Genomic DNA, 144,179 nt, shown 5'->3' on the forward strand with positions numbered 1-144,179 from the left:
TTCTGCCCCTGCCATTTCTCAGGGCATAATATTATTGTATTGCTTCCCATATCCCTTAGGCATTCCAGAGCCAGTATGAGTACCTGAATTGGGTTTTCTCAGGAAACTTGCATCATATTATAATATTTTATCTATTTACATATATAGAAAATTGGGCATTGAGGTTGTAGAATGATCTTCTCCCTTAAGTGTGCCTTTCACCATCACTGTATGCTTTTCAATGGAAATTTTGATGGCCTTTGGTTGAGTGGATCTCTTCCTGCCGCCTCCTCCTCCTCCAGGATGACGTGTTGCTGGGTGCTGCAGCAATGTGCTGCTGTTTTGTGGCTCTGATATTGGTTGTTTTTGTAGGGGTTTTTTATTTTATTTCATGATTTACTTTTTCATTCTCCTTTTTGTGTAACTTGCCCTGGGACCATTTGGTGAAGGGCAGGCTATATTTACAGTAAATAAATATGGGGCAAAAAAAACAAAAACCAAGCCACATCTAAAAGCAGCAAATCAAGGATCTCATATCCACACCCCAATATGCCTTTGAGTCTTCAGCTCACAATCTGCCAAATACTGCAGCTCCTTTTTCAGTATCACAAAACCTGCTCCTTTTCTCTGTCCCAAAACTAATTCTGTTGTGTTCTCTCTCTCTCTCTCTCTCTCTCTCTCTCTCTCTCTCTCTCTCTCTCTCTTTTCCCTTACCTACTCCCCCTAGTTTTGGTGTTTTCACATTCCGAGCCATCGTCTCCTAATGAATTCCCATGAAGACACATCCCTTGAACTTCCTCAGTCATTACCAGGCAATTCTCCTGAGGAAACCTATTTATTTATTTATTTGAAGCATTTTTTTTTAAACCTGCTCTTCAGCTAAGAAAAGGCTCCCAGCACAGCTCCCAAAGATCCACAAGAAAGATCTGTAACAAAATCAGTAATAAGACAGTCTCTACCCTCAGGCTTATAACCTAAGAGGCAAAACACAAAAAGAAGGAGGGGAAGGGGGGGGAGCAGATGAAACAAGCAAACTCGGAGATGACTTCTTAGTTACAAAGTTCTTACAAAGGCCAGCTGGAATAGGAACCTTTCAAGGAGAACTGAATGGAACCCGCCTCTCAACAGAGACAAAGGAGTGTCCTTGCTTACCATATTTCCTTCTGTTGTAGCCCAGTAAAATATATATGCCTCCAGGGGATAGTTGAGGGAGGGATGGCATAATGGCACAGGTCTTTCAGCAGAGCTGGTCCTGCCATCCCTCTGTCACAGCCTGATGGAATGCCTGCCAGTGTTGGCATTGCACATTATGTTTTCCTGCATAAAAGTCTGGCGAAAGATACCTCCCCGTCAGCATTCACCACAACACGATCATTTCCAGTGGGGTGGACATGTTAATCTGCTGCAGGGGGATAGGGGTGCATCGTTTTATGGTACCTTAATTATGGTATAAGATTTTTGTGGGGTATGTTAGATGATGTCTGGGAATGTGAAATAACCAAAATGTGGAAGAGGTGAATTATGCCCCCTTCAGGTGAAGACAGGGGCAGCTGGGGACTGTGAGAGAGAAGGTGGGCGGGTGGGGGATGAAATGTGAATTAATAGGGCTGCATTGTCTGGGAGTTGGGGTTGTTCGGAAGTTTGGATAAGCGATGCACATATGATAGCAGGTATTCAACACCCTGAAAAACATGGCTTATCTGGACCATAATGAATTACCTTTTTTTTTTTAATTGAATTTATATACTGTCCTATACCTAGATACCTTCCTATTCCAAACACATTTTCTTCCCTTCACTAACCTTACTTGTTTGAGTGATTTAAAATATTCTGATCCCACCTTTTGACCATAGGCCTCAAGGCAACTTATACAATACTCATAAACAACCACATCATCAGAAAAGCGATCAATATTAAAAACTCAGCAGGCACAGCTGAAACTTTCACGCATCTCCAACCTAGTAAGAGCAACAGAAGCAGAAGGGAAAAAACTGCAGAAACATTGAATGGTGCCTTATACAAAGTCAAACTATTGGCTCCTCTAGCTCAGAATTATCTACACTGGTTGGCAGTTACTGGCACCATCTCCAGGGGGGCCTAGGCACGCATAAAATTTTCACTGTGGATGTCCGGCCTCCGCCCACCACCACCACCACTGCCCACTGCCTTCCCTCCAGCCCTCCAGTGCCATGGTGGTGACTGGACTGGGGCCTCCACCTCTGGGTCTTTGTTGGGGCCCGCTGTGGCCACAGACATGCACCCACATTCCACCACTACAGAAGCAAGGAAGTGGTGTTGGAGAGTGGAAGCAGTGTGTGCACATAACGTCATGACAGCACAGTCTGGGGCCCAAGTCGGTGCCTCTACTGGCAGTGGCTCACCAGGGTTTTCGACAGGAACCATTCTCTCTCTTGTCTCACTCCCTGATTCCGCAGCTGCCTGCCTGGCAGTCTGGGAAAAGATTGCTCATTCCAAAGGTCTCAGCTGTAGCAGAGGCTTCCCCCCTCTTTCCATCACTTCTTCCATTTTCCATTTCCCCCCTGGGTTTTCTCCTTCATCCCCCTCATCTTCTTCCAAGCTCCCCCTATCCACATGAAATAAAGCTGGAGGCCACACGTAGCCCTTGGTCCACTTCTCTTGAAGCAGCAACAGGTAGGTTTTCTTTTTTGTGATAAGTGTTCAATGGGAGAAAGCCTCCTGACCCTTCTGTTCCTCCTCTCCAGAGATTAAACCACAGTCCCCAGTCAGAAACATCTCTTTATTGTCTTCCTATATTTAAAATTAGCATTCACTGCAAGTAGTGATTGTGGTAAATGGTAGTCATGTAAGAACACAGAGGCATTATAAGTGCACAGCAGTTGTATTGAAAGGCTCAGAAGATTAAATTATATACTCTTTTGTTCTAAAAGTGGTCTGCAGGTCAATTAACTTTTGTGCTGGAACACTGCGCAGCTCCCACTGCTATTGCTATGGACATTAGCACTCAGAAACTTGGCTGCATTGACCAGCTTCCAGCAGAACTGAATATTTGCAGCAAATGTTGCACCCATTAAAATTTGCTAATTTCGGCGGCATGACTTGTCATTGAAAGATTATTTCTAGTTCGGAAGCAAATTTATTCTAGTGACACAAAATGAACTTAAAATGACCCATCTTGTTTTAACCCTAATTTTGACAAACATGTTATCAGCACTCATTTCTAGCCATAGAAGTACCTAAACAAAATGGCTTGTACCTCTGTAACTGGCTTTTGAAACTGATTGTTTCCCTGCAGCTTGGCTTGCAAGGATCAAATAGTGCAAGAATGCATATAATGCTTGGTGCAATTATAATAAAGAAAACTTATCTATCAAGCAATAATATCAAAACACAATGAAGCTTGATATGGTCATCAGCACTCAGTGGTGTAGCATGGGGGAGTCACAGGGGTGTTTGCACCAACTGCAAAATGGTTAGGGGCACAAAATTTCAACATCCACTGCTGCCTCAATACAGCTGCATGCTTCCGTCGCTGGGCTCCATTGAAAATGGCTTCTCCATGCGAACCAGGAAGTGACCTCTCCAAATAACGGAAGGACTCTTCTTTTCTTATCTCTGCGGTTGCAGTCTCCCGGGTGACACAGTTAGACAGTTGAATGTGCATGTGTACTCCATCCATTCCCTCCCTCCCATACAACCCTCCACGCAGACCAAACTATGTCACTGGCAGCACTTCCAGACTAGAAGTTGGGTTTACTGCAGTTTTCAACCCAAACACTCCTGTTTGATAGAGGAAATCAGATTGGAGTCAGTGGTTCTCTGTAGACTGCCAGTTGGGCAGATATCCGTTCATCAAAATGCCAACAGTTTAAAATATATCCAAATCCCAGCATCAGCTTGTTAAATCTTTGCCACCAAAAACCAGGCCAAATTAAAAGGCCTTAGACTTCTTCCAAAGGTCCACTTCAAAAAACTATGCATTCTGTGTGGAGAACTATAAGGACAGCCTCAAATGCATGAAGAATTTCCACAAGGGAGAGTTCTCCCATATATTGCCAGATGGTGGGAAGAGATATGTCCATTTTTTGTTCTTGTACAATATTTATTTGATGGGTCCTACTGGCTTTCAGATTTCCCCATTATATGCTCATTTCAGCTGAACTTCACAAAGAAGCAACAGGAACAGAGAAGATGAGGGAGTGAGAGGCTGAGAGGGGGAAGGAAAGAACTTTCCGAGTTTCTGATGGAACAAAACACTTGGTGATTTTCATCCCTGCCAACAGCAAATTGCTTGTCAAGCAACTCACAAGGGAGCAGCTTTTGTCAGTTAAGTGTGAATAATAATTGGAACACAAGACTCCTATCATTTGTTGCAATGCTCTCCAAAGTCTCCATGCTTTTTCATGTTCTCATGCCAACAGGCTCTGCCATTTGATATCTTGGCAATGTTAAGAGAATGCTTCTCTTTTTAGAAGTTATCGGTAAGTGTTTAATAGGAGGTGTTTAAAGTAATTTTCATGGCTAGAATGGAAATAAAGACTGCAATCCAAACCCCTGATCTGCTGTGCTACAGAGTGTTGCAGGCAGAAGGGGAAGAGCTCTCCCTTGACCCAGCCTAAAACAGTGCCTTCTCATGCTAAAAGTTCAGGGAGGCAGAGCTACTACCGGCGGTATATATATATATATTTAAAAACTCATGAAAATTCATCAGCATTTTAGAGTGAATTCCTCCCAATATGTGCATCATTGTAGGCAATTTTAATAATTTATAATATAAACATTTTTGCAAAGCAATTTCCCTAATGTAATGTGTTTCTGTATGTTATATTCTGTATGCCCCTACATATATTTATATTTTTTTGCATATATTATATGGCTGGAGAACTGCACTGCAAAATTTAGAAAAATGCAAACTTCAAAGGGCGGCTGCATTTCAGGTCACATCTTGTTTTGGAAAGTACAAATTAGGCAAGTTCACCTTTAAATGAAAACTGAATCAAATTTCCTCACCACCTCTAGTGCATTTATCACGCCTACCCCTACTTCCAAGGGCAAGGTGCTCTTTGGTGGGTTGGTGGTACAGAGAGGCGCAACACACACACACATATTTTTGGCCAATGTTTTGTGTAAGTCTGTGTATAGGAAAACTTGTATCTCAAAAGTAAATAAACTGAGCTCTGCTTTGACCTTGAATAATATCAACTAAGGGATTGGCTGCTCTGGATAGAATCGCTTCGCTGCTACAAATGCAGTGCTTCACCCCTGGAGACGCACTCCATTGTCTCTTGAGACAGACAGATGCCAACAAAAATTGCCCAATACAAGTTTGTCATGGCCTTTGGTAGAACAATAAACTCATGAACTTGAAATTTTAAAAAATGGCTACATGCAGAGGTAAACAAATTCCCAGTAGTGGAGAAAGGGGAGCGGTGGGGGTGGTCCACCCCAGGGGTCATTCTGAGGGGAGGTGACATTCGGCACGCCGCACATGCGCCCACAACTCCCAACCCTCCCCCAACTCCCGAGCTGTCAAAACAAAGGGGAAAGGCTGCTGGGAAAGAGGAGCTGTCGTTTTGACAGCTCAGGTGTCAGGGGGAGAGTCGCAGGCAGGCAGCTAGCCCCCTGGGACGAGCACGGCTAGCCCCAACCCCAGGTGCACAGCATGTGAGCCACTTCAGGTGCCAGAGCACCTAGCTCCGCCTCTGCAAATTCCTGCATGCATTTCCACAATGGAGCTCAGGTTTCCAGAAATCAGGGTAGGTGGGAAAGGACTAATTGAGCGGAAAGAACAACAGCATACAGTATGGCTGCACCTCATCAGGCCCCAGGCACTGGTGTGGGCAGGAAACACTGAGATAGAGTTTAATTGAAAACACTTAACATGCACAAAAATAGGCATGGGCTCATGTACGCATTAACACTCTGGTGTATACACAGCCCAGGACTTCAAACCAAAGCAAACCAGATTTGTAACAGAAGGAGGGGGCCTTTTAAAACAGCCCATTATTTATTACCCTAGCCCAATCGACCAGCTGACATATGGTTTCTCCATAAAGCTGCCACTTGGATTTACCCCTAAAGGCTGCGAGCCCATGCACTGCGCAGCTAATGAAAGAGTCACACTCTGTCGCAGCAATTTCGGTCTTATTTGTCTCTGCATGCTTAGCTAGCCAAAACACATCAGCTATTGTAAGACTGGCACTGAAGTAAGAATGGCAGCAGTGGCGCAAGGGGTGTGAAAGCAGAACCCATGGGTCATTTTTCAAACTCTGAACTGTGCAGTAATGGATTTAGCACCCATCTTCCTACTTAGAGTTTAGTCTTGTATGAAGCTTTCAACGGTTTAGGTTTCTCGACAACTGTGTGTTCAATGCTGTCAATGTGCTATTACGAATTACAAGGGGAAATGGACAGACCTTTAAAGTTTGCATTTTAAAAGGTGGGATGCCCTACCTTATCTGAAGTTTTGTGGGCTGTTTGGACGGTCACGTCACACAGTGTAGAGGTTTCCTGTTGCAAATTCGCCGAAGAATTCAAGAGGATTGATCTAGGGAGGTGCTATGTATGAAAAATGATTTCAGGCTTTGTTCATTCATTTGTTTTCTCCTCAGTTGGCACTAAAGTCACAGAAAATGCTTTATCCTTCCTTTTGCAGATGGATGACACTTTACTGAGAATATATATGGAAATGTATACTGTGCACACTATATAATACCAGATATGGGCTGCTTTTAAAAGGAATTTCCTCCTGCCCCATTGTTTTGTGAGCAATTTGCTGCGCATTTTGTTGTATGAGTGTGCAGGAAAGTGTTTTACATACACACAGCGTTAGACTACTGCTTGCTACCACCTGCAAACCATGGTCACACACGCTCCAATCTCCCAGATGTGCCAACATGTACTAAGGGTTTGGTTTTCTTGGAATGAAGGTCACTGGGCACTGTGATATCTTCAGGATATATGGTTTTATTTACGCTTATACACAACTGGAGCACAAGATAGAGGAGGTCGCAGCATTAATACTCCGCTAGGTTTCCAGGAACAATCTCTCTTTCTCTTTCTCTTTCTCTTTCTCTTTCTCTTTCTCTTTCTCTTTCTCTTTCTCTTTCTCTTTCTCTTTCTCTTTCTTTCTCTTTCTCTCTCAAAATGCTTGTTCTTCTACCTCCAGGATGACATAGCATTTAGCCATGTAAAATGGGGGTGAAGGCCCACCGATTTCTCTCTGGCAACATGGCAACTCTTTAATCCTGAACATGCAGGATGCTTACAGGACCCACTACAGTGGTACCTCAGGTTACAGACTCCGCTAACCCAGAAATAGTACCTCAGGTTAAGAACTTTGCTTCAGGATGAGAACAGAAATCGTGCGGTGGCGCGGCGGCAGCGGGAGGCCCCATTAGCTAAAGTGGTACCTCAGGTTAAGAACAGTTTCAGGTTAAGAACAGACCTCCAGAACGAATTAAGTTCTTAACCCGAGGTACCACTGTACAGCCATTATGTTAACAAACAGACTGAGTTGAGCAGTTCAGTGGTTCTCTTCTCCTACAACTCCTTTCCCCATCATCTAGTTTCCTATGTGAAGGGATGTTTTATGTGCATTGGAGAGCTTTCAGACCTATGAGCACCAATCTACAGAGGTACAAGTCATGATGTTCTGGGAGAAAATATTCTTGATGGGTGGGGTTTTACAATGAAATAAAATGAACTCCAAGGGGGTGTGGTTTATGTGTCTGACAGTGCAAACCTATACTTGTCTCTGCAGAAGTGAGCCACAATGAGTTCTGTGGGACTTCATCTCAGTGAGCTTAGAACTGCAGCATACATTTCTCCCCGCAGCTGCCCTCAAACTTCTTCACTGAATTAAAAAAAAGACATTTGTTGATTCGACATGAATGCTCCATAAAGAGAAACTTGTGAAAACACTATGAACACAGCTGCTGTTAGTTTGATGGGTGAAATTGTTGCCTTCCTTCTCCTGTTGGCTAAGCCACAGATTCTATACACCGATTTCTTCATTTCCCAATCAGCCCTTGCAAACTTCTTCCAGAATGAGAGGCTGCACAGCCAATTCTTTCGTTTCAAAAATTGACACCTCTTCAATTTGTCATCACGTTCTATGCTTAGCAGCTTGATTTCCCATGCTCTGTGACACACTGCAATCCCCATTATGTTCCTGTCGATTTTGTCTTTGACAAGACAAGCAGCTGTCTTCATTCTGCCAGTCAAGCTAGCCAACAGCCATGTCAGGAGCAGATGGATAGCAAAAGGGGGGGCATCTTCTAATTATCATTGCCTTTTTGTTTGCTGTCTTCTAATCTTTCCTAATAAAGAGCTTCACAACAGCCAAAGGCCTTGACCACCCCCATCTGCATCCAAGAAGAAGGGTGCCAGCCTATACACACACAGACAAACACACCCCTTGGAACTTGCTTCCACAGGCTGTATCTTGGCTTCTCAGAGTTTTGATCCATCAGATTTGCACAAAACCAGAAAACCACCAAAGTGTGTGTTTAGAATGTACAATTGCCTGACAGTGTGCTTTTGTATACTTCCTGGCAGGAAATTAAAAAAAACAAAAACAAGTAGGGTGTGCATGCAGCTTTCTGCACACCAACCCTTTTGGTACTTAAGCAGTATAATAGAATCAACAAATTAGAAGGCAGGGACAAACACAAAAGGGAACCACCTGCTGGTATAAATGGGAAAGACCAAAGTTGCTCTTCTTGTACAAATTAAAATATGTGTGGGTGTGGACTCCTCCAGTCTAATTCAAATAAGGAAACATAGACCAACAGCTGAATAATGCTCAAATGTGGGCAAGCTCACCAATGTGTATCAGTTCAGAGTTATTTACATTGAATCAGTTTTTGTGGCCATTTACCCAATTTGGAGAGATATTTCAACACCTGTTTGCTTTCACCACCCTGAAGAATTTGATACCATCAATTCTATGGAGCTTGCTCCCACAAGAATTGTCTAATCTCATTTTCAAGCCAACTAAACCAGTGGCCATGAGCACAATTCATAGCAGCAAATTTTGCAAGTTGATTACATATTCTGAGAAAAAGTAAAGGTAAAAGGTAGGTAAAGGACCCCTGGACGGTTACGTCCAGTCAAAGGCGACTATGGGATGTGGTGATAATCTCGCTTTTCAGGCTGAGGGGGGCAGCGTTTGTCCACAGACAGCTTTCTGGGTCATGTGGCCAGCATGACTAAATCTCTACTGGCACACAGATGACCGTGACAAGTACCAGAGCGCATGGAAACGCCGTTTACCTTCCCACTGCAGCAGTACCTATTTATCTACTTGCATTGGTATGCTTTCAAACTGCTAGGCTGGCAGAAGCTGGGACACAGCAATGGGAGCTCATCCCCGTTGTGTGGATTTGAACCACTTACTTCCAATCGGCAAGTCCAAGAGGCTCAGTACCTTGGTTTGTCTAGAGGGCCAAACCCGAAGGCAGGACTAGAAGTGATGGGTGAGGAACTGATTTTGGCACGGCATTAGGGAAAATGTGGGAGAGCTCTGCAAGAGTGGAACAGACTGTCTTGGGAGATGGCGGTCTCTCCTTTGCCAGAGACATTTAAGCAGAAACTGTAAGGCCATCTGTCAGAGATGCTAGAACTGCGTCCTGCACTGCAGATCCTGCTTTGAGCACAAGGTTGAACTAGAATCCCCTAACAGCTCAGTACTTGAAACATTGTCAAATTGCTGCCATTACGACTATCCTTGTTCATCACCCTCTGCAAAAAAAGCCCCTTTGACTCCATAATTCTATGATTATATGTTGAATCCACTGCCAATCTATTTCACTGTGTGACCCCCCGGGTTCTAGTCTTAGGAGAGATGGGAGAGGAAATCACAACTCTTCCCCTCATAATTTCAAAAACCTTTGACACCCTCCACTTAGCCACCCTCTTTTTAAAGTTTTTTCCACAAAAATCTTCAAGCGGTTTAAGTTTTTCTTCATAGGAAAGGTGTTCCAGCTTCTTGATCTAGGAAGCTGAATGTAAATTTTAATGCCATGCATTTCCATTTAATAGAAAGGGGATGTCACGTTTAAGCTTAGCTGCAGATCTGTCTTTAACAGGAGGGGGAAGCGGTGAGCATTTCCGAATGTTTCTAGACTATCACCCCCACCTCTAAAACGTACTTTTTGGAAAGCATTTTAATTATCTTAAATAGATCAGATCCTTATTCCTCCCTCACACACTTCTTCCTGAAGAGCCAAGATGTCTCAAGTGTCTGTTACATGTTTAACCAAGCTTCTTGCATCTGCCTTCCCTTCCACGTTTCCATCTCCGTTTTCTTTAATATGGTATTCATTAAAACTGACCTTCAGCCTGCAAGGTTACAGTATCTTTCTTTCTTTATTAAAGAAGAACATATATAATGGCACAGCAGGGAACACCGGAAATCAGAAAGTCTTTTGTTTTAAGCAAAACAAGTGTTTGTTTTTCTTCTTTTCATAGAGAGTGATGGACAGGCATCATCATCATCAGAGCAATGCAATAATGTCTTAAGCATTGAGCTGTTAAAGAACTGCTTTAGATTAATCTGGCTATATTTTAACGTGGAAATGCACCTCCTAACTCCCTTATCTATTCCAGAGCACCTGGCACTGTGTCCTATTTAAATGTACAAATCCAAAGCTCATACTAGGTAAATATTCAGATTTCCATCAAACACATATATTCGGTGGGGGAGAGAGAGATCCTCTATATTTGGTCTTTGGATTTCCTCCACCTCTGCAGGCGTGGGAGGAGAGGAGCTGCCAAGGGCCTATAGATTTTGTACATGAATTGAAAAGCATGACCTTGCTCCGTAATCTTCGTAGCAATGCATTCCAAAGAAAGGAAAGCTATTCTGCTGCTTGAAGTGAGTTCACGGCAGTTTTCTTAAATGCCCTTTTTATTTTATTTTATTCTAAGCAGAGGCAGCAGTAACAGTTTGGGCTGCAAATCAGTTTTCCACGATGCCTGCTGAGACTGGAATGGGATGAAAGGACTCGCAACCCAAGCTGGTCAGATGCTCGTCGCCTGTGAAAAGGGGTCATCACTGGGCAACATTTTGACATCTCGACTCCAGCTTCCCTCTTCCTCTCCTGTCCTCAGATTCTCTGCTGTTGTGCCACTGCCTGCCAGATCTTTTGTTCCAGGGCAGGTAAAGCACTGAACCTGTATACGTCTAGCTTCTTTTCCAGATAGGCAGAGCAGCTACCAATGAGACTTACAGAGTCACTGATCACGCACAGTGGCTGTCAGTGGATGTGGTACCCTCTGCACAGTGCCTCACTTGTTGGCACTCTGCAAAGTGCTAATCACTGGGCTTTGCAACACTTGGTGATCAGCCGGTCATCGGGGATTGCAAAGCTCTGTTCACAATGCTTTGGTGGGGCCTGCAAAGCCCATTTCAGCTTGACTGCATTTTATAAGAAGACATGAGATCAGTGCCGGATTTACGTATAAGCTAAACAAGCTATAGCTTAGGGCCCCACTCTCTTGGGGGCTCCAGGAAAATTTAAAGGGGGAAAAACTGGATGTACATTTCCAAAATATAAGATAAAAAACAAATAAAATAAAACCTACATACAGTTAGAGCTTAATAATTATTTCACTATTAATATACTACTTCTTATTTGTATTTCAGTTCAACAATTACTTTGATAAAATACATATTTTGTTATGTGCAAATGGCTTTAGATACCTTTTAGGTCCATAAATTACCATATAGCATATATTCAACACAAGAAACAGCGACAATTTGTTGTTGACAAAGGACAGCTGGACATATAAAGGGCCTCATTACCTTCAGTAGCTTAGGGCCTCATCAAACCTAAATCCAGCCCTGCATGAGATGTCAAGCAAATGGGTGTGGCTTGGCTGAAATACCCTCACCGGCCAAACGGGGAAACTTGGCAGGCCTAATTATATTTTTCTGAAACGAAAAGCTTCAACCAGAAGGTTGTATGGCAGAAGGAGACGTGGAGACTGCACCGGAAAACTCTGTTGCTCTGTTATACAAGACTAAATTAATTACCACCTCCACGCCACTCTGACAGAAGCGAGCTCTGTTTTCCTTCAATGTGCAAACTTTTATTGCTCTTTCCAGGTTGGGCCTGTCACTTATATTACAATGCGGTCAGACTGAAAGTCAGAATTGTTGGATAACAGGGTCCTCGCGACAGAAGGCGTCAGTGTCGCAAATTTGAAAAATGGGTTCCTCAAGGGTAGCTTTTGCCTGCCAAGGTTCTTTTTAAAAAGGAGCTCAGGCAGCTTTTAATGCACTGCCAGTTTCCTCTCAGCTTTCTCAAAAGGAAATTCAGTGCAGAATAATCAATCAGCCCAGATATTGAATACTGCAGTTTCAGGGGAATGCCTAGGGCAGCTCTAATTTTCTACCACCAACTTCAAGCAGACAAAGTCTTGGACCCTGAAAAGTCTCACCTGGCTTCAGATGCAGAGAAATGTGTCTCTAATTGCATCTGTTTGCCCTGAAGTAAACCCAAGCCCAAACATTATGCACTTAAAATTATACCATTAGCAGTGGTTGATGCCAGAGACCTAAAACTGCATATGCAAAATGCATCAATCTAATGTTCCACCCACACCAGAGTTGCTGTGGATTGAGCCATTCAAAGCTCCATGCACATTCCCTATAACCCTAGTGGAAGTTGCAATTTATGCGCCCCACCCCTAATTTCTAAAAATCAATTATTTCTAAAACACATCTCCAACTATATATTTTAAGAGAGGCAGAGAGAAACAACTATCACTGTTATAAATATATATATATATATAGCATGGAAGTATTGTGAGCTTAGGACAAATTCCTGGGTTCAGATTTCTTTAATTCTGATTATATATCTTCTGCACAAGGCTCTGGTTTCTCACTTTTCAGTTTTCCTCCTTTACACATCAGCTCAGATGTGTTCCCCTGAAACTGCAGTATATATATAAGAAAAACCCATAAAAGTTCATTAGCATTGTAGTGCAGATTTCCCTTAATATTCACATTTTTGTATGCAGTTCAGCCTACAATATACATTTGTAAAGCAATGTTTCCTAATACAATCCAATGTTATTATTGCATATATATGTTTTTATAAATACACATTTCATGCTAGTAAATGCGATTTTGTCCCCAACTGGAGAACTGCTTTGCAAAATTCAGAGAAGTGTGAATTTCGAAGGCTGGCTGTGTTTCAGTTCACGTTTTGTTTTAGAGAAAGTGAGAATTAGATAGGTTCACCTTTGAACGTGAACTGAATTCAACTTCTCCATCCTTGCCATCCATAAACGCCACTGTTAGCAGAGCAGTGTGAGTTGGCACTTGTAATCGCTTTGATTTATGTGTGCCTCTCATCCATCTACATTTCTTTTGCATACTATGTTGACGTAAAGTTGAAGCAGTACATTTACCTGTAGTATTGCACACCTTACTGGGGTGTATTTCACACAAGGCACCCACAACGAAGTATGGATGCCACAAAGTGCAGGCAAGTGAAGGTGTGTGGAAATACAGACACTTTTGTTTTCTCAGTGTTGTGATACAGCTTAAGACACACATTCGCACCTACATGCATTCTGCTGACATTTCATTTAAGGAATGAGGGAGACAGCAGGGAACTAAATACACACCTTATTATGTTTTGCTGGGTCAGCTGATAGCTGGCTGTGTTTTCCTTAAGTCTGCATTTTGTTAGGTTAAGGCCTGCCTGTTTTTCATTCTCTCCTTCTTAACAGCTAGCAACCCCTTTCCTGCTTAAGCATAACTATTTCTTCACTAATTCTACAACCAATATATTCTCCTTGAAACCTATATATCCAGCAAGCAGCACAAATTCTCTGCTCAGTGGGAGCTCTCTATTCTCCAGTGTGGGCAGGTTATCTTCCTTCAACCCAGTGAATACACACATTTTTTAAAAAAAATGCTTACTGTTTTGCTAGAAGAATATTTTTGTGTGCACCCCAGTCTCCAAGCAATGAGAAACTTCAAGGGTGCCTACAGCTATCCAGAGTTCAGTTGCCTTGGAGTGAAGGTGAATAGAGACTGTGGTGTCTTTAGGGTATATACATGTTTATTTACACTTATATACAACCTAGCCCTAGAATGGAAGGGTTTACAGCATTAACACTTCAACAAATCTTGCTATAGCTCAGGGCCCAGCACAGAGTGAGACAAGTCTCTGTCTCTCCAGCTTCCAGCAGCAGCAGCCCAAACCCTCCAGCCTATTGCTCTCCTTTCTATGAAGATGTGGCATCTAGCCAAATAAGGACATACCCCACAAGTGTCCGGGGAAAATTAGGACACCCTGGGTTTTTCCTGTGAGAGCATAGCGGCCATTTTAGGGATAATGATCTCACACAATTTGCCTCAAAAAAACTTTTAGAGAGCTGTGATCTCACGCGGCACCCCAAATTGCACATTTGGGGGCATTTTATATAAATATATTAGTAACTTTGTATTAATGTAACTGTGTTTTTTTAAAAAATGATAGGTTGTCTGTTGTTGCTTTAGTACACTGCTTAGAAATATTTTAAATATATTAAGCAGTATAGAAATCAAATAATCAATCAATCCACATTTTGGCCACTAGTGTTTAATGAATGCCAGAAACTGCTGTATATTAACAGTATATATTTTATTTTCTAAAAGTGATGGTATGACAGCCCTAACAAACTCACTAATGCTGACCTTGCTTGGGCTGAAGCACTTCAGTCCTAGTCCTAGTTCCAGGGTACATGCCATACCATAATAAGGCATCGTCTGTCTATTCAGCATCACATTTCACCACAGCTAGGACTGCTGCTACTTTCAAACTCTTTCAGCATGTATCCTTTGGCTGAGTTTCACAGTGAATGGATGCTGTTTCTTGTCCCCTGCAATGCTGATTTATAGTGACAAACAAAGGAACAAAAACATCATTGATCAAAATGCTTTTCTGACAGCTGATTCTCATTCATTCCTGCAGGACTGTGCTCCCAGCACTCTCTCTCATTCCCTCTCTCTTTCTCTCTCTGAAAGAGAGAACAGCAATCTAGGAAACATAATCTCATCATCCAAATGAACTCACTTAATCGAGACCCTCAGACGCCACTATCAACACAAAGATTTAAACAAATTTGATTAATTTATTTCAATTTGCACAAAATTTCTTCTCAAATGATAATGAATGAAGAGAAAACAGTTAAGGTAAACGAAGAAGCACTGTCATTGCTTTACAGTGGTACCTCAGGTTACAGACGCTTCAGGTCACGCGATTTCGGGTTGTGCACTGCGCCGAAAACAGAAGTACCAGAACGGGTTACTTCTGGGTTTCAGTGCTCACGCATGTGCAAAAGTGCTAAGTCGCGCTTTGCGCATGCACAGAAGTGCTGAATCGCAACCCGAGCGTGCGCAGACGCGGCACTGCGGGTTGCGAACGGTGCAGGTTGCGAATGTGCCTTCCGCACAGATCACGTTCGCAACCTGAGCGTCCACTATATTTGTTTATTAATTTATTGGGGGGTGTCACATAATAGTGTTCTGTTTATATCAATTATACTTTTTTATTTAAAAAAGGGGAAACCTTTTTATGTCATTTTTCTCAGTCTTGTAAACACTCCTTTCACTGGACAGCTAGGACTTATTTCTGAGTGAGCCAGCACAGGGTGAATTCAGCATGCTTTTAAAAAGTCAAGGAACTGTCCAAGAAAAGGAGCAAAAGCCCAGTTCCCTCTCTATTGAGCATTCATGCCGATTTGTCTGCAGGAAGGTTATACTGCAATGAGAATTCCTCTTAAATTCACCATGATTTGTTTGATTTATAAGTCTTCTCATTAATCTTTCATTCAATCAGTCAATTAAAAAGGGGGGGCAGGGTTTTTTCTGTTATTTTTACTGAGTAGTGAATGATTTTTAAAAGTTTTTTAAACAGTGTAGAATAGCTGGTGAGAAATTATTTTGGAAACAGCCTTGAAAACTGTGGTTCTTGTTACATTCGCTTACTCTCCAGGGTTAACCATGTGGCCCTCAGTAGCCTACAAAACATTAGCCATTCCTGCAATGCAGCAAGCTTGAGTGGCCATCTGTCTGGGATGCTTTAGGTGGAATTCCTGCATTGTAGGGGGTTGTAGTTCTATGATTCCATGGGTATATAAGGGTGGCACACCTCTTGCCCCAAGAATAGCATGATCACATACTTTGGAGGTGGTCAGCCTGAAGAATGGTGGCTGGAGAGCCCTTTAGGCCTCTGTTGAGTCAAAGAAGACACAGTCATAGAATTTCCAGTGCACCTAGTGTGCATTTAGACTTGCACACAGAGCCATATTTCACTTCCCACAGTCAACCCCAGCACCAGCTCTTTTGAGCTCCTAGCAACCCAGTTGCTTAGCAAAACCATTCATAAAATTAGGCTTTTAATGCTGTTCCATTTCTTTCTTTTGTTGCCTCTCCTTTGTCTATGTAAAAGGGCGAGCCTCTGTGAGACAGAACTATCTTCCTAATATTTGTATTTCAAATTCCTGTAATGGAGCAGAATCAAAAATATAGACAAATAAGGCATGCCCAGAATAATAATAACAAATCTTCTTCTTGCCATCCTCCTCTCTAGGGCTTTGGTTGTGTGTGTTACTAGGTTAACAATTCAAAACGAAGCAACAACCTGGGGATCTATGAAATATGGGTGTTGGGTCTCCATGACATTCTGTGGAACGCTGACAAGAAGGCTGTTCAGCCCAATCTCCTCCAGGACTTCACTTGCATTGGGGCTTAGGGCTGATCTGGCTGCTTTCAATGCCACCGATAAGCCCTGCAATACGTAAAGTAGTATACTTCTCATCGAGGGAGCGGGCATCGCTCAAAGGGAAGAACCATTGACCTTGACAATTGCTCAGTGCTAGTGAATAGGCTTTGTGTGCAAATGATTCCCAGCAGCCCTTCCAGTTAAAAGGATCAAGGAGCAGGAGATGGAAAAGATGCATCTGCCTGAGACTGGGGAGTCCCAGCCAGTCAGAGTAAACAGGTCTAGGCTAGATGGACAAATAAGCTTGGCATGGTACCAGATGGCTTTCTTTAGAAACAAATTCTTCACCACTGTGTGTCATCACTGCCGGCCCTCTCCCATCTTACATGACAAATGAAGCAGCGCAGCTCCCAGACAGTTTGTTTCCTGGCACAGTTTTGAAGCATGACTGATGTTAACTTCTAACTAATTTCTAACTAAATTTTAGAAATTTAGCTGCCACTGTGGCATGGGGTGTGGGGTAGTGAGGGCTTCAGAAATCCTTGCAGACAATCCTGCATTATTCTCATTTCCTGCAGCTTGAAGCCATTCGTTTGAGTCCTACCCTCGAGAGCAGGAGAAAACAAGCATGCTCCCTCTTCCATGTGACAGATATTTAAAGATGGCTATCATGTCTCCTCTCAGCCTCCTCTTCTTCAGGCTAAACATACACAGCTCCTTCAAATACTCCTCATAAGGCTTGGTTTCCAGACCCTTGATCACCTTGGTCCTCCTCCTCTGCACACGTTCCAACTTGTCAACATCCTTCTTAAATTGTGGTGCCCAGAATTGGACACAGTATTCCAGGTGTGATGGGAGTTCTGGTCCAGCCACACTCAGAAGGCCACAGGTTCCCCCCTCCTGCTTTAACATCACCAAGTCCATAAAAGGCAAGAAAAACCCTCGCCTGTCTCTGCAGCTTAGCCCACAGAAAATCTGGTTGTTTTGTTCTACCTGAAATGAAGGGGAGGGGAGCATAAGTAATTTATTTGGAGTGTGAGAAGAGGGAAGGAGAAGAGGCCTCACAGTAATTATAGATAAGCAACCAAGCGTGCCATGCTATTAATGTCTGCTTGGTTCTAATATGGAGAAAGAATAGGAATCTGCATTTCCCCTCCCCCCATTTTAATTCTTTTAACAGGCACTTTTCAAGCCTGTGGCATTTTTTTAAAAAAAAGCCACCATTGCTCTAGTTTCTGTTGACCTCAGTAGAATGGAGCTGAGAGTCAAGTTAAAATGGAAGAAGAAAGCAACAGCCCCTGGGCAGCCTGTGGATTCTACCTTTTCATGTTCCTTTCGCCCATGGCTTTGAAGCAGTGGCTATTGGCCCTTTCATATATGAAAGGAGCGTGTGATGGCTTCAAGGTCTTTGGAGAGGCACAGCCACCCAAATCCTAAAAAGAAAGTGTCAGAAACACAGTGGAGTGATGCTAGTCACTGCGGAAGCAGGTGGAGATTTGCATTCAACCGCTGTGGGACGCGGGTGGTGCTGTGGCTTAAACCACAGAGCCTAGGACTTGCCGATCAGAAGGTTGGCGGTTCAAATCCCCGTGATGGGGTGAGCTCCCATTGCTCGGTCGCAGTTCCTGCCAACATAGCAGTTCAAAAGCACCTCAAAGTGCAAGTAGATAAATAGGTACTGCTCCGGCGGGAAGGTAAATGGTGTTTCTGTGCACTGCTCTGGTTCGCCAGAAGTGGCTTTGTCATGCTGGCCGCATGACCCGGAAGCTGTATGCCGGCTCCCTCAGCCAATAAAGCGAGATGAGCGCCGCAACCCCAGAGTTGGCCACAAGGGCTATGATCTCCTCCGTTGCCATTCCATCTGTACAGGGGGAAAGGCCATAACTCAGTGGCAGAGAATCCACTGGCATCTCCAGATAGAGCTTCTTTATGAAGTCCTGGAGAGTGGCTGCCAGTCAGTGTAGGCGATACTGGATTAACTAAACCAATATAACATAGTTTCCTATGTTATTTTGCTCACTTTAACTGCAACGTCTTTGTGAAAGGCTGTCACAAATATGATAGAGCACCTCTCCCCCCCCCTCGCTGCCCCAGAAAGGTTCAAATTACAAGAAAAGGGGATTTCACTAGTCACTAAGAATAATGTCCTGACAGTATAAGCGGCTGGGGAATAGAACAGGTTGCCATGAAAAAGAATAGGTTTTCCTTTGTTAGAGGTTTTTAAGGCTGGGCAGCCATTTACCAGGGGTCTTGCTGGAGGGGTTGGACAATTTGAGGTGACTTCTAATTCTATATATCCCCTAATGGAGAGATCCACATGTAAGAAGCATTTCATGTGTTTTCTGATGCACAAACAAATCAATGTAGAACATTGAGGGGAGGCCCTATTAGCTAAAGTGGTACCTCAGATTAAGAACAATTTCAGGTTAAGAACGGACCTCCAGAACGAATTAAGTTCGTAACCCGAGGTACCACTGTATGTCCCTGTTAATTCTCCTTGACCTCTCAGCAGCTTTCAGTACTATCTACCATAGTATCCTTCTGAAGCAACAGTCCAAACTAGGGGTGGGTGGCACCACTTTGTGGCGGTTCCAGTCCTAGTTGGATGGCCGTTCCCAGAGGGTGTTATTTGGGGAATGCTTTTCAGCCTCGTGGAACCTCCAATGTGGGGTTCTGCAGGGCTCAATCCTATTCCCTACATTGTTTAATATCTACATGAACCCATTGAGTGGGGTTATTTAGAGGTTTAGAGTACGTTGTCAGCAGTATGCTGATGACACTCGGCTCCATTTTTCCTTTACATCTTCAGGAGAGGCAGTGGAAGTGCTGGACTAGTGTCTTGCTTCAGTAATGGACTGGATGAAAGCCAACAAACTGACACTCAATCCAGATAAAGCTGAGGCACTGTGGTGGTTCTCTAGACCGGATGGGTGGGAGATCTCCTGTTCTTGTTGGGGTTACACTTCCTCTGAAGGAGCAGGTTCATAGCTTGGATCCTGGATCCTTTGCTGTTGCTCAAGGCTCAGGTGGCCTCAGTGGCCCGGAGTGCCTTCCATCAGCTTTGGCTTGTGGCCCAGCTACACCCCTTTCTGGACAGAGATAGCCCAGCTGCTGTTGTCTATGCCCTGGTAACCTCAAAGTTAGATTACTGCAATGTGTTATATATAGGGCTGACTCTGAAGACGGTTTGGAAACTTCAGCTGGTGCAGAATTTGGAGACCAGGTTGCTCACCAGAGCAAGACGGTTTGAGCATATGGCACTGATCCTGGTAGCACTGGCTACCAGTTAGTTTCCAGACCCAGAGCTGATGTTGACCTATAAAGCCTTAAATGGCTCAGGACCGCAATACCTCAGGAACTGCCTCTTCCCATATGAACCTACCTGAACCCTGAGATCATCTTCTGAGGCCCTTCTTCATGTGCCTCCTCCTCGAGGTGTCAGGAGGGTTGCAACCTGAGAATGGGCCTTCTCTGCAGTGGCTCCCCATCTGTGGAATGTTCTCCCCAGGGAGGTTCGGTTGGCACCTTCATTATACACCTTTAGGTGTCAGGCAAAAACATTCCTTTTTAACCAGGCCTTTGGTTGATTTGATTGACATCCAATGCCTTTTTAAAATGTGTTTTTTTGGGGGGGTATTGGGTTGTTGTTTTTATTTTGATTATGTATTTTGTGGTTTTATATTTTGGTTTTATTCTGTGAACCGCCCTGAGACCTCCTGGTATAGGGTGGTATATAAATTCAATTAACAACAATAATCTTCGAACTATGGTCTGACTTTTTATCCTAGAATCAGTGGAGACTGGGTACTTTTTTTCTACATAGTCCACACACATGTAGATCTATTGCATATTTGCTTTGCTCCTGAAAAGCAATGGTGGAGAAACTGCTTTCATTTAGAAAGCTAAAGCTCACTGCCGATTAATTCTGCATTAACCTGCAGTGTGTCTGTTCGAACACAGATGTGGGCAGTCTTGGCAATTGCAGGCTTCCTTCTTCATTCAGCTGGGGAAAGGTGCAAATAACCTAGGTAATCTGGGGAGGTTTCAAATGTGTATCCGGTAAGGACACCCAGCCTTGCAGGTGGCAGGATCTGGAATCAATCTACATTGAAAGCAGCATATTGAGGATGAGCATGAACAATTCCAGATCAAGAAAAACTACATTTTTGTGCTACCAATGAGTGTCTATGCAGCCTGAGCTAGTTGGTTATATGTCCCAGACCAGCTACTGAAGCTTTGCTGCCCGGAACTGGAACCAGGCTACAGAAACTTGCAACTGAACCTGAACAGAAACAGCAAAATTAACGGCTCGCTCTGTGCTTTATGTACCACCCCCCACAAATACTTGCGCAAAAACAGAGTGCTTTGGTGCATTCGGAAACGGGACACTTGATTTGGGAGTTGAAAAGCTTGGATGCTTGAGGAAATAGTCTCTTTCTGTTGATAACCACCAGCGTGCTTACCGTAATTTTTCTTCCTTTGTCTGTGAAGTCCTCTGATCTATAATGACACCTAGTGGAAAGAGGCTTCATTGCAAAAGTACATCCCAATGCACTCAATACACTGTGCCGTCAAGAGACACATGTAACCCAAGAAGTAATACACAACCCATATGGCAAGGGGGTGAACTGCTGGCCTCTTGTGCCATATGGTATATAGTAACCCCTTCCCCCCCCCCCATCAGACTTGGGGGAGAACCCCTTTATTGTACCCAACAGAATGCTTTTAGCAAGCCCAATTGCAATAGAAAGGTACATTTTCAGAGAAGTCACAACTGGGGAAAGGAACCCTCCTCTCCCTTGTGCGGCAACCCTTTGCTGAAAGCACATACTAAGCTACAATTAGTCTTGGGAAAGGCCTTCTATCACCTGCATGGTGATTTTAAGCCGTTTCCTCTGCTTTTTCTGTCGCGTTGCCATACATCCAGGTTGTCCCTGACATTTTGCCGATTCAGCAAAATTCCCCCGAAGCCATTTTTACACCAAAAAAACAGGACATGTCAGAAATTTTCCTGGCGTGTGGTAAGCCTACCGACCACTGACATGCAACCCCCTAGAGAGCAAGGGTAGACATCATAATGCCTTCCAGATTTTGATGGACTGCAACACTCATTAGCCCCTATTAGTGTAGCCAAAAATCAGAGCTATAGGAGCTGTGCATCACATGTGCATCCCATTAACTACCCTTGCCCTAGAGACTTGGCCAAGAGGGAATATGCAGGGGGGAGGGGGGAGAGTGTCAATATCCCCCAAGCCAGTTTCAGAGGCAACAGGGGAGAGAAGAGTGGGGAGCCCCATTGCACTAGTTGAAGTCCTTGCTCAGAGCTGGATAGATGAATCCTGCCCACGGCTTTCCTGTATAACACATTACTCTGTTAGCTTCCACCATGCTTCAGTTGAAAATACTTCAGGCCAGTTACAACTTTTTCATGTACAGTGGTACCTCGGGTTACATATGCTTCAGGTTACAGACTCTGCTAACCCAGAAATAGTGCTTCAGGTTAAGAACTTTGCTTCAGGATGAGAACAGAAATTGTGCTCCGGCAGCGCGGCAGCAGCAGGAGGCCCCATTAGCTAAACTGGTGCGTCAGGTTAAGAACAGTTTCAGGTTAAGTACGGACCTCCGGAACGAATTAAGTACTTAACCCAAGGTACCACTGTATCTGTGTACTGCTTCCCCAATTATGAGAGCATAAATACCCAAGTGATTGGAACTGCAAGGAGGAGGGTTCTTTTTGGATCTCTTCGGATAGATCCAAGTAGACACAAATGCTGTGCTCAAAAACACAAAAGTTTATTAGTTTGATAAGAAAATAACAATAATAATAATTAGACCAGCAGGAAATAAAAAGATACAAATTCAAATGAATTCGGAGTGGAATAATTCCCTAACACATTTTCTACCAGGTAAAATAAACAGCTCACTTACAGTGGAATCTGAAACACACTTTCCCAGCAGTGAGTCTCACTGACTTAAATGAGACTTACTCCTGGGTAACTGTATATAGGACCACAGCCTCAGTTTCTCTAAGTAATAATTTTGCAATGAAGAGAGAGCACATAAACACATTTTAAATACGATCCACACCCACATTTACAGACTTGGGGGAAAAGAGGGAAGCAAGGAAGTCCATGTGGGGTTAAAACACACACACAAGCAGAATGAGTATATCTGCTGGTTGACTATGCAGTTTGAGAAATCCTAACTGCCAGAGGGTCAGTAAAACAACCGCTGCCACCCTCTCTTCCTTCAACCTGGCCTGGCTCTGAAGTAGCTCCACCCTGAAAAAAGGCACTTTCCAGTTAAGAAAAAACTTGTGCGTTTGTCAGTGGCTTTAAACACTCCCTTCATATTTCCATTTCCTATAGCATGTGAAGCAAGCAGCAGCAGCAAATCCCTTCCATAACAGGGATATATTTACAAAAGAGGCATTCACCCTATTCCCACTCCATTGCTGGGATAGCCTCACTTCTCCTTACCCATAATTCCAAGGCCACGTGAACAGGCCTAGCACCCATAAGACTCCAATGCTAACTGGCTCCCTTTTTTCCCCTCCTTGTGGAGACACAAGGTTGGACTGCAAAGGCCAAGCAGCCAACTTTGAACAAGAGACTGCTCCACATGGGGCAGGACGGACAGCAGTTCCCCACACAGACTGGCTTGCCGTGTACAAAAAGACTGAAGGTTGACGCTACCGAGCTGTTACACTGACACCTCCATGTATGAAAATGCCTCTGGGAAGTGTCTATCATACAAACTTCCTAGATACTCGAAATGAACCAGAGGATTTTATTTTATTTTTACATGTTGAAAAGAAACTAGTACTGATTTCAAGGATCCAACTTTGCCCCATCCCTTTTAAGCATCATTTAACATCTTTGGTTGCAGAAGCTTATTATTCCCCTTAATGAGGCACATTGTACAGAAGAATGGGTTCGACTCAAATGCTTTAGAACAAGACATTTGAAAGAAATAAACAGCTGATGCCAGCATGACAAAACAGTCAGCGAGGCTGCGGAATCTCAATTATACTCTATAAATAAATATCACTTATCCTGACTTAGGACTTTTAGCTAATGGGACAGATACTGTGATTGGCTGGAGAACCATGTCAAAATGCTGCACGGCTTATAATGTAAATAATATCTCTCCAGATGCTTCCAAATAAATACAGAATGAAATTCAAGATGAAAAAAAGAACCAGCCTAGCCACCCACCACAGAAAAATTCAGGACACTAGACGATGTTGATGTTCTCTGTTCCTTTGCAATCCATTAAAGAAAACAACATTTGCAGTGAAGTTTAAGCAGTCAATGAAAAATAAATAATTACAATGGTAACTTAAAGTACTGGTTTTCTTCTCCTTGTGTTTTTAAGAACAGAGGACTCATTCACACTTATGTTTACCCTGCCCCTTTCCCCTGCGAAAACCTACGGATTAGCAATGGATTGGAACAAATGGCAATTGGGTTTTCTGTGGATTGCCATTTGCTCCAATTTAGAATAGAATAGAATAGAATAGAATAGAATAGAATAGATTCTTTATTGTCATTACACAAGTGCAACATTGCACAAGTGCAACGAAATTGGATGCCATCCCTTAAAAACAACAAAAGCAAAACAACAACAACAACCAAACAAACCACATTCCAGCCACACCCACACCAACACCCATCAAACTCCCAGGTCACACTATCGAGTTACAGCATTCAAAAAGGCCACAGCTCTTGGATAGAAACTGTTTTTCAGTCTATTTGTCCTTGACTTGATGTTTCTATATCTCCTGCCAGAAGGCAGTAGTGCAAACAGACTGTGTCCCGGGTGAGATGAATCCTGCAGGATGTTGTTTGCTTTCCTAAGACAACGGGAACCGTACAGTTCTTCCAAAGATGGGAGAGGATGACCAATAATCCTTTGGGCTGTGGTTATGACCTTCTGGAGCACCTTCCTCTCCCTAGCTGTATTTAGTACTAAAGAGCAGGTTTTCCAGGGGAAAGCAGCCAGGCAAAGGCAAAACCACTTTGACTCATTCATACAAAGTTCAGGATAAGCAGAGAACTGCTTAGACCTGTGTTTTCTAGGAGCTAACATGATGACCTTTCAAGTCTGTATGATGACCTTCCAAACACAGTGCAGATTCCAGATTCAGAAGCTTTCAGACTGTAAGACACTTGCATCCTGTGAGAAAGCAGAGGTTACAAATATGGAGAAAAGCTAGACAAGGCCCAAAACTCGCACCCATAGGCATTTTGGTAGCTTGGCACTCCCTAAGTTATCTGATAAGCAGAGTAATCCTAAGCATAGGAAGCTAGTGGAACTATAGCCCTGTCCCAAATTCCATTTAGGAGCAGGGCTACTGCCCGTTGAGCCAGGATGAGCCTGGCAGAGAGGAAACAAGCTAATAAAATAAAATTTGACTTACACCACCCTTTTTACTCGCATAACAGTGTCCTCAACTTGACTCAAGATGGCAACCATTTCCAGACATATTGTCATCATACTGATTTGCTTGGGTGATTTGCAGCAAGTTCCCTCCTTTCTCTTTGAACCATTCCTATCCTATTACCAGGTGGTTAGGCAGATGAACCTAGTAGGAAGGATTGTGGTTGCCCAGGCGATGGTGAACATGTGCTTTGCTAACTGTAATGTGGCAATTATTGGACAATCTGTCAGAATAATTTGTTGGGGTTTTCTGAACAGAAGGTTCACCTGCCTACAATAAAGTCTTAATTCTTCTTTCTAAATAAGAGGACCTGTACCCTGTACCTAACACCATTATTTGATGTCATTGGGAAAGAATTTAAGGTCAACCAAAAGGCAACAGAGCTAGAAATCTGGAGACATTAATAACAGGACAGTTGTAATCAAGCACACCATGCTTTGTTGCTCATTCCTCACATCTATGTCCTTCAATCAGGTGGCAGTTGAGGTCATTCTGCCAAGTGCTTTTTTTCTGAGGGTGCTGAAGGGTATGCACCATCAGCACTTTTTTTTCTAGAAGAAAAGCACTGATTTGGCCTAATAATTGTTAATCATAGAATGGTAGCATTTGAAGGGACCATGAGAATCATCTAGTCCAACTCCCTGCAATGAAGGAATATGCAGCTGTCCCATACAAATATCCAGCCTGCAACCTTGATATTATCAGCACCACAACATTCCCACCTTCTATGTAGGTAAGAGGCCTGTAGCACCTTAAAAGACCAACAAAATGCATGACCACTCATAGCTTGCAAAGCAGATTCCAATACTGGATACATTTATGTGACCATCTCCTACCACATCAGATGAAGTGGTGCCTTGGTTACAAAAACTCATAATCAGCTCGTATTTCAATGTGTTTTTGTATTTCACATAATTGCCTAGCCAGGCACACAATAACTAGGCAGCGCAACAGAGCTGAAGCCTTAATCTTGTTGGTTGATGCTCTGAAATGTAGGGTGATTCTTGGCCAATACATGTTAGACCACAGAGAATGTTTTAGCTCTTTGCTCCATTCCGCAGCAGTGATTTCCAGAATTTAAATTTTCTTCTTCAAATCTCTCTGCAGTCATCTTTTGGAAGTTACATTGTTTCATTCGTGAACAGCCTTTCCCTAATTATACCGCTTTGGAGTGTTACTTCCACATTATGTAGAAGTAGTTGGGGTTTTTTTATCACATGACTAAAGCAGGGGTGGGGAATCTTTGGCTATTGTTGCTAATATTCCCTGACCATTGGCCACACTAGCTACAGTTAATGGGAGTTCCAGTCCAACAACATTGGGACGTCCACAATTTCTCTATCCCTGGCTATACCCTTGTTCTCCACAGTTTTCTTCTCTTCACAATGTCTTAAGGGCCAAGCCACACATAACTCCTGTAGTGTATTCTCCCACAGAATTTTTCTTTAGTTAAAATGCAGCTAGCGGGGTAAGGGGTGCAATTTGAATTGAGGCTGAGGTGCAGGGTAGAGGATTTAACCCTTTGCTCCTGCATTGTGGCCTTGAGGAAAGTTGCTCCCCTCTGAGGTAACAACCGAAGAAAAGAAAACAAAATACAGATACCTGTATTGATCCTGTCTTTCTCTATCCTACTCTGTAATTTCAAGCAGATTGCTTAAGTTGAAGAAATGGCACAATATACACAATATACATTTTGTAGAGCTTTGAATAATTCCACACAAGCATCATTAAATGACATAAGAGGACAAAGCCCAGGAAGTCCTAGCATTCGTGGTGGGGTTTTGGTTTTTGTTTTCAAGGGATGTGGTTGCTCAGAAGTTTCTTCACTTAGCACAATGGTAGTCCGGTTTCTTGGGCAGATTTCACATCTAGATCACTGCATTCTTTTAGACCCAACAAGGCCAACTAAAAGTCTTTCAAGAGATATTTCCTGTGGACGGTACATCTTTGCTATTGACTCTTGCTACTATTGCACAACAGTTTCAGTTATCTGGTTCATGGCCTATTGCTGGTCAGTTCTACAATGAAAAGAAGTAACTGAAACACACAGAAGAAATAAAGAAATAGAAGAACAGGTTAAGGCTTTACCCCAACCCCAGAAAGAAAACTGGTAGGTGAATACAGCAAAAACCCACTTTGTTTCTGCATATATATATATATATATATATGCTTTCGTAGATTTTCACGGGTACAGGAATGCAGGTTTTGGTGTCCTCGGGTATCTTCCCGTGTAAAAGTTGGGGTGTCTAGGCGACGTTTCGACGAGGTCTCACTCGTCATCTTCAGGCTGGTGCTTTCGGCTTCTTGTTCCTGGAACAGAGCAGGATCTCAGTGTTTGAGTTCCTATAGATACTGTTGAGGAGGTGTGGCCTCCAATGTTTTGGGCAGAGAGGAAGTTCCCAGGCTAGTGTGCCTTTTCTTCTTTTGTTCCTTAATTGCTTGAGGGATATCTTGAGTGATTTCTTGAGTGATATCCTGAGTACCACTTAGGTGGGTCATTAGGTGTGGATTAGTTGCTAAAGCCTTTGTGTCTTGACCTCTTGAACTTTGTGAAGAGTTTTTCTGAGAAGATGGGTGTACTACATTTAGTTGTGCTCTGGCTTGGCTTCGTGTATAGGGGCGAGCTGTGGTTTTGTGGCCTGTGCCAGCCAGATCTGTGTAGGGATTGCAGGGGGGTATATATATATATATACATATATATATATATGCATACACACACAACTTCTCTTGGGAATGAGGCTTGAGAATTAGCTGTTGTAGTCACGACTTTCCAGAATGACATTCAGAATATGCTTCAGTTGAGTGAGGCGAGCCTTCAGGGAGGTCTCAGAAAAGATCGTCAATTTGCGGGTCAAGTCAAGGGGCAAGATGGAGATAAGCCACCAGCACCAAACTGGTCCATCTGGAGATGCCTTGTGAGAAAACAAGGGAAAATACATTAACTCATTGTGCTAGGGGTTCCATATCACTTCATGGAGGAATCAGTTATGGCCTGTTCTGTTGCAATAACTGAGAGATTGTCCCTTCTTCGGCTAATTAGTCTGCATTCCCCACCTGCAACAGTGATGGCTGGTGTATGCATCTTGTCTTGTTTATTATGTTACTAAGTCGTAAACCCACCCTGTGAGCTTCTGACATAAATTTCTTAAATAAATAGAATCCTTCAGAAACATACGACTGTTGTTTCTGTGCTTTTTATCTTTGTTTCGTTCGTATGCCTTTTTAATGTAAGCATCTCGCAGGTTGTATGCTGCTCTGGAAGTACTATATCGAAAGGTTGCCTAGAAATTATCTAAGTAAGAACAGTAAGGGGGAAAATAACGACCAGAACCAAACTCCACTGGGAAATGTGCCCCTTCCTCACTTAAGATCAGGATAAGGGTTGAGAACTCCTGAGGATAGGAAAGTGTTCCTTCTTTCAGTGCTGTAATTCCTACTTCCATATTGCTTCAGAATAAAGATACGCAGGTTTTGTGCTGTTCAACAAGATAATAATTCCTGTACTTTAATTAATTAACCAACCATCTGGGTAGAAAAGGACAAAAGAATCTACCCAAATTAACAGGCTTCTTCACATGCTATACTGAATGCAGGAACAAACTGTCTCTACATATGTACAAGTGTTTGTATGAAAAAATATGCAAGTTGATTGGTACAGCTCAACTATTTGTGTACACAGGTACATAGATTGTACACTAATTTAATAAGAAGAACTAGCAGGGCAAAGAAGCCCACCCATTACCACCACGAATTAGAAAATAGCTGCAGGACTGATTTGGAAAGTCCTTCACTTCCAGGATTTTAAAAAATACATCAGGTAGAAAATCCTTCCACAGACTTCTCTTGTTGCCTCTGCTGCACAGTCCAAGAAGCATCTTGTGGAAAATGCATGAATAGGGATGACAATGTATTGGTTCCATGGATATGGAAACAGAAGCCCTCCAACGAAAGTCCATTGACCAAATATTAAGTAGCCTTTCTCTAGGAAATCACACAACCAATACTGCAATCTGCATTTCCCATCAAAAGAATTAAAGCTTACTTTCATGGGAAATATGCATTAAAAGTTCATATTTAATGGATGTATTGCATTTAAAAAGTTTACTTTTTAAAACTTCGCATGAATTTAAACAGTGAACAATCTTAAACTGCTTAGCACCCAATTTACTTGACATACTAAAAAAACCAAACTAGTAACAAAACAATGAACCACACACTCAAAAAAGAAAATACCATAATAGTTCCTTTTTCTTTTTCCTTTTCCTTTTTTGTAATTTAAAAAACCTGCTTAGTTCCCAGGCAATAAATTTAGGGCAATGTCTCTTGAGAAGCCATAAGAAAAGCTTGTAAATAGACCCATTTATCTATTTAGCAGTGTGCACATATTTTAAACATATGCTCTAGAAATAAATTTGGGAAAGAAAACAAATATTTTGATTCATCCCATGTCCCTTGAGAGACCAACACAAGAGCTTAGTTTTCTGTAAAATTGTTCTTGGCTGATCAAATATGCCTGAAGATTACACATTGTGGTCTAAAGTTCAAGGTTGGGGTCAAAAGTTACTTTAGTGGCCTTGGGTAGCAAGTTAACAAACGGACCAAATTTTCCATTCCCACAGTTAAGGTACATACAGCAAAGCATCGATTTATCCATAATGGCAGGCTGCTCTGGAAATCTTATGATGTAAAGCTGGGACTGATGGAAGTTGTGGTTCAACAACACCTGGAGGACCACAGTGGGAAAGGCTGATGTAAAGGAACTGGAGGAGCTGTTTGGTGCTTTAATCTATAGCCAAGTCTCATTTGGTATACAAACAGAAATTCAACACTTGATCATGCTGCATCAAGTCTTATCTTCGCCTCATTCCTTCAGTATTATTGTGTTCTTTCCCCCACACAATTTAGCCAAGATTGGCAGGCACCTGTAGAGATTGACTACTGGTCTTTGAGACAGTCCACTGATCTCAGTAAGGCTATTCTTAACTTCTTGCATCTCAGCAAGCCAGCAAGAAGATGGAACAGATTAATCACAGGATGCAAATGATCGCACTGTTCCTGAGCTCTTTCAAAACAAGGCTGTTGCTAAACTTGGCAGCAGGCCATTTGCATCGCCATAGGCACAGCCAGTTCAACAGTGTGAAAAGCATAACATTAACAATGGCCTGGGCTATTAGTATCCCCGTTAGGCTGAGTCAACGAGCTGTCACTTCACTAAAGGGGAGTTTGAGATGAGGGGCCAAAACCAACACAACTCCATGAACTGCGGTAATTTTTTTCAATGCTGCTTTTATCCACAAGGGCCGTGCATCTACTGGTTCCTCACCTTATTATGTTATCTAATAAACAGTCCACACATCTTGTATGTAGAATCCTGTGAGCATTTTGCCCGTTGGGAAGGCAGCTAGGCCAGTGCAAACCTACAGTGTATATGCTCTATTAGGCAGGAAAATAGGATGCATGCCAGTGCAAGTCACTCTGCACATTGTTGAAGCATCCAGATCTAACAAGACTGGATCTCCCATGATTTTTCAGCAAAAAGAGAAACAGAATGGGATGCGAGAGTGTCATTAGGTACTTTTCTCCTATTCTGACCCTTCCCTAGTACATTGTGTTTCACTAGTACATTGTGCTTTTGAATCTGGACAGCTCCCATTTCTAGGAGCCTGGAGAGAGAAAGCGCCAATACCTGTATATCTTCCTCTTTCTCAGGAAGAGGTCCATGGTGCATCAAAAGCTGTCTGAAGGTGGTGTCTCCATGTTCATAAAATCTCTGAGTTAGCTGGTATGTGCAGTCATGAAGAATTTGAAGCTCAGCCAGTTCTTCTCCTTCCACCTTTGCAGAGAGAGCAGCAGATGGAAGAACAAAAGAAGTGGAGGTGATGGAGAAGGGGAAGGGGAAGGATAAGAAGGGCGGAAAGAGGGAGAAAAGCTCTGTACGAACAACAAGGCCTTGATTTAAAGGGATGTCAACTAAAGCTTTAGGTAACTAATTGGCAGTGGGCAAATTTTAGCTGGTGAAGCTGAGAGTTAATGTCATGCTTTCTTCTCTCCTTTTTGAGGTTATTTTGGTTTTCAAATATGTGTCCTATTAAAGGTAAAGGTACCCCTGCCCGTATGGCCCAGTCTTGACAGACTCTAGGGTTGTGCGCTCATCTCACTCTAGAGGCCGGGAGCCAGTGCTGTCCGCAGACACTTCCGGGTCACGTGGCCAGCGTGACAAGGCTGCTCTGGCGAACCAGCACCAGAGCAGCACACGGAAATGCCGTTTACCTTCCCGCTATAAAGCGGTACCTATTTATCTACTTGCACTTAAGGGTGTCTTCGAACTGCTAGGTGGGCAGGAGCTGGGACCGAACGACGGGAGCTCACCCCGCCGCAGGGATTTGAACCACCGACCATGCGATCGGCAAGTCCTAGTCGCTGAGGTTTTACCCACAGCGCCACCCGAGGTTATTTTGGTTTTCAACTATGTCTCCAATTAACCGCAGTGAATGGTGGCCTTTCCTTCTAACAATAAATTGGCTCTCCCACATCCATCAGTATCCTGAAAGGGCACGTTTGTGTGTCTGAAATTTTAATTTGATTAATCAGTTGAAAGGCAGATTAACACATCAGCTCAAATTCCTTAATTGGTTGACAGCCCTACTAGTTTTGCATTTCTCCTGCACAGAACTTTCAATCAACAAAGTGCACCTGTCATTGCAATGATTTAGTAACTCAGTAAAATGAATGCCTGCCACATACACACCATCACCAAAGCTGGCGCATAAGTTATACGGCCAATGGAGGAGACACCACTTTATTGCCTCTGTCCTATTCGGTGTTACGATTGCTGTAGCCATAAGCTACATGGGGCATGTTACTCACCTTCTCATCATCCAGATACTCAATGTCTGCAGTGTGGTAGCCATCTCTATGTCCACGTCTCAAAACCTGGAACCTCCGTTTGCCTATGGTATCCACTAAAGAGCGTCCATCAGGTAGAAATGCTATCTTCTGAATCTCCAGCATGCAGCCATAATCAGCAAAACTGAAGAGAAGGAAACCAACATTGAGAGGGTTTCATAGAATAAAAGAATGGTAGAATTGTAGAGTCGGAAGGGACCTTAGGGTCATCTAGTCCAACCCCTTGCAATACAGGAATCTCAACTAAAGTTCAATAGAGGAAGAAAGGGATTAGAGAGGTCAGAGCCACTCTGCCAGGATCTCTCTGCCACTTACCTCTTCCCATTCTCATACATACACATGCCAAACATCTTTGTGCCAGTTTCCTGACACCTTCGCATCATGAGGCGGTAGCGAGGCTCAAAGACATGAAGGGGACACACAATGCCTGGAAAGGACATTGTGCACACAAAGATTGGGATATTCTTAGTCAAGCTGCAGAAGGAAGGAGAAAGAAGCATAATTACATGCTCTCAGTGTGGCTAAAATAAATTCTACTTGTGCGTGTGCACATGTGAATAATTCGCTAAACTGGAGCTCTCCAGATGTTAAAGGCAACAATTCCCATCAGCCCTGGCTGGCGATGCCAGGGGTCAGGAATGATGGGAGTTGTAGTCCAAAACATCTGGAGAGTGCCAAATTGGTGTATGCTCCACATGTACAGTTATACAACTTAGAGATGCAGCACAAGCTCTCTCACACAAAATGAATCTAGGCAGCTGTGAAGGGGAGTCATTGCCAAAGGAATAGGGAAGACTGATCCTCTCCCTTACTCTTCACTTCCATGTCCTTTTCACACCTTTCACATTTTCTGGGGTCTAGCTGCCCTGGCATGGCCCACTGGAACTGCTACCTATCTTATCTGATTCCTGAGACACTAGGCCCTCACGAAGCATTGCTGCCAGAGCCCAACACTGCTTGAGGCCCCAAGCACTGCTACAGCCATGGAGCCACTGCTCTCCCATATCCTCCTCCCGCTAAATGGGCCTATCCAGCAGCATTGGCACTTCGGGAGTGGAAGCAATTGTTTAAGACCAACCAGAGAAGTGGATGAATGCAGGCAGCTGCAGGGCCACCATGGGGAACCCCTCATGGGAAGACAGCTCAGAGCCAGGGGAATGGTCGTGGGATGATGATGAGTGGTCAGAAGGAGAAGAGGAAAAGCAGCCTAGGAGGTGGAAGGGCCATATGCTGGGGAGATAACAGAGCTTACTGAGCAGGAAGAGTTGGGGGCAGAGGACAGTTCAGACTCTGATACAGAAGAGGGGGCTGGAGAGGTGTGGGGCCAGGAGGCAGGACACTGAAGAAGCCCAGGAGACTCCAGCTCCACACAGCTCCCCTTGATCTCCTAGGACACGCAGGGAAATGAAGCAGGCTGAGCAGAAATCAGTCATGTGCAGGTGCAGTTTGAAACTGCTTAGGAAAGACCCTGGGAGAGAGGAGCATTAGTGGACACTGGGAAAGTGGGGTCCTTCAGTTCTCACACCTGCCTCAATCGGGAAAGACCTGCAGAGAAGGGTTGCTGGGAGTACTAGGCCGGAGTGCTTCCGTTTCACTTTGAATAAAGAGTTAACTTTACTGACTTCTGGAGATCTGTTGTTTTATTGCTCACCTACGCTTGACCTGAGCCCTGACACTACAAAACAGAAAGCAAAAGTCTCTGTTTACTTTGAAAGTTCTGCCATTTCAGCCTGGTGGACGCGTTTCCTGTCTGCAAGTTGTAAAGGGAAGACAGCCATCATGAGCTCCTCCAGCAGAAGAGTGGTGTTGTATTTTCCAGCTCTCAGGTACTGGAAGAAACCATAACATCGTAAGAAGAGTCCTGCTGGACCACGGCAAAGGCCCATTTAGTCCAGCATCCAGCTCTCACAGGGGCTAACCAGATTCCTGTGGCAAGCCCAGGAAGAGGACCTGGGTATAATCCCATTCTCCCCACATCTGATTCCCAAAGGCATCACTTTCATTTTATGAGGAAGAAAAATCATTATGGCATGTATTAAGGATTCACCATTGCAAGTAGGCTCTCCCAACCCTGGGTCCCTAGGTGTACATGGACAGGAACTACCATCATCCCTGACCATTGGCCATACTGGCTGGGGATGATGGGTGAAACAAGGTTGGAGAAGGCCTCTTTTTTGAGAGGTATAGGTCCTTGTGCATTTTTCTAGACAACAGAATGATTTTTCTTTCTTTTTTTAACAGAATGTAATTATCTAGTTTTGACAGCCAAGACCACAAATCAGATACAGTGGTACCTCGGGTTACATACACTTCAGGTTACATACGTTTCAGGTTACTCCACTAACCCAGAAATAGTGCTTCAGGTTAAGAACTTTGCTTCAGGATGAGAACAGAAATTGTGCTCCGGCGGCGCGGCAGCAGCAGGAGGCCCCATTAGCTAAAGTGGTGCTTCAGGTTAAGAACAGTTTCAGGTTAAGAACGGACCTCCAGAACGAATTAAGTACTTAACCCAAGGTACCACTGTACATCCCAACACCAGAAACCAAATTCCAGGTTAGCATGCTTTCAAACAAAGATCTACAGGGCTTCCAAACACAATTTGAAGGAGAAAGGCATGCGCCTTTTTCATGTTTGATATTGCCACTATTTGAGATCAGTTCCCTTATCATCAGAGTCTATGTTGTGCTACCTAGAATTATTTTTTTAAAGAAAAACTTAGAGTCAACACACATCACAGCCTTCTTTCTTCTGGCTTTCATGATGAACTAACCAGTATCTACTATCAGGAGGGCCTCGCCCAAGTGGGGCAGAGCTGCAGCAATAACCTCCTGGCACTGCCACTTACTGGGAGGGGCAAAGTGGTGGAAAAGTCAGGGCTGCATGACTACAGCAGCAGAGCAAATCCGACATGGATATCAACTCACCCCTCCTAGTAAACAGCAGTGGCACTGCTGCCAAGAGGCTAGTGCTGTGGTTCCAGCCCACAAGGCGAGCAGCTCCTGTCTATGTGTAAGTCTAGAAAGCACAAAACTCAGGTAGAGAAAGGAGAGAATATGGAAACTGAGGTGCGGGAGCATTTACTCTGCAGTGCAGGAAGAAAATCAGGGCAATGCTGTAGCTCAGGGCCAAAGCATCTGCAATCCCCAGAATCTCCAGGTAGGAGAGACTACCACCTGACAACCTAGAGAACCACTGCCAGTCACTGTAGAAAATACTGGTCCTGGATAGCTCAGTTGGTTAGAGCGTTGTGCTAATAATGCCAAGGTTGCAGGTTCAATCCCTGTATGGGATAGCGGCATAGTTCTGCATTGCAGGGGGTTGGACTAGATGATAATCGGGGACCCTTCCAACTCTATTCTATGATCAAGGTAGGCAAATGGTCTCACCAGTATAAGGCAGCCTACTTCTGAAGTAAAGTGACAATGTCTTCCTTAATCGGTTCCTTTAAGCAGGAAATTACAGCGATTGTTCACTCATCATGTCAACTGCTTCTTTTCTTCATGTGAATCCTGTTGCATGCAAAATCACATGGGGGAGGGACCTCTACCTATGGAGGATATGGCCCACAGAAACCATATCTATAGCATCCATATAATAATTCAACTTAAGCTGATGTTTCCAAGGTGGGGGACGACGACTGTATTTGCCTCGTGTCTGTAGATTAGCTTTCCTATTCCATTACTTTGCTACCTGTTCACAGGAGGCCAGTTTGCTTGTGTCTGCTATTGACCCTTCTCCATTATGGGATGTGTTATGTGATTTCCCATTTCAATAATGTCATCTGCTCAGCAATAAACCTGTGGCTCAGAGGACCCTCTTAATTGGAGACTGAAAGCATTATTTAATCATTTCCACATCTAATGCAAATATAATGTTTCCATTTAATCAACAATTATCCATGCAAGTCATACCTGGCAATATTCAACAAACCCGCATTGATTTAGCACTTGGAGAAGAGCCAAGTACCTTTTGGTCTGATGATCCTAGCAAGAAAGCAGGTGCAGCGATTTCTACCATAGCCCTGCACCTGCTATAATTTCACTTACGTAACATGCTGCTTTTTCGAACAATTATCCAGGTCAACAATGGAATTAAATAAATGCCAACAGCTACTCACAGTGATAGAATCCACAATGATCTTTTCCCCTCAAGCACAAAGAAAAGCTCTAATTCAGGTCAAATTAAACACAAATCCAGACCTTCCTTTTCCTCCATTATGCACACATCCTGCAAGATTCCTCTTACCTCTCTGAGGCTCTGTTTGCAAAGTGGACAGTTGGGTCTATGATCTAGGCAACGCTCCAAGCATTCTTTGCAGAAAGTATGGCCACAAGGTGTGGTCACAGGCTCAAAGAACATTCTGCAGAAAAACCAGAGGAAGAAAGGGAACGTGAAAAATTCAGGTGGCAAGAGAATTCCCAAGCAGCATCACAGACAAGGCTAAGTTTTTTTTTAATGTACCAAAAAATATATCCATTTGCAGAAAGTTTGGTAGCTGAAGCCACATTGCTAATTTTTGATGGCTGATGGTAAAGTATATAGGGACTTATTTCTTAACAATGAAAAATCTCTAGTACAGATCATTACATTGTTATGGGGAAAGGAGTACTGTGTGTTATGCTTCACTGTCTTCCAAGAGTCATGTTTGCATGTTGTGTGTGTGTGTGTGCACAAATCCGCTGTTTGCTGAAAATCCTAAGCACTTATATAAAACTTGCTTTTTCTTTTTGCCTGATAACATCAAGCAATTCATTTGGGAATAAAGCGCAGCTTATATTCAGGCCGATATGGTATTTGATGTTTTCCTATTGTATTTTTATGTTGTGAACTGCCTTGAGATCTGCAGATGAAGGGCGGTCTACTAATTTAATAAATACAGTGGTGCCTCGGGTTACAGGCGCTTCAGGTTACAGACACTTCAGGTTACAGGCTCCGCTAACCCAGAAATAGTACCTTGGGTTAAGAACTTTGCTTCAGGATGAGAACAGAAATCGAGCAGCAGCAGAGGGATGCCCCATTAGCTAAAGTGGTAAAGGTAAAGGTAAAAGGACCCCTGACCATTAGGTCCAGTCGTGGCTGACTCTGGGGTTGCGGCGCTCATCTCACTTTACTGGCCAAGGGAGCCGGCGTACAGCTTCTGGGTCATGTGGCCAGCATGACTAAGCTGCTTCTGGCGAACCAGAGCAGCGCAAGGAAACGCCGTTTACCTTCCCACCAGAGCGGTACCTATTTATCTATTTGCACTTTGATGTGCTTTCGAACTGCTAGGTTGGCAGGAGCAGGGACCGAGCAACGGGAGCACACCCCGTCGCGGGGATTCGTACTGCCGACCTTCTGATTGGCAATTCCTAGGCTCTGTGGTTTAACCCACAGCGCCACCTGCTAAAGTGGTAAAGGTAAAGGTACCCCTGCCTGTACGGGCCAGTCTTGACAGACTCTAGGGTTGTGCGCCCATCTCACTCAAGAGGTCGGGGGCCAGCGCTGTCCGGAGACACTTCCGGGTCACGTGGCCAGCGTGACATCGCTGCTCTGGCGAGCCAGAGCCGCACACAGAAACGCCGTTTACCTTCCCGTTAGTAAGCGGTCCCTATTTATCTACTTGCACCCGGGAGTGCTTTCGAACTGCTAGGTTGGCAGGCGCTGGAACCGAACAACGGGAGCACACCCCGCCGCGGGGATTCGAACCGCCGACCTTTCGATCGGCAAGCCCTAGGCGCTGAGGCTTTTACCCACAGCGCCACCCGCGTCCCGCTAAAGTGGTACCTCAGGTTAAAAACAGTTTCAGGTTAAGAAAAGACCTCCAGAATGAATTGAGTTCTTAACCCGAGGTACCACTGTAAGTAAAAATAAAATAAATATCACACACTTTAACTGTTCTAGTCAGTGGCGCACCCAACAGATCATGCACCTCCTCATTTATGTGGTAAGATGGCAATCCAAGAATGTTCCAAGGTGGCATGGGGTAGCTAACTGAGAAAGGCTTGCTGTCTGTCTGTCCATGGCCTGGTATCGATCCAACCATGTTTTCAATGTCAATTTTTCAGAAGTTCATAAGGCACAACATCACCCTCATTCATGAGAAGAAATTGCTTTGCTACGAAACAAGGAGAAATAGGCACTGTAGGCCATCACAAGGAGCCACTGATTTTTCATCAACAGCATGTGGCATTTTCCATTGGTCCTTCTTTCATTTTGAAGGAAGCATCACCAAGCCTCACTTGCATTGGCATGCGGTCATCTCATTTCCCTTAACTAAAGTTTAGGTGGATAAGCCTGGGTGACAAAGTTGCTAATAAGGATATTGCCTAATTACAGGCATAAATCCCCCAGGCCATGAGCCTTTTGGCAAGGCTTGGGAGAATTAAGCTTTTAAATCCTGAGAGAGAAAGAGATCAGCACAAGGGCATCATTCACATTGGTTTCTCCCTGTCGTTTCCTTGATCAATGAGGAAAGGATAGGCTGGAAAAAGTTCATAAAAAAAGGCAGACAAGGTGTGTGTTTAACTGGACATCCAAATGAACCCAAATCTCACAATCTCACAAAGCTCCAGCACAGAGCCCAACCTCATGCTTCCGTACAACTCAGCAGAAGTAGGCAGAGATGAGGGATCAGCTTTGCTCAGTTACTCTGTATTTTTATTATTAAATTTCTATATTGTCCTTCATCTAATGATCACAGGGCAGTTTACAGTCTAAAACACTATCTGCTGAGAGAAAACAAGATATAAATCTAGAAATAAATAAATAAGGGTGGCTAATTTTATATTATTTGTGTGTGTGTGTGTGTGTGTGTGTGTGTGTGTGTTGTTTTATATGACGTATGTATCCCGACTCAAAATCATGGGTGATAATTCAACTACGTTTTACTCATAGCAGACCCCCTGAAATTAATGAACAAGCTAAAGTTAGGTCCATTTAATGGGTCTACTCTGAATAAAACCTAGTTGAGCATTGTCCTGTGTATACGGAGGCCATGGTAAGTATTTTAATAAATTGTTAAATAAATGGCTATCAACACTTTCATCTGCGATGATGAAAAGCGCTGAATTCTCAAATGCTATTATAAAGTCATTTTCACACCTCCCATTATATATATTGCATTCCACTCTCCGCCTTTCAAGCTTTGGCTAGAATGTGAAGCAGATGACTGATCACAAAGTTCTCACGTCAAAGTGCACAGGTGATCCTTTATCCAGCAACTCTAGAAACTGACCGTATGCAAAGAGAACATTCCAAGTCTGATGTACTCAAGAGATCTGCAAAGTCTGGTTTATGCTCCTGGGTTGACTTGGCTTCTGCTGCCGATGCCCCTTCTTCAAAATCTTGGTAAGTGAAAGAAAAAGCAAGAGAGAAATGTTGAATGCCACACATTACCCCACCTCAAGTCCACAGGGCAGCTTCGTCAACTTTGCTTTGCACTTGATAATCACAGTCATACTGGAACAACCCATGCCTTTGTACCTCAACAGACTAGTGGTCTCATGCTACACCTGAGCGACAAGGGAAAGTGCATCAATAAATAGTGCCTTCACACCTTACATTTTTAGGTAGAAACCTGAGGGTTAAAGTGAATCCCTGCTGAATGTGAAGTTAGTGGCAAACCTAGTAACTTAGTGGCAAACCTAGTACCATCATGAGGAGTGGTTTTTCCAGCCACTCCACCATTCACCTTTGAAGGCTTATAAGAAGCTTCTGCAGGAGAGGGACCATGAGTAAAAACATGGAAGGGGTGTTTCTAGGACTAAACTGAAACTGTGAAGCTCCCTTGTTATGTTGCTGTTGGATACTGCATGTTGTTATATTTATAGTACTGGAATGTAGTTTTTGGTGTGTTATATTTGATATTGTTTTATTATGTCTTTACGAAATTGGTTTTGGATTGTTTGTTTCAAAAGCATTCCTATTTATTTGTTACAACCTGCTTTGAGCGTGATTTTTTTGTGTGGAAAAGCAGCGTACAAATAAAAGGAATGAATGAATGTCTCGGTATAATGTGTGAAATGGCCTTATGGGATTTGCAGAGGCAACCTGCCACCTGACAGCATTTTGCAAACTTGCCCTGCATAGTGTCTGACATCTCATAATTGCAACACTTAACTCAGGCTTCCTCAACCTCGGCCCTCCGGATGTTTTTGGCCTACAACTCCCAGGAAGAAGAGTTTGGATTTGATATCCCGCTTTATCACTACCCTAAGGAGTCTCAAAGCGGCTAACATTCTCCTTCCTCCCCCACAACAAACACTCTGTGAGGTGAGTGGGGCTGAGAGACTTCAGAGAAGTGTGACTAGCCCAAGGTCACCCAGCAGCTGCATGTGGAGGAGTGGGGAAGCGAACACAGTTCACCAGATTACGAGGCTACTGCTCTTAACCACTACACCACACTGGCTCTAGCTAGCAGGACCAGTGATCAGGGATGATGGGAATTGTAGTCTCAAAACATCTGGAGGGCCAAGGTTGAGGAAGCCTGACTTAACCTGATGCCCCCTTCCCTGCAACAACACCAAATAGGATTCTGTGTCATCAGACCCAGTCAAGAGCAGGCACTGTAGACTACGGAGAAAGCCTCCTGGAAGCAGCATCACTGACGCCTGCCGTGGTAGGGCAGAGCACAGTGGCAAAAAGGGCAGGGTGGCAAGGGCAGAGCCAATCTGGTCTTCCCACCAATGCGCACAATTACCCTCAGCTCACTGCCATCCTGCCCTGCTCCAAGTAGCACCATCGCTGCCTGGCCAGCTCCATAGCATCACCACACCAGCCACCCCTGAACCCAGTAGTTGCCAGTAGGTCTTCTGGCTTTTTTTTTCAAGCAAACCAGTGGGAGTGTGTGAGCCCCAGGCAAGGCTAGGGTTATTCCTTATCATGAGATCCAAACACTGCCATATGTTGTGTAGACAGGACCTCTGCTCCTCCATTAAGACCTTGCACCCTAATATAAGCTATAAAAATTGACTGGTGCAGTTTAGAGAATAGTGGTTAAGATACCATACTCCCATGAAGATTCAAGTGGCCACCTTTTGTTTTCCCCAGGTAATACTGACTTCTAAACATTGTTTTTTTATATATCCTTACCCCTTTCCTTCTCTGCTGAAAAACCTGAATTGGACTTCTTCCTCAACCATTCTGGTATGGAAAGTGCTGCTTGGCTGTGATCAGAAGCATCTTCTCCTAGCCAAACTTCCTTTCTTCCCTTCAAATCCTATTTCATAAAGAAAAGCATCCTCTTAAACACCTCCTTTCCAGAGCAGCCCAAGCAAAAAGACTACAGGTGAAGAAAGACATGAAAAGACAGTAGTAGTCTGCAAAGCACATACATGCAATCCCCACATTTCTTGACTAACGTTTTGCTTTATTGAAATCTAAAGTTGTTGTCTGCAACAACAGTTGCCTACTTCTTTCCACTATTATTAAGACCCTCAATTCTCCAAAAAGGTAGAATCTCATTCAAGAGGCAGATTTAGAAAGCAGGAATAAAATTTCCAAGAGCAAATTACTAAAATACAGTATGTATGCTGGTTAGGTGGTCTATATGATGTGCACACCCATCCAAAGTGATATTCAAATGCATACCTCCCTTTCATGCTGCTGCTAGCCTTGTAATTGGTACTGCCACTCCATGTTGCTTACCTGCAGGGGTTCTCCTTCAAAAGACACAAGGGCAGTTAGCTCTTTCCCTGAATTAGACCCTTTCAAGTTCTGACTGGCATCACTCTTCAGCTCCATAACAGTGCCTGGAAGAGGGGAGGCGTCATTCGTGAGAATCTGGCAAGAAGAAGAAAACAGGTTACTGTATTTCTGAAAGGAAAAGAAACTTCAAGGTAGAACTTGCTTTAAATACCAGTCTCTCTCTTACTAAGAGTTTTGTAAGTCAAAAATTGCTAAGCTAGCTAAATGCAAATTAAAATAGTCTTTGATGCCACAACTCTGATGGTGTTTCCTGCTTGGCAGGGGGTTGGACTCGATGGCCCTTGTGGTCTATTCCAACTCTATGATTCTATGATTCTAACTAAAACAAGACTTCAAGCCAGTTTGTTTACCGTTTTTCTTTTAGTCTTTCCCTTTCACTGGACAGAAAAACTCTTTCCTGCAGCTCCAAAAAATCAATAACAACATGCCTTAAAAATACGCATGCAATGAGACTAGATGTAAAGGCAGAAGCTTATTCTTATATCACAATGCATTAACTAATATATTTGACTGTAGTACTATAGTTAAAGAACCCACTTGAAATAAAATTATTGGAGGATTTCCACTCCAGGAACTAAAGTCCCCTGTCAGCATAAATGGTGTACTGTTCTGAAATGCAAACAGTCACACTACCTCACTAGAGTGTTTTACTCCTAACCCATAATAATGGCAGGAGCTAAACTGTTTTAAACAGTATGACAGATGCTCACAGCACCTGTTGCCTAGATTACTGTACACTCTTAATACCTAGTAATACTAATGTCTGGCTCATTTGAGCCTGCCATTATTGAAATATTTCCGTTCAAAGCTGTGATTATATTAAAAGGTCCTGTAGCATTATTTCATGCTCAAGCCATCAAAGGGAGGGAAGTTTGCAGTGTAAACATGGAAGTGCCAGTTTAGCTTTGGTTTTGCGGCCAATCAAAATGAATACTCCATCTTTTGTTTTTGAGCAGTCTGAGTAGGCACAACCATGAGCCTGCAATGCTGCACGATCAAACAGATGAAGAATCTCATGTTATTTTGCTGGGAGGCAATAAAGTGTCAGACATGGCAACACTAACAATTTTTTATTCCTAAAATTTAAGCTGAAGCTAATTCAAATGGCCATTGTGCATTTTAATGCTGTTGTTTAGGTAAACCGTAATGTGTGTGTGTGTGTGTGTGTGTGTGTGTGTGTGTGTGTGTGTGTGTATTACACACAGACATTTTATGTTTTACTGTAGCCTTATTTGAGTTCACCGATTGGGTCTGCGTTGCACCCGGGTGGGAGGAAGGAAGTCAAATGACACCGAGGGTTGGTTCAGAGAAAGAGTTCTTTATTTCTGCTCTCCAGAGCAGCAGAAAGGCACTTGCGTGGTCAGTCCACAGCAAGTCCAAAGAAATGATAAATTTCATGCAGTATATATATCCTCCAGGCACCCTCTCCCCCCTCCCCCAGGAATCAGCCATGTCAGGTACTCTTAACCATAAAAGGGCTTTCCTTCCTGTATTCCTGACCATAAAAGGGTATTCCTGTTCCTATATTCTTATCTTGGAACAAGAGGTCACCAACTCCAAGAGCATACTCTAGCGCTGTTCCCGGACTAGGTCTGTGCGTCAGAGTGTGGTCAGGACGTAAGATAAGACCTAGACATGTTCATCCCTACTCCACTGGAACAGCCAAGGTCATCCATTGCCGTGACTGATAAAGGAGAGAGCTTTGTTTATACAGCTGTGTTCTTGTTATGCATTTGCTCAACAGCTCAAGTTAATGCATTTTAGAAATGCTTTCTTGGAGAAAGAAGAAAAGGGGGGTTGGGTCCTGTTTCAAACTGACTGCACAGAAACCCATTCCTTCATTACAAACCACATTGAGAAAGTTTTACCTTAAAGGAACATAACATTATTTAAAATAAACAAATACCTTTTCTGTTTCATATTGAGCAGCATGAAAATTGGGATTCAGCGTGAGGCAATGTTGGAACTGCAGCAGGGCCTCAGATTGCTTCCCCATTTCCAGGAGGACCTTTCCCTTCCTAAAGAATACCTGCAAAGAATCAGACAACATAGAGTTTTAACTTGAAGCCTTCAGACTTGGTGAACTTCCATATTCTTCTCTTAGTGTGCTGCTTCTGGCATAATTCAGAAGGCACTAGTCCAATTCCCAGCATCTCCAAGTCAGGCCTGGGAACTGGATACCTTCTGTCAGACAGTCCAGACAGCACTGCATGTGATGGAACAATGGTCTAATATAAGACAGTATGCTATGTTCATAACAGTGACTGGGAATTATTTATGATTCACATGCTAACCAAGATGCATCAATACAAAAATCATACTTGTGCTGCTGTCGAAGCCTGTTGAATACAGCAAGGGAAACCTAGAATTTATTTGTTTCTTCATTTATTATATTTCTATGCCGCCCTTCCTCCCAAAGCAGCAATAGTTGAACAAGCTGTCAATCACAAAACCACTTTTAGCCCTTTGGAGTATAACATCCGGCATGAAGATTGCTGGACTTATTTGGCTGTCATTTGGTAGGATTTATCCACTACAGAGTGGCTATTATGCTTGCAAACTTCATCCACTTCTGTCAAAATGGAACCAAATTTGTAGCTTTGTTATTATTATTTCCCAATAGTGAATGGGGAAAACAAAGTAGGCTCAAGGTCCCAAGTTGAATCAGGCGGTCTTCAGATTGGTGCAGCCTGAATCAAGCATAAAATTTTAGTCTGAACCTAATATTGTGGCTGCTGTACACCCCCACCTCCTCAAAGCAAAAGCCAAATAATCTTATCGAAGCAAAGCATTTCCTTTTCCGGTTTGGACTTAGATTTTTGCTTAGTCCAAACGTATACATATTCTGCATATTATAAATTTGTTTTAAGTGTTTGTGAGTCACTATTCCTAGAAATGTCTCCAAATCAATGGACAGTCAAATGAAAATAGACAAATAGACAAATAAAACAGAGATGAACAGCAAACAAAATAAACAGAATAGCAGTCAGGAAACCCAATAGAACAGCAGGAGTGTAAATCTATTTAAAGTCTTAGTGATTTTAAAAAGCGCAGTTTGTAAACGTAACGCTGGATCTCTCAGGCTCATGCCTAAATGATGGTAGTATTGGTGCCACATAAATCTATCTAGGAAGGATAGTTCAAAGACAGGATGCCACCACTGAAAAGGCTGTGTGGTCAGCCATAGTACCCATGGTAGGGTTTCTGAAGCCAGCAGGGTAGACTCATTATTAAGGGATGGCATCCAATTTCGTTGCACTTGTGCAATGTTGCACTTGTGTAATGACAATAAAGAATCTATTCTATTCTATTCATATGGGAAAAGGGAATTCTACTTCGAGACCATTTTAATTCTTATCAACTTTTACAAGCCTTGTCACCCATTCCGAGACCATGGAAAATCTCACCTACCCCCAACCAACGGATGAATTATTTTATTCTAATGCCATTTCACACTAATCGTTGCTTCTCTCTCTGAAAGTTGTCCTGATGCTTCTGATCTGTGTATTGTTTCAATTAAAGAAACCGAACACCTTTACCTTGCCAGCTTCATCAGTTCAGCTCACCACCGCAACTTGTGCTCGCTGCAGGAATTCCAGCTTCTTCATAGCTTCTGCCTTATTAATTTGCTGGCAGACAAGCTATGAGACTGACTGAATGAATGAAGATTGTGTATGACAGGAAGCCAGACAAGTCCTTGGGGTGGGGTGCTGTTTTTCTTTCAACCCAATAGAGTTGTCTAGGCACACCGAGTTTAACGAGGATTGACAGATGAACCAATTAACATAATGCAGTGTTTACATTCTATCCTTGAAACCTAATGCTTCATTGACAGATTTGGTTAGTGTGTTTCCGAAGAAGATCTACCCAACAAAGCCGCCAGGAATGTTCTACGTTTAGGATTACCAATGAACAGCTGTACCATGGCTACAGGCGATGTGCTGGCAATTCAGAAGTTAGATTCACAGTGCAGCAAGTGAACACATTTGTTTCTGCTCTCCGATGCTAGACCTGTGCTATCTGTTTTCTCCTGGCAATTTGAAGACAGTAGGAATTTCCTGGATGATCTATCTAACCCTTCTTGATACTGTGGGTTTAGCAGAAAGATGGGGAAGCAGGATCTGGCTAATGGGCCAGATCCGAAACTTCCTCATCCCCTGTGGGCTACTTTGACAAACGAACAGCTCCACCCATCTGTCAGATCGCATGAAGTCACATGATATCAGGTGATTCAAAGGAAGAATTAGCATTGCACACTGCGTGCTCCAAATTATTCGCTGTAGCTTCAGTTCAAGTTGGGCTGCAAAGGGAAAAATCTGTAGCATATACAGAGTACAGAGGTTGTTGTTGTTGTTTTATATGCCTGTTGTCTTTGTCCATGGAGTTTTCTTGGCAGGGATACTGGACTGGCTTGCCGGTTCCTGCTCCAGGCGGATCACGGTTGGCCAAAGCTCTCCACTATGACCTGTCCATCTTGGGTGGCCCTGCACGGCATAGCTCATAGCTTCTCTGAGTTATTCTGCTTCGCCACAGCAAGGCAGTGATCCATGAAGGTACAGAGGTACCTTACAGCAATTACACAGATGCTACGTCACAATCATGGATCCAAAAGTTTCCTTACAAAAGACACAAGAAAAGCTCTCCCTTCATCATGGGATGCATGTCTGCTACCTACTCTGGCAAGAGCCTACTTCTGCAGCAGAGGGGGTGGTTATTGGTTTGCCTTGGTTTTCGAAAAGCCTAGTTCTTGAAAGTTTTGGCTCCCAAACGCCATAAACCTGAAGTGACCGTTCTGGTTTTCGAAATATTTTTGGAAACAGAATGTCCGATGGGGCTTCTGCAGCTTCTGATTGGTTTCTGAACATTTTGGAAGTCGAACGGATTTCCAGAACAGATTCCATTCAACTTCCAAGGTACGACTGTATATGTTCTTGTTTCTATCATGTATTTTATGTTGTGAACCACCCTGAGAGCTATAGATGGGATGTATACTAATAATAATAATACTTTATAGAACAATAGTCAAATACCATTCTCAAAAATCAGTGCTCCAGTTGATGAGGTTTTCAGTCATCTAACATATGAACATGTGCACTTCCGGGGAAAGAGAAATTACCAGAGACGTTGTCAAAGCAAACTTACATATACAAACATCAAACAGTACAACAGATCTTTTAAGGATGCCATTTCATGGAGCTTAGATGCTCAAGAGGGGTTTTGGGTTTTGGGTGGTGGTTGTTGTTCTTTTTTGTTATAGACTGAAATGCCACTCCTCTTCTCTGGCACCCAATAATTCAAGCACCATAAAGTATTCTGGTAACACTTTCTTAAGTTTACTGTCTGGCTACCAAATTTTGACAGTAACAGTGACCTGGGAGGCAATCTTGGCGGCTGTTCCTCAAGTACAGAATGTCTTCCTTCCAAAACCTCGCCAGAGTCTGTGAATATTCCAGAAGTAGTGAGGAATTCATCTTTTTTGGCTTTCGGTAGCCAGGGAGGAAGGGAGAGAGGAGGAGGAGGATCATTTGAATCATTCTAATAAGCTTAGTAGATTCAACATCATTAAGCCTGGCAACTTGGCAAAGGGTTGCCCATTAATTAACTGCTCCCTTTTCACCTGATTCCAGGGCTACAGTATCTCACTTGCACACTCAGCCTATTACAGAACACAGTTCCATCACATTCATGGCTTGCCTGTGGGCAAATACAGATGCTTGTCCGGGGCAACAACATCAAACTGCACATTCAACTCACCTCACTCTCTTCTGGCTTTTGCCTGCACAGCACCTCCAAATCCTCCAGGGCATCTTGGTATTGCTGCAAAGCCACATACACCTCTGATCGGCATAGTCTCAGCATAAGATCATCGGGAGCTACAGGCAGAAGCAGGACACTTCAGAACCGTTGCTAGCAAAGCAGTAGTCAAGGTAAATCTCTGTGCCAGAAGTGGGGGACCTGGGATCTATTTGGACTCCCAACTGCCATCAGCCCTTGCCAATGGGAGCTATAGTCAAGAAATATCTGGGGAGCCACAGGTTATTCACCTGCTCCACAAATTCTTGCACTCCCAAGCAGGGTGGATTTGATTTAAATCAAATTGATTTAAATCATAATTTAAATCACTAGTCAGTAGCTAGTAGCTTTTACAGAAAGACTCATTCTTGCTAGCATAATCTTAATATTAACAACCAGATGAAGGTTTCATTTTTAGAATAATAAATTTTCAGAGTAGTTTTTACAGTTATATCAAAAATTACTGATTTGGTTATACTATTAGAAATACATTGACACATAATTATGAAATTATTGTGAGGTTTAATAAATTAACTGTTTATATTTGAACAACTTTTCTGCTGTACTTTATTGGAAGGAGAAAAAATAATCATTTCCTTAATAACAATTTAAACAATTTATTTAACTAAAAGAATAACATTATAGTATCTGTATCCATGTTTGTTAACTGATGTGGTTAAACAATTTTTTTAAAAGAAAACTTAGACTGAGTTTTAGCACACATGAGAAACTTAAAACAAATCCTTATTTCCTGATGAATAGCCTTTGGACTATAATGTAACTTAAATAGAAAACTATCTTTAGAAAGATTTTTCCTCCAAAAGCACTTTATTTTAAAAATCCAATTTAAATAAAAAAAAATACGATTTAAATTTTTAAAATTCTGAATTTTTTATTTATTTTTTTTAAATCATTGATTTTTATCCACCCTGCTCCCAAGTTAATCAAAGGTGACATACTTTTTTTAAAACTGTGTGTGTTGCTTTTGTTTGTTACTATGGTATGTATTTTTTGTGTATTTATATTGTAAACCACCCTGTTGTTCTTGGATGAAGGGTGGTACAGAAATTTAATTAATAAGTAGTAGTAGTAGTAGTAGTAGTAGTAGTAGTAGTAGTAAATACTAGCTAGACTGTTAACTTCCAGTGCGTTGTGGTTCATCTGGGTAAGTTTTGGGGATTAGAAACCACTGCACAAGCAGACATCGAAAGGCTTGAGATGATGGGCTTGTTGGGTGACTTCAGTTTGCTCCTAACCTAGTCTCAAATCCCATCATCTCCAAAACCCATTCACTACATATACAATCCAGCTATCTATAAAATCTTTAAAGTGATGTTTCCTTCCAACACACACACACACACACATTTTCCAGATCTGAAGTTGCAGTAGGAGGGGAAGTTGGAATGAGGAACTGGAGATGAAGGTTCTGTGTGGCACAGCCCAAAATAATTCCCATCACAGATTAAGGCTGCAATCTGGTACACACTTACATGGGGAAAGCCTCATTGAACTCAACGGGACTTATTTATGAGTACATATGTATAGGACTACAAATGCAAGACAGGAATAGACATCCCCAATTTCTGAGAATCATCTAGTCCATCCTCCTGCAACGCAGAATTCTATCTGTGGTTATACTCACAGACGCAACACTCTGTATTGTTTGAGGTCTCTATTTAATATGGTTGCTATTGGACCTAATGGTCAGGGGTCCCTTTACCTTTTTACTCATATTATTTTATTTTTTGCTCCCAGATTTTAATATTTTGCTACCAGTAGCAAATGGCGTGGTGGGGCAAGAGTGGCTTCCTTAACCTCCTGGCAGATGAGTCATGGTTGCTTACAGGAAGAGGTGAGGCACAGGCACTATAAGGTCAGTGTGGGGCAAATGCGCCAGCAGAGCCTATACAGCACTCCAGTCTCCTGCTGCTGCGTTTGCACTGCCTTCCCCAAAACCCTGGTAAGCAGCACTGACTCACCTGCCAGGAGGTCACATAAGCACCTTTGCCCCACCATGCCCATCTGCTACTGATGCTGCATTGATCTCCTTGGAGGGAAAAGCTGGCTACAAATGCCTTAAGGTAAATAAATAAAAAACAAATCTACACCAGAGGTGTGGGATGGAAATCAGCATTTATTTAGAGAGAAATGAAAGTCCACAAGTTTTAAAGAGGTGCTATGTGTATTGATAATGCGAAAGAAATTCCCTACCAGAGAGGAATGGCAAACTAAGCTGTTAGACTATGCTGAAATGGCAAAGCTGACAGGGAAACTCAGAGAACAAGCAGACAAGAAATTCAAGAAAGAATTGGAAAAGTTTGTAATTTATTTAGGAGACTACTGTAAGCAGATGAAAACATTAGCAGGATTTTAATCCCACTTGTAATGTAACAAATACTATGGACATTATGGATAGATACAAGACATAGACTATGAAATAATATGCAGTTGGACCCATGGAGGGGGGGGGAGTCTCAAGATTCAGAGAAATCTCATTTTATGGATATGTATTTGGTATTGTAATCAATTTACATTTGTAAAAGCAAATAAAAATGATTTTAAAAAAAGATAATGATATAGAAATAACATTGATTATTATAATTAATGAACATAGGATTCTACCAGGGTTGGGAGAAAGCTCATATAGTCTACATCCCTCAGTTTATAGCAGCATCTTATTTGCCCCCCCATCAGTACGGGTGCTTTAGCTAAGATTCCTGCATTGCAGAGGGTTGGACTAGATTACCTTTGGGTCTCTTCCAACTCTAAGATTCCACGTTTAAGCCTTATTTAGAATAAAACATCTGAACTGTATCTCAGATAATCTTCTCTTTGTACAGATTCATGCCCAAAAACCCTCATTTGAAAAGCATGCTCTTGTGCAGTTCAGCAGAATCTGACACGGTCACTCAATTCAGTTTGTTTAATGACAGGACCTACTGGCTTTTGAGTTAGAGTGATGCAGCTGTGCTTATTTTACCTCAGAGGGGAGGAATTAAAACTGGTAGCCTACATGGTTCTTGGACTGTCAACAGCCCACCCACCCCTCCGTCCCCAGCCAGTACATTTCCACAATTAAAAAAAGAAAAAACACCACAGGGCTGCCTTTGCTGTAGTGATTCACCTATCAGTACTGCAGCAGTGATTCATCTATCAGTGCTGCAGAAAAGTGATTACACAACAACAGTTTCCATTGCAGAGATGTTGAAAGAATGAGAACCACGGAGCACAGGGAGCCTGCTTGCCGTGAGCTGCGGGTCACATTCTCCCCTTACATAAATTAGCTAAACTCTGACCCTCGTGTCTAACTTTAAATCTGGAAACCTGCAATGAAATCATCCCAGAGTCAGTTGCTAAACAAAGTGCGCTGGAATGCTTTCAGAGCTGGAAGGTTGAAATTCATCACGATCAACCCTTTTCTGGCGGAACCCAACAATCGCAAGATGACAAAGATCCTTAGAGTAAGCCATGAGCTGCCAGCGCTTCTAAGAACTTATCACACTACCCCACTGTAGAACCCACAGATCTTATCAAGTGTTGCTCCTAATGTATATTTTGGAGTTGGGGGGACAAGCTTTGATTATGCAGCAAATGCAGAAATAATAGTTACATAAGGAAGCCGTGTACATAGTAAGCATGTGATGGACAGATGATCTGGGAGAGGACCTACTCTCATACAAATGTATGATGCATGGAGATGGGGACTGAGAGCCCACACCTCATTCTCATGCCAAACTCCATCGATCCTAGGCCAGCCAGAAATGCAAACAGTAGGGAACAGGGTACAAACTGCCACTATTCATGGTCATGCGTTGAAGAGAAGTTCCCTTCCCGTGTTTAGTGAACATATGGAGAAAGGGGGAATCAGGATCACACCTACTGTCCCAGCTCCTGGCCTCTCCCTTACGCATCTGAAGGCTGCCTGCATAGTTAAATCCCACCTGCACTAAACATTTAAAGCAGTATCATGGCACTTTAAAACAGCCATTGCTTCCCCCAAAGAGTTCTGGGAAGTGAAGTTTGTTAAGGGTGCTGGGGGTGGTTAGGAGACCCCTATTCTCCTCACAGAGCTACGATTCTCAAGAATGGTTCGACAATCTTAATTGAGGGAATTGCAGCTCTATGAGAAAAAGAGGGATTGCCTAACAACTTTCGGCCCCCTTAAACAAGCATTCATATGGGGAAGTGACAATGGTTTAAAGCAGAATGATTCCACTTTGAATGTATAGTGCATGGTTCCTCAAACAAAATCAGGAATTCTACAAGAGGCAGGATCTCTGCAAATACACATTATGTGTAGACATGGTGATGGCTGCCATCTTGGATGCCTTTAAAGGGGGATTAGATGAATTCATGAAGGATAAGACTAACAGCAGGTACTAGTTATGACAGCTAGTTCCCCCCCCCCACACACACACAAATGTGTTCAGACCTTCAGACCTTGTTCACTGAACAAGTGAAAATGACCAGAGGAGGAGGCAGGCACAGTCTTCAAGGCTGAGAAAAATAGGAGGGAGGAGGAAGTCATTTGGAAAATGCAGTAAGCTTTGCCTCGATACTGTTTTGCTTGGTGTTTCAAGACGTCTATCATTCGTGAATATTTTAACAATCTACAGCTTCTGACCGATCAAAATACCTTTTAGTGGCATATGCCCTAGTTATTTTGTTAATGCTCACCACTTATGTCTGCATTATCCAATGACTGTACATTCTGTTCTTATAAAGAATTGATAAAAAAAACAAGCATAACAAACAAATGCAGCACTTTCCCAGCTTCCATGGCTCACAGGTTTCCCCTTCAGATGCCAAATACAGGTTCCCTGAGGGCATGTTGTTGCATAAAATACTTTTTAGTGGGAGCAAGAGAAAGTTTGCCCTGGACTCCGCAGACAATAATATCCTTATCCTTGCCTTAAATCCCTTTTGGATAATAGCAGGGAAGGCTAACCTGTGGCTTTCCTGTATCTTTAAGGCCTTCGCCAAGCCTTTGCCTTGCACAAAATATTTAAGTGCCTTTGCCATTTCCTAGCCAAGCAACATTGTAAGGGGTTGTATGGACTGGGCTAAGGTGGTGGGTACATTGCTGCATCTTCACAGCACCCAAGTATGTCTTCTTTCAGTTGGGTCTTTGAACCTAGGTGATAAGATGGAAGAGGAAGTAGTGGAGAGACTGTTCATTTTGTCCCACTTGGTTGACTGAAAAAGCAGTCTAAAGGCAACCCGGTAGCAAGGTACAGATTCTGCAAGTGGCCTTGAGTCTCATCAGGGGAAAAGGCACATTATATAATAAGAGTATATACATGAAAAAGCAGTCTAAAGGCAACCCGGTAGCAAGGTACAGATTCTGCAAGCGGCCTTGAGTCTCGTCAGGGGAAAAGGCACATTATATAATAAGACTATATAATAAGCAATTAAATCTGAGCACCACTCTTGCTTTGTGTCAAGTATAATCTGGATCACCGCTCAAACAACTCTGCGCCTTACTTCTGCAAGCAGCACCATGCTTTGCAGAATCCAACTCTTTTACTTAAGATTGCCACATTGTCTCCTGTCTGGGGCCTTGGTGATGACTAGCCACATGCCAAGAGCGGATGCACAGAATTTAGGACTGTGTCAGTTTGCCAGATTACTGCCAGGCTTCTTCAGGCCCATTAACAGTTTATGGGCTATTCTTACATAGCCCTACAGACCTGATCCACAGCATGCTCTACTAAAAAGTTATGCCATAGCCAGGCTCAGCAAGATCTAGTGTTTGTTGTGCTCGAGTATTCCACCATAGATTCACCCGCTGTGCTGGGGAAATCATCTCTATCTCTGCACTATCCATCTGTAAAATGGGTTGGTGTCTTCTAAATGCTCGACAGAATGCTGACAACATGAGCGCAAGAGAGAGGTGATTTGAAGTGAGTTTATAGTCAAGCTCAACTTGTTATCTGCACTGCGTGTGCTTTCAGTTCTTGCTTTCTGCCTGTGACACAGTGAAGTCTGGATTGTGTTAGAACAATCTGAGGTGGCTTGGTATCTTGTGTGGATGGTATTGCTTAGTGGCAAGAGACTCGGAGGCACAAGCAGCAGTTGTATAACTTTGGTGACAGGTTCAAGACATTTTGCTGCTTGAGGTGAAGTATAAGATTCCTTCCCATTTCTAGTGGCTACATTCTGCCATTTCTCATATGTCCCTTTGCTAGAGCATCCTGTTTCTAAAGTACAGCTTCAAGCCAAGGCCTTCCTACAGGGGCATTATATGGGGGGGGCAGCTCGTGACAGCCACCTAAAGAAGGGATGGGGTACCTTGCTCTCCAGATGTTGTTGGACTTCAACTCCCATGGTCCCTGGCCATCAGCTACGCTGGCTGAGGCTGATGAGCCCAGCATCACCTGCAGCTGGAAGATCACAGGTACCTCATCCCTATCCTAAAGCTACTGTAGGCGAGAAGATTATAAATATAGATCTAACTTGTAAGTGGAGCTGCACTCTTTCACCTGCTTGCTCACCTGTTTTGTCACACGTGGGACATCACAACCTTCTGCTTGTATGAAGATTGCAATATGAAGAAAAAAACAGCCTGAGTTTAGGGTCTTGCCACATGTCATATTAATCAATTGCTGTTTCTTCACCTGTCTCCCACCCAACATCTACACCTGATGTTCAACTGTTCTGTTTTGTATCCAGGTCTTCTTGTGTGTGTAAATAAAGGGTTGAGGGTCTTAAATTATTTGATATGATTGAAGACGGGTTGCTGGATAGGTGGCTGATGCACTGTTCAAAATGTGGACCAAGATTAAATTGCTTAAACAGTCTCTGTCTAAGAGAATTATGAAGAACACAAGGGGGCTGCATTGAGCACATCCCAGACCAATACCATTTCTCTCCAGTTACCCTGTGTTCCCACATAATTATAGCTTATGCATCTCCATCACTCCTAAACATTTGGTGAGGAAACAAACAACGTTCCATTTTTTAAAAAAAAGTTGGATATAATCACTTATTTATTTTAAAGTAACTGTTCTGTTGGAGGGGTTCCCTACTGTAGTTCCATGGTGTTTCTGCTGTGGAGGGTCCACCAGCCTCTGTCTTGACTTGCTAAGGCCCCTCTTCTCCCTCTTGTGTGGCAGCCATGTCAAGGTAGTTTTAAGGAAACAGGGACCAAAAATGCTTCTTCCTGTTTTCTGAGCCCCAGAACCTTCTTCCAATGGCACCAACTCCAGAAGAAGAGATTCCTTTGCCCTTTAACTATTGTATGTAAAACTCTACTTGATGTTTGCATATGCTCTCGTCCTTAATGTTTTAAACAGGCTTTATTTCATTTTTTAATTCTATTGTTTTACTACATTGCTATTTGCCACCCTGGGCTCTTTTTCAAGGAAGGGCAAGATGGAAATTTAATGAATCAAAATAATATTGTTCACAATCCATTTCAGACTTCGGAAATCATGTTTAGGATTATACTAAAACATGGGATTGGTAGGAACCTATTTCTAACCCACTTAAATTTGGTGCAGCTTACTCGCAGGTAATTGTGTAAAGGATTGCTGCTAAAGGCAGAGAAGATCCCAAAGGTTTGTTTTAAGTTGAGTCTACTGGAAAATATTTGACTGAGGTGGGAGTCCTAGCAATCATAATTTTGAAGAGGAGAAACATTAAACTAGCCTAAAAAGAAAAGGTTTCAATTTCCCTGGATTTTATTGCATGCTGTTTCTTTCACAAACCAAAGCAATAATAGAAAGAAATTATGACGTGAAGATGAATAGAGCAATAAATGTGGCTCTGAAAACAACAGAATGCCAGTTTGGTGAGTTTCCATAAGGAAGCTCTTGTCTGTTGTGAAATGCATTAAATTGTTGCTCTGAGCTGAAGAAAGGGCACTTTCTATCATACAGGCAATATTAACTAAATACATAGGGCTGCCTTATTTTCCTGACCAAGTCTCTAAACCGTTACTAGCAAAGCAACAAGCAGAAAGTGAACTTGCAAAAACCCTCCTAGCACAAAGACAGTGGTTGGGAGAGCTGCACCTCTTGAATATCTGCCTCCTGCGTGGCTGTCAAAGGCACAGTGTCTCCAGAAGAAAAATGTGATAACCCAAACTGACTCCAACAAACTACGCAGTCAGCTTTTCATGCTAGAAGTTTGACAGAAAGGGTGAGGATTTTACAACTGAATAAAAAAATCACTGATCTGGACCAGCCTTTTCAGGAAAGTCTCTCTCTCACACACACTGTCTATCTATATGCAAATACCATAGAAGAATAAAGGTATTTTGTGACAAACAAGTCGTTAAGCTGTTTGGGAGAGTGGTTTAAATGGTTACAGACACAAAAGTGAATCCAGTACTATAGCTCATGGTGGAATTAAAGGTTAATTTCAGATCAGTTTCTTGTTGTAAAACCAGGAATATAGTTGGAATTCTACACAAGAAATATAAATCTCTCCATAATAAACTGAATAAATGTTCAGCTAATTCCTAAATGAATCCTTGTGACTACTGCTGGTCATGCATATTTTGCTGAATTTACAAAACATAAATAACGTAACATGCTGTTTACAGGCAAGTCCTGACAAGAAATTCATGACCCAAAGTGAGGGCTAGCTTTTATGCTAACCGCTGATTACTGTCACAGAAATGGAAATCTTTGTGCTGTGTTATATAAACACACACACACACACCCCAAAACCAAGTGCTAAATTAAAGGATTTAACAGTGAGATCCTAAGCAGGTTTACTCAGAAGCAAGTCACATTGTGTTCAATGGGGCTTACTCCCAGGTAAGCATGCATAGACTTATAGCTTTAATCTATATTATCCAGAGAGTTGTTTGCACCCTGCAACATGTTCCCTCCTGAATAAGCCTAAAGAGGAATCTAGGAGGACTGCCTTTGAGGTTGGCAAAGTTGAGGTGACCTAGAGCTTGTGGGATTCAAGAGCAGCTGGATCATACAGGCTTCACTGATTCAGACCTTCATCTCTTTACAGAATTGCTGAGGCCCTCACATCATTCTTCATTTGTTAAGAGCCTGTTATAAAACACCAGCTCAGAGTCTGCAATGACTCAAACGCAGAGCACAGGTGTTTCATAAAACAGGTGAGCCTAGCACAGTGGAATAAGCTCATCCAGCCTCCACTTGACAGCTTCCCCCTCTTCAGTTTGATGGTTACTCCCCCCCAACACAATGTCATGCTAATTCATTAGGTGCAGCTTTCTCTTTCACTGCCTCTCTATACCAGGAGTCTGTTGAATTTCTGCCTATCAGCCAACTATTTAAAGAAAGCCTGGGGTGGAAATCACAACACTCCCTGAGTTTGGGGAGTGGGCATGTAAATGATGAGGTGAAAGAGGGAGTGTATGTCTTCTCTAGGGAAGGATAGCACAGTCCATAGACCATAAGACTCTTAATCTCAGGACTGTGGATTCAAGCCCCACATCAGGCAAAAGATTCCTGCGTGGCAGGGGGTTGGACTAGATGACCCTTGTGGTCCCTTCCAGCTGTATGATCAGTGAAGAAATAGCATTGCCCGCAACACTTTTATTTTGTGCAGCAAAGCGTGTACTGGGTTCAAATCCCCACACTGTCTTGGGCAAGTCATACTGCCTAGTAAGTTCAGAAAGGACTAAGTCCTACCCCATGGGCTTAGCCAAGGGGGGGCAGCTGCCCCCATCAAAAAAACTCCATAAAAGTACATAGGAAACTGAGGTTCTCTCCCCCCCCCCAACAAAAGGCCTGCCCCCCTAACAAAAATCCTGGCTACTCCCATGTCCTACCCTATCTTATTTTTGTGTTCTGTGCCCACAAAGAGGAGCCAAAGGCGACCACATGTTCCCCACACCCCTGAAGAGATCCAGCAAATCCGGCAGCACAATTCGCATAGGTCAGCTTTTCAAAGGTCCCACGAGGTGCCCTATAAAAGGGCTGTGCCTGCCATATAAGGCAAAGCCATGCTTTTTTCTATAAAAAGACAAACCAACAAACCCTCGTTGTATAAGTAATTTTCTGATGTCACCATCGCCACTGGACGTGTTCTTCTCCTTGACACACGCGCAGCATAAAAAGTTGCAAGAGAAGCAAACTTCCCAAAAGTTTGCATTAATATTTTTTTTAATTATTATTAAAAGTAAAGAGCTGTTTTGGCAGAATGCGACATGCATATGTGGCATACGCGGAAGGCGGCTCCGTGTCCGCAAAGTCTCTTGCCTGCAACGAGCAGGAAACGAGGAACTCGGCGACAAACTGTTATCGAGGATTGTCCCTCGCTGCTTACACAATGCGATACGGTGACAAGTTGCATAACCGGCGACGGCGGGGTGTGTGTCTTCAAATTCAAGACTCCCGAAAGAAATCCGTCAAAGCCCCCCTATTAACCTGCCTTGCCCCTCCACCCCCACCAGACCCGTCAGTGTCCCCAGTCCCCAATAAGGCATCTCTGGGGGCATGCAACGCTTACCCAGCGCGACCCCTTTCTGCACGCTCCTCAGCGCTGCCCGGTAGTCTCTGCTTCTCAGCAGCTCCTGCAAGTCGGTCTTCAGCCTGGCCACTTGAGTGCCTTTGTCCAAGCATTTCTCCAACAAGTCACACAGCAGGACGTTGCAGGCCACCGTCCGCGATCCCAGCAGGACGGACTTCCCCCCACAGAGCCGGCACTTGGAGGGCAAGTCTCCTCCGAGGCATCTTCTGCAGAAGGTATGGCCGCACGACACGGTCACTGGGTCCCACAGCGCCCGCTGGCAAAAGGCGCACAGGAAAATCTCCATGGCTCCTGCCACGGAGAGAGGGCAGGCAGGCAGCGGGGCTGGCTAAAGGGTGCCTCCCAGGGCAACGGGCGAAGGGCGCTCGCCTCTGAAGAAGAGCGGCATCGAAAAGGTGCGGGGATGGAATCGGGGGCGGGGGGTGGGAAGAGGATTTCCCTGGAAAGCCGAGTCTCCCGTGGGAGCAACTTGGCGTGGCGAAGTAGCCTCCTGCAGCGACCGGGGACACTTTCCCAAAAAGGCCGGGAGGTTCACCTTCCTGCTTTTGGGGGGGGGGGGGGCAAGACCACGAGCCGAGTGGCTCGCTCGCTCTTAAAGGCGCAGCGCTCTTCCCCGGAGGTTCCCCACGCAGAGCGCACTCTGGAGAACTTTGCAACGGATCGAGAAGCAGCAGCTGGTGCAATGAGAGCAGCTTTCCGCTTTCACTTTCCTTTGTTTATTGCGGGTCGTCGTCCCACCCTTTTTTATTGCCCCTATTTCATCCCTTTTCACCCAAGAGGTGCCTGCTCAGCCTCGTCGCCCGAGACATAGAAGCTTTCCAATGCATCCAGACAGACACCAAAACAAAAACAACAGAGGGAGGCGGCGGCGCAGGGGAGGATGACCCTTTGTCCCCACCACGACCGGGGAAAAGTCAAGCTCGCTCGCAGCGCGCCACCCGCCGCTCCTCTGCCGCGTCTGCGCGGAAACTAAGCGAGCAGGTTACTTTTTGGAGAGGTGCCGGCCGGGGAGGAGTGGAGGTTGCTTGTGTAAGTGCGAGCTCCACCCGCCCCCTTCTCCTCAAACTCTTCTGACGGGTCCTGCTGCGATCGTGCCACTTCGCCGACGCGCTGCCCATCCGCTCCCCTTTCCAAGAGGCTGAGAGAGAAGCGAAAAGCATCCGATTTCCTCCCTCGCCTCTGGATTCATGCAGGGCGCACCGGCCGCCTCTCCGCGTGCGTCAACTTGGGGCGAGTTAGCAGGAGGGGAGAAGCGTGGCGGCAGGATTTGCAAACAGAAAAAGCACAATCGGTCACTTTTCTTTTCCTGCTCACTCGCCAGATTGCTTCCCCCCCCCCCCGCACCGACCCCTTTGGTTACCTTCCGAACACAGGCGCGCGCACAAACATGAAACAACAACAAAAAAGGCCCGAATATTACATAAAATGTGGAGTAGCCCCATGTGATGGAGCCGGAGAGCTGCTCCATTGGCTGCCGGCTTCGGCCCGCCCCTGTTGTGAAACAGCCATTGCGGAGCGCGTTTCATAACCTCTGAAATGGGCAGTTCGGAGTTTGGAGGTGGGGGCGGGAAGGGAAGACGGAAGAGAGAGAGAAGACCCTACTTTTTTGGTGGGGGGGGAGGGAACTGGGATCTGTTTTTAAGTCCCCAACCAGGAGGGGGGAGTGGCGATTGCTTGCGAAGCGCAGTTGATGCATTGCAAGAGGCCAAGACTCCTGGGTCAGCTCTGCGTGTTCTCGCAGGCAGCCCTTAGTCAACCTATAGCCCTTCAGCTCGGCGTTGCCTCTTCGTCGTTATGCTTCCCCCGGTGAAATGACGCTCCCGGAAAGTATTTGCATGCAGAGTACAGTACAAAATGTTCCGGATCTGAAATGATTGCTCATGAAATGAGCAGCGCGAGCAATCCCAGGCAAGTTTGCTCGGAAGAACCAAAGTGCCAGGGAAAGGCGTAGCTGGTAGGTGAGCTGTTCCCTTCTTATAGGGAGCAGGAGCCATGGAAGAACCTGGTGGAAGTGGCCTTTTGGGTGTGGTGTGGACAACGCAGCAGTAGGGGACAAAGGTGGCATAATTTACTGGGTGGCTGTCAGGCTTACTTGGGTGGCCATGGGGCAGGCTTCCTCTTGCGACCCAAACAATTTCATAGGGTTGTTCTGAGGAGGCTAAAAGGGACATGGAGGAAAGAACACCGCCTCAAATGTTTGCGCAAATCGCCAGAATAGAAATGCACTAAATAACGTATCTGGTAACTTGTGAGCCATCAGGATCATTCAGTTCCCCTTCTGTTTGTCCCCCATCATAGGAGTGGTGTGGCCAATCCATAGGCCTGTTTAGCTCCCCCAGGCCTCCCCATTTGGCCCACCAGACCATTTGGGCCAAGGCACAACCCTGACATCAGGTGTGGGACACGTAAACACAGGGCTGGGCCAAAGGGGGGTCGGAATTGGAAGATGCTTTGAAGCCTCAAACAGTCAGCAGATTGAGCTTTAAAGTGCAAATTGATCAGCTGACCAATGATCAGCTGATTGTCAGTGCTTGAAGATGAGTGGCATTAGAGAGTTCTGCTTTGGAAAGAAAGAAAAAAATGCTCCAGTTAAAGGAGCATTAAGAGGAAGTTGCTGTAGGCCCTGATGGGCAGTTACAGGGACCTCCTTTGTCAGCTGTTAAAGTTCAATCATCCAATGTGATTAGAACATAAGGTGATTGGCAGGTAGGTGGTCCCACTCTCCTGCCAAAGTTGAGAGGGTGAGGAGAATCTACCATCTTGAATTCAGAATGCAATAAAACTGTAATAGTCTCTTAGAGTTGTTGTTTTTTAATAAGAATCTTCATTTACATCTATCAATCTTAAATGTTATGTTTCCGTCTCTAAAATGGGCACACGTTTTTTGGGAAAGTCTTCTACTTTCTTAATTACTTGATGATATAATGTCAGATTTCAGAAACTTCATTGAATTATTTGCTCTGCACATAGTGCACTTTCCTGCTTTCCATTTGGGGTGCAAGTTGTGTTGGTCTGCGGTTGCTGGATGCCATGCGTGGATAGAATCGACTCGTGTCAGGGGGCTTGTAAGTACAAGCAATGGATGGATGAGGTGGAAAAGGGGGAATCTGTGTGAACAAGAGTGGTGGTACTGCTTACCTGGGTTTGGTTTCCTTTGGAGCAGAGAACACTGGAGACATGATATTTTTGAATAGTTGAGTTCCTTTACAAATATGCATGTAGAACGTGGATGGAGACAAACTAAACATGCCCAAAACAGCATTTTCACTGCCCCACATCAGATCTCCAGGTGCTTTCTGCTTACAACTCCAAGCTTGAATCTCAAGGCGCAATTTCTCTTTTGTTCCTTTTCACAGACACACCTGCCTTCATTCAATTAAGCCAAGGGGCCTCAGGAAATACTCAGAATATTCCAGAGATTTAGGTACCAAGAACCCATCTTTTAACACTCACAGACATTCATTAAGGATCACCAAGCAGCCATTACACAAGAATATAAGAAGAAGTGTCAAAGGGCCCTCTAGCCCAGCAACCTGTTCTCTCAGCCTATGGGAATCTCACAGATGATTATGGGAAGCTCTCAAGGAGCCTCACCATTCTTTTTCCTGACAAAGCACATGAGCTGAGTGACGGGCAGGGCTTGGCCACCTTTCATAACACCATTGTAGTCAGCACTGCGAAAGAGGGCAGAGGCAGATGGCTACTGGGATGGGCACAATATCAGGGAGTCTCAGAAAAACAGTTCACACACATTCATCGCTGAGCTTAGAGCCAGTTTGCATGTTACCACAGCCACACAGAAGCCATCACAGGAAATGTTTTCTCAGACCATGGACTCCATTCCAAAGCAAGACTTCCAAAATGGTCTTCATTGTAGGAAATCAAGAGCTGTCTTCATTCTCTTGGGCATAACACGAATTCCCCACAGTTCACCAATGGCTTTTGATACAAAGTTTGCTAATCGTACACCATCTTATGTATCCTTCCCCTTAGCATTCAAAGTTACACATGACTTCCCACCCCCCTCACAAAGAAGTTATTGGGGGTAATTTCAGAGAAGAAAATTGGAATAGCTGATTGCCATGGAAACAAACTCTCTACGCATTACATCGTCATGCAGATCGTGGAATAAATGCATTTTAAGATGTGAAATGCTACCGAGGGGGCTGGTGTGCTTATGCAGTAAAATAAGCAGATATTTCAGAGAGGGGAAATTGGTGCCCTTGGGATGTTGCAGAACTGCAGCTCCCAACAACCCTCTCCATTTGCCATGCTAACCGGGACTGATGGGATATGGAGTCCAGCCAAAGGTTTCCGCATCCATGCCTGTTATTGTGAGTTTAACAGCCTGTCTTTTTTTGGTTGGTTGGTTGATTGTGCTTGTTATGTAGAGGGCCGTGCATATTGATGATTGTGTTATATAACTAAGTAATAACAACGTTATTAACCCACAAAGTATCCGTAAGCATTCCTAACTTATCTAATTATTTTAACAATACTCAACATCTTCTTTAAAAATGTATTTTTTTAAGGGAGTGGCGTGCCCCACTTCCCTTGCTAGTAAGAAATTTGAGAGGTTTGCCACTTATTGCTCTGTTTCCTTGCAATAAAAAAAAGTGAAGATTTATGGTGTATTTGTAATTTCTAGTTATTTTCAAATATGCCAGTATAGCATATTGAGACCAATTAGATTTACATCAGACAGAATAAATGCTAATCCTGTTTTGGATTCCCCATTAGCAATAGTTGCATCCCTCCTTCAGGCAGCTCCAGCTCTCAGTCTGTCATTGTCCATTTTCAAACTGCCTTTGCTTTGTTTTTCTGCCGCACACAAAGTTTGTTTTCAGTTGTGATTGGAAGGCATGGTTTCCCACTACATGAGGCAGCCTGACATGCTCCATCTCCCCTTATTTCCTGTTTCACACCCCAAGATGGATATTATAAGCTTCACAGACTGGTTTCAAACAAGCCATGGCATTATGATCTTTGAACTTTGGGAACTCTGGTTTGTTTAAACCCTGGTTTGAGAGTAAGCCACAGATCAAAACACTGGTATAAAGGGACAGCAGCAGCTGATTCAAAAGTTGGCAATCCTATTTGAAATCAAGCAACACTGCCAAAGCTTGCAACAGTATGAGTTAATATGAACTGGGGCTGATTGGGGAATATATTCTAGTATTGCAGAGTGTGATTTGGCCATAACTGGTGCTTGACTGAACAACAGAATACAGAATATGATACCTTTTAATGAAATGCGAAAGCATCTCTATACTGTAGATGCTTCCTTCATGCAACGTTGGAATTTTAAACAGGTTTTTTAGGCACGCCCATTAAGAAACAAATCTATTACTGTTTTGTCTCCATTGCACCAGTATGCAAGGGAACATTCATCCAAGACTCAATGTGGTTGCCCAGCCTCCCCAATAGATTTCAAATCACTTCTATTTTTCACCAATTTTAATGTTGGGCCATTTTTTTTTTCATCCACTTCTTTCCTGATTCGGATGCCGTCTGTTGGTGAGGGTTTTTAAAGAATAAATAAATAAGTGAGCATTTATGTACCGATAGGGGATTTGTTGCCCCACCATCTCAATCCCTATGGTACTGTTCGACCAAAAGCTTTCATGTTCAGATACAGTCGCAACCCTGATTGTGTGACTGAAATCAAATGGATTTATTATGGGGTTCTTTTTAAAAGAACTGACAGAAGTTTGCTCAGAGCAAAATTTCGCGTGGATAATTCTCAACGGTACCATCTTCCATCATTCTAATTGCCACTGCAGCAGGAGCAGTCGGATTCTTCAAGCTCACTTTAAACTCATGGTTAAGTTTGTGGCCACATCCTTCGCTGCCCCATACCTGATGATGTCAGGTGAGGGGTAGGGGGGCATGTTTTGGTGGAAATGGTTTTGTGGGGCAAGTTGGGATCCCAGGTGGGTTCAATTTGGCCCATGGGCCAGAGGATCCTCCCCCCAACTAAATTATCATAATTATTTCTAAAGCTGGCATCTTTCTATATACATTACAATGTGCAGATTTTACGCAAGTCTGTATCATCTTCTGTCCTTGGGTGGGAGGGGGGTGATGTGTAAGTGACCTCCAAGAGTGTAATGGCCTGGGACTCAGGCTCAGACTTGGAACCAGAGGAGACTCAGTCTGCACCGGATCCTTTGCCTCAGGCATCATCTGAACCAAGTCTGGGGCCTGATCCTGAAGAGTCCCAGTCTGCACAGGTTCACCTGCAACAAACACCAGCTGGGCTGAGTCAGGGGCCTGAGCCTGCCCTGGCTCCAGATGCGGGGATTACCTCGTTGCCTTCAGCTGGGCCATCACTTACAGCTGCTCCAGTACCGGTTTGGTCAGGGGAGGCTGAGGCGGCCCCTGGGTCTAGTAACCCACCGACGTCTCCTGAGCTGCAGAGACTAAGGTCTGAGAGAAGGAGAGACCTCAGTACTCGCAGGAGGAGTGCTTGCCTTCAGGCGAGACAGGGAGGTGAGTCGCCGGGGGATCAGTACCGGCCGCTACCCCGACAAAGATAAAAGGCTGTCAGACCCCGCCCCAGGGGATTTGATTTGGATTTGATTTAAATCAAATTGATTTAAATCATGATTTAAATCACTAGTCAGTAAGACTTGATTTAAATCATTTTTTTACAGAAAGACTCTTTCTTGCTGGTATGATCTTAATATTTACAACCAGATGAAGGTTTTTGGAATAATAAGTAGTATTTACAATTTATATCAAAAATTACTGATTTGGTTATACTATTAGAAATACATATACAATTATGAAATTATTGTGAGGTTTAATAAGTTAACTGTTTATATTTGGACAATTTTTCTGCTGTACTTGGAAGGAGAAAAATAATCATTTCCTTAATAACAATTAAACAATTTATTTAACTAAAAGAATGACATTATAGCATCTGTATCCATGTTTGTTAACTGATGTGGTTAAACATTTTTTTAAAAAGAAAACTTAGACTGAGTTTTAGCACACATGAAAAACTTGAAACAAATCCTTATTTCCTGATGAGTAGCCTTTGGACTATAACGTAACTTAAATAGAAAACTATCTTTAGAAAGATTTTTCCTCCTAAAGCATTTTGTTTTAAAAATCCAATTTAAATTTAAAAAAGAATCCGATTTAAATTTTTAAAAATCTGATTTTTGATTTTTAAAAAATCATTGATTTTTATCCACCCTGCCTGGAAGGAAGTCCCGTTGAATTCAGTAGAAGGTACTTCTAAGTAAGCACATGCAGTGCTTACGTGACACATCCAGCCTTGCCCTGGATGTTTCGCCACTTGTGGGAGTGGAAGCAGGCTTCCATCAAGCCAAAACATGAGGGAATTGTGGGGAATTGTTGATGAGACTCCATCATCTGTGCAAAATTCTCATCTTTCCAAAGCCTGCAGGTGGGAGGGCTGCTATTTAGAAGAACTCACTGTAGACAGAAATGCTAACCAGCTCTTAAATTGGGACAAATATGTAATCTGTGGAGTTCTCCTCACCACTATCACCGTCATGTACTTAAGGCACCGAGTGAATCATACTTGTTTTAATGATTCAGCAATCACAGGGAGTCTGAACACCAGCTTTTGCACACGTCGGGAGGTTGCTACATAACAGGAGCTTTCAAGTTATGTCACAGCAAAGCCTACCATCTCAGCAAGGGAAGAACAAAACATTTGTGGAGTTCTACGTCCTTCCAAAGCACTTTGGTCAAGCCTAGAGACCTGCAACCCACCCTGTGGGCTTTTCCCAAGGTGTACCTTCAAGTGCATTTAAAAAGCAGGTTCCAATTGTAGAAAAATGAAACCTTTCTGGGAAAGAATGCAATTGATGCACCAACATGGGGAAAACCATGCAGCCTTTTCACAAAAACAGAAATGTTTCTACAGATCTGATAAATTTTGGGAAAGGAACTCTTGCAGGTAATGTTGCCCATTAAAAGGTGGGGGAAATCAAGATCTCAAAAGCATGTTGCTAGCAGAAGTGGATTTTGATTGTTTTGTATTTTTGGCATTAGTGCTGTGAGAACTCGCTTCTGGCATGAAAACCATCAACATAGTTTCTAATCATTATGTGCATCGCGCAAGTGCAGGCAACGACTGATTCAGCAAAGATATGAGAGTCCGGTCAGGTTGACCTGGCTTGCAGTTCAGCTCTTTATGGCTCATCCAGCTTTCCCAAGTCGCTTTGGTCACATTCACACACCATCTATTTGAAGCACATGACTTCTCCCAAAGAATCCTGGGAATTGTAGTTCACCCCTCACAGAGATTGCGATTCTCAGCACTTGTAACAAACTGTACTCCCCAAGATACTTTGAAGGAAGCCATGCACTTTCTTTGAGGTCCTCTTTTTCTCTCTCTCTGTCCTTTGGTTCAAACTCTTGCCTCTGACCATGTGCCTTTTCAATCCCTTGAAATAGCAAAGCATAGTTGCATTTAATTTTGAAATATATATATATCATCTGTCTGGCTCTTTCCATGTCATACAGAAAATTACTTTGAGGACTGGAGGAAAGCTGACAAGGTGGTGTCCCAGTTACAGGAAAAGGGGTTTCTGGGGATCAGTTCTGGACCCTCTTGCTAGGGCCATGGGTTTAAGGATTCCCAAGGATGCCAGCCACTAGAATCTCCTTGATTCTTCTTCCTCATAAGAACTTTGCTTTCTGGCCAGCTCACAAATTTTATAGACACTGATTATGACCGCTACAAACTAAATAGGCTCATGTGCTTCTGTTGCTTCTACTATTAATCCCATTTCACAACAAGCTGCAGCTACTGGTAGTCATTCACATGATAGCTATCCAAATGCCAAAACCACAGATACCTTCCCTTCCATAAGGGTGCCCTACCGTAACATTCCTCCAAGTGTTCAGAACAGAAATCCATTAGAATACAATCACAACATTGCTACCCAGATGTTATTTGACATGGTTTTTAGAGTTTTAGATCTTCATGACATGCACACATAGATGCAGACCAACAATACAGACTTTGTTTTTCAGACGGTGCCTGACGCACAGAGATCCTGTAATTATTCCTCTATGCGTGAGCTCGCCTGAGTATTTCTTATAATTAAGTAAGATGCTGCTATGGTTGTTGTTCAGATGTTCTGTTCAGGGACTCCTAAAGGAAACCTGTGTGTGATGACATGGTTATATAAATATGAGTGGATGCATGTAAACAAGATATCTCTTAAGTAATCATTACTGGCTCTCTTGCTTTCTCTGCTCCACCCTTCGATGCCTTATATAACAGGCATTTGGTTTATATACTGATTATTTTATGCAAGGTTGTGTGTCAAAGCGGGTAATGAAATACATGTGGGTGTTTTTCAATCCTAGTAAAGGGATTGGCTGGTTGGCTAGAACCCTGGAAAGGGTGTTATGTTATACAGCCAGGTTATACAGCAACCAATCACCTATACTTGGCCAATTTAAATAACAAAAAACCAGGCTCCTTTGGTAGGTTAAGCTGGGGTTAGCCAGTATGATGACCTCCTGAGGTTCCTGGACTCCAAACTCCCATCATCCATGACTTTGCTGGCTGGAGGTGATGAGAATCCAACATCATTGGCTACCCCTGACTTGAATAGTTCTGCTGTCCAGACCCCAGAGCCTTAGAGCCATTAAGCTGCAAGGGACTTGAAGGTCATTTAGCTCATTCCAATCCCATAGCAGGGGGGTGGGGAAGGCAGGATATAAATATGATAAGTGAATCTATGCCTAAAAGCACAAAGAGCTTCTCTCCAAATTGCCTTTCTACTGTCAATCCACATGACTTAAAAAAACAAAAACATTTTTTCTAATTGGGTTTCAAGATAAGAATGCAAATATAAAGAAAAAAGAAAACCTATAACCAAACTTATCCCCTGCAACATTAGAATCATAGGGAAATGACTGCCTGAGACCAGTGTGACTTGCCACAAAGCAAGTTCAGAGCTCAGTAGCAACTGGAACTTAGGTGATCCAAGTCTATGAGTCTCCACATGTGGAATCAGAGAAACCCACAACAAAACACATTCCCCTCTTCTACTTTATAGACATGCTTCATTTATGTAAAATGGATTCAAGTTGCAAGAGCTTCCAACTAAACATCAGGAATAACTTTGACACTAGAACGGTCTCCCTTAGAAGATAGTGGACTCTTCTTCCTGGAAGGTTTTTAAGCAGAGGTTGGATGGCCACCTGTCGTGCATGATCTAGTTGATATTCCTGCATTGCAGGGGGTTGGACTAGATTACTTTCGGGCTCCCTTTCCAACTCTACAGTTCTATGATTTCAGATATCTCCTATGTTATTTCCCCTCTCGCTCCCACATTACTTTTTGATGAGCTCTGAGACCCCTAACATCTTCCCTGCTTTGCTAGGGATCAAACAACTTCATCTGAACACTTGTTCGACATTTAGGATTAAAGATAAAAGGTAAAGGTACCCCTGCCCGTACGGGCCAGTCTTGACAGACTCTAGGGTTGTGCGCCCATCTCACTCAAGAGGCCGAGGGCCAGCGCTGTCCGAAGACACTTCCGGGTCACGTGGCCAGTGTGACAAGCCGCATCTGGCGAGCCAGCGCAGCACACGGAAACGGCGTTTACCTTCCCACCAGTAAGTGGTCCCTATTTATCTACTTGCACCCGGGGGTGCTTTCGAACTGCTAGGTTGGCAGGCGCTGGGACCGAGCGATGGGAGCGCGCCCTGCCGTGGGGATTCGAACCACTGACCTTTTGATCGGCAAGCCCTAGGCGCTGAGGCTTTTACCCACAGCGCCACCCGCGTCCCAGAATTAAAGATAGTAGCTTCTAATTTGCAGCTCCTGCACAGGTCTCTTCCAGTATCCTCCCCTCCCCACTTTGTGAAGCAATTTTTTTATTTTTAAAAAAGTACATACCCATAGTAGTCATTAGTTAAGAACAAACTCAGCAGGAATGTTCAAACGTGTTTGGCTAAATGTTTGATGAGCATGAGATGAGACCTTATGAGAATGCATATTATATTTCCTTCATGTGCCGGGTGCGGGGTCAGGAATCCTGACTTGCCTGGGACCCGGTAACTGTTTCTACATGTGCAGATAACCGTTAGCATATGCAAAATCTGCGTCCTCTCTTGTCTTCTGTTCTGGGGTTGCCCCCAACCTTCCAGAGCAAGTTTAGGGACTGTGGGGTGGGAGACACCGGGGGGGGGAGGTGGGAAAGTCCCATTACATGATTGGACCATGTTCCATAATTACCTAACCAGTGCCAGAAGCCTAGCATGCATGCTTAATGCATTTTTGTTTTCTGTTGGGCACTGTGGAGTCATGCTGAAAAAGGCTTGACAAAGCATCCGTTAGATAAGATTTAGAGTATAGATGCAGCAGTTTTGTAGCACCAGCTGGTGGCACTGCTACCTTACTTTTATAGAGCTGATTACGCCATCCTTCCTGCAACAGGGTTATGAATTGTGAATCCTACCACAATGGTATTTAGTTGTTATCACCTTTCACTAAGGCTAGAAGCAGATTGCTTATGAAGGGAGCATTAAACAGAGTATTAAGTTTTAATGGAAAACAAAACAAATACACTTCGTTTTACATGCATTGAACCCAGACACGTCTTCCTTCCTTTCCAAATGCCCTGAAGACATTCTTAGGCAACTCGGCTCATGTCCTCTGCTAGTTGTTGGCTGCCCCAAATTTAATCCTTTTCCTTCTTTTTCTTCTTGTCACCACTGCGAGCCTGCGGCATACAAGAAGAGAGAATGTAATTTGGAGCTGAGGAACATTTCACAATCCCTCAACCCTCTTTCCCCTTTCATTATGGTAACCACATTCCAAAAAGCAGTGGCTTCTGTCAGTTCAAGCAGGGATATCTTTTATCAGGGTAAGTTTTCATCCTCACTGCCATTGCTTCTCTTTTCTTCAGAGACACAAGTGCTTTTGTACCTAAGACCACACAGTTTCTCACTGTATCTGCCCAGAGCATGCAAATACAGGGTGATGATAGCAAGAAGGAGGGCCGTCTGGCCCATCCACCAGCCAAAGAAGGAGCAATTATAGGAAACTGCATACCCCCCCCTTCCCTGCTAGAAAAAACACATTCAGCTTCAGCCGCCAGTTGCACTGGGACTGACCATCCATTGGCAACAGGACTTAAAAGTGTGGTGTGGTGGTGTGGGTTTCAGGCTTGTAAATGTCCATACATTATTGCAGTCTACTGTAAGCTGCCTTAACGATCATCCAATCTTAAGATGGGATATAAATATTCCAATACTTCTCACAGGGGTACTAAAACCTTCACTTGGTTTGTACCACTTCAGACTGCCGCTGGGTGTGGATGGGGGTGTTATGTGATGGTGTGATTCTACATACAGTGGTACCTTGGTTTACGAATAGCTCTGTTTACAAACTATTCAGTTTACAAACTCCGCAAAACTGGAAGTAGTGTTTCGGTTTGCGAACGGAAGCCGAACAGTGGAAGGGCACCAGCAGTGGGAGGCCTCATTAGGGAAAGCACACCTTGGTTTAAAGAACAGGTTTTGTTTAAGAATGGACTTCAGGAACGGATTAAGTTCGTAAACCAAGGTACCCCTGTACAATGAAACCCCCACAGCATACCACTGGCATGTCAAGGAGATGGATGGTTGTTGATACCACGGAGTGCCTTGCAACATGAAAGTCCCCAACTGAAGTCTGAAGTGGTACAGCCCAGACAAAGGTTTACGACCTCTGTGAAGGACTAGACCGTGTCTGCTGCTAGTACATTGGCAGTGAATACAGGCAGGGCTGCCAATTAGCTTTCCAGCAGGTCTACTGAAAGGCAAACATTTAGAAAGTGGCTCTATCTTTAACTTGGATAAAAGGTGGAGGGGAAAGTGTTGTCCGCTAAAATATGGGACCAAATAATAATCAGCCTCAGCCTCAGCCTCAGCCTCAGCCTCAGCATCCCTACCTACCTGCCAGCAGCTGAACCCCTTCCCATTCAGTCTACCAAGCATCCAATTACCTTTTCAGAATCACTGTCTGAGCTGCTGCTGCTGTCATCATCTTTCCCATCATGCTAGGGAGCAAAAACCAAGCGATTAGACCAGTGGTGGTACAGAACACAGAACTTGGCAGTCACCTGGAACATACCATTGGTCCACCTGGCTTGCATCATCTACCCTGACTTACAGCAGCTCTTCAGAGTTTGAGACAGGGGTCTCTCCCAGCCCTACCCTGGACATGCCAGGGATCGGATCTGCAGCCTTTGGCATACAAAGCGTCTGCTCTGCCTCGGAGCCACAACCATCCCCCTTGCTTATGGCAAAAAACAGCTTTGTATATAGAAGGTATCAGATTCAATCCTGGTATCTCTAGAAAGGCCTGGGAAAGACTCATGGGGAGCTGCTGCTAGTCAGTATATTTGTTTCTTCAATTTCTTACCCACCCTTCCCCATAAGGACACAACAACAACATAAATTTAAACAAAAGCAACCATTTAAAAACCATCAACCCTAAACAGCCATACTTTTCAGGCAGGTCATAAAAACAACATTCCTCGGCTGTGAGGGTAAGGAGATGCGTTGTCAGCCTATGCTGAAAGCTATACAGGACTGGGTGGATGCAGTCAGAATGGGGAGAAACCAGAGAACCTAAAGTGACAGATCCATCCATCCCTACCATCACAAGACATATGGCAAATTTGGGGAATGTTTTTTTTTTAAAAAAATGTGGCCGATAAATGGGTGGGAATCTTTTGAGATTTTGAATCCTCGACATTTGCCAAAGCTTACATAAATGAACAAAGCCTACTGCATCTTGCAGGATGAGAAGGTAACTGAAAGAAGGCACCTGGGGCCGAATTAGCATCTTGACTTCAATACATGTCGATGCACTTTGTGCCAGTCATGGACTTCTGTGCTGTGATGTGGGAACATGAAAGTGGATTCTAAAGGGTAAAAAAAATCACTGCACTCTCATTCTGGTTTAAAAGCTCACTCATCATGTGCCCTTTGAAAGATGCTACACACCCATCCAGCTGTTTTTTTCCCTACATTTCGCAACAGCGTCTTTCTATCTCCCTATTAAATGCTGAGTTCTGTAGGCATTTTCCCCCATTAAAAATTTCCCTTTAGTTATCCAAGCTGGGCCCAGGTTGACTCACATACAGAGCAGGGAGGAAACAGTCAGCTGAACTGCATTGCTTTCAAAGGTCTTAAGAAAACAAGTGATGAATCATAGCCAAATAGTGATTGTGGCATGTCATGTCTTGCAGACCCACTGTGTGGGAGCCTCACAGTTAGATAAACACTTCTTCTCAACAGTGGTTTACCAAGATGCACAATCTGAGCCTGTGTCTGTAAAAGATTCTGAGTTTTAAGCCTTCTTGCATAGCCTCCAGTCATAGGCCTTTATTCCAAACTTTCACTGCCCTTCACATTCCTATATCTTTCTTCTTGCCACCTAGACTCACATTGGCACAGAGAATATAAAAGTGAAGCAACTACTGTATATATCTTTTTGAAGTGTTACACAAATAAATGAATTTTCTGATCTGCGTAAATGTATTCCTCGTGGAGGACGTTGGTAGAATGCGGTCAGTCCTTTGCAGCCACTGACATCACCTATAATTTGAACTCCCATTGTAGGACAAATTCTCACAAACTGCAACATCATGTAATTAATTGGATCAATGCAGCTTTATAGGAGCAGCTGCTGCCTCAGAGTGATAAATAGTTCTGCCATCTGAGCAGAAGAAACGAGCTTGCAGTAGCTCCGATGTGATGATTTCATATGGCACAGACAGTGAATGAGTTATTAAAGATTTCCATGCTACTTCATAAAATTGGATTGTGTTTACTGTATTGATTTTTGGAAGTTGATGCATCAGGATATACAAAGCTAGCCAATGACCATCATTCTGTGGGGCATTTGGAATGGTTTTAAAAAGTAGTAGTAAACTAAATTTTATTCACAGTAGACCCACTGAAATTAATGAACATGACTAAGGTCCATTACTTTCAGTGGGTCTACTGTCACTGGCGGAGGAAGATGGGGGTAGGGGGAGTGCACTGTCCCCGGCAGCGCAATCCTGGTGGGGTGCCATCGCGGCTGCCCCCCCTGCCCATGCTGGGCACCACGCCCCCACAGGCAGTGCGCCACGCCCCCAGAACATGTGCCACACCCCCGGGATGAATGCCAGCCACGCCCACACCTACGCCTGCTCTCCGCCCCCCAGTCCTGGAGCATGAAGCTCTGCCACTGTCTACTCTAAGTAAAACTTACTTGAAAACTACTCAAAGGTTTTCAGGACATTGTACTGAGGAATCATCTGTCTCACCAAATGAAAGAGACTGAAGGTGTGTATGCATAACCATTTACTCCGACTCCAGTGCTCTCTCACTACTGATGTTTGAAGCCATGTGCACCCTGACAATCACCAGTCTGTATCTATTTTGTAGTTTGATGTGTTTTCCCTGAAACCAGCTTACATCAGACTTCAGAGTTAAGCTGAAATTTGTGCATATGAGACATTTGCAGGTGACAACTCATGAAGAGGTGACAGCTTCACTTGAGGGACTTCACTTGAAGGGAACCAAGCAAGTAAATGTGCATTGGGTGGAGACATGCCTCCCAGCTGTAAGAAAAGCCACCTCTAATTCAGCATCCTTTTTCTTACCTTTTTCTCCTTTTTCTTTTTCTTGTCTTTCTTGTCACCCTCTTTCTTGCTTTTTTCCTTTTCCTTTTCTTTTTCCTTTTCCTTCTCGTCTCTCCCAAACACTAATGGTTATGAGATGGAAGAAAACAGAGAAACAGGAAGCAGGGATGCTGTGACGTTTACAAAGTGCAGTCAAAGATGCATCACCTTCATCTGCATTCCCCAGCCAAGAAAACTCCCAAACACTATTGCAGTGGTGGCCATCCTTGCTTTTGCCAAGTGTGCCACATGCCAAGGCTTTGCAGGTCTGCTTCTCTGCTATAGGCACTTTACCAAAGGCCCTTCAGCCTTCAGTCTAGGGATGCCACAAACCACTGTTGCATATGCCACAACTTGGTCATCCATGCTTTTTTGCAAAGATGGGGAACCTATAGCTCACCAGATGCTATTGGATGCTTCAGCCAGTATGGGAGATGATGGGAGCTGTAGTCCAACAATATCTGGAGAGCAACTAGTTTCTATCCTTGCTTTAGTGGATAGTTAAGGTATCCTCCAGATGTTCTGAACTACACCTTCCATCACCACCAGCCATGGGCCATTCTGACTGGGGCTGATGGGAACTGGAGTTCACAGCGTCTGGTGCGCATCATATTAGCTAACCCTTGGTAGTGTACTAGTAGGAAAAAAGCAAGAAATTAGCTGTACATTTTACAAAAGACTAATTCTACTGTCTGGATTTTTCACAGAGGATCTATAATCAAGTAGATGGCTATCTCTGATGGCCTCAGAACAGAAGTGAGAAGGAATATGGAAAAAGGAAAGTCAGCCTTGAGCCTTCAGGAAGCCAAGAGGACAGACCAGCTGGGCATATTAGTCTTGCCAGAAAATAGCCTGTTTTAGTTTATGAATGGCATTACACACTCATCTCCGAAGATTAGAAACTACAGGGGCAACTCAGATACGACACTGAGTATTTGAAGGCTTCAGTATCGTAACTGCTGTTCATGACACTTTCTGCTCTGTTGAGATGCAGGGATCAGGTGTATTTCAGAATGCCAAACATCAGCATTTTGTCCATAAGAACATAAGAAAGCCCTGCTGGATCAGGCTAAAGGCCTATCCAGTGCAGTGACTCATCACAGTGGCCAATCAGTTGCCCATGGGAAGCCTGAAAGCACGTCCCACTTGTGGATCACAGCAGCAGGTATTCAGAGATTCTGACAGTTGATGTAGAACATAGCAATTGGGCTTGCAGAATGCTGCACAATTGGAAACAGGTGCTGGTGATATGAGAGAGTTTTTATTATGTTAACTTCTCAGGGCGGCCCAAGGGCTTCCAACGCTTGAGGTGAAATGCCCTGCTGCTGCCCACATGATGGGGGAACAAGTTTCATAAGAAGTCTCCCTTCCAGATCCCCTCCCTCCCACCATTCCAGATCCCCTCCCTCCCACCAGCCAAGGGGTTTTGCATACCCTTTCAGGGGAAGCCAGTGCAAAGCCCCATCACACTACCAGGTGATAGAACCCTTCTCGCTGACTCAGTAGGAGGGGAGGCATTCCACAGAGCTTTGCCACCAGTCCCTCTCTGCCCCTAGAGGCCGGGAAGACCAACGGCAAAGCTGGGCAACAGAATAGGGTAATGCTCCCTGAGAGGTGCCGCCTGAGGCAACCACCTCACCCAGCCTCATGTAACTTCTTCTTTGTTAACAGATGTATTCTCAGTATAGATGCAAAGCAAAAGTGACCCACCTTTTAAAATGGAAGACATTCTTCAGTCGTGATGCAGCTCTTGCCGGGAGGAAATGAAGATGTATTAGTATTTAAACCTGTTTCCTAAGGCCACACAATGCACATTCCCAGTATATCAAGGGGACTGGTAAGGATTTGGAAGGGGCAGGAGAAAAAGACTGTGAAAAGGTTATTGGAGGCAAGGGGATTTTTACATGGGAGACTAAATATTTCTACCATGGGGTTGCTCCAAATACCCTGATTTAAATTGTCTTCAGGAGACTTGCCTTGAGAATCTGGTTTTGCTTGTTGTTATTTGGCCTCACCCACCACCACCACTATATAACATACACGGACAGATTAGCCAGCACTGGATAAGCAAATTGACTAATTTTGTGTAGCAAAAGAGGAAACGTTTAGTTCCTCCCGATTCCCCAGCTAAGGTCGAATAAACCAGCAAAACCACTACAGAGGAACTCAGGCACATAAAGTCAATGCAAATTTCACCATCCTGCATACGCTTATTTTCCTATTCAAATCTGGCAAGCCCTAACTTTTACTTCTCCTGTAGATTTGTCTCTGGGTGAAGTCTTAATCCACAACTGAGACAGCCTCTTTCTCCCCCTAAAAGGTGAAGAACCTATGCCGCAAGGCAAAATGTCCCAAACCTTAGTTCAGTAAGTGATATGTAATGCAAACAGCTTAAAATCAATATACTCCTCCAAAATGCACATGCAAAATATAGTGTCTTCTATAAGCACAGAATGAGAATCAAGTTACATTTTCTTAATGGGAGAAAAGGAAAGCAGGTAAAGGAAAGCAACCTTACCTGGTAGGGAAGAAAGAAAAGCAGCCTTGCCTCTCCAATGTTCTTTTGACCTATGGAACTTCCGTCCCTGCCGCCTTGTCATTTGTGCTCTCTCCTCTCATATTGCAACATGGACAAGAAGAAAAACTTGTTCCACCCACCCCAGGCGCCGCACACAATCAGGGAGTGTCCTTTTCGTAGATGCTGTCCTTGCTCAGGCAAACCTCATTCAGTAATCCTGGCATACCTTCTACCAGAAAGGTCTGGCTCAAAGCAGTTAGGACAATCCTGCGTCACATTTGAGATATCTTTCCCTTATTGCTCCACAGTTAGAATTAAGCCACTGAATCAAATGGTGGTCAGCTGCAGGGCAGCCCAATACTATTGGCCGCCTGAGTCAAAGGACAGTCTTGCATCTCCCCACTCCCCATTCCACATACAAGAGCTGATTGCAGTGATAGTTGAATCTTGCTAACCTTAGGGATAGCACTCTCCTACAGTCAGCAGGCTGGTTGAAGGAGTGTAGTGTAAGCTGCAAGTCTCAGCATTGGCTTCCTCACTCTCCCTAATCATAGAGCTGCAATGGGTGAAATCTCTTGATTCAAAAACTTGTTTTTTATTTATCAACTTTGGGGGGGGGGTGTCCCAGAGTTCTCTCCTGGCTCATAGTTTATTCACTCATTTCATTCTTATCCCACCCTTCCTCTAAGAACTCAGGGTAGCATATAAGAAATACTCCCCCCCCCCCGCTTTGATCCTCAAAACAATCCTGCAAGGAAGGTCAGGATGAGAGTGGCTGGTCCAAGATCTGAACTAAGGATAGACACATCTCTGGGGCATGTAATACAGTCGTACCTTGGAAGTCGAACGGAATCCATTCCGGAAGTCCGTTTGACTTCCAAAACGTTCGGAAACCAAAGCACAGCTTCTGATTGGCTGCAGGAAGCTCCTGCAGCCAATTGGAAGCCGCAGAAGCCCCATTGGATGTTCAGCTTCAAAAAGAACATTTGAAAACCGGAACACTCACTTCCAGGTTTCGATCGTTCAGGAGTCGATTTGTTCAGGAGCCAATGCGTTCAAGATCCAGGGTATGACTCTATCAGCATCTTTAAAGGATTGTTCCCTGCAGGCCATAAGCAAACAAATATTCTGAGCTAGGCAACTTCACTGTGGACTTTGTTGTGTGCTCTAGGTGGCTGCTGCTCCAGCGACAGATATCCCATCTGCACAAGTGACTTACTGGCATGTTCCTCTTGTGTTTCACTTGCAGCTTCTTTGCTTTGCAAGGGCAACCTGCCTATTTGGGTCCAAAGCAGTAATAAAGCAGAAGCCAGAGGAAGAAGCCGTTGTGTTTCTTTCTGCCCAGAAATATCACTTCATTATGAAATGTTAGGATGGAGAACTAGGAATAATGTAGTATACTATTTTATTATTAACAAAAGGCATCTTTGGGGTGTGGATTTGTATGCAGTACTATTCCTAGAATGACCTCATTCAAAACCACAAACTGTATTCAACACACCCATTCCTTTTCAGTATGACACCTACCACCTTCCCTCCAGGGTCACTATTTATCTGATGATCTGCCTTTCCATGCAGATAAATAGGTGATGTGTTGCCCACTGCTAGCATGGAGGAATTTTTTTATTATACACCGACTTCTGTTGTCACATTAGGGAAAACACAAGCACCTGTATATTTCCCTTTGTGGGGCAGACAGTTGCTTAGATGACATTTGCATCGGAAAACTACCCTCTCCTCCTTCCTGGGTACCAGGCTGCCAGTCTCAGTTCCCTCCTCCTCCAACTGAAGGTGCTTTTTTCGGGGGAGGGAAATACATTTAGGGAGAATGGAGACCCACTTGCAAATCTCCATCATCTCTTCTAATTTGACCATCATAGAATGAATCAGCCTAACCACAAGCACATGTAACACATGTGCTTCACAGGGGCAGACTTTAGTCTTTCAAATTTCAATGGCACCCTGTGCAAGGCCAAAACTCGGCACCCTCCCACCTCTCGCCTCCCATCCTGCTCAATTCACTATGTCATATATTTGATATCCTGCAGCACCCGCTAGGCTCAGCACCCAGTTCAGAACTCCTCGTACTGCCCTAAATCCGCCTTTGTGTTTCACTTTCACTACATTTTACTTTTAGAAAGTGCTTCTAGTCTTACCATTTGTTCTCAGCACTCTGAGTATTGCCAGTTGCTTGCCTGGCTGATGAAGCCCACGCTGTCAGCAGATGTTCATAACTGACGACATTCATGTCATTCATTATAGAAAATGTGGCCAGTAGCCATATTGTTTGAGGGGCCAATCATTCACAACCCTTCATTTCTGTTTCAGGTTAGAAAAATCACTTAACGTTTTTGACAGCTCCATAATATGACATGAATTCAATTTTTTTCTCAGCTGTTGACAGTGGATAGATTTCCATGGAATCTACTTAACAGGCTTATTAAATCTGATGCATCTGGTCCTGCTTAGAACTCCTGTCCTTTTTTCTTTAAGTATTACATGCTGTACTTAGTAAGTCGCATACTAAACATACCAAGCTGCCCCTTTAATTTTGGAGCAGTTATTAAAACAGAAGGGAACGGGCTTGCTTCCCTTTCCCCACTCTGATGTGATTAAGTGTGTACAGGTAGGAAAAGAGCCTACATAACAGCAAGGCTTGGGGAAAGATTGTGGACAGCTGGCCACGCCAGAAGCCATTTTTGTTTCAGGCAGTACCAGACCTCCAGCAGGGATAGGATGGGTGTAGGAATGCACAGAAGCTACAAGCAAATAGTGCTACGGAATTGCTTTTATTAGCTGCATAATAGAAAAGAAATGTTATGTGGCCTGCAAATGGTAGAATTATATTTGCATTGGGGAGATATTTCCTGCCTTTAAAACAGGAGCGGTGAACTTTTGACCCTCCAGATGATGTTGGACTCCAACTCCCATCAACCCAAGCAAATACGGCTAATGGTCAGGGATGATAGGAGTTCTAGTCCAACCACAGGTTCCCTATCCCTGCTTTAGAATAGCACGTTCTGTCTTCTTAAATTCAAATTTACATGGCTGGTATCGCAGACATACACAAGCCTATGTTTGCTGAATCCCTACTCAACATACATCAGGTTTCCTGTTTTATGGAACCACCTTACTTCTTCTATAACATATTTGCATGTGCATTTTCTTTCAGATCAGGCCCTGCTTTTGAAAACGGTGCATACCTAAAACCCAGAGTCAACATATTGCTATGCTTTCTCACAGTATCAGATAAGCAAGTCTCTGTGTCTCGAGGGATGACATAATCCACTTTTTAATAGGCAGGTACAAGCAGGTTCGGGGACGTGGGTGGGTTAAACCACAGAGCCTTGGACTTGCTGATCAGAAGGTCGATGGTTCGAATCCCCGCAACAGGGTGAGCTCCCGTTGCTCAGTCCCTGCTCCTGCCAACCTAGCAGTTCGAAAGCATGTCAAAGTGCAAGTAGATAAATAGGTACCACTCTAGTGGGAAGGTAACCGGCGTTTCCGTGCGCTGCTCTGGTTCGCCAGAAGTGGCTTAGTCATGCTAGCCACATGACCCAGAAGCTGTACGCCGACTCCCTTGGCCAATAAAGCGAGATGAGCGCCGCAACCCCAGAGTTGGTCACGACTGGACCTAATGGTCAAGGGTCCCCTTACCTTTACCTTTACAAGCAGGTTCAACTACTTAAATGTAGAGGCTTAGGGCCACTTCCTAGACCCAGGCCCTGCTTAAGATGATGGATTACAGTAGGTTTAAGCATGCTTAACTCTCTATTAGATTGTAGCTATGGAGGGAATAGCTAGAAACAGACACAATTTGTCAATACTGGAAACTGAGAATATATATATATATTATTTGCAAAGCGTTTACCCTTAATGAACACTAGACTGTGCTGCATCAGGCCAATGGCCCATCCAGTCCAGCATCCTGTTCTCACAGGGGGCAGACCAGATGCTTGTGGGAAGCAGGACATGAGGCACAATGGAACTCGGCTCACCTGCGATTCCCAGCCACCAGTATTCAGCTGCACACTGCTTCTGGCAGTGGAGGTAGAACACAGCCCTTGCGGCTAGTAGCCATGCATAGCCTTGTCCTCCATGAACTGGGTTAATCCTCTTCTAAAGGCATCCAAGTTGGTGGTCCTCACTGCTTCTTGCGGAGAGTGAGTTCCATAGTTCGACTATGCAATGTATAAATAAGTCCTTTCTTTTATTGGTGCTGAATCTTCTGACATTCAGCTTCAATGCTTTTAATGCAATGCTTTTAATGCAAAGCAATAGCCCAAACTCTCAAAAAGAATAATATAGAATTCAAATGGGAGTTCCCGGAGGGAATCTCCTTCTTTTATAAGAGTAAAAGGCACAGATTCACCAGCCCGCAAGAGATAAGCAAATTTCAAAGAAAATACAAAGAGTTGATGACAGAAGAAGACGAGGAAGTTAAGGGAGCATCAGGAGGAGAAGAGATAAAAAGGAAGAACGGCCAGAGAGGCGAGGAACAGGAGGAAGAGGAGGTGAGAGAGGAAGAGGAAGAAGAAGAGGAGGAAGGAATCTAAGCACACCTAACTAAGATAACATGGCTTTAAAAATCTGGAATTGGAACGTGAATGGCTTGAACGAAAGGAAAAAACGCAACAAGGTGGAACAACTTTTAAAGAAGAAAAACCTAGATATAATTTGTCTGCAAGAGACCCATGTCGCAAGGAGTCATAGAAGGATTTTGATCAATAAAAGACTGGGTAATGAATTTATATCCTCAGACAAAAAGAAAAAGAGAGGAGTGGTAATGTACGTCAAAAGTAAAATTGAAGCCCAACAAATATTTAAAGATGAGGATGGTAGAATGATGGCAATACAGATTAATTGGCAAGGTCAAAAAATAATGTTGGTCGGTATTTATGCACCAAACGAAAATAAATCTGAATTCTACAAAAAATTGGAAGACAAGCTATTAGAATTTGCTGACCAAAAGATAGTGCTGATGGGAGATATGAACGGGGTGGTCTCCCTGGAAATGGACAGACTAAGAAACAGCAACTCAAAAGAAGGGAAGTTACCCAACTCTTTTTTCGAAATGGTAAAGAGCTGTAATCTAACAGACATTTGGAGGCTAAGACACCCACTGAGAAAAGAATTTACTTTTTATTCCGACCCAAATGAATCACTGTCCAGAATTGACCAAATTTGGATCTCAAATGAGTTGACGCCAAGAATATCTCAGGTAGAAATTCAACCAAGAGTTATCTCAGACCATAGTCCTCTGGAATTAGAAATCAAAGGCTTGGAAGAAAGATCGTTCAGGTGGAAAATGAACGATTATTTATTAGACGACCAAAAAGTAATACACGAGGCTAGAAAGAAATTGAAAGAGTTTTTCGAAGACAATTGGGATAAAGGAACGAAGAGGAGTGTGGTCTGGGACGCAGGCAAGGCGGTGATGAGGGGGTATTTCATCCAACAGAATTCGATTAAAAGAAAAAACAGAGAAAGAGAAAAGAAGGAAATACTAAGACAAATTATGGAAAATGAACAGAAACTGATAAAGAAGCCGAACAATGCCAGAATTAAACAGACTATTAAGGTGCTGCAAAAGGAGTTTGAAATGTTGATAAATAAAGAAATTGAGTGGAACATCAAGAGACTAAGGCAAAGGAAATTTGAATTTGCGAACAAAGCAGGAAAGTGGCTGGCATGGCAGACTAAGGAAAGGAAAGAACGAACTACAATAAATAAAATAGAAGTGGGTGGAGAGGAGATAACCAATCCAAAAGGGATCAGGAAAGGATTTTTGGATTTCTACAAACAATTGTATAGAAGGAAAGAAAAAAATAACATAAGGAAAATAGAAAGGTATTTAAGGGAGAAAGAGATACAGAAGATTTCGTCAGAGGCACGAGAAAGGCTGAACACCCCAATAGGATTAGAGGAGATAAAAGAAGTAATAAAAAAATTGAAAAATGGGAAAGCCCCGGGACCAGACGGATTTACAACAAGGTATTATAAAGAACTGGAGACAACTTTGATACAACCAATGAAGGAAGTGATGAATATGATTTTGAAGGAGAAAGAAATCCCAGAGACGTGGAGAGAAGCATTCATAACATTCATCCCAAAAGCCGATGCAGACCTGACGCAAGTTAAAAACTTCAGGCCAATCTCCCTATTGAATACGGATTATAAAATCTTCGCAGGGATATTGGCGGGAAGGCTGAAGAAGGTTCTACAAGAAATTATAAATGAGGATCAGGCAGGCTTTCTTCCTGGCAGACAGATGAGAGACAATGTAAGAAACATCGTAAACATTGTGGAATATCTGTCTGCCAGGAATGAGAAACAGGCAATGTTAATGTTCGTGGATGCGGAAAAAGCATTTGATAATGTAAATTGGGACTTCTTAGTCAAAAATATAGAACAGAGAGATATGGGTAACGATTTCCTGAATGGAATAAAGGCGATATACACGGAACAAAGAGCCAAATTGATAGTAAATAGTGTAATATCAGAAGAGATAAAAATCTCTAAAGGTACCAGACAAGGTTGCCCATTGTCCCCATTGATATTCATCATGGTTTTGGAGGTGTTATTGGATTCAATAAGGAAAAAGGAAAGAATAAAAGGGGTGACGGTAGGAAAGGACCAACATAAAGTTAGAGCCTTTGCGGACGATTTAGTGCTGACGGCAGAAGACCCGTTGGATTCAGCAATAGAAATACTAGAGGAAATGGAGAAATTTGGAGAAGTGGCGGGATTCATAATAAATAGGAAGAAAACAAAAATTATGGTCAAAAATATGGAGAAATCAGCGACGGAGGAACTACAGCAACAAACAGGAATTGAAATTGTCAAAAAAGTGAAATATTTAGGAATTTGGCTGACCACAAAAAATATCGACCTATATCAGAACAATTATATACCGACATGGAATAAAATTAAGAAAGATTTGATAATATGGAACAAACTAAAACTTTCTTTTTGGGGTAGAATTGCACTAATTAAGATGTCAATATTACCCAAAATGCTATTCCTATTCCAAACGCTACCGATATTAAAAGGAACGTCGAACTTCAAAGAATGGCAGAGGTTGATCGCACGGTATATCTGGCAGGGGAAAAAACCAAGAATCAAACATAAATTATTGATAGATGCAAAGGAGAGGGGGGGGTTTGCCCTGCCAGACTTCAAGATGTATTATGAGGCATCATGCCTCTGTTGGGTAAAAGAATGGATCAACCTCAAAAACACGAAATTGTTAGATTTAGAAGGATTCGACAATAGAGCAGGATGGCACGCCCATCTATGGAAAGAGAAGAAAAAGGGCTATAAGTCATTTGAAAACCATATTTTTCGGAGAGCGTTGCTGGAAGTATGGGATAGATACAAAAACATCTTGGAGGTAGGAGTACCACATTGGTTATCCCCATTGGAGGTGATAGCAGTTAAAAAAGTCAACATGAGGGACAACTGGGCGACATATGGAGAATTAGTGGTGAAGGAAGGGGGAAAATGGAGGATAAAACCTTATGAACAAATAAAAGGACAGGTTTATGATTGGTTACATTACCTCCAAATTAATGAAATGTTCAAGAAAGATGTAAAGGAAAAAGGATATAGAGAAAGGGACTCGGAATTTCAAACAGAAATAGTGAATAACAAGCATAAGGTGATCTCAAAAATGTATAAAATTCTGTTAGATTGGCATACGATGGATGAGGGGGTGAAGGATACGATGATCCGATGGGCCAGAGACTTGGGACATAATATAGAAATAGACGATTGGTATGAAATATGGAATGAAAACATAAAATTTACAGCCTGCGTCTCCCTAAAAGAGAACCTAATGAAGATGGTGCACAGATGGTATCTGACGCCAGTGAGACTAGCAAGAATGTACAAAATCAGTAACAAATGCTGGAGGTGTGGAGAGAAGGAGGGTACATTCATACACATGTGGTGGGAGTGCAGTAAAATAAGGGAGTTTTGGGGGATAATATATAGCGAACTGAAGAAAATACTAAGATACAACTTTGTTAAGAAACCCGAAATCTTCCTATTAGGAATAATAAGAAAATATATAACAAGGAAAGACTGTAAATTTTTCCAATACGCCATTACGGCGGCAAGGACGCTGGTGGCCCAGAATTGGAAAAGAAAAGAGGTCCCGACCCTAGAAGAGTGGAGGGCAAAGCTTACGGATTACATAGAATTAGACAAATTAACAGGCAAAATAAGATATCAAAAAGATCAAAGAGCTTTGGAAGACTGGGGGAAATTTACTGATTACTTGGAAACAGTGTGTGAGGAACATACAACGTTAGTGTGCCTAAAAGAAGCTTTGTAAAAGAGTGAGGAACATTATGTGAAGACGAATAGAGATACTACTGTAAGATCTAATGGTAATGTTGAAATTAAGAAATGTGTAGATATGATAGAAATCGCGGAAGATTGTCGGGAAAGCTGAGGGAGGTCCATATAGAGAAGAGTTGTGACATGTATTTGGAGATATAAAAGCTTTTTTTCTTTTTGTGTTATCAAAAACTTAATAAAAATGAATGGAAAAAAAAAAAAAAAAAAAAGACATTCAGCTTCAATGTCCACAAGTTCTGGTATTGTGAGGGAGCAAAAATATTTCTCTATCCACTTTCTCCAACCCATGTCATGTCACCCTCTTACTCACCTTATCTCTAAACTAACAAGTCCCCAAATAATGCATCTTTTCCTCTTAGGGGAGTTGTGTGTTTTTTTAACCTATGGTCTTAAAAAAGTTTGTGTGTTATTTTCACTAATGTGTGAATTTATCCTAGTATATGTATGTTTTTACACATCACTGGCCTTGCAAAACGCAGAGAAGTGTGAATTTGGAGGCTGGATGTTTTTTGGTTCACATATTGATTTGGATTGGCGCAAATCAGGTAAGCTCACCTTTAAGCATGAACGGAGTTGAACTTTTCCTCCAGTAAAGGCATTAAGATTGTGGGAACAGCCTTTAAAGTAAATTCTGATTGGCTACAGAGACTGACATCAGAGATGCAGCACCTCTCACAATTGGACAAAATAACTGTCCCTCTCCATCAAGGGGTCAGCTTTTACTGCTCTCAAATCCCCATAAATAGATGAAGTCTCATGTCAGTATTTCTTTTCTTCCTATAATCATCAAAGTCGCTCTTAGAATCTCTTCTACTCTGAAACCCAATACTCTGCTGAAGCAAGTAAAATATAAATAGCTATGTTTAAAGAAGGCTGATTGTTAAGCTAGAATCTCACAAAACTTTCTTATGTCCTGTGTCCTCTGGGCATTAGGAAGTATAGTCAAAGCTCCTTACTGTTTTAACATTTCTAGAGCTGGGATGAAGATAGGATTCCTTGGAAGTAGGACTTGACAGCTAGAATATTCAGTCTAGGATTAGCCTGTGGTGGCAGACCATTACCATTCTTTTCTGTGAGTATCTTTATACAAAAAAGAGCCCCAACCACCCAATAACACCAGCTAGCATAAGTCAGGTCCAAACTTCAATTTTATACAAACTTACTCAAGAGCACACTTCATTGAACCCAGTGGGACTTGTCTCCAAATGCACATGATTACACAACGCTACATGTGAAACTTAACTTTCTTTGCAACTAGCTTTTACTGAATATGCTGAAGGATGGAAATCTATAACCATTTTTCTTTAGGGGAAAGATACCCTTAGCACCACCTCCTGAGTTAGCAGACCTTTGCAACACCATCCTTACTTAGCCCTGCTCATGCCCTTCCAAAACTGAGAATGAAGCTAGTCTATCATATTTCCTTCCTGCTACTTATATAACTTGACTCCACACTCATTTAATCTGAATACATTTGGCAGTGCAATTTCCCTCCCACTGTGTCCAAGCAAGGATTTGTTTTTAATTCCTGGAGGCAGCAGGATACTGACCACTCTTCCCTGGGGGTGCAAAACATTTTCTAGTGCTCTATATTTTATTTGAACAAGATTTAACAAGGAAAACTGCTGGAGACAACACACCATTATTCCATTTGAATAAATACTCATGTTTTTTTCTTTATGAGTACAGCAGCAGGAGGGATGGTGCCTGCTAAGCCAGAGCATAATACAATTCCACACAGGAAGAGAAGAAAAATGATTTGATCTTGTTGATGTTTATTCACAACTGCCATGGCTATCTCCTTTTCTTGGCACCGATTTACAGTTCTACTTTTTCTCTGCGGAAGGATAACCATGAAAAAGGAGTAGGTGGGAATGCAAAACTATGTGGGAAAGCAGATGGTAGCAATAATTGGATGCTTCACAACAGCAGGAAACAAACAGTAGAGTGCACCAAAGAAATAAATTACCGTATTTTTCGTCCCATAGGACGCACCTAGTTTTTTTGGGGGGGAATAAAGGAATTTCCCCCCCTTTATTTCCCCCCCAAACCAGGTCGGGGAAACCGAACCAGGTCGAGGAACAGCGGGATGGCGGCGCTGCGCCTCCCGCTGTCCCCCAATCTTGTGGGGCTGGCTGATGTGTGCCCGGCGCGCGGGGCGCTCTGCTTCAGTGCGCCCCGCCCGCCGGGCAGCAAGCTGCTATCCGCAGCATGGGGAGCCCTGCGGGGAACTCCTGCAGGGCTCCCCATGCTGCGGATGTCTGCCCAGCGCGAGGAGTGCTCTGCTTCAGGGCGCCCCTCGCGCCGGGCGGCAGGCTGCTATCCGCAGCGTGGGGAGCCCTGCGGGGAACTCCTGCAGGGCTCCCCACGCTGCGGATGTCTGCCGGGCGCGAGGGGCGCTCTGCTTCAGGCCGCCCCTCGCGCCGGGCGGCAAGCTGCTATCCGTAGCGTGGGGAGCCCTGTGGGGAACTCCCGCAGGGCTGCCTAGGCAGCGGGTGTGTTCCCGAAGCGCCGGGCACTCTGCTTTCAGCGCGCCCGGCGCTCCGGGAAGCAGGCCTAGACAGCCCTGCGGGAACTCCCGCAGGGCTGCCTAGGCTGCGGATGTCTTCCTGAAACCTGGAGAGGGAGAGGGGTCGGTGCGCACCGACCCCTCTCACTCTCCAAGATTCAGCGAAAGCCTGCATTCGCCCCATAGGACGCACCCAGATTTCCCCTTCATTTTTGGAGGGGAAAAAGTGCGTCCTATAGGGCGAAAAATACGGTAGTAATACTGCCACAGAATAGCTAGTTAATAAATAGTCTGAACTTGGAAGAGCGAAGTAGCCCAGTCTGGGACTGGGAAATCCCAAAGAGGCTGAGAAGATCCCCCAGTTAGAAACATATTTGCTGTATCAAGAAGTAAGAGTTTTAGAGACCTGCTGTTGCATGTTCCCACTATTAAAAAAGCAAGAGGAAAACACTCAAAATGTGTTGGGAAATCATGTTGTTAAGTGACTGCAGAATTACATCTAATGTGCAGGGGATGGAGGAGAGAAGAGGGGGTGACAACTAGTTCCTTCCCCCCTCCTCCTCCTGGTGCCTTGGGAGAAGCCTTATAAGTTCTTGAACCACCAGCAAGGCTCATTACACTACTGATCTTGGATGTTGCTTGAAGATTTTTCCATTAAAATTCTTAATGCCTCTTGGGAGTTGTTTTCCCTTTCCTGCAATTTAACAATACACCCCCCTTTGTTTGTGTTTACTCACAGTTGCTGTGAGTCATGGTTTACGCAGAAGCTGTCAATTTCTGCAAAATTCTCTGTTCACAGGTTCCAGAGTCAGTTTATATTTTGAAACGCCATATGCAGGACTGCCAGACTATGATACATAAGACTGTTACCTGCTACTCCTTTGCAGGATAAAGCACATTTAAGGGAACAAGCTTCAGAGCAGTACCAAGAAGTGTGATTCACCTTTTACTGACCCATCCTGGAGTAAGCCTGCCTGCATCTACAGACAGTGGATAGATAGCCTGGTTTTAATGGAAAACCTTCTCTTTATTGAATCACAGAACAACATTTATTCTCTTTATATAATATAGTGCAGATTTCACAAACATACATATTTAAAATATAGATTCTTTGGTAGAAAAAGAATCTGTCCCAGACAATAGAACATTTATCGAAAGCTGAAAGACGTCTGCCCTGATGTAGCCACGATTCTGAGTGTGCTGCTGCCACGCTGCTTTTCTGAGTAACAGGGTATGCCAGTAGTCAGAGGATTTAGAAATCAGAGCAGTTTGAAGGCTGAAAAAGATGCTAAAAATATTACAACAAACCAGGGATAAGCAACATGGTGCCCTCCAGATGGTGCAACTACTATCATCCCGATTGGGGATGTTGCCCAACAACATCAAGAGGGCACCATGTTCACTAGCCTGGCAATAGACCAATTCTGATAAAGATGGTGGAAAATTCACTCTTAAAATAACAGAAAAGTTGGGGGTTGGACTAATGACCCTTCCAACTCTACCATTCCATGATACCATTTCAAAGGGTTGTATCCAATGCTAGTCCTACTCAGAGTAGACCCATTGAAGTTAACAGATATGTTGACTTAAGTTCATTAATTTCAATGAGTAAGACTTAATTGGATGCAACCCAAGCCTTTTCCCTTACTAGTCAAACACTCGTTTTATTCTCTAAGTGGGGCAAATCATAGCAAGTTGCTTGGTTGTTTAATACAAAAATATTCAGGGTGTTCCTCCCAAATTGCAAGCACAAAGGGGGAGGAAAACTTTCCCATAGCCATGCAAGATATAAACAATGCAAAGTAATAATTCTATAAAAATAATTCTGTCCTGAAAGTCTTGGGGCCTGTCCATATGAATCAGCAACAAACCTTTGCCTGGGCATCTAGGCAGGGATCCCACACTCCTGAATACAATGGCGCAAGAGCATTCAGCCACTTGGGATAGGGCCAAGAGGAACAAAATATGACCGCCAACTACGTACATTTAGCCTATATTAGCTTTTTATTAGCTAGTTCTCTTTGAGCTACTTTTCATCGATCACCGGAAAGCTAGACATTCCAAGTATATTGGCCAAATCTGATCTAAGTTTCTGTTCTATCCAAACAAGTAAGCTCAAAGAAACAGTGTCACTTGAAGAGTGATTTTTTTAGACTTCCCAATTTGTCTCTAAGGTTTGATTAATAAAAGAGACAAGGCTAGGAAGATAAGGGGCTGATCCAGGCCTTTAATGAAATCTCTTTAAAACACACATACTTGTAGTGTAACCCCATGTTTGTTCACTTGGAAGGAAGTCACACTGTGTCCTATGGAACTTACTCCCGTGTAACTGTGCCCAGTATTGCAACTTTAATGATTCTTTCTCCAGGAACCTCTGGGGAAAAAACATTAACCGGCACAGTGACAAAGCCGCCCCATACTTTGAACTTGCAACGTTGTCTGCACTTTATCTTCCTCGCTAGCAGATAAATGATGGCCATTCAGCAAGTTATTACTGGTCAGTGAAACACAGTCAAAACGTTTTGTATTTTGTTACAAGCTCCTATTATTTTGCTGAACCGGGGAGGTGCCGTTTATGCCAGCTGGGGCACTGCTCTAGGTGCAGAGATTTGATTTATTGCTGTGTTAACTCCGTACGAGCCTTGATGTGAGAAATCTGTAGAACTGGCAGGAGTAGCTGGAAGGCATCTTGGATGTAAGAGGCACTGTTTGAAGCCTGCAAAGAAGAACATAAAAAGGCAATCACACTGGGGGGGGCCCTTTCCATAAAGAGTGCCTGCTAATTCTAGAGGTTAGCATTTGGTCAGCACTCAAAACCACCACTCCCCAAATCAACCACGTCAATGGAATAATGGGACATTATGCAACAAAAGGCATCTAGGAGAAAGGGCTGAGATATAGCCATGTCCCGTCTGGTAGCCTACATACCATGTTCATTGAAGAGCTATACCCACCCTCCACCCACTGTCATTTGAGCAGATAGTTCATATGCTTTCTACATCTGCAATCCATAAGAGTTTGGGGAGCATTAAAGATTATTTTTGTTCCAAAAATCCAAATCAAAGTTTTACAGCATAACCTCCCGCAGTCTAAATGAGCAGTCAGAAATATTTCTCAACATCTTATCCTCTACTTGCTACCCAATCAGCACAACAAAAAGATTACACCACACTTAGCTCTTTCAGTAATGAGATTTCAGAAACTAGTTACATAATATGAACCAGATGCTGTAACTTTATGACAATATTCACACACACACAAGATTTCTCAACTTATTCTTTCTTCACTCCAGTCATCAGCCAGCCCACCTCAGACAAAGTCATAGCCAGTAAAAATATACATTGTTTAACTAGCTAAAATGTTCAAGTACATTGCAACTGACCTCCAAAAACACTCCAGTGATTAAAGGGTTAAGGACATCTGCCTTCTCTTCCACCTGGAAAGATTGGATATTTTAGGTTGCATTACCAAACACAGCACAAAACCTCTTGAATATTATCTGATCTCCAGTCCAAAAATGATTTAAAGATACACTGATTAGATTAGCTGATAATCCATCTCACATTATTTGAAAATGCAGCTCTGATGTATTTCATATCAAGAACATGTTACATACAAAGTAATGTCAGTTTCTTAGATGAGCTTGCAAAAATTAAAACAACAGCTGTATTACTGGGGCATCATGCTACCTGAGAGAGAAAAAGGTCAGTATGAACCAAGAGTACTGAGGGGGCTACCAGAAATTATGAACAGGAAGTTCATAATATGCAGTCAATGTCAGCCGCCAAAGGAGGGGGGGCATAGAAACCAAGAAGATATCTCTAAAATAAGCATAGTGGAAAATGGACATTTTCCACAGACGTTGCTAAACAGTTTGCAAAATACTGTTATCTCACTAAGTCATATTATGATATTAATGGACTTGAATCCAATGATTTTAGTTGGTCTGCTCTCTGAGTATGACTAACTAGATTATCACCCTATGGATTCCCCCCCCCCTTCTTTTCTTTTTTTAAAAGAACCTTTTAATAAAGAGAGAGTAAAGTCTAGAACTGACTGCTGCAGCCACAAGAGACCGTAGGGTGCCTCCTCTTTTAAAACAGCAAAACAAAGGGAAATCCAGCTTTTCAGATAACTGAAGTAAGATCATACCATTGTCCAACAACTCTTTAAACTTGACTTCTTACCCCAGCAGCTGTTAAGCACGTCACAAAGCCTTTAGATACAGCCGATAGTTCTTTGCACAACACAATGGTCATTCTAAGAAAGAACAAACAGCACACAGTAAACACAAATTGAAAGAAAATTTCCTCCTTGAATGCAATGCTTTTCAATAACCGCTCTTCAAAAACAAAAGTGATTTGATGAATTAAGATTCTTTTGAAAGAATCTGCCTCCTTCAAGCTTAATTCAAGCCTGTATTCGAAAGACAGATGGTGGAGGGAATGAATAATCTGTCAGCATCACACTCTTACCTCCTCGGGGGGGGGGGGGCTGATATGGACATCACTATTCTGTCTCATCAATCCACCACTTTGGGTGGTGAGATAAGTATAAAGTCCCCTGTGGAGTGAAAACAAGCACATGGCCCCAAAGGAGTGGTGTGATCTCCTGGCTCCACAAGCAAGCAGGATGACAAGTCAGAACTTTGCCACCTTTGCAGCAGGAACACAACTCCATCTACACCATTGCACAGGTTGCTACTGATTGGATTTGAAATTATTTTTGTGTATGTTTTTGTTGTTAATCGCTTCTAGATGCTTTGTGAGAAGCGATTCACAAATGAAATAGATGGAAGTATTAAGCAATCTGCCTCCTCCCTGTTTTCCCCACCCCTAGTTCTCTGCTCCAGACTGCAGAATCCATGGCTGCATTTGATTTTTTAAAACGCAGAGGAAAACAACCCATAAGCGGGGGCAGTATGCAATGGACTTATTCCGTTGGCATAAAAATTTATGCATGTACAAGGAAACTTTCCTCCGCTCCCCAAATCTGCTCTGGAACAGATTAAAGGGGTGCATGGGAAGAGGAGAGGGTAGAAGTTCCATTACAGAAGCAAAATTTTTGCATCAACGAAACGAGTGGTGTAGAGCTACTTTGGATACAACTCTTGAGTATAGTTTGGCCTAATAGTTCTCTAATATCAAAATCAAGAGAAATGGAACAGTAGTATCAAAGCCAGCAACAAGGATTCTACAGTGGTACCTCAGGTTACACACGCTTCAGGTTACACACTCCGCTAACCCAGAAATAGTGCTTCAGGTTAAGAACTTTGCTTCAGGATGAGAACAGAAATTGGGCTCTGGCGGCACAGCGGCAGCAGGAGGCCCCATAGGTAAAGTGGTGCTTCAGGTTAAGAACAGTTTCAGGTTAAGAACAGACCTCCGGAACGAATTAAGTACTTAACCCGAGGTACCACTGTACTTATCATTTTATACACAGCAGAGTGGCCAAGAGTGATCAACCTTACTGTGAAAGGGCTTTGGCCCGATCTAGGGCTAACACCTCTTGCTCCTGCCCGTGAAGAACCAGAGCTGCAGTTTTGTGGAACGCTTCGATAGAATAAGCTGTCAATTCAGCCAGGCTCCTGATCGCACATGCGTGAACTTCCTGCAGAAGTTAGAAAAAGATGTCAGCCTCCTGGCTTTACAAAAATAAATAAATTATTGTGTTACTTTCCCACCCAATTCCATCCCACAGGCTTCATGCAGAGATTGTAACTGCAAGCATGAAGCAGCACATGCTGTCAGCTATGAGCTTAGATTATATAAGCGCATTGACAGCTAGACAGCAGTGCAATATTCCTTCGGTTAAAATGATTACCTCTACTGATTTTTTATCCTCTCGCTCAGCATCCCCGGAGCCCACTTGCTGGTCTCCTTCGTTCGGCGTTTCTTGTTTTGCAGTTTGCGCGCTGAGGCTTTTTGTCAATTCATGAGCGGAGTTCCTTGCCTGTCCGAGAGGAAGCAGAAACACACCAGCACATCACCAAAAGGAGAGGCAGGACCATCCTGATCATGCTGCACATGGAGGATGTACAACTGCCTCTGGAACGAAACTGCGCAATGGGGAACATAATTTTTGTTGCATTGACACCTGCAGTTGTTCTAACCTAATTTCAATGTGCTGATTTCATATCTGAAGTGGGTTTTGTTCTGTAAGCTCTAGTTTTTTTTTGCAATACATGTTTTTCACTTTTCACCATAATCTTTGTTTTTCACAATGCAAGAATTCAATATTTTATTAAACACATAGCCAAAGCAGTACAATATGAGTATAAATGTAAGTGACTTACATAGCATTGAACATGACATGTATAGCATTGAAAATGACATGTATATCTATGTACAGCTGGAGGTATGCAAAAAAATGTATTCCCTTGGGATGCACAGTATACTGGGGAACAATTCCCCCCCCCCCCCATTTTCTTTTGCATGAGATTTTTCAACTGTTCTTATATGTTCTTTCAATGCTGGTTTCAAATCTGAAATTATTTCTGTGTACATGCGATAGTTATCTTTCAATTTCCAACTCTTGCCGATATGTCATATTTACACTGGGGATAAGTGGACACTGACACTTTGATCTACCCTAACCACATGGTAATTATTGTTTTGCAAACCTAGTTTTTCTTTATTTTTACAGTTTTGTAACCTAAATATTTGTATTTTTCAGATCGGACCATGGCTTCTTCAAGTAGACAAAAATGTGTAAACAAGCCTGATGCCTTTTGTTATGTACGTGGCTGCTACCCACTTCCTCGTCAAAGACGCAATATAACAGCGTTTGTGAGGCATGCCTAACAGCCAAAAGATGACCAAAAAACACTCACTCACTTGGGTTAGTTTGGCTGGCGTTGTAGAGACTCGTAATTGTGAAAAGAGATCTGCTACTTCCTTTGTGAAGTCTTCCTCCTCTGAAAGCAAGAGATGACAGGTGCTGAATGCTACATCTAATCATTGACATTAAAACTTACTAAGTTGCACAAAGAGATGAATGGACAGAACTGTGAACATCAAAGCAGCAGAAGTAAGAGATGATTGGATCCCTTTCGGAGCTCGAAGCATGGGTACCCCCAACAAAAAATTAAAATTCGGTTTTGTAATTTGGAACTAATGTGATTTGATTGGTTTGTTAATAAAAATTATTTTAAAAAAAAATAAAACTTACTAAGTTGCATTTGAATTTTGCATTCGTACTCATTTCTGTCCTTTGGTATAAATAGCTTTGCTTTACAAATACCACGCACACACATTTCCCCTTACTTTTTAGGAGGGAAAAGGTGAGTCTTATAGAGCAAAAAATATGGTATCTTAGTCTCCTTAAAATCTACCAAGAGGGACAGCCTCCTGCTCAAGGATTTGTATTAGAATGGTCTTCTTCCCCTTTATGTCAGGAATGATGAAGGAGATTATCCTGGGGAGCTTAGCAGTGCTTCTCTTGCGCAAGTCCACAAGACTTCTGCTGCGGTTTTCATGATCCCACTGATCAACTGCAATATCCTTCATTTAAGCTTTGGATCACAGACTCAAAGAGTGAGTGAGTCAGAATACCAGTAGTGATTAACCAAGAGCCTGATGACATAGATAATCTTGCCAAAGGTATTCACTTGAAGAAGCTGGAAGTGCACAGAGTAGTCAATTAACAGCCTGTGTTATCTGCATCTCCTGCAAAGCTTCCAGAGAACTGTCCACTGTCAGAAACAGAATAATGGTAAGATGGACCATTGACAGGATTTAATGGACTGGTTCATATGCTTAGTTTTCCATCTTTCGTGTGTTATTGCACCACACTCATAACGGAATGGCTGAACTCACCATTCAGTCATTTTACTTTTGCTATTCAGTCTACTGTTACTTTTGCAAGTGGGAATTCTTGTAATTACCCTTCTTTTCTTCCTCTTCATCATCATAAAATTCAGCTAACGAAAACGCTTCTTTGAGCTGTTCCAGTTCGGCCTTCAAAGTATCTAACTCATCTCCGGAGAGGGCGCTTATCACCGACTTCACCTGATTTAAAAGGAAAGAAAGCCACAAAGAGAACCGTAAACCCACCAGCCGGAAACGCTTGATATTTGGTGTGAAAAGTGAAGGTGGCAGCACTAATGACAAGCTGACTACGGAAAGCAATTCACTCTTTGAGAAAGGGAGCTCTGTGTTTCGCATATTCCCTCACAGCAGAGAGAGAAGGTGTGTGTGTAAAAATATCAAACTTGCTCTACCTCGCAGTGCCATTGATTTTTACTATCAGTGGCACAGTCATTCGGAGCAACAAAGACCGAGAAAGCTCTTATTTTAATAAAAAACACTACACAAGGGGTAAAGAAACAGCAGGGGAGGGCAGGGAGAGGTGTTTTTCCTGCATTTACTGGCTTTCATTTACTGATGCTTGTGTGGAATCTATAAAAGGGCTCATCTGCCAGAGTTTAAAGAAATATTCATTTTTATTCCTCCTCAACTGTAAAAAAAGGAAATTGCTCAGGGCCATTACCTTTGATTCACTCTCTCTGGAAAGCATCTCTAAAGCTTCCAAATGAGAAAGACCCTGGAACTCATCAAAGAGTAGCCCATAATGGGCTTTCTTCTCTGTAGCCATGGAAACCTCAGTAGCTGTCCGCTGTTCTTCTCTCTCCTTTGCCTCTCGCAAGATCTACAAATGGAAAAGTTGAAGCGTTAACGCTGGTGCATGTATATAGAAACACACACAAGGGAAAGGTTCGTCCTGAAATATCTGGTGTTCTGCTGTGAACAGCTCTAGGGGCTGATCATTTGCCATTAAGGGAATCCAGGAAGAAGCTACTCTTTGTCGCTATGTGGAAGCTTGAAGTTAGCCAATACCTGAGAAAGTGTGGAATTTCTGATCATCAGGCCTTTTGTTTTCTTAAAACCAGGGTCACCTTCAGCTATCACATCCATGGTCTTCTTACCAATGAATTCTAATGCATCCAAACTTCCACTAATAACAGTCTTCCCCTAAAAGTGGGGCAGGGTGAGGTGGGAAGCAAGAGAAAGAGAATAAACATTTGATTGATGGAGTTTACTTACATGCTGCTTTTCTACAATGAGCTGCCCCCAAAGAGGCTTACAGCACATATTCAAAACATCAAAATACAGAGCATTGGAAATACAAATATGCAAAACACAGAACATGTCAGTAAAGTCAAAAATTGGAAGGAACAGAGATCAAAACTCAAGTCAGAAATATAAATCACATGATGAGAGCACTGGGAGTCAAGTGTTCAGAGTGCAGGGTGGGGTTTTTAGTAGTCTTTGGGAAGAATAATAGGTGGCAATAAGAAGGAACAACACAGCCTAACACCACTTTATCTTGATGCTGGAACAACCATAAACACGACAAATAATTTTTCAAAAGCATATAATTATATGCTGTAAGAAGTGGATAAGTTTGCACAAACTATATTTCTCATTTTGATTTACGAACCCAGTGAGACGCATTTCGTCTGCTTATTCCACATTGATCGAAAATAAATCAAAAGTCACATCCACATCATACATTAAAGCACATTCATCACACATCTGAAGCACATGGCTTCCCCCAAAGAATCCTGGGAGCTGTAACTTGTTAAAGTGCTGGGAATTGCAGTTCTGTGGGTGGTAAACTACAGTTCCCATAATGCTTTGAGGGAACCCATGCACTTGAAATGTGCATTGAATGTGCTTTAAATGTATGATGTGAATGTGACTAAATAATGCTTTCCAAAAAACACCCCCAGATGATTAAGAAGCCATGTTAGGTTGCATTGACCAGGTATAGGTGGTCCTGCTATTTTTACACTGAACTCCACATAGCATGAACTCCATATAGTACATTAAGGTGGAAGGTGACGATATTAAACTAGAAAATTACTATGTGATGCATTAGACCAAACCAGGCCGCCACCACCTAACACCTTACAGTCTTTTCTCAGGTTAGATTACAATCCAAACTTGAGAAGCACCCCCCCCCCAACTGCAACCCAGCTGCAGAAATGACAGGGATGGATGTTTCTCTTCCCCTTTCTTCTTTGTGTTTGAAAGTGGCTAAGGCAACATTCCTCCTGCCATCACTAGAGCCAGCAGGGGGGTGGTTTCTGGCTCAGACTGTAGACTGACTGTAGTGGAAAAAAGCTATTAGGGGAGGAAATATAGACTACTTCAGAATACCAGCATGTTAGGAATACATCACTTCACTAAATGAACTAAAGCGTTACAAAGTTCAGCAACATCACTAATGGCTAGCAAAGTCCACAGAATACTACAAATCCAAATCTTTATTGCCAAGCCAAAGGTCCTTACCACCACAAAGCACCATGCAATGTACCTTTTGCTAATGTACCTGTATACTTTCAGGATATTTCACTCCACCCCAATTAAACATCAGTTCTAGACTAAGGAATTCATTGAGATTGGTGCCCAGGGGAGTCCCCTGTGTGAGTGTCTGAGGGCCCTGCTCCTTCCTGCTACTTACCATCTGGCCCAGGGCAGGGCCTGAAGCCTCATTCATTGAGATTGGTGCCCAGGTCTTAAGCACGCAGCAGGAAATCCTCCTTTATGAAGGAATGCCGTCAAGACATTCCAGATTTTACATCTCAAGGATAAAATGCCCACTTCTACTCAGACGCCAATCAAAAACTTTTTCTTAACATATACAGCTGCTAGACAGGTCACAAGCAACTAATTACCCACCAATAAGTTACGATAATGCATATTACACAACACTACAGAATCATTTGATGATTTAATGAGCCATTGCGCAGCATCAACCAACTGCTTGAATCAAGTTTTCCACTACCCAGAATTCAAAATGAAAGACAAGCTTCCGATAAATAAATTAATTCAATAAATAAATAAATAAATAAATAATAAAATAAGCTGGTGTTAATTGATATATTGCTTGCAGTCTCACTCACTGTGCTCTGAACAGCAGCAGAGATGGTAGAAAACATTCCAAATGCACCACTAATAGGCGAGGGATTTTCAGTCTCTTCTTTGCCATCATTGCCTTCTTCAGAGTTTTGTATTTCTGAAACAAGGGGAAGGGAATAGGATTTAAGTGGTGTGTGGGCCAAACTTAGCCTGTGAGGGATTTAAATTTGACCTACTAGGCCATTTACCCCAAACCGTGCACACCTCTCCACACCTGACTTCATTTGTGGTGCCAGGTGTGGGGCAAGCAGAGATGCAGCAGCTGCCAATGCACAATCCAGCCCCTTTATTGACCCCCCAATTGTCCATTGGCAAAGGAAAGCAGGCTTTGATTTTTCCACCCATCAACTGATGAGCTGTAGAGCCAAAGGTCAGGTGAATGAGTTCCCTTGCACTCCTTACTCCTAGGGTTGTGCGTGGTCCCTACTTCAAAGCACCCAATCAGCTGACATCACTGTGAGGTCAAGTGATTGATAGGTGGTTACCACCACCTACCTGTCTAATTTGATAAGGATCTGGTCAAAGAGCCAAAAAGGTTCTCCACCCTGGTTTAGAACAAAAAAGGGAGAGAGAAATGTAAAAATGTCTGGGCAATTGTTTTACCTGTTCTAATATATGCAATTGTTTCTATGGTATTGTGAAATTGCTGCAAGATGCTTTATAGGGAGCAATTCATTAAATAAATAAAGGTGTATACCAAGTCTAAAATCTCTCTCTCTCTGAATTGCATAAAATTGATGCTTCTATGAAAAAGAGGCAGCAAATAAGGTCCCAAGCATCTTTTTTAATATATTTGTAATAATGCCACATAAAACTCATGCAATATCATAGATGTAGTGCCGACATGGATGTAGAGCATCACAGATGTAGTGCTTAATATCACAAACCTGTTGCCAATCTTCATGTGACAAAATCCATAGTTGACTTCAGGTCAGTGATAAAACAGCTACTTGATAGAAATCTAGGAATTCTGAAGTGAGCTTTAGTCTGTTCCAGAGGGTTGGGGGACCCTCAAGAATAGAACTGAGGTGTGCATAGGAAGCTGCAGTGGGGATGAGAGGAGGTGAAAGTCACCTAATGCAAATATTGGATTCTGCCCTCTGCCTCCATGTCTACTTTTACAATTGACATTCTACAATGAAGGAATCCGGTGTTATGGTAACAGTACCATCCTAGGCAAGGACTCAGGTTGCACATAATGCTAAGCCAAACCATGGCTTACTGTGAATGCATGAGTGTGCAAGTACTAACAGTAAAAATAAGGTCTGCTTTGACACCCACACTCACACGGTTTGGCTTAGTGTTACATCCAAATCCATAGTCATGGTTTGTGTCTTTCAGACAAACCACAAGCGGCAAGGCAAGAAGAAATCTTGGCTATAGCTTGTCTGGAGTGAGACCAACCACAAGTCTGGATTTGGACATACCAGCAAGCCAGACCATGGCTGAGCTCTAGCAAGATGAAGATCACAGGGAGAGTGAAGCAGGTTGCAGTTTTTACTGTTTTTACTGGACACCAAGATGACAATGCTTAGACATGTTTTGGCTTAGTGTTGCAATGTATCTAGGGCTTGATGCAGAGATATTCAGGCAAGGCCAGTGTAGCGTGACACTCCCTTCCCAACCAAAAGCAGACACATATGTAACCATCACAAGCTAACTTGAAAGTCCCCTTGATTTTCAATAGCTTGCCATGGGGAACTGCTCTTTCAAACAAGTTCAAAGTCCCTTTGAGTGCATGGAAATAAAAGTAAAGGTGAAGGGACCCCTGACTGTTAAGTCCAGTCATGGATGACTCTGGGGTTGCGGCGCTCATCTCGCTTTACTGGCCGAGGAAGCTGGCGTTTGTCCACAGACAGTTTCCGGGTCATGCGGCCGGCATGACTAAGCCGCTTCTGGTGAACCAGAGCAGCACACAGAAACGCCATTTACCTTCCCGCCAGAGTGGTACCTATTTATCTACTTGCACACTGATGTGCTTTTGAACTGCTAGGTTGGCAGGAAATAGTAATTATTTGGATCCCAGCCAATCTACACCAGTAGTTTCACATGCAATAAGCTGAGAAATATGCATTTAATTTGATTGGGACCAGTAGTCATTCACACCATACAGCAAAGAATCCCCATGTGCAAAGGCATCTCCCACAGCCATACAGGAGGTGCCAGTGCAAGATAAGACATAGGCTATGGGCTGTAGCTCCCATTCCTTTGTGTATGTCTTGGATAAAAGGAGGCAAGGGAAGCTGAGACTTATGAAGAGCCTCACAACTGGTAAGTAAACTAGTGACAGCAAAATAGCAGCTTCTATGGAAATATATAACAGATTCCCTTGTACAAGAAGTAATAGCGTTAAAACAACAACATCCATCATAGTACCACAAGTGGCAAACTTCAAATAGTTTATATATTTTTAATAGAAACCAACCTTCCCCAACATCTTTAGCCTCAGAAGATAATTCAGTAGGGCTGGGGATCCCAAGGGATGTCTCTGCTTTTTCAATGACATTTGAGAGTCCGTGACCTAAAGAAAGCAGATATGTTACTTTAGTCCAAAGGTAAAATGAATTACTTCACCAAGCAAGCAGAGGCCAAGTCAGCAAGATGAATTGCTCCAGGCAGTATGCTGCATTTGAAAAGCACAATGAATTGCCCAATCAAGCCAGTAGCTTAAAATTTCCCTCTTTTTCCTTTGTTTAAGAGACAGCACACATTGCAACCTTTCAACTTCTGTGCTGCTGCTTACATTTTTACCATGTTTAATCTGCCACTAATTAATTTTCTTCTGTTGTTTTCTATATAGAACATTTTGCACTTGTCACTTTTAACTTCTAAAGGCGAAAAAGAAAAGCAATTTCGAGCAGACCCAATTTATTTAATTCGGATTGTATAGCTTAGGTTTCAGGCAGCCTCACCTACAGTAGCCACTGTAGCAGAAGCAGTCGAGAGCAATGATTTTCCCCAGCTCCCCCAGTAACCCCATCCTGTCTGCGACTCTTCCATGGAACTGGAACTCTGGGGAAGAAACAAAAGGACATTGCCAACCATACTATTGAAATTAAACATCCAGTTTAACCAAAATTCATTTCCAGACAGGAAAACCAAGTCATTCAGGAATTTTTATAGCAACACAAGAGTCTTGAACCTTGCCATATGGGCATCCAGTATATATGTTCTAAAGAGGTGTCACATGCTGTTGGCCATCTGCCCCCATCAGCAGTCTAGCTGCTGCATTCTGCACTAGCTACTTACCAATGCATGGTCTACAGCGGCCAAGTTATCCCAGTCCAGACACGGTCATAGCTGGCAAACCAGGCAAAGCTGGTAAAAGGCACATGCCCTCAAAATATGCTCTAGGGCAGTGGTTCCCAACCTTTTTTTAGCCATGCCCCACCTAAGCAACTCTAAAATCCTGATGCCCCCCCATGACATATCATTCTTATTATTCAAAAAGTGAACATGGAGGAAACCTAAAAGGCCATTAACTGCTAACAAGTCATTCTTGAATTGTCCCCCTTAAAAATAAAGTTGCCCCCTGTGGGGCATGTGCCCCACATTAGCAACCACAGCTCTGGGGGGTCCAGAGCAGATTGTGGGTGTATATGGGGAGGAGAGAAAGGCGAAGTCTCATTGCACTAGCAGGAACCCGCTCAAGCAGTGTTAGATTCCACCATACATCGTTTTATTAAATAATTTAAAAAATAATTAATTAAACGAAAATTAAGCAGAGAAGAACGCAGGTCATTGCTTGTATCCCTTTTGACAGGTTCCATCCTGCTTAAAGCACTCAGTTTGTCTCAGCCTTTACTGACTCTCACAGTTCTGACTGAGTAAGGTAGCAAAATCAACAACAGGGTTTTGCCACTGTGCTGTCCGCTGCTACATCCATCCACATCTTCTTAGCCCATCATAAGTTACACAAGTCTGACTCCTGCTTTCCCTATGTCTCAAACAGGTCCAACAAGATGGATGTTAACGATGCACCTTACTATTTAGCACACAGGACAAATGCAGAACACAGATATCCACATCTCACAGTTCCACACTTCATTCAAATGGATCTTCTTGGCCCATTTGAATGTATAGGGAATGTATAATATTAAAATGTGAATGTTGTTGGGGTAAATGAGAATTTACTGATAGCAGGCTTAGCACCAATACCTGTACATTCTGACCCAGTGGCTGTTGTACAATACTGGGCTCAGAGATTTTTGCTTCAGGCCTTTTCCGTGTCATAGCCACAAGCTCAGCTTCCTCTCCATTAGTCTCAGTGGGTTCTGCCTCCTCTGTCTTCTGAACATTTTCCTCTAGTTCATGAGCAACTTCATTCAAGGGTTCATTATCCTTTTGGGACATGACCACAGCATACCCTAGATTTATAAAGAATTATTGTTAAAACACATACACATTATGATACTAATTCTATGAGACAATGCATTTTGAAATCAAAGTATTTTCCGTCGAAAAATATAGCAGTTGAAAACTTCCCACCATTGCTCACTACTAGTCCCAGCGTATAGGGGATCTAAAATCCAGGTTATATCCAGTTGCGAAATTCTACATAATGAAATTACATGGCCCAGTTAGTACAGTAGCTACTCAAAACATTTTTCTTAAGATTGTTGTGCATTCCAAGATGTATTCTATAGAGCAGAAAGAAGTGTATTAATGTTTTCCCTACTCATACCTACATCTACATTTTAAAAATGCACTTGCTCTAATAGGGACCACCACTTGGACTTGAAGTGTCCTCCCATTCACCAATGGCTCTTTGATCCAGCAAAAACTTCCATAAACAGAAGGCAAGAGGCAATTTTTTGCCTCTTTCGCTCTGAAGATTCGTGTGCCTCTCCCCCCTGTCTGTTCTAGAGGGCTGACTGGTGGGGCAGAGGTCTTCAGGAGACAGGGACTGATACACACAAGTCACTCCACTCCCGTTTTTTCTTCATGAAAGCCTCTGCTGTATCAAACATGACAATGCTTGTCATAGAAAGTCAGCTATGTCCTGCTGGTCCTTATTGGGAAGATCACACAATACTGACAGACAGAAACAACATCAGTGTGAGTGTGAGTGTGTGTGTGTGTGCTAACAACATCGGGGAGCATTCCCCAATATCGTGGGGGGAAATAAAAGATGACCATACCATATTCTCTCCCCCCCCCTCTCTCTCTCTCGCTCACACACACACTTCACATATGCAGAAGCACAAATATGTCTCTTCCTCTCTCTGTCCATGTGCATGACACAGGGCAGACAGCCCATTTCCCAAACATTTGCTCTTCTCAGGTCATATCACTTACCCCCCAAGTGACCTGTCAGCCTTCTATTACAGTTTAACATTACTGAATGACATCAGTGTGTTCAGTTGTATACAACACTGTTGTGAATAATAAAAATGAAGGGAGGGAAACTGGCTTTATTCAGGGTGGGGGTATTAGGCAGCAGCTAAAATAGCCTTCTGCTTAAACACTAGCCTGGTAGCTTTGTTGTTGTTTAGTTGTTTAGTTGTGTCCGACTCTTCGTGACCCCATGGACCAGAGCACGCCAGGCACTCCTGTCTTCCACTGCCTCCCGCAGTTCAGTCAAACTCATAGCCTGGTAGCTATACAGGTGGCAAGAAACGACATATAGGCAAATGCATTGAATACCATATGGGTGAGTGAGGGAGCTGTTGGAGGAGGAACTCTGCACCTAGTATAGAAACCAGGGAAGCTGCCTTCTCCTCCCCTCTGGAGTCTAGCACAGAAACACAAGATGCTGCTGCAGGAAGGCTAGTGATCTCTGCCCCTCCTTGGGCAACACCCAGCAGACTACTAAAAAAACCTCCTTTTCTTGGCAGGCCTCTAACTTTCGTGCGCTTATTTGCAAGGCTAAGCTAAATGTGAATCAAAAAGGACTTTTTACAAGCTATGTCTTAGGACCATGAAAAACAAAGCAAAACAAAAGTGTGTGTGTGTGTGTGTGTGTACAATTGTTACTGGAAAGTGGCGGACAGCAAGTACTGGAAATGCAGCATCTGTTGATACCGTAAAGATCAACCTGAGGCTACAGCGGGCAAACAGAGCGAGAGGTTGCTTTCTCCACGCTTATGAGAAAACACCCGCTTTATGGAGCTGCTTTCAAATGGAGAACGGTGTGGGTGGGTCAGTGGGGGGGGGAGAGGAGGGACCCCCAAAACCCGCAGCGCCCCTGGAAACCCGTAAGTGGGTCAGGGATTTCGCACCGGGGCTCTCGCTCCCAGTGGCGTAGCGTGGGGGGTGCAGGGGGGGCCAGCCGCACCGGGCGCAACATCTGGGGTTAGGGCAAATCCACAGGTTAGGGGGCGCAAATCCACCGGTCAGGGGGCGCAAATTACTTGCCTTGCCCCGGGTGCTGACAACCCACGCTACGCCACTGCTCGCTCCTCCCTCCCGCGGATGCTCAACAGGCAGGCCCTGCTTCAAGAGGTCGGGACGGGGAAAGCCCCGTCACAGGGAGGGACCCCAACAGAGAGACCTCCCCACCCCTGAAGGGGAAGCCTCACTCCGCCCTTTGGTTTGGGGAAGGGCAGTGGCGTAGCGTGGGGGGTGCAGGGGGGGCCGGCCGCACCGGGCGCAACATCTGGGGTTAGGGCAAATCCACAGGTTAGGGGACGCAAATCCACGGGTTAGGGGGCGCAAATCCACGGGTTAGGGGGCGCAAATTACTTGCCTTGCCCCGGGTGCTGACAACCCACGCTACGCCACTGGGGAAGGGTGACAGGCGCCCTCCGCCCCCAATCATCTCCTGTGAAGGTTTCGGCCAAGCATTGCTGCTGCTCCCCAGGGCGGGCGGCGTTGCAGGGACACGTAGAAGAGAGTCGCGCAACTTACAAGCAACACAAACAAACCGGGCAACTCGCGGTCCGCCGCCTCCGCCTCGTCGGTTTCCACCCGCCAGAGGCCTTCCCCGTCCCCACCGCAGCCACGTCTCAGCAAGTCAGACACACGCGCCGCTCCCCCAGCACAAACACAGACGGACGGTCCTCCGAACCATAGAGGCGGCGGGAAAGAACGGCGGCGCGTGGGGGTAGGAGAGGCGAGTCATTCCAGGAAAAAACACGCCCGACGGGCGGAAGTCGCGTCGCTCCTCCCGTTCCCTCGGCGGACCTCGCGCAGGAGCAGAAGAGGCAGCTGAGAGGAAGGGAAGGCGGAAGGTCCGGAGTCCCGGTTGGAGCTGTGCGCGGAGGCCCGTCAGCGGAGGGGACCGGGAGGCGGACTGAGCGGGCCGAGCGAGGGATGACAGGGCGTTGCCAAGGTAACTCGTCACGGGCGCAGCTCCCGCTCGGAGTTCAAGGCCGTGTCGTAGGACCCGGAACGACGCGCCGGTGTTTTAGTGGGCGCATTTATGACGTTGCGGGCGTTGGCCTTGGGGGCGAGCTGCTGGGAGCTGTGGAATGCTTACAGGGTGGTGTATTTGCAAATACCTATAAATCGTGTGTATACATGTATATGCATGCATGCGGAGTTGAAAGGAAGCGTGCACGGCCGCCACCAGCTCCTGGGAACTTGCGCCTCCTCTCTCGCAGGGCAAAAGAGAGACCAAACCGGCCCCAAGTCATGAGCTAGTGAGGATGTAGGTTCTACAGCGCTTGCTTTCATCGTCCCTCCCTATTCCTTTCCCGCCTTTCCCTCTTGCCTATTAGGTTGCAGACCTTGCTGCTCAGAAAAACAACAACAACACAGGCACTTTATACGTGTTAATAATAGCACACATGTGTTGACTCCCTTAGCAGGGCTAGCAGATAAAGCCTGCACAGGCTTGGAGGTGACATGGACTCAGTAGAAGGCGGGTAAGTCAGAACAGTACCTGGCAGGTTAAGGCAGACCCTTATAGTTCCCTAATGAATTAAGACAGAGTTAGACAAGTTGCGGGAGGAGAGAGCAAGTTTAGATCTGGTAGTTTGGGGTGGAGTTAGTGGAAACTTGTGGTCCAAGGGCAGAGCCTGGTGGCATCTATGGCATCTATGGTCCACGAAGCATTACTAGTTTTTCAGGCTCCAGTGTTGGTTTTTCCGCTGAACACAATTTTACTGGTTGGACCAGTGAAAAAGTGACTGTTTGATAATCCAAGTGCCTACCATAAATAGAGTTTGTATTGCTAGTTGTATTGGGCTTCCGTTTTAAAAGGAAAGCTAGATGCAAACCGTGAAATGATCTGGTTACAAATGAGGAGGCTGATCTCGTCTGTAACACTGAAACCAGGGTGGAGTTGGTCTTACCCAGCTCTGCCCACCTGGGTACTCAGGCAGCATCAGGGCAGACTTGGGGGTGGGGAGTTGTTGCAGTCTATAGAGATTCCATCTCTGTCTCCAGGTTCTCTGTCCAGTTGTGTGGGGATCTAGTGTGTGTGTTTCTGGCACTGGGCAATTGGGACAGATTAGGAATTCTGCTGGTTTGCTGCCTGTCTCCCTACCCAGCACTCTGCCTGCCTGAGGTGATGGAGCTGGTTTTGAAGGCAGTGTTGAGGACCCCCAGACTGCTGGTTCTGGTGGACTTCAACATCCATGCCAAGGCGATTGGCTCTGGGATGGCTCAGGACTTCATTGCTGCCATGATGACCATTTGCAGGATGTGCTGAACCGTTGTCTTGCCTTGGTAATGGATTGGAGAAAGCCAACAAACTGAAGCTCAATCCAGATAAGAGTGAGACATTGTTAGAGGGTGGTTCCCTAGGTCATATGCATGGGAGGTTGCCTGCTCTTGGTGGAATTACACTCCCTCTGAAGGAGCAGGTACATAGCTCAGGGGTACTTCTGGCTCAGGTGGCTTCTGACCTGGAGTACCTTCCATCAGCTTCAGCTGGTGGCCAAGCTGCACTGCATAAAGACAAGGGTAGCTTAACTTCTGTTTCTATTCTCTGGTAACCTCTAGGTTAGATTACTGCCACATGTTATACATAGGGCTGCCTGTGAAGATGGTTTGGAAACTTCAGTAGCCAGGTTGCTCACCAGGACAAGACAGTTTGAGCTGATCCTGGGTTTGGTGCTCTTCCTCAACAAACCCACTTTTTCAAAAATCACACTTCATGATAAGAAAATTGATAGGAAGATGGAAAGTCTGGGGTAATCATTGCTTGATGCGATGTTGCGTAACCTCCCCACAAACAAACCAGAAAGAATGCCCAATAAACAACCAGTGTTGTATAACACACACACACCCTCCACTCCTGCAAAGCGTGCAAACCAGGATGAATGCTCAACAAACAGATAATCTGGAATCAACCTTCAGCGTTTTTCTTTGTGTTATTCCATCTTCTCAGCATCGTATTTCTGTAGTGTAATCTGCATTTGTGTCAGGCATGTGTAAACACATTTTAAGTTCTTAGATATAAGCGTTGCATTTAAAAATGTCTGATATGCTTGAAAAAAATTACAGGTATGTAGGATCAACAGCATATTTTAGGTAGAGAGTTTATTAGGATAGTTTTCTGCACAATGGTGGGGGTAGTATTTGGGGCTCTTTGTCTAGGCCTTTAAAGCAGGGGTGGGAAAATCTACTCCAAATGTTGTTGGACTCCAACTCCCATCGGTAACAAATAGCACGACCAGTAGTTTGGAATGGTGGGAATTGTAGTCCAGCAAGATTCCCTTTTTTGCTTTAATTGCAGGGACTATCCTCCATATTATGTAGAACTAGAATATATATATACATTATCTAATAAATAATATCAGTGTGGTGATCATTTAAATTCATTAAATTAGTCTTAGAACTTAAATAAACAGCTTGCCCCTGTCACTTGGAGTCTTGGAAACACTCAAAAAGCTGCAAAGTCTAAAGTTGAACACTGTCAGTCCTTCATAAAGGTAAAGGTACCCCTGACTGTTAAGTCCAGTCATGGACGACTCTGGGGTTGTGGCGCTCATCTCACTTTCCTGGCTGAGGGAGCCGGTGTTTTGTCCGCAGACAGCTTTCTGCGTCATGCGGCCAGCATGACTAAGCTGCTTCTGGTGAACCAGAGCAGCATACATAAATGCCATTTATCTACTTGCACTTTGACGTGCTTTCGAACTGCTAGGTGGGCAGGAGCTGGGAGCTGGGACCGAGCAACAGGAGCTCACCCCATCGTGGGGATTCGAACCGCCAACCTTCTGATCGGCAAGTCCTAGGCTCTGTGGTTTAACCCACAGCGCCACCCGCGTCCCCCAGAGAGGAGCCTTACCCTCTTCTAAATAACTAGGTGGGCAGGAGCTGGGACCGAACAACAACCGCCAACCTTCTGATCAGCAAGCCCTAGGCTCTGTGGTTTAGACCATAGCACCACCTGTGTCCCTCTCAGTCCTTCATATGTATACCTAAAATGTTTCTCGGAGTTCAAGCCTGATTCTGTACATATGTAAGCACAATTCTACATAACATCAGGCTGTTTCAGGAGCTACTCCTGAAGAAGCTACTCTCAGCTTTAAAACACCTTGGAAATTTGGTGTGCCGGCGTCTTTAAAAAAAGAAAGAAATATAGATTCCAAAAGTATGGGTATGCTCTTTCCCCTAGTTTCACCTTTGTAAATATTGTCTCTCCGGATCACTGCAGAAAAAGGAAGCAGCACCTGACTCTCTGTGATATATCAGTTTTGACATTTTCGTTTTCAAAAAGAAATGTTGTAAACTAGCAAATGTGGCGAGTGATTCTTAAGGGCTCTTAAAGCAGGGTGGGTTGAAACATGGTAACTCAAATATCTGTAAGATCCTTTGCTTTTGCAGTGATCTCCGTGTTTAAGTGAAATTCTTGCTCTTGAAATAGTTCTGTGAGTACTGGAGTTGCTGAAGTTGATAAAAGTGAGACTCTTTGGAAGGATAACTGCAATTCGATAAAATGTCGCCATCCAGTAAACATTGGAAATATTTGTTTTTTGTTCTCTTGGGGCCATAGTCTAAACTTTTTGCTTTTCCACTATCTATTTAGGCAGCAATATTGTAGATATTTTTAAAGTGCTGCAGAAACAGGAGCATATGTTTCCTTCTGTTCTCTGAGAGTCTGGATGATTGTACACTGCATAAAATTGAGCATATGTTAGTTTGTAAGTGTGCAGATGAAAATGAAAGACATCTGTTCTACTTCTCAGTACATATACTCTGGACTGAATCTGTCTTCAGGTATAGTGCATCTGTGGCTCAGATGGAGCATGTTGAACCTGTGTTAATGTTCATTCATAACAGCTACTTTATGATATGCATGGCTGTGCTTTTCTTGAAAAATTTAGGGCATTATATGGTCTTTTCTTCCTTGTGGTTTATCAGCCACAGAAGCTGTTTTATATAAATATGATGGCTCTGTCATAAAAATGTAACCTCTTTTCCTCAAAAGAAAAAAAAAACCCTGCAGCAGAAGATCTTTGCTTAACAGTAATGGGTTTGCATAAAAGAAAATGGGATAAACAGTTTAATAAATCAAACACTGAAGGATTTAATGGCAAAATCCAATGACCCATCACAACTGCTGCTGTGCATTATGCAAACAATGTACAATGTAGTAGAAAGCATATGCAATTACTGCTGATATTTATCTCAGGTCTTTGAAGGACAATGTAACCGGATTTTTCCCAGTTGCAAATAGCCTCAGGATGCTATCCAAGCCCTAGGTGGTGCCTGGTCAGGCATAACTAAGTGGCAGGGCCATCACAGTCCTACTTCATGCCCTAAGGTAAAGGTAAAGGTACCCCTGCCCGTACGGGCTAGTCTTGCCAGACTCTAGGGTTGTGCGCCCATCTCACTCAAGAGGCCGGGGGCCAGCGCTGTCCGGAGACACTTCCGGGTCACGTGGCCAGCGTGACATCGCTGCTCTGGCGAGCCAGAGCCGCACACGGAAACGCCGTTTACCTTCCCGCTTGTAAGCGGTCCCTATTTATCTACTTGCACCCAGGAGTGCTTTCGAACTGCTAGGTTGGCAGGCGCTGGGACGGGAGCGCACCCCACCGCAGGGATTCGAACCGCCGACCTTTCGATCGGCAAGCCCTAGGCGCTGAGGCTTTTACCCACAGCGCCACCTGCGTCCCTACTGCATGCCCTAGCTGTGGCATAAAGCAGGTAGGTTCAAAGCTTTGAGTCTGCAGCCATCACCCCAATTTGAGTCAATGCTGTTATATGATGGCAATTGGTATTACAGTGGAACCTCAGAATCCAAACACCTGTAAACGATTTGGCTCTTGAACAATCGAAAACCGGAAGTGATTGTTCCGGTTTCCGAATGATTTTCGGAAGCCAAAAGTCTAGCGCAGCTTCTGCGGCTTCTGATTGGCTGTAGGACGCTCCTGCAGCCAATCGGAAGCCATGCCTTGGAAGTCGAACTGACTCCCAGAATGGATTCCATTCAACTTCCAAGGTACATCTGTACTTGAGATCCAACAGCTCCCAAGTCATCTCAGTAGCACCCCTGCTTGGAACTGATACCACTTCTGCCCACCCACCTGTTTGGTGTGCAGAACAGAGAGCTCTGCACTAGCAGAATAGTGGAACCAAATCTCATTAAATTTATATTGCTGTAGTTTAGATGCATATATTTCAGGATGGAATTAGTTCACTCTGGGTTTTTAGAGCACTTTGAAGATATTGATGAGAACGCTGCCATGTAGTAGCACCGTGAGCTGCCCTGTTTTGTACTCTGAATTACTGGGAAGTTAGATAGCATTGCAGAAAGAGGTGGTTAGGAAGGAAGCAGCTAGGATAAGGGTAGAAATGCATTAAGGGTTCAAGTTTAGAGAGTATTGTCTATACTGACTGGCAATGGCTTTCCAGGGTTTCTGGCCTCTCCCAGCCCTACTTGGTGATCAACCTTCTGCAGGCAAAGAAGCCATGCTTCTTGGCAGCTGCTCCTTTGGTTGGTTTGCCTTTTTCAGTTTCAACCCAAGGGTGAACAAAACCTTGAATGTTGTATGCAGTGGACCTATTAAATTTGTTTCTGTTTATAATTTGAGCCTACCAAAGGAAAGAATGGTTAGTTTTTAGGTCCCATTCGTTTCCTGGAAAGTTGCTATTTGTGCCTCTTTACCTTAAGCTCCTTTCAGCTCTAGACAACTAACATTTTATACTAGGGGTGGCTAAACTTTGGTCTGCTTTGATGGTTGACAGCTCTCTGGGGACTGGATACCAGCAGCTGGCAAGGCTAAAGTCACCAGTGCATACTCAATTGCATGTGCACACTTTCCACACATTTTGATAGGCAGACAGACATGCAGACATATTCAGACAGCCCACCCCCTGCACACTCTTCTGCAAGTCAGCAGAGGATCCGGTGGTTTCATTCTCATCACATCAGTGGGCTGGGAGTAGTTCCCCTCTTTCTTACCCAGCACTGATACAGGAAGGAAAATAAGTGTTCCTTTCTATTTCTGAAGCCTTTTTCTTCTGCTTAAGGGGGCAAAGGCACTTTTCCAAGGTAAGAAGAGGCAGATTTTGACAGAGGACAAGGAAGCCACTATAAGTGGCTTGGCAAGCTGAATCTGGTCTGTGGGTTTGCCTTCCCTGTTATATGCCATTTCATTCTGGAATTGTATTGTTAATTATTTGAGTTTGAAAGCCAAAAAGCTTTGCGTTGTTAAGAATCCTGACTTGCATTGGTTTTGTTTTGTTTTACATTTCAGTTGGATTGTTCCTTTACTTGTAAAGAAAAACCCAAAGCCCTTCCAAAGTTGATGAACCCATCAATATCTTCCATGGTGACTGGTGCAATACAGACTGCTTAACTTTTTGCAGTGTGCTTTATACTTCAAGCTTTCATGAAGCTCAGCTGCTGCCTATTGACTTTGATTCTCAGTTCTAGTGTTTCTGCACTAGAAAATGTGGCCTCCAACCTGACAGCTGCTCCTGGGTCAAGGTTCCTTCCTCTCGATGCATCATTTCTTCCCACCCTACAAGCCTTCACAAAATCGGCAGTACCTCAAGATATCATAGTGAAAGAAGGTAACGGTGCTTTGATTGAATGTAAGCTGAACATCAGTCAGCATAACAGCATCGTTTGGTTCAACTCAAAAGGGCATCTACTGAAGCAAGATGGAGAGGGTAAGAGACAACTGTTTGACTTGCTTTACACAATGTACCAGGTGTGCTGTATTGATCACAGAAGTTCTTTTGTATGTCACTTTTAAGAAGACTTTGAAGGGAAAGCCACTCTCCCTAGGTTCGTCACCTCTCTGTCCGAACATACCTACATTAAAACACAATACAAGTCTATTTTAAATTAAAGTACTGGATTTTGGCTGAAGCAAAATGGGCTATAATTTACACAACTTGCAATCTAGGTACTGTTACATAATATTCGAGCAGCTAGTAGTTTTCATTCTGAATTAGTTGCTTTAGGAGTATAGCTATTTGATATTTTAATCCATGTGCTGATTCCATGGTTTTTATCAGGGGAGAATGCTCACCTCATCAAACCCAGATTTAGATTGGGAGACGACAGTGCAGCAATAATTTTTGGTGACCCAACCCTCTAGGGCAGCCTTTCTCAACCTGTGGGTCCCCAGATGTTGAACTACAACTCCCAGCACCCCTAGCTAGCAAGGCCAGAGCTCAGGGATGATGGGAGTTGTAGTCCAACAACATCTGGGAACCCACACGTTGAGAACCGCTGCCCTAGGGGCTGCATGCCCGCAGAAGATGTGACCATCTCATACGGGCAGACAGTCACCTCAGCTGAGCCATGCAGATCAGCTGGGGAGAGGGGGTTATTGTCTGTTATGCAGTCATCAAATGATCAGTCTGGTGACTGGGGAAGGGAGTGGTTTGCATCCCCATCATGGCACTGGGCTCTGTCCAATCCAGCAATACATTTACCTTTTTTTTTACCTTTTTGCTGTTCTGCCAGAATAGGGTATTGGGAAAGCAGAAAACATTGCATGAAAAAGTGAGATAGCACTGTACACATATTTTGTCCAAGTGTCCACCTTTTATAGCCCATCAAGCTTTTAAGTACACATTTGACTGCTGCCACAATCCAGTGGATCTTGCTACATTAGTTAATAGAAACATTTGCAGTTTAACAATATAATTTTCACAAGCAGTTTTGGGGTTGGAGGGAAGGGCCACCCTGTAGGAATGAGTGCCTTTGCAAATGGATAGCAACATTATAATGTAAACAACTGCCCAAATCAGACGCAGGGCCCAGCTCTAACCCAAACATGCATTTGTAGATCTATTTCTTCTTTTTTACAATATATTTGTATGTTGGGAGTGCTGCTTTGTGACCCACCTTAGATCAGGCATTGACCCAGAAGTGGGTCTCAACTCACCAGTGGAAGACCAGTAACCTAGATCAAGTACATGAGATGAATATTTTCTTGGCTAGGTAAAGATATTCAACCCTGCTTGACTAGTATGTTGGCAAATGACCAGAAATATGTTGTTATCCATGGTCCCAATTCATTGTTGCTGGTTTCGTAATGCAGTTCACGGGGCATGCCTATATATATATCAGAAAAGATGCAAGTATGATCTGTAACTCCAATGTTGAAATCTTTTTTGTATTTGTGTTTTAGATGGAAGATGGCTGATCTCTAATAGTACCCTTAATATCACAAGTGTAACCTTTGGTGACCGGGGGCGATACAGTTGTGTTGTCACTACCCAAAATGGCTCTTTCTATTACTCAGTCACCCTCAGGGTGGTCTCCACATCTGGGGACATGGGCATTTACTACATGATTGTCTGCCTGGTTGCCTTTACTATCACCCTGATCTTAAATATAACACGTCTGTGCATGATGAGCAGCCATCTCCGCAAGACAGAGAAGGCCATCAATGAATTCTTCAGGACTGAAGGGGCTGAGAAACTACAGAAGGCCTTTGAAATTGCCAAACGCATTCCAATCATTACCTCTGCCAAAACGCTGGAACTGGCCAAAGTCACCCAGTTTAAGACTATGGAATTTGCTCGATACATTGAAGAGTTAGCCAGAAGCATCCCTCTTCCGCCGCTTATCCTTAACTGTAGGGCCTTTATGGAAGAGATATTTGAAGCAGTGAGAGTCGATGACCCTGATGAAGTTGGAGATGGAGTCAAACAAGCCCTCGATGTCCAAGACGGACTCTATCCCTTAAACCCAGAAATTAAGCGCAGTAATTCACCGACAGCAGACTCGGATGATGGTTCTGTAAATGACCATGGTAAAGAAATAGCTGTTGAGGTATCCATCCACCTTCCGTCAGAAGCACAAAGCATTGACACTGTTTCCCACGACAGTGTTCCCTCCATACCTTCTGAAGATGATGCCGGAGCTGAAGCCAGTACAGCAGCAAAGGCAGATGTATGAAAGCTTCATCTGGAAACTTCAAGAAAAAAGGGGAAGCAAAAAAAAAATAAAGCAGCTGGAGTCACAAATGCACAAAAACCTTATCTCTTTTTTAAAACTCCAGTGGCTATAAGGTGCTGAACATTTAGCAAAAGTATGGATTTGGATTTTTCTTTTGTAACATATCTCAGTGCTCACCAACCAATTAGGAAAACAGCTTAAATCATGTTTTTTAAACATTCTCCTTGGTAGGAATGCTGCTGGGGGCATTTTACAGAGGGGATACTTTCTCCCAGTTTTGGGGATCTCCAGTTAACATCAACAAAAGAGCAAGGATACATTGACATAAACTGTTTTTGCCATTCTTACAGGGAGGTTGAATTCCTGAATATGTCCAGTGATGATTTCATAGTGTGTGATGGCATAGTTCACTAGAACAGTGCTTGTCTTGCTTGTCTGAATTTATAATATCTGATCAAGCTTATCTTGAGTTTGTAAGAAACATACATTTTAGCATTTCTTATAGTAATAGTATGGGATTATTACACTTTTAAAATGAAGAGTTGGATCCAGACTGACTCATGTTTAGAGTAGATCTATTGCAATCAGTGACACTTAAGTTAGCCTGAGTCCAGCCTTATGTCAGTAAGCTGTGAAATTACCAAAGCTGCCAGTTTGTCATGTTGTTCATGTTCACGTACATTGCAATCACATGCAATACTTGAACTAGAAAATGGAAACCAAATGCAAATTTTGGCATCTGAATTTCTCATAGCAGCCAAGAAGTGGTAATTTGGTTGTTTTAAATGTGCTGCTGCTTGCCAAGCAGTTCAAAAAAGGCCCTGTCTGTTTGGGGTTTTTTTTTAGTAAAGCTCCAGATGTCAGCACTTCAAGTATTCTTTCTTCTCTGACACTGCTGAAATTCCAATGTGTTCTAGTGCCATCAGTAGTGCTAGGAGGAAAGCAATGACAACTTAAACAGTTATGATCTTGTTGAAGAGTTTGCAATAAACTCTCACATTAAAAAGGGAAATAAAACCTCTTTGGTTTCTCAGGCAGTTGTTTCTGAACAATATTTATAAGAGGCAAATGTGTGGCCAGAGTCTTTGGAACTAGTCATCACCCAATGGACGTGCCTAACACTCTCCTAATGATTCAGGTAGGTAGCCGTGTTTGTCTACTAATGTACATTTGTGTTTGATGAAAAGCAGCCATGGGTGCAGAATGATTGGGGTAGAGGAGCTGTGCAGGTGGATGAGGAGGTTGTGGCTGGCTTTTGCATGAACATACGCTGTATAACATTCTTTGGCACTTTAGTAAAATGTGATGAATGCAACAAAGGGTAAATGGTTAACACATTGAGTGACTTCTCTCCTGTGCTGATGCTTAGCTACCTCTGCATGTGCAGCAGGTGATACAATGGACTATGCCACTTCAGATGGGGGATACTACATTTGAATTCTCACACACACATTAAAAAAAAATCAAAAAGAGGTTGTGGCCTCACTTCTTATTGGCCATTTTGTTTTTTGTTTGCTATACAGGAATCTTCCAAATGTTTCACGTGATCTAAGGTGGTGCAGTCCTTTCTACCACCACATTGTGTGGCATAAGTAGAGTGATATTTAACCAGCAAATTATTGCTGCATGACAGGTTGATTTGTTAATAGCCACTATAAATGTTTCAAATGGCCATTTCCCCATGTCATGAATTGGGCCATGTTATAACATGTAGAGCTGGAAAACAGACTGAATAATTGGAAGATGATAAAATTAACTTTTGGCATCCTTCTGTACTCTGAATAATATAGCTGGTTGGCTTCCTACTTGGCCCATGTTCTTTTTTGTCTTTCATGTGGCCATAGCTGTGCAGACCCAGTTTTGTGATAGGAATGTGCCTCTGCTAGCTGCTCATTAAGCTCCAGTCAAGGCAGATTCTAGCTTTTGCTATTTGGTGCTTGTTTTTTTTTATATACTTTAAGAGTGTGTCACTTTAATTGCATCTTATATCCAGTTTTGTTTTAACGTATACAAAGCTTGTCTACATTTTTTTCACGACTTAAAACATAATGTCATATCATTTTAACAATTGGCAACGGGAGTTCCCATTAATTTCCTACAGCTCTTCTTCTGCTGTTTTATTCATAGAATCTCATTTGAACTAGCAATCGCTGAAGGGGAATAAACACAATTTTCAGGCGGATTTAGTGTTACATCTGTCAGGGAACTGCCATCGGAAGGACAGGAGGTGGAAGGGCTCCCTGAGGTTGAGACAGACTTAGCAGCGGAAGAGGGAACCAGCAGGGGGAGAGGAGGGGCTCCAGGGGAAAGTGAGTCGGAGGGATGGCTCAGAGACACTTCCAGCGAAAACAGTGGGGAGGTTTCAAGACCTCCTATAGGGACACCCACTCCTCGCCGGAAACTGTCACGCCGAGAGTCCAGAAGACGTGTTTCCGTTAAGGAGCTTTTATGCTGGAAGAGATTCCGTAAGAGACCACTTTCGGATGCTGCTAGCGACTGACGGAGCCATGCTGGAGGGGCTCCGTCGTAGGCAGAGGTTTGAGGACTTGACCAAACTCTGAGGGACTTGCATTTTACGCACAAGCAGCTCATCATCCCATTACAACATCTATAGGAATAGAAGTGGGTGGTAAATGGCAAGAGTAATGCTACCTAGGAAATGGGAGTCATTGGTAGTAATGCTCACTACGTAACTCATAAAACGAGTAAATGATATTTACCTGTCAGAATTTTGCTTGAATTTCTTCTGACAAAAGTTCCTAAAGCAAAATAGAGATGGTGCAGACATTAACTTGGCAGTGGGATATATCTGAGTTTCCCCTAACCTCCAAAGGTGCTCTTCAAACTAAGTTGCTTGCTTCTGGCCCTTGCTTCATGCTCAAGTGGCCCATTCTTCTCCACTTGACTGCTGCTTGCTGTGAAGCATAAGCTGGACACCTGCTTGGGAATGCAAATAACAGGTAGGATCTCTGGGTCAGGAGCTAGCACATCTACACTCCACCCAGGCCCTGTTCATTCATTACTTGCATGTAGGGTGTAGTTGTGTTTACATGTAGCAGGGCTGTGCTTTTTGCCCTGCCCACCCATATCATGCCTCCTTCCTCAAACAATTGCAGACAAGCAGGAGGTCACATGTTAGAGTTTCTGTTCAGTAGTGGGCAACTTGGTTATTTGAGGAAGGAGGTGTGACATCACGGGGGGGCAGGGCTAAAAACATATACCCTCCTTCAAGAAAACACATCTATGTCCTACATCAGGCATGTCCAACTCCCAAGAGACTGCGATCTACTCCCACTATTAAAAAACAAAACTGTCAGTGATCTACTCATTGGATTGACCAAAGTTGCTGAGCTTTTTTTGGAGGGGAGGGCAAGGAACACACAATCGACCAGGGACGCCTGCGATCGCCCTGTTGGACATACCTGTCCTACATGTAAATAAGGCTGCAGTATTTATCTGTTGACTCTGGGCTTTCCACAATGTTTCCTGTGCTACCTGACTCTATCCTAAAGATAGAAACTGTGGACTGATGCATAATAGCTTCACTTACGTAAGCTAATCTGGCAGCAATGAGTGAAATTACTTTGGCAGGCTTGGCTGATAAATGTATTCCTCTGGGATTCCGCTCTGTCCTAAATCATAAGAACAGGTCAATTTATTTTCAGTGTGTCTGTTAGATGAAGAAAGTCTGCAGGAAGGAATTAGAATGCGACCCCTGCCTCTTGCTGAATACCGCAATCCTGATTTTTCACAGTAAGCGTTTATCAGCAGCCCCATCCTTGAATGTTGAAGCACACAGTTCACAGTTTTGCACTGAGGAGAGATGGTGTTTAATACTTTCCAGAAGCGTGGGCTCTTCTAACTCTGGAAACAAGCGATTAAATGTTTTGAATCCCACCAATTTATTCCTACAATTACAGTTTACAGCAGTAAATTCTACAGGCTATGGATTCCTCTGTGCCCAGTAGCACTGCAATGCTTACATGGCAACAGTGGCAACACAGTAATTGCTGAATGGATTTGTAGGCCTAATAATCAAGTCAGATTATCGTGATTGTCCTTGTGAATCTGCAGAACATGATGTTCTATGTATATTACGGAGGCACAACTAGCAAATTTGGGGCTTCCAACCCAGCAGATACAATATAGCAATGTTTTCATAGAAAAGTCGCTGGAAAATTCCAAATAATCATATAACACCGGAACCTGGGTATAAGTTCTGTGCAAGACAATAATACTTAATTTCTGTTTTTCAATTTCTGTGTATGAAAACATAATGTATATTCAGGTATACCGTTGAAATATTTGGAACTGATATCGTCTACCAGGAGTAAGGGGGTGGGCAATGGGGAAAGCAGTTCCTCTGAAACCTAGAACATGATCTCCGACCCGCACTCTCATTGCTGGTAGACAGTCCATATTTGTTCTGTTCCAGGATAGAAACTGTGAGGTTTATTTTCTCTAGACTCTTCTGTAAATAATTTGCATTTATGACACAGGCATAGGACCCCACCTGGGCAACAAAGGTGCAACTGAAACATACAGTATATTTTCAAGACTAGGTAAAAAGAAAAGTATTAAAACTTGATGCATGATGAATTTGTTGTTGAGCGTGGATAAGCTTTACAAAATGTTGACGTGATATTGTTAATTTATATGGAGAAGATTGATTGTGTTTGCATTTGTTTGATGCAGCTAACTAAAAATTGATGTAAGATTACTCAGATGGCCGACAAATGGCAAAAGTCACTTGCAGATGAAATGTCACTTGCGGAATGCCCACTGGCTCACTGAGTATAAATTATACCAATGCTTGACTTAAACCAATGTCTCTTGTCAATCATGAGGTTGTCTTGTCTTGTTTCCTTAGCCTCTGAATTTTGTGGCAATCATAACGATCTACTTTTAACTGAAATAGTATTTAAAACAATATTGTAGTAATTTGCATTCTGGAGGGGGGCAGTGTCAATTTTCTGTAACAGCACAGGATTTCATACTTTCATATAAAAGGTGGTGGGTTTCCCCCCAGAATAAAATCCATTATTAAAAGTTTGGACTGTTTTTTTCCTGGTTTTTGCATGTCTTCCTGCCAGAAAATGACAGAAAAATGAACTGTCCAATATAGGGTTAGGAGAGCTGGCTTTCGCTAATTGCAATAAACCTTGCAGCAAACCTATCATACAACCAAAGAACGTTTGCTAGAGTATTTGAGTGTCAGGCCATATAATAAAATATTTGGCTTGTCGTGTTGATGGTCCTGTGACCATCTAAAACAATTCATGCCAGGTCTGGAGAACTGTTGTTGTGAAATAACTGTATTACAGCTAATATCCCTAGCAACAAAATGCCCCTTTCCTTTGCTGAGCTTACATAAGTTCTTTATTTAGTTTTCATAAAATGCAATTCTGTGCAGAACAATGGATTTTTAAAAAGGGAAATGCGTAATTAACCTTCAGCAAATCTATTATACAAGTGATGGAACAATTACAACTTGATAAGCACAGGATATTTAGCCTGGCAGAATCTCAAATGTTGCCCTGTGAGTAGGCCACAGGTTAGACCATAACTGTCACAACCCAACTGAAACCTGTTTCTCCAAGGAAGAAATAACTCCTTAAAGAGAAAATGGGAGAATATGTTTTATTTGGTTAGTGTTCATAATGCAGTGTATGATCTTTTAGATTATACTTCCGGGTTTTAGGCATTCAGGATCCAAAATGTTCGAAAACAGAGCCGTTCGAGAACTAAGGTTTGACTGTATTTGTGTGTGAGCAGATGAGTTGAGTTCCATTGCAGTAGCAGAAGTCAAATTGCTCACATAATGACTTCGAGACCTAGTGTTGAAACCAGCTATCTCTTTTCCCTTTAAAAGTATTTGGTCATCAGTGGAGTGTAAGAGGGAAGATCAAGATGTCAGCTGAGCCCACAGAACGGACCTTGTCTGACTTCTGTATATTAAAAACCTGGGCAGTGAGTGTAATTGTTTTGTATAGAGCCTTTTACACAGCAGGGGCACAAGAAAATGTTTGAAAATGACAGTAATAATAGTATTTAAACCAGGGAAAGGATTCATGAGTCACACCTGATAACAAAATGGCAAGAAAAACTGTAGTAGGCATATATTACCTCAGAGCAATGAAGAAGCAAATGCACTCACATATTAAGAAAATATCTTCTTTGTACATTATAATCTCCATGTGTACCTGCTGTTTTTAAACTTCTTTTGTAATTTGCCTGTTGGATGCTACATCAAACCATGTGGGTGATTTATGTATCATAAGTGCTAGCAAAATGCCTGTTGATCTTCCGTTCAGCTTCTCTAAGGCCAGAAACGTCAATTTTTCGAAACTGTAGCTATAGGCATTTAACACTAGAGGCAGCTGTTGCTTTGAACACGAAGGAGACACCAAAAGCTAGGCGACTTGAACAGTGTTCGCTTGGTGGAGTGTGCTGATATTCAAAGCTCTCACATGTCCAAAAGGTTCTGGTTTGGGTCCTGTGCATAGCTTGAGGTTTGCTGACCTATTTTGAATTTGTAATGGATTATAATCCGTGTATTTGTAGCTGAATTATGGACATATTTTTAAACAATTCTGTAAAAACAGGAGGGCAAAAATGTACTTCACTGAAAGCTGAGCGCCTCACAATTAAGTAGGGCATGATCCAGCCAGTTGTAAAACAGAGTAAAACTATTCTTTCCCCAGAGCTGCTCTGCTTAAAAAATTAAATGTGATGTTCACTGGGTGATAGTCACTCTCCTTCAACCTAAACTACATTATAGGGTTATTGTGGGACTAATTTGGAGGGAATGGAGAAAACAGATCATTTACACCAGCCAGAACTCTTTGGAGGAAAAGGAGGAAATTATAATTAATTAATCAATAAGGGGTTGGTAGAGGGGCATAGAACCCTTCAATTACTATTCCAGACTTCCAAATTATAAATCCCATAAAGGGATCCAGGTTTGGGCAGAAGACTTGGTAAAGTGTTTTGGCCCTTTTTTAAAATCTAGCTGCCAGTTTAGCAGGCAACTAATTCCACAGTCCCTTAGCTGAAACCTAACATCACTCCTAGGTACTATGGTCCATGGCTGGGGTTGGTAAATATATCAGTGCATTGAGTCCTGCAGTAGCACTGGGGCCCTTGAAGATGCCAGATGCTGGCACCAGACCTGTTCCCATGGACATCTTAAGTAGGGTTATCCTTTTTTTCCCCTGGCAGGACTATGGCCATACATGCAGATGGAGCACATGTTTGGTGAAGAACAGAGCCGTCGCTTTTTTTGCTGCAGGCCTCTTGTGTCCTCAACCACTGCAAATGATGCAAAGAGTCTTTGAGAAACCAAATCTTAGGGGCAGCATATGCAAAACAAATACAAGAATGGATATAACTAGCTTTTTCTTGGACACAACCCTTCATAATTCAAAGAGCAAAATTGTATTAGCTAAAATTGAGACGAATTGCATCAGGGGAGGCACGGCAACGAATTATCACCAGCTAGATGCATTAACATTAGAATCAATTTTCGTAAGCACTCATTGTGTAAAAAAAACCACACCCAATAAGTTATAAGTTTATAATAATGTCCAAATACATTGATATAAAGTAATGATTTCATTCCTTCCACTCACAAATATTTTTCACATACAGTACTTAATTGACCTATTTCCCCCAATCTTTGTGCAACGTAGTACAGTCACTAGTGCCACCCATATAGTTTATTCCATGTGCAGTACAATCCTGCACAATGCCCCAAAGCACTGCAGTTGGACAGCCCTAGTAAAATGTTTTCCTCTGATTAGAAGCTAGATCTAACAGTCATAAAAGAACTCGCCCTTCTTCCCACCCTGGCATTTCCCTTAAATAACAAGCTTGGGGATAAATGTTTCAATTTTCAGGAGCTGGATCTGAATGTTGATTCTAATTGCCGTCTGGATTGACATCCCAGTTGAGTCATGGCCATGTTTCTCTCTATGCAGTTATGACAACACTCAACAAAGATGCATCACTGTTTCAAAAAAAAAGAAGGCAGCCCCAGGTGGCCAATTAACATCCAAAATTGGATTCAGTACCTCACGACGTATCCAATGAGTTGGATCATGAAAACCCACATCCGAGATAATCCCCTGTATAAGAATGTTCCCCGGCTGTATTTGATCTATTAAGCCAATTTGGTGAACACACCTTCCCTCCTTCACATGTGTCCTAGTTGGCAGCTTCTCATTATTGATGGTTTCTGTAATGTGGTTTCAAAGGGGAAAATAGAATATGGTAAAAGGAGAAGAGAATTCCCTGGATGTCTTGATCCAGGTTTGGGGCAAGTACTCATTGTTGAGAGAACCCCAGCAGAGATTTATAATCACAAAACATTCAGCAAAGTAAAGCATGGAAATACAGGCTGTTAGATCTTTAAAATATCCCCTTATAAGTTGCTTCCAAATTATTTGTATAGAAACACTCATATGTCTTGCTAAGGGTTCACATGGTGGAAGAAAAAGAACAGAGGGTTTGGTAACCCTTCCTCCCAAGGTGAGGGGTTGTGACCTAGCTAAGTCTGGCAGGACAACTTACTCTATGGTCTTAACCCCTTCATGCATTAACTGGAGTTAAGCATGCTGGCTATATGAGACTGGATTTATCCCATAATTATAACACACTAAAACAAATCAGTCGTTTGTTTTCCTTTTTGCAGTGTTCCAGCTTCAAGAGCGAAACTCCTATATTGACAATTCAAAGGCTCAATGAATCCCTGGGGAGCTTCAACAGCTCACTGCTTTCTCCCCCTTGCTGCTTTTGTTGTGTGCAATATCCCGATACGTGCCACAGAGAGGCTTTGTATGTGCGCTGCTTCTCATTAATTTGATCACAGGGCACAGATGGGAAATGTGATTCAACTGCCTAAAATGATCTAGTTGGCTCTTCCATTTGTAATCTTCAGCTCATGCCTTTGAATTCATTAGCTGTGAACACACACATACTGTACACCAGTACACACTTGTAAAGATACTGCCTTGTGTTTCTCAATGCATCATTCTTCAGAGGAGCCATTGACAAAGTCAGTATTTTTGTAGTGCTTGTTCTAAATGCATTAGGACACTCACAAGATGCCTGCACCATCCTCAGGCTTACAGGCTTGCATAGCTAGTCTGTCGTATGCAGTTGATTTTTATCACTATGTATATGCACAGCAGGCGTGCTACATGGAGTCAGAAGTAGCTAGGGATAGGCAGGAGGGTGTGGAGATTCAGTTCAGATTTTAATGCAAACCTAATTCACATTCTCTGAAAAAAATATGCAAAGCATAACGTAGCTGACCTCTGAAATTTGCACTTCTCCAATTTTTGTGATGCAGTTCTCCAACCCTGAGTGAAAAAAATGTGTATGTTAGGGGAAGGTTTAAGGGGACCGAATGAAGACCCAGGTTCATTGTGCTCAGTGATGAATGTGCTCTTATATAACAGACAAGAAGCATCTTTACCTCCATCTCATAGAAGCTGAGGGTAGAAGTGGTGGAATCCCTCTTGGCACCTCTTCCTTTGAGGCAGCACTGACACACCAATAAGGCTGATTTTATATATATATCTCACTTGAAGACTGGAGAGAAGCAAAGAGCAAATATGCAATAAGAACAAATGCTGGTGTCAGGAAAAAAACCTGGGCATGGAATATAAATGTATGTGGTAGCTTCAGCAATTCTGAAAACACAATCAGAGCACAGAGGCTGTGACATTAAAAACACTTTGGATTTGAACCAGCCAGCCTTGCAAGTTGTTACCCAAAAATAACACAATAAATTTGTCATTGGATCTGGAATATCATGATAGGCTAATGGAATGACTGAACAACCACACCATTTCAGCATTCCTACGTCATGTGTCATTTCCCCAGCAGCCAATGTGGTTGTTTGATTAGCTAAAATTATATAATTCATGGGATTAGTTTTGCAAAGGCCTGTTGATTCCTACTAGAACCTTGGCTCATGGTTCTAGAAAGTGTAGTTTTCAGTTTCATCTGTGTGCGTCCTTGGCCAAACTGTCTTTATGGAATGAGTGGGATTTGTAAAAAAAAAAAAAGAGTTATGATTAATGTATTCATTTTGGCTGTGGTTCTGTGGCCAGCCATGTGCTCTAATACTCACCTATTTCAGTAATCATTCGGTGTACAAAATTGTGGGCAGCAGAACTTGGAATCAAGAGTCTCATTTCATTCATAATGCCAAGGGGAACCCAGATTTGGTACTGAGCAGGCACTCAGGAGGGAGCAGCAGCCAATCATGTCTCTCTGACAAAGATGATATACATGTTTCCTGCCTTTCAGACTGTAGGGTGCCAATCCAACAGCGCACACATGGAGTAACTGGCTTTGACTACGAGGGTGCCCTTTCTTAGGAGCAGAAATGCTGACAATCAGTAAGGAGGAATAGGGATGCTGAATTTGAAAAGTGCAAATTACCAAGTAAGCCATGTTAGGTTGATTGGTACCCCAAGAATAAGAGCACTGTGAAGAAGGCAAGGCTGGATCTAGGCACATCCGAAAAGCACCTCAAGGAAATGTGTTCTAAACTTCATAAAGGGAAATCACGCTGGTGAAAGGCGGGACTCCACAGCGCCATCTGGTGTCATAGTGTTATAACGCATATAAAGTGCTCTCTTTTTTGCCAGTGTAGCTGAGTCCCAAGTCTGTGGTTGGAATGGTGGGCCTCAGGGGTGGAGGAAGGGGTGTGTTGTGGGGGCGACGGGGCCGGCTGCCACCACTGAGGGGGGTGACAAAATGCCAGGCAGCACTCACCACAAGGCCTGGGAGTGACGCGGTGTTTTGGGCGCCCGCAGGCTCTGCGCTGCCCCAAATGGTCTGACCACTGCCTCCCCCTCAGCTGTAGGGTGGCTGAGTGGGAGGAGTCAGGCAGACTCTTCTGAGGCCCCATGGAGTGTCCTGCCCTGGCTGGCCCTGCCCCGCAGATGGCTGGCTCCACTCCTGGGCGCCAGGCACGCGCACTGCCCCAGGCACCCAATCGGCTTGCTCCGCTCCTGGTGGGCCAGGAAAGTAATGAAGAAATGAGAAGTGGAGCTAGCGCAGGAGAAACCAGACTGTGCTGCTCAAAGACTACAATCTGAGACACACTACCAAGGAGTAAGTCTGATTCACCCTCATAGATCTTACTTCCAAGTAGGAAAGGATAAGATTGCACAGCATAACCACAATCTAAAATACACTTAGATTGCAATCCTATACATTTTAGTTCAATAGGACTTAGGCTGTGTATGTAATGAATTCTGCTCATATTGATCCAGAGCAAAACTCCAACGTATAGTTAGCAGAGTAAACACTTAAACACATTGCAGGATTCCCCCCAAAATAGACCAGATGCAGTTGTATTTCATCCAGCAGAGGTTACTGCTGCTACTGAAGGTGAATGAGCATAATGGTCACAAATTCATACATTCAGGATTGGCACTGTCCATAAGAAATCCACTTGCAGGAGACTTAACTTAAAACTTACAAGAAGTTACACTAAGACTGAAACCTTAACACTTAAGAAGAGTTTGGATTTGATATCCCGCCTTTCACTCCCCTTCAGGAGTCTCAAAGCGGCTAACAATCTCCTTTCCCTTCCTCCCCCACAACAAACACTCTGTGAGGTGAGTGGGGCTGAGAGACTTCAAAGAAGTGTGACTGGCCCAAGGTCACCCAGCAGCTGCATGTGGAGGAGCGGAGACGCGAACCCGGTTACCCAGATTACGTGACCACCGCTCTTAACCACTACACCACACTGGCTCTCTTAAGCATACTATGTACAGAACACACCAGAAGGAAATGTGAAATATACTCTGAGTCAAGTGTGAATTTCCTGCTTTTTATTCAGCTCGTAGCAATGAATGAAAGTTTCCCCAAAACGTCTAGCTATATATACATTATTTACACAATGGGCCCCACATGATTGGCTAATTCCAGCTGCTCTTGTAGGCCAATCATGTTGCGGATTCACCTCCTCCAGAAGCCTGATTGGCTGCTCCTGGAGAGCCAGTGTGGTGTAGTGGTTAAGAGCGGTAGATTCATAATCTGGGGAACCGGGTTCACGTCTCCGCTCCTCCACATGCAGCTGCTGGGTGACCTTGGGCTAGTCACACTTCTTTGAGGTCTCTTAGCCTCACTCACCTCACAGAGTGTTTGTTGTGGGGGAGGAAGGGAAAGGAGAATGTTAGCCGCTTTGAGACTCCTTCGGGTAGTGATAAAGCGGGATATCAAATCCAAACTCTTCTTCTTCTTCTCCTGCAGGCCTGGAGCTGGATTGGGTGGCTCCTGCGGACCAATCAGACTGCTGCATTCTGGATCCTATAGTTCTAGGATTCAGCTCAGTACATAACAAAAAGAAAGAAAGAAAGTGAAACTCAGGCTCCTTCTGGCCCATTATAGTCAGCCTGACCTTGAGTGAAAGAGATAACAGAACCAGTTTACGGTAAATCAGCTGTTCACCTTCTCTGAAGGAATAACCCAAACATCAGGAACCTTCTGCCACTTTCCAGGCAGAATAAAAACTTATGTGTCTGTTACAAATTTGTGCAAGCTGGAAGTTTCTATCACACAGAGAAGCTTGCAGAACCCTCTTGAATCAATTAGAATGACAAGATTTCTATACTTCAGCTCAATAATTTATTCATCAAAAAAATGCAAACTGACAGTGTACACACCCGTTTACTCCACATCCAGTTGGCTCCTGCCATTGGTTTGAGAAGCAGTGTACACACTTAGCCACAATCCATATCTATCCTGTTATTTCTTATGAAATATTGCATTTTGATGCCTGTCGCCCCCAACCAGCTTCCATCTGATTTGCGGGGGAGAAATGAGTTAGCTGCATTTTAAGCCAGTAATGTGTACACAGCCTTATTCCCAGGTATGTATGTCCAGGACTGCAGCCTCAGGCAGCAATCTTATATCCACATTCCTGAGAGCGAGCTGTATTGAACTCAGTGGGGCTTGCCTCTGAGTAGACATCTCTAGGATTGCAGGGTTACTAAAATGTAGGACCTATCAAGCTATGTGAGTGGAGAAGCTACCATCCTAGTAAATGCCCTTGGGATTGCATTGCATTTGTTAGTGATGCTTAACCCCTATTCTTGTCATGTCCCTGCCAGAAGAATAATCTTGGGAGGACAGCCTGGAGCTCCCAGAGGGAAATATTGTAGAGGAGCAGGCTGTGCTAGGGGACCAGGAGGCAGACCAGGGGGATCCAGGGCCCTCAAGGGGAGACAGTAATCCAACCTTCCCCTCACGACACAGGTAGCCCCTTCACAGACTGAGAGATGCAGGCTCATGAGGAACATGGTCTCCTCAGGAGTAAATGAATACTTGTTGGGAGCAAGCCACATCTCATGAGTAGACCAAATCTGCACACACCACCAATGGCTTATAGCTGTCTTCTGCGTGGGACTGCGTATGGTTACCAGGTTTTTTTCCAAAGAATCCGGGGGTACTTTTTTTCTTTTCTTTTTTTGACACTGAGTAGCAACAGGGAGTCAGTAGTGGGGATGGTGAGGCAAAAGACTCTGGACCCGAGCACACATGCCTATTGTATAAAGGTGCAAAGCCCTTCTTTCGCACCCTGTGAAACATAAATGCTCTGAGTTTTTTAAAAACTGGGCAACGGCGCACCACCCACACGTGACTCCCTAGCCTCCCCCAATCTTCTGCCCCCTTCCCCCTTTGTTTTGACTGATCAGGGGAGGCTTGGGAGTCGTGGGTGGGTGGCCGTTGCCCAGTTATTTTAAAAACTCAGAGCATTTATGTTTCACAGGGTGCAAAAGAAGGGCTTTGCACCTTGCCTGGCAAAGAAACTGCGCACCTTGCACCCCTCCTGGGCAACAGCCGCCCGCCCGCGACTCCCAAGCCTCCCCTGATCTGCCAAAACAAAGGGAGAAGGGGGCAGGAGATCTGTACCGCCAGATGTCACTGGTTCCCCCTCGGCAGTGGCGGCAGCAGCGAGCAGCTCCTGAAGCCAGCCAGAGCCAACTGCGCTACCAGGCTGGCTCCGGGCTTCTGAGGCTGCCGCTACCACGTTTCCTAGGGACAGATTTGCAAATCTGGGGACATTCCGGGGACAGATTTGCAAATCCGGGGACTGTCCGCAGGAACCGGGGATGTCTGGTAACCCTACTCTAAAGGCTCAGGTTTACAAGCCTTCAGTCGTTGGCCCAGAGTGCTGGAACAGCATCTTTGCACTGGCCTCTAGCTAGCTGCTAGGCCCACTGTGTGCAAACCTTGGACAGTTTCTGCACCCTGCTTCTCATGGTGCCCATCTATATGGACTTTGCACTTCCCCATTAACTTGTAGCTGCTCAGCCTGTGCACTGCCTTAAATATACAGTAGTACCTCGGGTTACATACACTTCAGGTTACATACGCTTCAGGTTACAGACTCCGCTAACCCAGAAATATTACCTTGGGTTAAGAACTTTGCTTCAGGATGAGAACAGAAATTGTGCTCTGGCGGCGCGGCAGCAGCAGGAGGCCCCATTAGCTAAAGTGGTGCTTCAGGTTAAGAACAGTTTCAGGTTGAGAACGGACCTCCGGAACGAATTAAGTACTTAACCCGAGGTACCACTGTATTGGATTGTAATGGCCTGGCCAGGTTCAGAAATGAGTTCAGATGTGCATTTCTCCCTCTAACATTTGCATTCCTTTTAAAGTAAAGTGAGTAACCAATAGGATATGCTAATCAAAGGAGAAGCTTTCCAAGCGACAGGGGACCATTGTCAACCTCCCCAGTTGTTTTAAAGCTGTAGGCATCCGCAGTACCTAATTTTAAAAGTTTTCTTCGTGATTCATCTGACATTAAGCACTTGTCCTGCAAGGAGAGGAGAGATGGAATCTAATTTTAGAGCTACTCCTGGGATCTGATTTGGAGAGCACGGCAGCATAAACAGATGCCCGTTTGTCAAGCTCAGCAAGACATATTGGTGCACAAAATTAAAAGCCGAACATTTGCTTTCTTGTGATACCTTCCTACATGCAAAATGTGAATCAGGGATCAAAGCTGCTTTTCAGAAGAGCAATCTGCAGCTGATGGCATTTAGAAAAAGAAGAGAAAAAGTTCCCCCACAATTTGCTTGCTTTTGTTCATTGTCATTACAGCTTGGGAATCTGCAAGAAGATGCAGCAGATCAACACGAATCTTTCACCTCCTCCTTCTGCTGCTGCTGCTGACAAAATCCCATGGAGGCCCTCTTGGTGTACAACTACAAATCTGTAGCTTCTCTCAACCCACTGCATAATTCAGCTGATCATAGGAGCAAGCACAAAGCTGCTTCTTCATAGGCAGCAAATGTTTTAAAGCAATATTTTAAAGCAAGTATAATGATGGCATTAAAACAGGCCCATCTAAAACAATGCTATCTGTTCTGTTTCCCACATTAGTAGAAGGCTATGATCTGATTAATAATAATAATAACAACAAATAATATCACCATCATCATCCACAACAAAAACAACCTGATCTCTTCCATTAAAATATAGTCCATTTCTCCAGGATATCACAGCTCTGACAAATAATACAAAGACTACAGTAGTACTTAATTTGTCCGTTCTTAACCTGAAACTGTTCTTAACCTGAAGCACCACTTTAGCTAATGGGGCCTCCCGCTGCTTCCACGCTGCCGGAGCACGATTTCTGTTCTCATTTTGAAGCAAAGTTCTTAACCCGAGGTACTATTTCTGGGTTAGCGGAATCTGTAACCTGAAGCGTATGTAACCTGAAGCGTCTGTAACCCGAGGTACCACTGTACTGCTAAGTTCGTTCTACTACAGCTCTACAGAACGGTTCAGAAAAAGCAGCCCAACTCTGAAAGGCGGTTTTCTGTTCCAGCCAGAAATGCTGCTTAAAGCCTGCTCTTCTCCAGCCATGCTCAGTACCCCTGCCCAATGACAAAAGAGCCTTGTGTCAGGGGAAAGATGGATTATAGTGCAACACCTGCGAAAAGCCAGAAAATCTAATGATTCCTTCTTAAGTTCTCGTCCAAAGGGGAATTGGGGAGAGAAAAGTGGAATGGATGCTGCACTACCAGATGAGCATGGAAGCAACACAGGTGTCAGAAGTGGGTTTTAAACGTTCAGTGCCTCCAAGCAGTGGTCCTCTTGGCAGGGGTTGGCTTCTTGACTACTCTGCAACTCAGTATGGCCCAAGGTTCAGCAGGATACTCAGCTCGGTGGAACACTGATTTGGTCCATATCCAGGTGACTGATAGATACAGAAGCAGCCATTAGCCGTGCATTCCAGAGAGGTAAAGCAAAGAGGTGGCAATGCTAGAAGCAGGTCTTTTAAAATAAGGTATGAACAAATGAAGAACTCAAACTTTTGTGTTTGTTATAATAAATTTCAAAGTTTGTGAAACAATGGCCACTGGGTAGAAATTTAAGTGCAGATTAAGATGGCACATTATCACCTTTAGGAAACATAAAATTTAAACACAAACACAACTTTTGGTGATGCAATATCCTCACCAATTTCTGCACACTATGCACTGTGTTCCTTAAACAATGGAAAGTATCAGCAGGAATAATGAAAAAGCTTGGTCCCTCTGAGTGAATCGTGTCATTAATTGCATGCCATTATTTGAAACTTGTTGTCAAGTCTCTCCCCGCCCCCCCTTCTGAATCATTTATCAGAATATGACTCCATGCAAACAAAAGGCGTTTGATACTTTAATTAGCACCTCTCAATTTCTGTAAGAGGCTTTGTTATTTGTTTTTTACAAGTGATGAAAGAAAGCATTGAATTGTAAAACAGAAAACATGGAGTTGGTAGTAAATGATGTGAAATTCATAAATGAACATATTTCCCATAGTTGATATCTGGTTTGGTATAATACAGGCATTTTAGATTACCTGTACTTGGAGAAGAAAGTAGGAAAAACCACTGGGCCGGTAAGATACAATCTAAGTCAAATCCCTTATGAATACACAGTGGAAGTGAGGAACAGGTTTAAGGATTTAGATTTGGTGGACAGAGTGCCTGAAGAACTATGGATGGAGGCTCGCAACATTATACAGGAGGCAGCAACGAAAACCATCCCAATTAAAAGGAAATGCAAGAAAGCAAAGTGGCTGTCCAACAAGGCCTTACAAATAGCAGTGGAGAGAAGGCAAGCAAAATGCAAGGGAGATAGTGAAAGATACAGATGACACAACCTTGATGGCAGAAAGTGAGGAGGAATTAAAGAACCTTTTAATGAGGGTGAAAGAGGAGAGCGCAAAATATGGTCTGAAGCTCAACATAAAAAAAACGAAGATCATGGCCACTGGGCCCATCACCTCCTGGCAAATAGAAGGGGAAGAAATGGAGGCAGTGAGAGATTTTACTTTCTTGGACTCCATGATCACTGCAGATGGTGACAGCAGTCACGAAATTAAAAGACGCCTGCTTCTTGGGAGAAAGGCGATGGCAAACCTAGACAACGTCTTAAAAAGCAGAGACATCACCTTGCCAACAAAGGTCCGTATAGTTAAAGCCATGGTTTTCCCAGTAGTGATGTATGGAAGTGAGAGCTGGACCATAAAGAAGGCTGATCGCCGAAGAATTGATGCTTTTGAATTATGGTGCTGGAGGAGACTCTTGAGAGTCCCTGGACTGCAAGAAGATCAGATGCATCCATTCTTAAGGAAATTAGCCCTGAGTGCTCACTGGAAGGACAGATCGTGAAGCTGAGGCTCCAATACTTTGGCCACCTCATGAGAAGAGAAGACTCCCTGGAAAAGACCCTGATGTTGGGAAAGATTGAGGGCACAAGGAGAAGGGGACGACAGAGGACGAGATGGTTGGACGAGATGGTTGTGTAAATAATGTATATAAAGCAGACATTCTAGGGGAACTTCCATTCCTCCTCACCACTGTGAGCTGAATAAAGAGCATGAAATTCACTCACGACTCCTAGTATATTTCACTCACCCAGGACAAGCCATCTCCCTACCTCCCAGACGTGAGAACTTGGAACATGTAACACCTCTGTCTTTTCAGGATTCAACTTCAGTTTGTTGCCCCACTGCCCAGCACTGCCTCCAAGCACTGCTCTAGCACCTCAACTGATTCAGATGGAACAGTTTCTCTGCCAACAAAAAGGCTTCCAGCAAAATAGACAGCAAGGAAACCCAAATAAGATGCAAACAAGAAGACAGTAAACCACGGGTGTCAAACACAAGGCCCGTGGGCCGAATCCGGCCCGCCAGACCTCATCATGTGGCCCATGTAGCCGCCGCCGGCCGCCAGCCTTCACCTTTTATTCTCGCTTTTTTCTTTCTTTCTTTTTTTGACACAAGAAAGCCGCCTCTCCAGCGCATGCGCGGCAGCCTACAAGCCAGAGAACGTCTGCCCTCTAGCGGTGCCGGCCGTTCTACACAGGAAACCTCCACTTTACATGCATTCAGGAAACCAATAAAGAGTGGACACATAGTCCTACAGATACAACCGGCCCTTTGAGGGTGACCAAACTGCTGATGCGGCCCCCGATGAATTTGAGTTTGACACCCCTGCAGTAAACCAATAGAGCAATAAAAATGGGGGGGGGGTATTTTATAAAGCACCAAAAATGGTTTCCAGTTCTCAAAGGTCTCGTGAAACAGCTGCTTGATATAAGCAGATCAGTGCCGCCTAGGTATAGGGAAGCGGCAAACATTTCAAAACTCCAAGCACCTCTCCTGCTGCAGTTAAAAACAAAAAGTCCTCTTCAGGTATGCTAATTGTTGTTCACGGTAACTAAATACAAATCTGAATGTGTCAAAGTAATTGGAAACAGTGCCGGGGAAGCCATTTTCATTGTCTAAGCCAAGGGAGCGACATTTATTTTTAGCACTGAAAAGGTGAATTGGTACTAGGGAGCTTTATGGTAAAATGTGAGCAGCCTGTCATTCCAGAGAATGGAGGGGGAGAGAGGAGGAGAGAGATGGCAGTGAAAATAAATAGCAAAATCCCCGAAACATATGGCTCATGCACTCTATCTTTCCACATGAGACAGGCCAAATAAAAGTTTTAAGATGGAAAAGGCAAATGAAATTGATAATCTGCCCAAGGAGAGTGATTCAAAAAATGCCAGCCTGAGACAAGTGGATGTCTGATTTACCATTTCCTTCTCTTTGCCATTTTATGACTGCTTGAGTTATTCTAGCACATGCCGTTCATTACGTTTCCATTCATTCCCGGGAACAAAAATAAATAAAAGAGATCTAGAGTTTATCAGCCCGTAGCAGAAACAATGAAACACTACCACAACGCATGGTTCTTGTTGTTTTGGGGGAGGCGGAATCAAAGTCAGAGCAACGAAGTATACTCTGCACAATTGGGCACTTAAAATATATATATATTAGAGAGCCCTATGCATACGCTCAGCTGAATGATTAATCTCTGTTTGCAAGATTTCCTAGGCATCAGGGTGACCACTGAGAGAACAGAATGTTGGACTAGATAGGCCTTTGGCCTGATGCTACAGGTTCTTCTGGGGTTTTTTTACTCTTGCATTGTACAGTGCTGTTTCCATTGCCACCATTCCCTACATACTCAACAAGGTTGGCAGAGGTGAGAGTGGGGAAGGTGGCTGGCAGTTGCTGAGCCTGCTGGTGGGCTCAGTCCTACTCAGTAAGCCACCAGGCTTCCTTAGCATAAGAAGAAATTCAAGTGGGTGCTGGTGAGCCAGGATCAGCGGCGAAGGATAGTCTGGGGGAGCCTGAAGACTCTACTCTTAATGCTATTGTAACAGATTATGCAGCAGGTCCCTCCTCTGATCAACAGTCCCCCAAGTCAGCCTCTGTTCTGGGCCTCTACCAGTCCTACCTGTAACAAGGGCAGCTGAGACAAAGGTGGCAAATACAAAGTGGAAGGAGGCTGGCAGGTCAAATTGCTTAAGCCTGCGCAGTAGCTGGAGATGGAGACCTCCCCATGCATGCGTACACTTACATGCACTAAAAGCATTTTCAAGAACAATTACATAAATTTAAAATGACACACCTGCTGCTTCCTGCGGTCTGCCGCCTGAAGCTGTGCCCTCTAGCCCACTTCACAGCAGAGCTGTTCCTGGCAGACTCTCTCGGTGCCCTGCTGGTAGACGGGTAATATCCTAATCAACTCCCTATCTTTGCTTCCCACCTGCATCACATGCATTCCATGGCTCATTTAACTCCGGGCCATTAGAGAGGAGGATTCTTTCCAGGTAAGAAACCACAGCAGACATAAACCCTGTCAGCAGCTGAGTGTGCAAAGTGAGGCTGCATCTCCTAGAGCAGTAAATACATGGATATGCACTTACGATTGCTTACGCAGCAGTTCTCAACCTGTGGGTCCCCAGATGTTGTTGGACTACAACTCCCATCATCGCTGAGCTCTGGCCTTGCTAGCTAGGGGTGATGGGAGTTGTAGTTCAACAACATCTGAGAACCCACAGGTTGAGAAAGACTGGCTTACAGGTTGCACTGTGCTCCATAGCTGACCTAAATCTCTTGGCATCATTTGCACCAGACAAATTATTGTACCGCATCCCATGATCACTGAGCAGGGGTCAGCAAACTTTTTCAGCAGAGGGCCGGTCCACTGTCCCTCAGACCTTGGGGGGGGAGGACTATATTGGGGGGGGGATGAATGAATTCCTATGCCCCACAAATAACCCAGAAATGCATTTTAAATAAAAGCATACATTCTACTCATGTAAAAACACCAGGCAGGCCCCACAAATAACCCAGAGATGCATTTTAAATAAAAGGACACATTCTACTCATGTAAAAACACGCTGATTTTCGGACTGTCCGCGGGCCACATTTAGAAGGTGATTGGGCTGGATCCAGCCCCTGGGCCTTAGTTTGCCTACCCATGACTGAGTGTGATCGATAGTACAGTGGTACCTCTGGTTACATACTTAATTCGTTCCGGAGGTCTGTTCTTAACCTGAAACTGTTCTTAACCTGAAGCACCACTTTAGCTAATGGGGCCTCCTGCTGCCGCCATGCCGCTGGAGCACGATTTCTGTTCTCATCCTGAAGCAAAGTTCTTAACCTGAGGTACTATTTCTGGGTTAGTGGAATCTGTAACCTGAAGCGTATGCATCCTGAAGCGTATGTAACCCGAGGTACAACTGTATGCCTAAAGTACCTTGCACATGGCCTGCACAGCTGAATCTCCCAGTCTGCTCTGTAGATCAGTGTTTCCCAACCGGTGTTCCGCGGCACACTAGTGTGCCGCGAGACGTTGCCTGGTGTGCCGTGGGAGGGAGGCGGGCCAGTCGGGTGGCGAGAGGCAGGGCGGCGGTGGCATCTCCTGCTGGATGCAAATCCAAACATGGCGGGCGCCTCCCTCGCTCCTTTGTAGGCGGACCATCGAGAGAGAAAGAAAAGGAGGCGAAAGAGCGAGAGAAGGCGCCTGCGCGGAAAGAGGAGTGAGCAGTGCGCCTGCGCGCCGCGGCGCCCGAGTGCAGTGAAATTCTGTGAAGAGGGGAGGGGGGGCTGGAAAAGAGAGAAAGGAAAGATTTTTCATTTTTTTAAAAAAAAAAAAGGAAGAGGGAAAGAAGAGAAAAAGCGGCAGAAGCTGAGGGGAAGGTTTCCGTGAGGGGGAGAGAGAGAGAAACGCAGGGCTGGCGGGACCCCTCCTCTTCCGCCACGCGTCGCCCACCACCGCCGAAGAATCTCCTCAGGAGCGGCGGCGGCTGCTCCCCCTCGCCCCCTTCCTCCCCCCCAGCCCCCTCCCAACCCTGGACGAGGGACGCGAGGCGGCGCCGCTGAGAGGACGGGAAGGCCCCCGGCGGCGGGGTCGGCTCGAGCAAGGAGGGGCGAGCGCTAGCCGGCTGGCTCTAGCCCGGCAAGAGGAGGAGGAGGAGTAGGAGCACGCCGTCGCTTCCACAGCGGCCGCCCCACACTCCCCTCCCCGGGCACCGGCGGGGAGAATGACGGAGCTCCAGTCCGCGCTGCTACTGCGGAGACAGCTGGCAGGTCGGTCCGTCCGTCGGTCGGGGCAAAACACACCACAGCGCAGGCAGAGGCAGGCAGGCCCGTCTCTCCCTGCCCCCCCTCGGACCTGGCCGGCCTGGGGTTTGCACCCCAAACATTCATGTCCACCCCAGCTACACAAGCCACACCTTGCTCTCAGTTCGATCTGTCAAATAACTCACCTATCATTCACATAAAGAACCTAGTCTATCCTCAAACATCAGAATGTACCTCCTCTCTAGCTTCCCCCACTTCATCTAGGCACTTTCAGCCCTTACTTAACCCACCCCAGCCTGCTTACTCTTCCTTCATTTGCTATAAAAACTAAATACAGAGAGAGACTGAGAGCTGTTGACGAAGAGCTACGTGTGTGTCTTTCTTCGATTCCAGCCAGAATATCAGCTTTGTGTTCAGCCAAACAGGCCCAGGTTGCGCACTGAATAAAGTATTCTATAATTTTTCATATTTCTGTTTACTTACTATTTCATAATAAAGTAATTATAAAATACTTTCTTTGTGTTTATTTGATTCCTATTAAAGAGAGTTACTTTATATATAGTCAATATAGGCACAGAGTTAATTTTTTAAACATTTTCTAATGGTGGTGTGCCTCGAGATTTTTTTCATGAAACAAGTGTGCCTTTGCCCAAAAAAGGTTGGGAAACACTGCTGTAGATAGATGTCACGATCACAGCATCAGCGTCTCCCCTGACTGAAGAGCGATGACTGGTTGCTGGCTTTGTGCCCCAGAGTTTCATTTTAAGGAGCAACCTGTATCTCTGGATGGCTCATTCATACAGCTACAGCACTGATACAGCTTAAGACCACTCAATGCTCTCTCATCACCTTCCTTGTCTCTTCACCTCAAGAGTCCTACTCAACATATAATTTTCCCTGTTTAAGAAGGCATTCTTAATTATGTTGCTTTCCTTTCTACACGAAGCAAGGCCCAAGGTAAAGGGTGATAATGCATCTCAATGATATTTACAGCCTGGCTGATAGAAAAGGGGACACTTTTTGCAGTCTCATGCTCAGCAAAGGCTCTAGAAGGATCAGAATCAGCTCCAATTCTGCTGATGAAACCAAAACTGGAACACTGGGTTTTTACATGGCCCAACCCACGGAAGATAAGAAAAGGGATGCCTTTCTTTATACCTTGTGACGTAGACAAGCTAAAAACAGCAGCTGTAGCAGACTTGCCAGTTGACTAGAAAATCAAATCAGAGGCTATTTATTAGGCAATTACAAGGGGTAATAAAAGCAAAGAACACAATGGAAGTAGAGGCAGATATGCTTTTATTTCTGGTCATGGCAAACATTTAAAGAGGCTTTAATTTTATGGGAGCTAAGTACCATCTGACTATTTAAAGTTGTTTATTGCCAACCCTCTGGGGAAGAGTGTGGGAAGCTGTTAACACGTCCTTACTGCGGCTTTTGTTAGGAAAGAGCATCATGAGTTTAGAGACAGTTTGGTTCCTTACAGCATTCAACTTCTTTCTGACCTTTGATTACATACTGACAGATTTTCTATCGCAAGACAACACCGGAGGAACTGTGGTGCAACCGGGCTTCAGTCTCTTAGCACAGCAACCAGGGAGAAAGTCTCATGAGCTCACTGGGACTTAAAGGTAAAGGGACCCCTGACCATTAGGTCCAGTCGTGACCGACTCTGGGGTTGTGGCGCTCATCTCGCTTTATTGGCCGAGGGAGCCAGCGTACAGCTTCCGGATCATGTGGCCAGCATGACTAAGCTGCTTCTGGTGGACCAGAGCAGTGCACGGAAACGCCATTTACCTTCCCGCTAGAGCGGTACCTATTTATCTACTTGCACTTTGACGTGCTTTTGAACTGCTAGGTTGGCAGGAGCAGGGACCGAGCAACGGGAGCTCACCAAGTCATGGGGATTCGAACCGCCGACCTTCTGATCGGCAAGTCCTAAGCTCAGTGGTTTAGACCACAGCGCCACCCACCACTGGGACTTACTTGTCTATAAATGTGTTTAGCATTATGTTGTGTGAAGGGATCCTGCACGGTGTTGTCACGGGAATACAAACTTGGGGAGAACAATCCTATATCTAAGAACACCACCTTTTAAATATGTGATAGACACATATTTGCACGGCCTTTGTTTACCAAAAAAAGTTGACTGGTGTCAGGGCTGCCTCAGGTCCCAGCTCACAAGAGACCAACGCCAAGTCCAGTTTATATACAAAGATGTTTATTGCAGTGTATTGTACGCTCCACAGCCGAGGCGCGCAGCCCCACGTCTGTTACGCTTAGACCGCTGAAGTCCCCTCTGAGTCAGTCCCTCCTCTGCACCAGTTTAAGAGGCTTGTGCTGCTCCACCTCTTCCTTTCTTTCCTTTTCCGCAGGGTCTTCCTGCCCCCTGGGGTTTCGCCCCTCCTGGATTCCCCTGACGCGGAATCCCCAGACAGCTCTTCCCCCCTCCTGCGTGCTTTGGGACCTGGCTCCTCCTCCGGGCTCCCTGTTCTTCCGCGCGCCTCCACATTTGAACTTGGCGCGCGTTCGCAACCTCTAACCTTCCTCTTGACAGTTACACTACTCCCTGCACTACTCCCCTCCCCTTCCAGGAGGATGTCTTGCTCCGATCTCCCCTCCCTCTCTGCTTTCGGACCTGCTTCCCCTGTCACTCTGGAATCTCCACCCCCTTCACTGCGCTCTGGCGGAGAAGCCGGTCCCGACTCCCAGCTCCCACTTTGGGTTCCCCTGCTGGTCCCCTGCTCCTGACGAGTCCCCCCGTGACTCCCCTTGGCCTTACCACAGGCGCCCCCTTCTGGGAATCCTCTGATTCACTTGAAAGACTCATGGAATCCCTCAAGTCATTGTCATCCTCTTCCTCGCTGCCCTGGGATTCTTCCCCCTCGCTCTCCGTCTCCTCCCTCACCTGTGCCTCTGTCCCTGAACCCCTGACAACTGGGTATTTGTAATTATTAATTTAAAGCAGGTGTAGTGTTACGACGTACTGTGAAAAAGGTGTGCATACTTATAATGGGTCGTATCCAGCACTGTTGTTCTGCCAGCATAGCAGATTTCCATTTGGACATGGGACTTTCCCCTCCCCTCGGCTTCAACCCCCCAGAGCAAATTTTGAGGGTGTGGGGGAAGAATAGAGGAAGGGGAAATCCCGTTGCATGGCCAGAATTCTGCGCACACAACATTGGCTTCCATCTGATGATGCTGTTGTAATAAACATTGGTTCTTAACATAAATGTTTGTATTAAATTTTGATGGAAGCCATTTGGGCACCTCTAAAATGAAGTGGAAATGCAGGGTGTGCATGTTTTTCATAAAAACAATCAGTTATTGTTCTTTGGGTGGGCGTTCTCACCATGACTCTTGTGAGTGTGCTTTCATGTCCATTGTTCCCATGGAACAATGTCTCTGTTATCAGATGTACACTAAAAGAAAAGGATCCTCTGCTTCACAGCATCTCTTGGACAGCCTCCCTCCCTCTTTCTCTCTCTAGTTATTGCTTGCTGGCATTGCACTTGAAGGAAAATGGGGGATTGCAGACAATCATGGATCATTGTGAAACATATTCCACACCTGCTGTTTGAGTTGCCTCAGCTGCTTGAATAGAATAGAAGGTATAGTATCTTCTTCTCCAAGCAGAGAGACTTTCTTTTCACATTTGGATCCTTGGTAGGAATTCCAGTTTCTCCTTCTCAACACCCATCCCAGGTTATGTACTGCTTCAGTTTGCTAACAACTCCAATGCTAACGCGCCAGAACTCAGGTTGAGGCTGCACAAAAAGAACTGCATCCATTTTTGAATCATTATTGATCCCCTCTTATAACTTACTGAGGACTCTATTGTGTGTCCCAGACATGAATTATGAGCTCATCAATATCTTGCTGAAGTAAACAATGTACACAGAAGAGCAATTTATTGTTTGCTGCTGCTTCTTTTTAAAGAAGAAATAGTGCCTTATATCCATACTGTAGCATACACACACACACACACACACACACACACACACACACACACACAGAGTTTTGAATGAAATCATTCACAGGGACTGTTAAGAGAACATAATAACTGTCACCTAGGGATGAGGGAAATTTTTTGTTCTAATGCACAGTTCGTGAAACTGAAGCTCAGCTCTCCTTTAAAACTCACACGTCTGTGAATTTTGTGATGCAGTTCTCCAGGTCAAATAATAGATACGAAAAGTATATATTTTAGGAGAAAGGTTTTTGCATTGAATAAAGTTACAAATTATGGATTAATGTAACCAAAATCATATTACAGTGTCACAGCAATGTAAATAAATCATATGGCTTTACATTACTATGCACTTCATTGTTCCAAAACAAAATAAAAATTGATCACATTTCTAGGAATCTTTGTCCTCTTCTTTATCTAATGAAATGTGTAAGTTTTGTTTGTATTTGTTCTTTGTGTGTATGTGTGTTTAATAAGAGTTCTGCAGTCAATGCATTAAATGAATTAGACAGTAGACAGAAGAGCTTTCCTTCCCCCTGCTCCTAGACATAACAAAGCAATCGTCAGCTGGTGCCAAAATGGAGCGTCCCCTTTGGCACAGCACTGCAAAATTAGGTGCCTTAAAGAGCATTCATTGCTTCAGCATTGACCTGCTTTTGGAGGCAGCAATAGAAGGGCCATTGATCTCTTTCTGTGAGACAATTCGTGTGTTCTAGTAAAGCAATTTACTACAGCAATTAGAATATCCCTGCAGGAGGAAGCAAAGCTGTGGGGAGCTTAAAGCCACTGAAGTCCAAACATTTCAGGAAAAGCAAATTTTAAAGGAGTCCAGGTTTTAAGATGGAATCTGTGTCACTGCTGAATATTCCTTTAAACAGGGACCAAGGAGGAGGAAGGGAGAATGTGTTTGTTGATGAAACATACTGATGTCAGGAGTGCTGGAAAGGGAGGCAAATGATTCGTGCCCAGCCCAAGCAGCAGCTGTGCTAAGCTTTCCCGACCCCAGGGATCTATCACTGCACTATTGCCAAGAACATACTTGCCCAGGTCACTCAAGCCAGTGGGGAGATGATTGCGTTATCCCAAAATGCCTTCAGTGAACTCCTCACAATGGGATGGGACGAAAGCAACATCTCAGCAATTCATTGTCTGCATGCCTCATTCATAGGTCTCAATTGCCCTGCCAGTGACCTGGAATGGGAACCTACTATAGCCACTTTCGTGATTGGGAGACAGATGTGGCCTGCAGAACTGGCAAGATGAAGTGCACCAACAGCGCGAGGCAGAATGTCAGCCCGTTGATGAAATCGGTGGGTTGCCAGCTGTGTGTTCTCCTGTGTGCAGCAGGGGAAAGGATTAAGCTCCGGCACGCTTGCTGCTGGAACATATGGTATACCAGAGCTGTTTCTCTTCACTGCCTCGGCTGCAGTGCCTGGAAGGTGGAAACTGACTGCGTCAGCTTGTAACTGGCTTGTTCAGCTGTGAGAACATCGGGGAGTTTCAGGGAAATTTCACACACAAGTTGTCAGCGTTTCCCCTCCGGAGATTCCACATGCTAACATTTTGGATTTGCCAAAGTAGACGTGAGGAGGTGGGAGAAGAGGGTAGCAACAGACTGTTGCTATTATTGGGCGGGATCCAGTCGCCTACTGGCAAATTCAGGTTGTGCAATTATAGCTGGTTTGGAGCTCTTGCACAACAAACCTGTTTCCCCAAAGACTGGACTTTTTATGACAAAGAAAATGACTGGGAAACGCAGGGGGAGGTGTGGGATAACGCATGTTTGGGCAAACGCCTCTCCGTAAACAAGTCTGAGTGAATGCTCATTAAATAGCCAGTGTTGTCTAAACTCCCTGCAAACAAATCAGGATGAATGTTCTGTAAACAGGTCATTTAGAAGTAGTAGTAGTAGTAGTAATAACAATAATAACAATAACAATAATAATTTATTTCTATCCCGCCCATTTGGGTGGGTTTCCCAGCCACTCTGAATGGCTCCCAACAGAATATTAAAAACACAATAAAACAGGGCTGCCTTCAGATGTCTTCTAAAAGTCAGGTAGTTGTTTATTTCCTTGACATCTGATGGGAGGGTGTTCCACAGGGCAGGGGCCACTATCGAGAAGGCCCTCTGCTTGGTTCCCTGTAACCTCACTTCTCACAGGGAGGGAACCGCCAGAAGGCCCTCGGCGCTGGACCTCAGCGTCTGTGCAGAATGATGGGGGTGGAGATTCTCCTTCAGGTATACTGGGCCGAGGCCATTTAGGGCTTTAAAGGTCAGCACCAACACTTTGAATTGTGCTCAGAAACGTACTGGGAGCCAATGTAGGTCTTCCAGGACCGGTGTTATATGGTCTCGGCAGCCACTCCCAGTCACCAGTCTAGCTGCCCAAAGAGCCAGATACTTCCATCACAGAGATTCGTTAAATACTCTTTCATGCATCAAGTCTTTGTTTTAGAATTTTTGTAACTAAAGGCAAAATTACACATTACATGAAATGGGTGTTGGTGTGGGTGTTTGTTTAAATAGCCGTTACCATCAGGACTATTCCTCCTCTGCCTCCTCCATCCATCTGAGCCCCCAACAATTCTGAATCATATACAAAAATACAGATTCTCAATCTGGAACACTACCTCCAGATGTCACTTGCCTTCTGTCAAATATTATGTATTCATTTATTGGTTTACATCTTTTCTATACTGCTTTACATTCAAGGGACCGCTAAGTGGTTTACAGCTTATCATAAAGCATCATGAATACAACTGTGCAACATGTTGAAACAGAATGTTACAAAAGAACAACGAATGCAATAAAGATAAATAAATTTAGAGCAGCATAATTAGCAGCAAAAATGCGAAGAGCACCATGTCCTGTTAAAACATTTTTTAAAAATACAAGTAAAAATGAGACACAAAAAACAATGAAAATCCCAACAATGTACATTCACAACAAAGATGGCTAGAAAGGAAGAACTGAAATACTCAAATTATGGGCCAGATAGATACCTGGTCAGAGGTGGAGAAAGGGGGCGGGGGGCAGTCTGCCCCGGGTGTCATCCCTGAGGTGGGTGACATCGCCATGGGCAGCGCCCCCGAGACGCTCGCCGCCCCCTGCCCTCCCCTGCTGGGACATGCAGCGGCGGCGCACCCCCCACAGGTGGCTAGCCCCGTCCCCACGGGCTGCTCCGGGTTCTGGACCAGCTAGCTCCGCCTCTGTACCTGGTGATTCCATGCAAAGCTCCACATCACAGAAGAGTTTGTTTACGTATATATGTGTGGCACTTGATTTCAAATAGCTTTATTACAAAACATTCAATGACTCATCTAAAGGAATTCAGAGAAGGTTCACAGAAGGATTGACTTAAAAAAACCCTCATGTGTAAGTTCTGCCAAATTCAGTTTCACCTCTAATACCTCATTCAGACTTGGGAAGTTATCCATCGGTTTTGTAGCCTTCAAGTGATGAACACATCTGCATATCCCGCAAGTGTCCCAGAAAAAACAGGACATCCTATTTTCCCCTGCAAGAGCACAGTGGCCATTTTGGTCACTGTGATCTCACCCCCCCCCCCAAAAAAAAAACAACATTTTTCGGGGCTGCAATCTCAAACTCAAAATGGGTTTTTTGGCACTGTTTAGAACATGTCCTCGAAAAAGCAGATTTTCTGGGCTAGCAGACGGAGAATTAGTTCGTCCTCTTGCCAAGCTCTGTTCCAACCCATGTTGAAATACCTACGTTTTTCCTTACTTTGTTTAAGTATTTATTTCTCCTCCTTTCACTGAAGCTCTGCTGGCACTCATGAAAGGAATCTTACAAAGAGAGGGGGGGTATTGATTTTCCTGTCATGCCAGTAAGCGATTGCCCTTCCATCATCCTCTAATTGGAAGTTTAAAACCTCCATTTGAAAAATTATGGGTTGCATGTTTCTGTCAAACTTAGTGGCAGCTAGGGAAGAAGAACTACCAAGTTGTGGTCTCTGTAGTGAAGTCACTGGAACAACATAGGAATGGGAATGACAAGCTCCCAGTCCCCATTATAAGTGTGTG

The 144,179-nt window shown here is 43.8% G+C and overlaps 3 protein-coding genes and 2 long non-coding RNA genes across 8 annotated transcripts; 2 read left to right on the plus strand and 3 right to left on the minus strand.

Moving 5' to 3' along the window:
* Window positions 1-27,809: 27,809 nt before the first annotated feature.
* On the minus strand, window positions 27,810-59,359 carry LOC114591378 (LON peptidase N-terminal domain and RING finger protein 1-like). 2 transcript variants are annotated; one of them, XM_028718327.2, is made up of 12 exons: window positions 57,952-59,356; window positions 47,473-47,591; window positions 43,625-43,747; window positions 41,659-41,793; window positions 41,104-41,230; window positions 39,248-39,356; window positions 36,280-36,394; window positions 33,742-33,863; window positions 32,350-32,508; window positions 31,996-32,158; window positions 30,815-30,961; window positions 27,810-28,040 (listed from the first exon to the last, which is right to left on the minus strand). In XM_028718327.2, the coding sequence occupies exons 1-12, from the start codon at window positions 58,256-58,258 to the stop codon at window positions 27,876-27,878; spliced, it is 1,791 nt and encodes a 596-aa protein (XP_028574160.2). In that variant the 5' UTR covers window positions 58,259-59,356; the 3' UTR covers window positions 27,810-27,875. The 2 variants fall into 2 exon arrangements, with proteins under 2 accessions (XP_028574160.2, XP_028574162.2); XM_028718329.2 differs by lacking the exon at window positions 30,815-30,961 and having other exon boundaries at window positions 57,952-59,359.
* LOC144326977 (uncharacterized) lies at window positions 58,098-93,866 on the plus strand. Its single transcript, XR_013391930.1, has 3 exons — window positions 58,098-58,187; window positions 61,966-62,306; window positions 93,704-93,866. It is a non-coding gene; the product is annotated as an uncharacterized LOC144326977 (long non-coding RNA).
* LOC114591382 (uncharacterized) lies at window positions 69,506-76,267 on the minus strand. 2 transcript variants are annotated; one of them, XR_003705261.2, is made up of 5 exons: window positions 76,156-76,267; window positions 75,348-75,386; window positions 73,620-73,720; window positions 70,965-71,018; window positions 69,506-69,698 (listed from the first exon to the last, which is right to left on the minus strand). It is a non-coding gene; the product is annotated as an uncharacterized LOC114591382 (long non-coding RNA). The 2 variants fall into 2 exon arrangements; XR_013391929.1 differs by lacking the exon at window positions 75,348-75,386 and having other exon boundaries at window positions 76,156-76,252.
* On the minus strand, window positions 88,035-104,954 carry FAM114A2 (family with sequence similarity 114 member A2). Of its 2 annotated transcripts, XM_028718332.2 has the most exons (15): window positions 104,803-104,942; window positions 103,426-103,553; window positions 102,112-102,320; window positions 100,866-100,965; window positions 100,379-100,474; window positions 97,938-98,050; window positions 95,866-96,000; window positions 95,519-95,677; window positions 94,914-95,037; window positions 93,865-93,944; window positions 92,852-92,980; window positions 92,499-92,638; window positions 91,216-91,288; window positions 90,411-90,464; window positions 88,035-89,744 (listed from the first exon to the last, which is right to left on the minus strand). In XM_028718332.2, the coding sequence occupies exons 3-15, from the start codon at window positions 102,304-102,306 to the stop codon at window positions 89,643-89,645; spliced, it is 1,500 nt and encodes a 499-aa protein (XP_028574165.2). In that variant the 5' UTR covers window positions 102,307-102,320; window positions 103,426-103,553; window positions 104,803-104,942; the 3' UTR covers window positions 88,035-89,642. The 2 variants fall into 2 exon arrangements, with proteins under 2 accessions (XP_028574165.2, XP_028574163.2); XM_028718330.2 differs by lacking the exon at window positions 103,426-103,553 and having other exon boundaries at window positions 104,803-104,954.
* A 117-nt stretch (window positions 104,955-105,071) lies between these two features.
* MFAP3 (microfibril associated protein 3) lies at window positions 105,072-119,263 on the plus strand. The gene is made up of 3 exons (XM_028718333.2): window positions 105,072-105,226; window positions 111,546-111,963; window positions 113,439-119,263. Exons 2-3 carry the CDS (start codon window positions 111,681-111,683, stop codon window positions 114,209-114,211), a joined length of 1,056 nt encoding a protein of 351 aa, XP_028574166.2. The 5' UTR covers window positions 105,072-105,226; window positions 111,546-111,680; the 3' UTR covers window positions 114,212-119,263.
* The last annotated feature ends 24,916 nt before the right edge of the window (window positions 119,264-144,179 follow it).

The sequence above is a fragment of the Podarcis muralis genome, chromosome 2 (assembly GCF_964188315.1).
Source record: "Podarcis muralis chromosome 2, rPodMur119.hap1.1, whole genome shotgun sequence".
Classification (NCBI taxonomy): domain Eukaryota; kingdom Metazoa; phylum Chordata; class Lepidosauria; order Squamata; family Lacertidae; genus Podarcis; species Podarcis muralis.

Excerpts from the sequence above, each read along its gene's own strand:
- FAM114A2 (XM_028718330.2), bottom strand. The coding sequence starts at position 102,306 with ATGTCCCAAAAGGATAATGAACCCTTGAATGAAGTTGCTCATGAACTA. Across the intron at positions 95,678-95,865 it reads GAAATTCCACACTTTCTCAG|ATCTTGCGAGAGGCAAAGGA; the intron begins GTATTGGCTAAC and ends TTCCATTTGTAG. Across the intron at positions 91,289-92,498 it reads CGGGCCAAAGCCCTTTCACA|AATGACCATTGTGTTGTGCA; the intron begins GTAAGGTTGATC and ends GTTCTTTCTTAG.
- LOC114591378 (XM_028718327.2), bottom strand. The coding sequence starts at position 58,258 with ATGGAGATTTTCCTGTGCGCCTTTTGCCAGCGGGCGCTGTGGGACCCA. Across the intron at positions 33,864-36,279 it reads GCAAACAGAGCCTCAGAGAG|TACCTGAGAGCTGGAAAATA; the intron begins GTAAGAGGAATC and ends GGTTTCTTCCAG. Across the intron at positions 30,962-31,995 it reads AGTATCTGGATGATGAGAAG|GTGGAAGGAGAAGAACTGGC; the intron begins GTGAGTAACATG and ends CTCTCTGCAAAG.
- MFAP3 (XM_028718333.2), top strand. The coding sequence starts at position 111,681 with ATGAAGCTCAGCTGCTGCCTATTGACTTTGATTCTCAGTTCTAGTGTT. Across the intron at positions 111,964-113,438 it reads ACTGAAGCAAGATGGAGAGG|ATGGAAGATGGCTGATCTCT; the intron begins GTAAGAGACAAC and ends TTTGTGTTTTAG.